The 144,179-nt window shown below is 41.2% G+C and overlaps 1 protein-coding gene, 1 long non-coding RNA gene and 1 pseudogene across 11 annotated transcripts; 1 reads left to right on the top strand and 2 right to left on the bottom strand.

The window, feature by feature from the left end:
- Positions 1 to 27,028: 27,028 nt before the first annotated feature.
- NOX4 (NADPH oxidase 4) lies at positions 27,029 to 121,023 on the bottom strand. 10 transcript variants are annotated; one of them, XM_015852362.3, is made up of 18 exons: positions 120,820 to 121,023; positions 120,218 to 120,313; positions 109,811 to 109,917; positions 108,621 to 108,705; positions 107,908 to 108,005; positions 105,951 to 105,978; positions 103,779 to 103,851; positions 99,373 to 99,453; positions 93,560 to 93,788; positions 91,688 to 91,852; positions 91,476 to 91,538; positions 76,398 to 76,458; positions 60,478 to 60,559; positions 38,732 to 38,851; positions 35,256 to 35,364; positions 34,654 to 34,722; positions 32,383 to 32,483; positions 27,029 to 27,151 (listed from the first exon to the last, which is right to left on the bottom strand). In XM_015852362.3, exons 3-18 carry the CDS (start codon positions 109,850 to 109,852, stop codon positions 27,031 to 27,033), a joined length of 1,527 nt encoding a protein of 508 aa, XP_015707848.2. In that variant the 5' UTR covers positions 109,853 to 109,917; positions 120,218 to 120,313; positions 120,820 to 121,023; the 3' UTR covers positions 27,029 to 27,030. The 10 variants fall into 10 exon arrangements, 4 of the variants coding, with proteins under 4 accessions (XP_015707848.2, XP_015707846.2, XP_085365424.1 ...); XM_015852360.2 differs by having other exon boundaries at positions 109,811 to 109,921; positions 120,820 to 121,019; XM_085509298.1 differs by having other exon boundaries at positions 108,621 to 108,737; positions 120,820 to 120,935.
- On the top strand, positions 85,437 to 89,733 carry LOC146762862 (uncharacterized; annotated as a pseudogene).
- A 4,649-nt stretch (positions 121,024 to 125,672) lies between the features above and the next one.
- On the bottom strand, positions 125,673 to 129,613 carry LOC107308451 (uncharacterized). Its single transcript, XR_001552806.3, has 2 exons — positions 128,237 to 129,613; positions 125,673 to 125,975 (listed from the first exon to the last, which is right to left on the bottom strand). It is a non-coding gene; the product is annotated as an uncharacterized LOC107308451 (long non-coding RNA).
- Between the last annotated feature and the right edge of the window lie 14,566 nt (positions 129,614 to 144,179).

Here is a 144,179-nt window from a genome sequence, read left to right as displayed (position 1 = left end):
ATCTGTGGCAACGCAGCCCTCCTTGCATCTCCGTCTAGGGCCCAGCCCTACCCGTGCCTACCCTCTTTTCTGCCAACTCACCAGTGCCTCAGCACAACATTGAGGTCTCCTCAGGCCTATCTGGTGAGGGCTGCAGCTCTTTCTATCATTTCCATAAGCTGGTTGTGTGTCCAACGCGTTTGACATAGGTAACTGCCAGCATTCTGCCTGCTGTGCCATGCCCATGGCCTCACCAAAACAGGAGCCCCAAGCTGATGCCCATATTGCAGCCAGGCTTCTGATATTTTAATTACTTATCTTTGTATTGATGTCCTCATGGGTGGTGGAGCAACTCTCCAGCTGGGCAGCAGAGGACAGGAGGTCCCCACGCTCTGATGATGTCCTCCTTTGGGCCTCTGGCCCTCATAGAGAAATGAGGAGAACAGACCGTCTTTTGCATCACAGTCACCCGCATGTCCGTGCCCAGGCCACAACACTTGCCTTCTCTTTCCTCTGCCCTCTCACCTGAGCCTCTGCTCATCATCCTGCTCTCCTCTGTCCGGGTCTAGCAGAAGGTGCAGCTCCTTCCATTGTCTCCCTGTCCCTTACCTCTCGTTAGTGTCTGGGTGACACAAGGAACTGCCACTTTCTGCCTGCTGCGCCATGCCCGCAACTTCACCAATACAGTTGCCACCAGCTGATGCGAAATCTGCCGCACAGCTGGTGTTATTTTAATTACTTATCTTTGTATTGATGTCCTCATAGCTAGCGGATCATCTCTCCAGCTGAGCAGCAGAGGACAGGAGGTTTCCACGCTCAGACAACGTCCTCCTCCGGGCCGCTGGCCCTCAAAGAAAGAGCAGGACGACAGACAACCTGTTGCATCACAGCCATCTGCAAGTCTGTGCCCAGGCCACAACTCTTGCCTTCTCTTCCCTCTGTCCTATCACCTTATCTCGGCCTCACATCATAATCCTTCTCTCCACTGTCCGGGACTAGCAGAGGGCAAAGCTCCTTCCATCATCTCCCCATTCTTGCCATGATTACAATGTCTGGGAGACACAGGGAACTGCCAACATTCTGCCTGCTGCGCCATGCCAACAGCAACACCAATACAGCGACCAGCAGCTGATGCCCAAATTGCAGCCTGACTGGTGTTATTTTGATTACTTATCTTTGTCATCTGACATCTGATATCTCTGTGGAAAGTTGGAGCATCTCTCCAGCTGAGCAACAGTAGATTGGAGATCTCCAAAGTCTGATGACATCCTCCTCAGGGCCGCTGGCCCTCAAACAGAATGGAGGAGGACACACAATCTGTGGCAATGCAGCCCTCCTTGCCTCTCCGGCTAGGGCCCAGCCCCACTCGTCCCTGCCCTCTTTTCTGCACACTCACCAGTGCCTCAGCACAACATTGAGGTCTCCTCAGGCCTATCTGGTGAGGGCTGCAGCTCTTTCTATCATTTCCATATGCTGGTGGTGTCTCCAATGCGTGTGACACAGGGAACTGCCAGCATTCTGCCTGCTGTGCCATGCCCTCGGCCTCAGCAAAACAGGAGCCCCAAGCTGATGCCCATATTGCAGCCAGGCTTCTGATATTTTAATTACTTATCTTTGTATCGATGTCCTCATATGGTGGTGGAGCATCTCTCCAGATGAGCAGCAGAGGACAGGAGGTCTCCACGCTCAGATGATGTCCTCCTTTGGGCCTCTGGCCCTCAAAGAGAAATGAGGAGGACAGACAGTCTTTTGCATCACAGCCACCCGCACATCCGTGCCCAGGCCACAACTCTTGCCTTCTCTTCCCTCTGCCCTCTCACCTCAGCCTCTGCTCACCATCCTGCTCTCCGCTGTCAGGCTCTAGCAGAAGGTGCAGCTCCTTCCATCGTCTCCCTGTGCCTTACCTCTCGTTAGGGTCTGGGTGACACAAGGAACTGGCAGCTTTCTGCCTGCTGCAACATGCCCGCAGCATCACCAATAGAGTTGCCACCAGCTGATGCGAAATCTGCAGCCCAGCTTGTGTTATTTTAATTACTTATCTTTGTATTGATGTCCTCATAGCTAGCGGATCATCTCTCCAGCTGAGCAGCAGAGGACTGGAGATCTCCACGCTCAGATGACGCCCTCCTCTGGGCCTCTGTCCCTCAAAGAAAGAGCAGGATGACAGACAACCTGTTCCATCACAGCCACCCACAAGTCCATGCCCCAGCCACAACTCTTGCCTTCTCTTCCCTCTGTCCTATCACCTTATCTCGGCCTCACATCATAAGCCTGCTCTCCACTGTCTGGGACTAGCAGAGGGCGCAGCTCCTTCCATCATCTCCCCGTTCTGACCATGTGGACAGTGTCTGGGAGACACAGGGAACTGCCAACATTCTGCCTGCTGCACCATGCCAACAGCAACACCAATACAGCGACCAGCAGCTGATGCCCATATTGCAGCCTGGCTGGTGTTATTTTGATTACTTATCTTTGTCATATGATATGTGATATCTCTGTGGAAAGTTAGAGCATCTCTCCAGCTGAGCGACAGTAGACTGGAGATCTCCAAAGTCTGATGACGTCCTCCTCTGGGCCGCTGGCCCTCAAATACAAATGAAAAGGACAGACAGTCTTTTGCATCACTGTCACCCGCATGTCCGTGCCCAGGCCACAACTCTTGCCTTCTCTTCCCTCTGCCTTCTCACCTCAGCCTCTGCTCATCATCCTGCTCTCCTCTGTCCAGGTCTAGCAGAAGCTGCAGCTCCTTCCATCGTCTACCTGTGCCTTACCTCTCGTTAGGGTCTGGGTGACACAGGGAACTGCTCGCTTTCTGCCTGCTGTGCCATGCCCACAGCTTCACCAATACATCAGCCCACAGCTGATGCAAAATCTGCAGCCCAGCTGGTGTTATTTTCATTACTTATCTTTGTATTGATGTCCTCATGGGTGGTGGATCAAATCTCCAGCTGAGCAGCAGAGGACAGGAGGTCTCCTCGCTCTGACGCCATCCTCCTCTGTGCCTTTGGTCCTCAAAGAAAGAGCAGGACCATAGACAACCTGTTGCATCACATCCACCCGCAAGTCCGTGCCAGAGCCACAACACTTGCCTTCTCTTCCCTCTGTCCTATCACCTTATCTCGGCCTCACATCATAATCCTGCTCTCCACAGTCTGGGACTAGCAGAGGGCGCAGCTCCTTCCATCATCTCCCCGTTCTGACCATGTTGACGGTGTCTGGGAGACACAGGGAACTGCCAACGTTCTGCCTGCTGCGCCATGCAAACAGCAACACCAATACAGCGACCAGCAGCTGATGCCGAAATTGCAGCCTGGCTGGTGTTATTCTGATTACTTATCTTTGTCATATGATATGTGATATCTCTGTGGAAAGTTGGAGCATCTCTCCAGCTGAGCAACAGTAGACTGGAGATCTCCAAAGTCTGATGACGTCCTCCTCTGGGCCGCTGGCCCTCAAAGGGAATGGAGGAGGACACACAATCTGTGGCAACGCAGCCCTCCTTGCATCTCCGTCTAGGGCCCAGCCCTACCCGTGCCTGCCCTCTTTTCTGCAAACTCACCAGTGCCTCAGCATAACATTGAGGTCTCCTCAGGCCTATCTGGTGAGGGCTGCAGCTCTTTCTATCATTTCCATAAGCTGGTTGTGTCTCCAACGCGTTTGACACAGGTAACTGCCAGCATTCTGCCTGCTGTGCCATGCCCATGGCCTCACCAAAACAGGAGCCCCAAGCTGATGCCCATATTGCAGCCAGGCTTCTGATATTTTAATTACTTATCTTTGTATTGATGTCCTCATGGGTGGTGGAGCAACTCTCCAGCTGGGCAGCAGAGGACAGGAGGTCTCCACGCTCTGATGATGTCCTCCTTTGGGCCTCTGGCCCTCAAAGAGAAATGAGGAGAACAGACCGTCTTTTGCATCACAGTCACCCGCATGTCCGTGCCCAGGCCACAACACTTGCCTTCTCTTTTTTCTGCCCTCTCACCTGAGCCTCTGCTCATCATCCTGCTCTCCTCTGTCCGGGTCTAGCAGAAGGTGCAGCTCCTTCCATCGTCTCCCTGTCCCTTACCTCTCGTTAGTGTCTGGGTGACACAAGGAACTGCCACTTTCTGCCTGCTGCGCCATGCCCGCAACTTCACCGATACAGTTGCCACCAGCTGATGCGAAATCTGCAGCCCAGCTGGTGTTATTTTAATTACTTATCTTTGTATTGATGTCCTCATACCTAGCGGAGCATCTCTCCAGCTGAGCAGCAGAGGACAGGAGGTTTCCACGCTCAGACGACGTCCTCCTCCGGGCCGCTGGCCCTCAAAGAAAGAGCAGGACGACAGACAACCTGTTGCATCACAGCCATCCGCAAGTCCGTGCCCAGGACACAACTCTTGCCTTCTCTTCCCTCTGTCCTATCACCTTATCTCGGCCTCACATCATAATCCTGCTCTCCACTGTCCGGGACTAGCAGAGGGCAAAGCTCCTTCCATCATCTCCCCATTCTTGCCATGATTACGGTGTCTGGGAGACACAGGGAACTGCCAACATTCTGCCTGCTGCGCCATGCCAACAGCAACACCAATACAGCGACCAGCAGCTGATGCCCAAATTGCAGCCTGACTGGTGTTATTTTGATTACTTATCTTTGTCATCTGACATCTGATATCTCTGTGGAAAGTTGGAGCATCTCTCCAGCTGAGCAACAGTAGACTGGAGATCTGCAAAGTCTGATGACATCCTCCTCAGGGCCGCTGGCCCTCAAACAGAATGGAGGAGGACACACAATCTGTGGCAATGCAGCCCTCCTTGCCTCTCCGGCTAGGGCCCAGCCCCACTCGTCCCTGCCCTCTTTTCTGCACACTCACCAGTGCCTCAGCACAACATTGAGGTCTCCTCAGGCCTATCTGGTGAGGGCTGCAGCTCTTTCTATCATTTCCATATGCTGGTGGTGTCTCCAATGCGTGTGACACAGGGAACTGCCAGCATTCTGCCTGCTGTGCCATGCCCACGGCCTCAGCAAAACAGGAGCCCCAAGCTGATGCCCATATTGCAGCCAGGCTTCAGATATTTTAATTACTTATCTTTGTATCGATGTCCTCATATGGTGGTGGAGCATCTCTCCAGATGAGCAGCAGAGGACAGGAGGTCTCCACGCTCAGATGATGTCCTCCTTTGGGCCTCTGGCCCTCAAAGAGAAATGAGGAGGACAGACAGTCTTTTGCATCACAGCCACCCGCACATCCGTGCCCAGGCCACAACTCTTGCCTTCTCTTCCCTCTGCCCTCTCACCTCAGCCTCTGCTCACCATCCTGCTCTCCGCTGTCAGGCTCTAGCAGAAGGTGCAGCTCCTTCCATCGTCTCCCTGTGCCTTACCTCTCGTTAGGGTCTGGGTGACACAAGGAACTGGCAGCTTTCTGCCTGCTGCAACATGCCCGCAGCATCACCAATAGAGTTGCCACCAGCTGATGCGAAATCTGCAGCCCAGCTTGTGTTATTTTAATTACTTATCTTTGTATTGATGTCCTCATAGCTAGCGGATCATCTCTCCAGCTGAGCAGCAGAGGACTGGAGGTCTCCACGCTCAGATGACGCCCTCCTCTGGGCCTCTGGCCCTCAAAGAAAGAGCAGGATGACAGACAACCTGTTCCATCACAGCCACCCACAAGTCCATGCCCCAGCCACAACTCTTGCCTTCTCTTCCCTCTGTCCTATCACCTTATCTCGGCCTCACATCATAAGCCTGCTCTCCACTGTCTGGGACTAGCAGAGGGCGCAGCTCCTTCCATCATCTCCCCGTTCTGACCATGTGGACAGTGTCTGGGAGACACAGGGAACTGCCAACATTCTGCCTGCTGCGCCATGCCAACAGCAACACCAATACAGCGACCAGCAGCTGATGCCCAAATTGCAGCCTGGCTGGTGTTATTTTGATTACTTATCTTTGTCATATGATATGTGATATCTCTGTGGAAAGTTAGAGCATCTCTCCAGCTGAGCAACAGTAGACTGGAGATCTACAAAGTCTGATGACGTCCTCCTCTGGGCCGCTGGCCCTCAAATAGAAATGAAAAGGACAGACAGTCTTTTGCATCACTGTCACCCGCATGTCCGTGCCCAGGCCACAACTCTTGCCTTCTCTTCCCTCTGCCTTCTCACCTCAGCCTCTGCTCATCATCCTGCTCTCCTCTGTCCAGGTCTAGCAGAAGCTGCAGCTCCTTCCATCGTCTCCCTGTGCCTTACCTCTCGTTAGTGTCTGGGTGACACAAGGAACTGCCACATTCTGCCTGCTGCAACATGCCCGCAGCTTCACCAACACAGTTGCCACCAGCTGATGCGAAATCTGCCGCCCAGCTGGTGTTATTTTAATTACTTATCTTTGTATTGATGTCCTCATGGGTCGTGGAGCAACTCTCCAGCTGAGCAGCAGAGGACAGGAGGTCTCCTCGCTCTGACGCCATCCTCCTCTGTGCCTTCGGCCCTCAAAGAAAGAGCAGGACCATAGACAACCTGTTGCATCACATCCACCCGCAAGTCCGTGCCAGAGCCACAACACTTGCCTTCTGTTCCCTCTGTCCTATCACCTTATCTCGGCCTCACATCATAATCCTGCTCTCCACTGTCTGGGACTAGAAGAGGGCGCAGCTCCTTCCATCATCTCCCCGTTCTGACCATGTTGACGGTGTCTGGGAGACACAGGGAACTGCCAACGTTCTGCCTGCTGCGCCATGCCAACAGCAACACCAATACAGCGACCAGCAGCTGATGCCGAAATTGCAGCCTGGCTGGTGTTATTCTGATTACTTATCTTTGTCATATGATATGTGATATCTCTGTGGAAAGTTGGAACATCTCTCCAGCTGAGCAACAGTAGACTGGAGATCTCCAAAGTCTGATGACGTTCTCCTCTGGGCCGCTGGCCCTCAAACAGAATGGAGGAGGACACACAATCTGTGGCAACGCAGCCCTCCTTGCATCTCTGTCTAGGGCCCAGCCCTACCCGTGCCTGCCCTCTTTTCTGCAAACTCACCAGTGCCTCAGCACAACATTGAGGTCTCCTCAGGCCTATCTGGTGAGGGCTGCAGCTCTTTCTATCATTTCCATAAGCTGGTGGTGTCTCCAACGCGTTTGACACAGGTAACTGCCAGCATTCTGCCTGCTGCGCCATGCCCATGGCCTCACCAAAACAGGAGCCCCAAGCTGATGCCCATATTGCAGCCAGGCTTCTGATATTTTAATTACTTATCTTTGTATTGATGTCCTCATGGGTGGTGGAGCAACTCTCCAGCTGGGCAGCAGAGGACAGGAGGTCTCCACGCTCTGATGATGTCCTCCTTTGGGCCTCTGGCCCTCAAAGAGAAATGAGGAGAACAGACAGTCTTTTGCATCACTGTCACCCGCATGTCCGTGCCCAGGCCACAACTCTTGCCTTCTCTTCCCTCTGCCTTCTCACCTGAGCCTCTGCTCACCATCCTGCTCTCCTCTGTGTAGTGCTATCAGAGGGTGCAGCTCCTTCCATCGTCTCCCTGTGCCTTACCTCTTGTTCGTGTCTGGGTGACACAGGGAACTGCTCGCTTTCTGCCTGCTGCTCCATGCCCGCAGCTTCATCAATAGAATTGCCACCAGCTAATGCAAAATCTGCAGCCCAGCTGGTGTTATTTTAATTACTTATCTTTGTATTGATGTCCTCACAGCTAGTGGAGCATCACTCCAGCTAAGCAGCAGAGGACAGGAGTTCTCCACGCTCAGATGACGTCCTCCTCTGGGCCTCTGGCCCTCATAGAAAGAGCAGGACCACAGACAACATGTTGCATCACAGCCACCCGCAAGTCCGTGCCAGAGCCACAACACTTGCCTTCTCTTCCCTCTGTCCTATCACCTTATCTCGGCCTCACATCATAATCCTGCTCTCCACAGTCTGGGACTAGCAGAGGGCGCAGCTCCTTCCATCTTCCCCGTTCTGACCATGTTGACGGTGTCTGGGAGACACAGGGAACTGCCAACGTTCTGCCTGCTGCGCCATGCCAACAGCAAGACCAACACAGCGACCAGCAGCTGATGCCCAAATTGCAGCCTGGCTGGTGTTATTCTGATTACTTATCTTTGTCATATAATATGTGATATCTCTGTGGAAAGTTGGAGCATCTCTCCAGCTGAGCAACAGTAGACTGGAGATCTGCAAAGTCTGATGACGTCCTCCTCTGGGCCGCTGGCCCTCAAACAGAATGGAGGAGGACACACAATCTGTGGCAACGCAGCCCTCCTTGCATCTCTGTCTAGGGCCCAGCCCTACCCTTCCCTGCCCTCTTTTCTGCCAACTCACCAGTGCCTCAGCACAACACTGAGGTCTCCTCAGGCCTATCTGGTGAGGGCTGCAGCTCTTTCTATCATTTCCATAAGCTGGTGGTGTCTCCAACGCGTTTGACACAGGTAACTGCCAGCATTCTGCCTGCTGTGCCATGCCCATGGCCTCACCAAAACAGGAGCCCCAAGCTGATGCCCATATTGCAGCCAGGCTTCTGATATTTTAATTACTTATCTTTGTATTGATGTCCTCATGGGTGGTGGAGAATCTCTCCAGCTGAGCAGCACAGGACAGGAGGTCTCCACGCTCTGATGATGTCCTCCTTTGGGTTTCTTGCCCTCAAAGAGAAATGAGGAGGACAGACAGTCTTTTGCATCACTGCCAACCGCACGTTCATGCCCAGGCCACAACTCTTGCCTTCTCTTCTCTCTGCCCTCTCACCTCAGCCTCTGCTCATCATCCTGCTCTCCTCTCTCCGGGTCTAGCAGATGGTGCAGCTCCTTCCATCGTCTCCCTGTGCCTTACCTCTCGTTAGTGTCTGGGTGACACAGGGAACTGCCAGCTTTCTGCCTGCTGTGCCATGCCTGCAGTTTCACCAATACAGTTGCCACCAGCTGATGCGAAATCTGAAGCCCAGCTGGTGTTATTTTAATTACTTATCTTTGTATTGATGTCCTCATACGTAGCAGAGCATCTCTCCAGCTGAGCAGCAGAGGACAGGAGGTCTCAACGCTCAGATGATGTTCTCCTCTTGGTTTCTGGCCCTCAAAGAAAGAGCAGGACCATAGACAACCTGTTGCATCACAGCCACCCGCATGTCCGTGCCCAAGCCACAACTCTTGCCTTCTCTTCCATCTGTCCTCTGCTCACAGCTTCACCAATACAGTTGCCACCAGGTGATGCCTGAATTGCAGCCAGGCTGGTGTTATTTTTATTTCTTATCTTTTTCATATGATATATGATATCACTTTGGAAATTTGGAGCATCTTTCCAGCTGAGCAGCAGAGGACAGGCGGTTTTCATAGTCTGATGATGTCCTCTGTTCCTCTTGCCTTCAACGACAAAGGTGTAGGGTACAGAGCGTCTTGTATGACTGCCTGTCTCCCTGCCCACGTCCCAACTCTTCCCTTCCATACCTTCTGTCCTGCTATGTTTCCTTGGCCTCTTTTTGCCCTTTTCCTCTCCTGCAGGCTGAGATGGTTGAGTAGCACAGCCCCATTCACATCCTGCTGGGCTGTCCCTGTTACATATGCTTCTGTGACTGTGCTAGAATTCTGCCACCTGTGACATGGCCAATGCATTATCAGGGTGGGTGCTAGGAGATGATGGAAGGCCCCTCCCACAAGTACCTTTGCAGAAGGAACTGTAACTCTTCACATTATGTCAAATGCACTGGATGGGCCAAACAAATAACTCAGTCCCATGGGAATACAGCCGACATGCAAAGCCTTCTGACACTTGAGTCCGTTCGAGCAGAGCATCCTACCCAGAGCTGTGGCCTCATCAGAGCCCCTCATCACCCCATTTTGCCCTACTCCCACCTCCTTTTGGCCTCCACCCTGTTATGGCCAGGGTAAAAGGAGGTGAATGCCAGCATGAGAGTACCAGCATCTGAACACGTCTTCCGATTAGGAAATTCTCATTCATAACAAGATGGAGAGAACTTTGTACTCAAATAAAAATGTGTTTACAAACATCCATACTTGTGTTTATTTATACAGATCAGTAAGGGAGTCAGGTCCATAAAGAAAAGTTCCCATGTTTTCTCAATGAAGACAACACAAAGCAGGAGAACCAGCCAATACGTTTATGAATCAGAAACCTTTGAGTGTTGTTTGAGTGGGGTTCGTAGAGCTTCCTTTGATGACAGCTGAGGGAGCTTCCAGCTGTCTGCGATGCCACTGTTGTACAGGCTGGGGCTGTGTGCTTGTTCTTATATCAAAAGCTTAGAGTTGGCTGCAAAAACTTTGGCCTTGGCACAGGCCAAGGCTGCCAGTGCATTGAATCCACTCTCCTGTCATCCATGAGACACCTATCTTCCATACAATAAATAGAATATCTGACCTGACATTTGTATGGGGGATATGCTTCAATGTTTTCACTCATGAAATCTTGCTTTCAGGTAGCATACATCTGTAATCTCCCAGATATCCATGACTGAATGCTAAGAAGTCAAAGTTGGGAATCCCATTAATGAAAGAAGGAAAGGTCACTGGCGACATCCTCAAACTCAACCATATCCCATCCCCAAGAGCTAACTAAGTGACTGACCTGTGCCCATTGAAGCTGCCCCACTGCCCTGACTAGGAGCACTTTGGCAGAAACTGCCCTCTGCAAAGTGTGGGCCTTGTGATGAATGAAGGTGTTTTCTTGCGTGAAGGATCTGTGTGCCAGATCCAAAGGAGCTGCTTATTTTCCGATGGCTTCTGAGTAATGAGCTGAGGTACCAGTAGATGAATGCTCTCTCAGCATCCTAGGAGGTATTAAACAGATTGCACGGGATCTTAAATTCTCCTTGGCAGTGAGGCACATGGAGGAGGAAAGGAATGTATGATAATATTTCATATGGTCATTTCAGTCATTCAGTTTATATTTTATATAACCCTGAATACTCTACTGGTAGAAATAAATGCTAGCAGCAGAAGAAAACACCCCTATTTAACTTCTGACTTCATGAATATTGATTGGCCCCAAAATCAGATAAGCACAAAGATCTTTATGCAGTTTATTTGAGGACTCCTTACAAATTCTACAAGCAGTAACTGTTGGTTTAAGTTCTCTGGAATATTTCAGCTAAGTAAAATGCAAAAAAATGCAACAAAAAAACACCCCTTGGTGCTCAGTAATTCCCCTTAAAACCTCACTTGGCACATTCAATAACCATGGTTTGACTAAAATATGTAGTTGCTGGAACAGCTGCCCAGAGAGGTTGTGGATGCCCTGTCCCTGGAGGTGTTCAAAACCAGGTTGGATGGGGCCCTGGGCAGCCTGGTCTAGTATTATGTATGAAGATTGAAAGCCTTGCCTGTGGCAAGGTGTTGGCGCTTTATGATCCTTGAGGTCCCTTCCAACCCAGCCCATTCTATGATGCTACAATTTATGATCATGGCATTTTTACCCTGCAAAGTTCTTCTGAACAAATGCAAGAAGGGTAACAGAATGTTTTTATAAGGAAAAACTTAAGCGTGGAAGGTTGGAATTAAAAAGTGCCTTTTTAAGCTATAGCTAACTGTTCGCAGTGCTCTAAGCAGCACAACAGCCTATGAATCACAGCCTCTCACTGAGCCTTAGTGGGCAACAGGAGAGCTGAGAATGTACAAATAGTGGAAGTCACAATGAGAGCTACAGACTTTGGGGATTTACAGAAGCAGAGTGGAAATCACACAACCTTCACAAGCGGAGAGGTGCCTTCTGCAGGACTTCTGGAGCTGGTAAACTCATTGGTTCCCCTGTCCTGAAGGAGTGTGTCTAGGTTATGTGCACTGAAAATCCCAAATGTCCGGCTTTGAGAGTTTTTAGGCTTGGATGGTCTGAGAGACTGAGAAGGGTTGTGATCTCTGGTCAGTCACGGTGGTTCATTGGGAGTTTGCTGAAAACAATGCTGTTCTACACAATGTTTGTGTCAGTAAAGTGTCATTTTTGTTTGGAAACTTGTGGTAGAACAGTCCTGACTGTACTGTGCAAACTTAATCTCCAGAATCCATGTGATATTTCATGGCCATATTAAATCTCAGATGACAGTACTTCACTTTCACATCTGTTAAGGTCATTTCTACCCCGTTATCCTCTTGCAAAATTCATAGCCCACAAGTGATTTCTCATCTAGTTCCTGTCGTTCCCACTGAAAATCTTCACCAGCGTCCTCCCAGCCTTAGCCACAGCATCTCCTCATGTGTGGGAAGATGAAAGTGAAGCTTTGGTTCATCATCACTTCATCACTTCTAAACCTCCATTCCTTCCCCCCCCCCCCCCCCCCCCCCCCCCTTTATTTCCCAACCCTTGATCATCTCCTCTTGCCAAAAGCACTGAATTCATAATTCATACTCTGTGATCAAACCTTGTGACCTACAAGTAAAGGTCTCTTTTGTACACTACTCATTTTTTTTTCCCCAATACCTCTACCAATTCCCAAGCGAGCTTTTTCCTTTCCTCATCCTTCACTGGAGGATCTAACTGCTTCTTTTCTTCCTCCAGAAATTTCATCATCACGACCTCACACTGAATCTAAGTGATGAAGGGGAATCTGTATCCCCTTTCATACTTGTAGCCATACCCTCCAGCATTTCCCCCCTTTAATTCCCAATCTCTGTATGACCTGGAGACCATGTCTGCTTTGAGAAGGAACACGATAGCCCTTTTTCAGTAGCCAGCATGTTCTGTGGCAAATACTGAACAGTACAGTGTATATTGATCTATGTAATTAGGACAAAATTCTTTCCATTGCCATGGGGTTGACTTTTAAACCACTGGCTTCATAATAATTGGAGTCAAAGCTCTCCGTAAGCTCTGCTCTGAGCACATGAAAACTCAATGCTTCCTCTTCTCTGAGCAAGTTATTCAGGTCCCTCCACAGTAGAAAAAAAACACCATAGTGAGGTAGAGATTCACTGCACCAGTTAAAATCAGCTTTGGGGGGGACAGAAAAGGATAAGCTGTCCTGCAGACGTGCCTAATCCTTCCTATAAGTATCTGGGGGATCTTAGCTTCAACCAGACACTTGAGTTTTTACATGGCTGAGGAGGGAGAGGGTGCAAAGGCAACAAATGCTACATCATGTAGTCCATGAGACCACATGCTACTCTGACCTCTCAGAGTACTCAAGTTAAGCTTGTCCAAAAGTACACATGACAAGAGTATCCCACTAGATTCCCCATCTGGGGACGTATCAACCCCATCTTGCTTTTCATAATGAACCAAAAACACTCTGGCATTTTCCTGTAATTTTTGTAATAAGCTCTGAATTAGAAATGAAGTTGTTGCTATAACTAAAGAAAACCAACTCGTTTCAACGTCTGTCTCACAGCTGTTAGGTTTTCTAATAGTCCATTTTATACACAGACAGGTCTATGTATGTCTGCCTGTTGCTTCCTTCTTTTGGAGGCATCAGGAATGTAGAATTCACACAGTGCAAAGAAGTTCTGGGCCTTGCTGGATTGGGGTAAGTAAAAGGAGACTAACCTTTCCCCTGCACCCTGAGAAAATCCCCTTTGGAACACGAACAACTCAGCAATAAATATTAAATATAGATCTTAACGGTGTCCTTTCTGCCATGTCCCTTTATGCATTTTGGCTCAGCCTACGTGGCCTTCCCTCTTTTCTCACCCCACAGACCAATGCACTCATCACGGTGCCCTCCTTGCAGTCAGATTCAGTTCTTCTCCACCAGCTTTTTATTACAGCATTAAGGATATTACTCGCCTTCATTCTCCTCTGCAAGTAACCACAAAAAAATAGACTGTACATCCCAACAAAGAAAATGTACTTCTGGAAAATGCGCTAAAAGCTTCTCCTCTTTTCAGGCAAAGACAAGAACACTGCAAAAAACGTGCTGCCTATTTAGTCATAGAGCTGAATGTGTCAAGAAAGGATGCTAATAAGGACCTGAAGGTCTGGACTGTCTTCTCATAAATCTACTGAGAGATTGACAGAGTGGAAAATACCGGTCCATTAATGGTGCTCTGTTAAATTTACTGTGGACTGATTTCATTGTCAGATGACCTGACTGTACAAAATGGAACATACATACAGTTAGATAGCTGGAAAAAATATCAGACAACTGAGATCACGACATTATCTGTGCACAGAAGATTTTATTAGTGTAATAAAGGAAAAAAAAAGTCCTTTTGTTTTGTTGCTGAAGCACAACACATGTCCCAGCGTGATAAAGCTACAGCCATTAGCTGATAGCAAAATACAGATGTTTGTGGGGACAGAGAGGTGCTGTATAACTGCATTCTCACTGTCGTAGTGGAAGTCGAACAACGTGTAAGTATGTACATGTGCATGTACCTTTATGTGTGTAGACAGGCCCTACGAGGACTCTCCTGCTGCCCTCTGATATGGATGGCATGAAAACATGTTTCAAGAGAAAGTGAACCTGTGATTCGTCAAGTCAAAATAGCAGCACTTTGTTTTCACTTTGATCTTGTTAATTAATGTCACAGTGACCACAGAAGATACAAAAATAAAGAATCTGGGCTCCACATCCTCTTTTACACCATCATGGACTTCCTTAAAATTCTTTGTAGTCTTTAAATTCTAGTCTGTAGCCCCAGTTCTTTAATCCAGAGGGCTTACTTTCAAAGTGCCAACCTCCCATTAATGTTCAGGGAAATTCAGACTCTTGACAGCTCTCATTTTGGTGTCTAAATGAAAGAGAGACATTTCTGTCTTCCATTCTGCTCTCTGCTTATAACTCCTCAAAACCAGAATGCTTCCAGTCATGAAGACTTTTTTCCTTTCAGTGGAACAAAGCTCCATTTAGCACAGAGTTCAGATAAGGAACAGACCACTTGCATATGCTCCCTGGATGCTCTCGGTTTTGTAACACGCACCCCTTTTTCAGCTGATTCTCTGGCTGATACATTTTAGGATGCAGGAACCATTTCACACCTAAGGATTTGGTATGCTGAAATGCAAAAATCCATGTCAGTTTGGAACCAGACTCCCTGCAGGTCTTCAAAGGCTTTCGTATCTCCCTGGTGGTCATACAAGAAAGGTGTTCATTTACTTTAGGAGACTGTACATCAAGTAATTGAAATTCATGAGAGTCTGGTGCCTGCGCTGGGCAGACAGCTGCTCCCAGCCCTTTGCTTCTGTTTTTCTCCCTAGAAATGCTCAGCTGTTAGTAAGGGCACTCACTGCCCACCCTTCTGCTCACCGTGATTTTGAGAATTTACCATGATCAAAGATACCTGTACAGAGCTGAAGCGGAGAGAAGAAACAGAATGTTTCACTTCAGCTATAGAATAACAGCAGAAGACTGCAGTACAAGCCCAGTACAAGAAGAGTTCCCTTTCCTGCTTCAGTATTTTTTAGCTATGTTTTGTCATAATAAACCAGTTTTAGCGATTCCCCTCCCCTACTCTTGCACAAACAATGAGACTTTTCTCCTGAACCAATCCATTTGTGAAATGCATCATTTCCCATTAAAAAATCTCCAAATACTACATGGAAAACAAAGCTCATGAGCCAAAACACACTTTGTTAAACCTCCTTACTTGGCCAGTGGAAGGTGAGTGGGGAAAGATATCCTTCTAAATGAGAAAGGCCGTAATTGAAAGTATCAGAATTTTCTACAGTAAGTCTGTCCAGTCTTGCACTGACACCATTTAACGCATTACCACTGAGATGGGTCTTACAGTCAAAGACACAACAACAATGAATCTGACACAGTCCTTCATTTCAAAAAAAGTATTTATCAGAAATCCCAAGAGAAGATATATGGAGTAAATATGTGCCTAAAATGTGCAGAAAATTACTTCGGATGGCTGAAGAAAGATGTCCAGCACCATTTTGGTACTTCTGGCTTCCCGCTGCCGTTCCAACAGGTTCTCTGCTATCTCCATATGGTTGTTTCATCTGGTTATGGGTATTTCAAGTGGTGTTAAGAGCCTCAGTTTAAGTAGTGAAATCCCAGCCTCTCCTGTCAGCAGTAATATGTACGCATAAATGCACACAAAATGCTTCCATGATAAAGCAGTATGTCATTCATTAGTACCATGTCATAAACAGCAACTCAGTCACGTTTTGCTTGATCTTGGAATGCTTGTTTATTCCAAAGTCATAAAGTTTCCTGTAAAGCAAATACCTCGAAAGTACAGTGCTATAATTACATGATGAATAAATGGATGGTGCTTTGACAGATACAATACAAGACATAAACTCAAGTTAGGCTGTCCTGATAATAATATAACAGAATGCAACAATAACATCTGAACAGCAGAAGAACTCAGTAGCCAAATAATTTCCTTAGCAGGATTGCCATTAATATGAAATGGCTAATTCAGCCTTCTATTTTTGGAAATTAAGCATATTTTCTTTAATGCAACCAGGATCCTGCCATTAAGGTAAACAAATTTGGAAAGAGTAATTTATTTAGGGATTCATGAGCACTTGGTATAACAACAGATCGTGATGCCAGGCAAATCCATAAAACTTTTCACCAATTGTGATCATGGCAAAAAAACAAGGATGGGGTTTTAGCAAGAAGCTCAGTGCAGTTGGGCACTGAAACCTCACTGACCCTGGATACCTCACGTTACTGAAAATCCTAAGAGGAGTATGTAAGGAAACTCAGTGCGAACATGGAATAGTGCCCAGGAATTCTTTCTGTCTGATCCTTTCTTTAGCCAATAGCTTGCATATACCCTCACAACACTGTGTACCTAAGAAAGGGACTCTATGGAAAAAAAATTCTGCATGCAACTTAGGAGAAAAGGAAAAAAAATAAAGAAGACTTCTTATGGTCACTCTTCTAGCTCAGTCTTGTTATATATCTAACTGATAAAAGGTCTGCTTCATTTGATGGGAATGAGCAGAGTCCAGAAGCTTATTGCTTACTCTTTGAAGAAGTTCTACTGGCACGCACTTAGGTTAGTGACCTATCTAAACCCAGACAGGAAACACAGTTCCTGTGTCAGGATATGGGTCAGCAAAGTAAAGCTACAAAAGGGCTATTTCATATGGCAAGAGTATGACAGGAACCTACTGAGTGCTGTCCTTGTTCTTGAAGTCAAGCCTGGGGGAAACATTAAAAAATAAAAGTTCAGGACCAAATTTTGGTGTCTATCCCACTTGGAAACTAAGCAATTATTTCTCTTCAAAGAATCATACCACATCTTGATCTATAAAAACATAAGAACAGATTTGCATTAACGTAAACAGGCGTCTCTGAAAAGAACACAGAGTACTCAAAAGTGTGGACATTTATACCAGTACTTTCTAAAACAGTTACTGTGTACACTGTATACAGATAAAAGTAAATGCTGTCTTCTTTTTAAGTATTTTTTATTATTTCAGTCAACCAGGAAAATTATTCAATTGCAGAATTGGAAATTCTGGAGAAGAATTTTCATCCCTCTTTGTTTTAGGACTTGGAAGACTGCTGGAGAACAAGGAATGAAAGTGGCCAGTGGTGGAACAGCCAAGATCTGCACCTACAGAGATTTCTCGTCATATCATCACACTAACTGCAAATAGCTACTTCCGAGACTCAGTTCCTATAGGAAACCTAGAAAGCTGAAAGCATTTACTGTGCTTTCCAAATTTTAGTAACGGCAATATATCCATCTAGAGTCCATCGTCTTTTCTGAGAATGGTTTTTGATCTGATCAATTAGGACCAAAGACCAAGGACACCGATGCTTGTATCAGCGCAGTCAAATTCTTGGATCAGCTGTGTGTAACTCACACAGCTAATGAGTCCCAGATAGCTATCCTAAATGAGATAAAATTGGTCTTCCTACCTCCTACACCAAAGAAAAAATAAGTCTTCCTCCCTTCCTCCTGTATATCCTCATCACCTCATACACCATTATGAGATAATCTAACCCGTGGCTGAAGCCTAATGCCCAATGTGCTCCCTGCCCCCAGTACACCAGCAAGCCCTTGGTAGCCTGCTCACTTCTGGGCTTGAGCACCCAAGTCTAAATGTGCCTCAGACATCATCTTGAGGGCTCAGGGAGACAAACTTCTCCAAGTGCTTTTTGCTTTAAAAGGAAACCGTTTGCTTATCTAAGCTCAGATTTAGGTAGCACTGCTTGGTTTGAACAGGATTTTTCACTAATGAAAAATGGCTAGGAAGGCAAGGAATCAACAGAGAATGCCTTGCCTTGAGAAAATAACAGCTTCTTGCAGCAGAATCTGGAGAGTCTTGGCTTCCAGAAGTTTCTCACCTTCAAAACAATTTTAAAGGGTTTTTTAAAATAAACAGATATATTTGGGACATCATGATATTTTCTAAGTATATATATATATGTATTTGTCTGTTGTTGTTGCTCTGAAACTAAAACGTATTTATTTAAACAATATAAAAATAGAACCAGAAATAAAATAAACAAAAAACAACCACAAACAAAACCATTTGCACATTATGAAATAAATATAGCTGGCCCAAACTATCCATCTCCTTGGTTCTCAGTTTGAGGGAAACGTCACAGTTGGGACTTTTCCCCTAAATTCTCACAGATCAGGAAATTTTTCCTTACCCGAATGTGCTTCATCAAATTCACTCTTGCAAATGACTGAAATGAGCATGGGGAAAGAAAAGCTAAGTAGGATTAAGGGTTTCACAGCCTGGCACAGATGGGCTAAAGCTTCTTGTTTCAGAAAAAAAAGGCTAATTAATTAACCCAGAGCTTCATCAACATCGAAATCCTGGAAGAGGCTCTTGGCTGCCTCTGAATCTCAATAAAATTGCCCCTCTGCAGTTGCAGAAGCATCAGTGCCTCCTCAAAGATGCAGAGCAGAACATATGTGCTGGGAGCTGTCTGCTTAACAGCACAATCCCTCTTTCCCTTTATGAACAGGGAGCTCTCAAGCTCCCTGAAGCAAAGAAATCAGGTGAGGAAATATTTAATCAGTGAAAGGAGGAATTTATATGCCATTGATAGGCTAGGAGTTGCATGGAAATAGAGAATGTAATTGAAAGAAGCAAACTCTTCCATCGCTGACCTCTGTCTTGCAGTGCCAATGTGTGAAAGCAGAAACATGACTTAATTTCACTGATGGCCACAGTCTGAATTTCACAAAATGGGTTCCCGTTTCTTATCCAGATGATGATATAATCTTGGCTATTGTGCGTTCTTCCTGTTTACCCATCATCATGGCACGACCTCTCCTCCCATTTTAGAAAAGCATCTCAGGGCTAGGATCCTGCATCCACTTCACTAATGCTATTCAAGGTGACTAGATACATTGGGAGCATTATAAAGGCTGGAGACTAGGCTGTGGCTATGGCTATGAATATGGCTGTGAGTAAAATAAACTATTTCCCATTATATCATTTTCCCAAGTGAAGGGAAGCAAGGGGAGCTTCCTGACACAAACAAGATGCTGAGGGAGGGGACTGACAGCAGAAAAGGAAACTAGATGATCTTTAAATGCCCCCTCTGACCCAAACCATTTTGTGATTCTGTGATTTGGGGATATACATACAAGGCTGTTTCCAGTCATCTAGAGGCAAGAACACCAAACCCAGATGAAGACTGGAGGTATACAGGGAGGAAGTAGGGTAGCTGAAAGGTCAGCTCCCACTAGGTCTCCATGGAATACTCTGAGACTAACGAAAGCACCGATGCCTCCAGCTCCAATAGACAACAATATTTCACAGTCGATAGGAGACACTTTGTCACTTTGCATCTCAGCCATGTTGCTTAACTCCGCTCAAGGGCATTATGCCCATTAAGTTTCTCTCAGTTTGACTAATTACAAGCATTTAAGGAATCAAAAAGAATACCATGGATGAATCTTCCCATTTTAATAATTTCTTTTCCATCAGCTAATTATGTTGTTCTGACACAATAAAGGAAAAACAAAGAACGTACATATTCTCTGCAGAATTCAACCCCTTTTTTCTTTTCCCTGTGAACACGAGTGTGAATAAGGGCAGGCCATGTTCATTTACCAATGGAAACTGGCAGTCATCATCCCCATCTTGTCAGGCCATTGTGCTTAACAGGAAAGAACAGGATTTCAAGCAACTAACCCTACAGTAAGATACTCTGCTCCCAGTCACTGAGTAACTTGCTTTTACTAAGCCGTAGAAATACAAAGCGGATGTACATACCTTCAGTTATCTACATAACTGAGCCCACACTTGGGAGTCTGATCAGCTCATCATCTATATGAGAAACTCTCAAACAGGACAGGTCCAAGCTCCAAGTTGGAAACCAGACAGGTGGCTCACCTAACTGCATTTCAACTTGTTTTCATCTCACATTGTAGACTCAATTTGAGAGCTCTCAGCTTTCCTTGATGCTGGGTATACTTGTAGGGTAGGCTTCTGACTCAGCACCATTCGGATGTGATGCCCAGTGCTGTGACATGGCCTACTTCTGGCTTCAAATCATGTATTACTGTTGTGCTTCTCCTTCAAAAGTTCTTTCCTCTTTGCCTAAACCTTGCCTCTTTCCATCAGCTTGCAGAGTTTCTGAACAGCACTGCTAACCAGGCTGCACTGGGAGCAGCTCAGGACACAGTCCACTCTGTATGCTGTCTGGTTCTTGGTATTTCTTTTAGATAATTTAAGGGAGAAGAAAAGACCCAGACGTGTTATTTATTCAGCTCAGAAGCAACATGTTACCACTAGCATGCAAACACCACTACTCAGAACCAAGAAAGAATCCACTATCCCTAAAAAAGAAATAGCATCTTTGGAAATAGAAAGAAATGCTGCCAATGAGTATATATTCTCAGCTATAGCACAAGGTGGAAGTTTTTGCTCTTCCTCCCCCACCTTCCATTCTTACCCAGGGTTGTAGAATATGAGATGAGCAATGCGACCTTGCAATGACAGAATTTTAATGTATACCTAGTGCACCAAAAGCAATGCAGCAGCACCTCTCTTCTCAGTGCTGCTATGTACTCTACACATTTATGCAACAGTTTCGCATCCTCAAGGCTGTCCTTACCTAGGGTCAGCAGCAAAGAACACAGAATGTATTTACTGACCTGTCAAAGCTACTTACATCTAGCACAGAGAACTATATATACTCCATGATTCCGGTGAAATCAAGGTAAAACCATCCCAAACACTAAAGCTGAAAAACGGCAGTAGATGTTTTTCTGAAGCAAGTTAACTAGAAAGAATCAATGGTGAATTTATTTCAAGTAAATTACTTATTTCCAGGGTGTTTTACTAAAATACACTAGTTTTCTTCTGTGCTTTAGCTTTGAGTTGTGCATTGAAAGGCTAAACAACAGTTCTCAAACCCCAGGGAGAATTAGCATCTACATCCAGGCAACAGGGTTTGCTTTTAATTTCTGAAACTGAAGAGCCATGGAGAATGTCTCTCACCTTCCCCTTTGCTTCCAGCTTCTAAATATTTCAAGCTATTCACGCGCTGGAATTCATCATCCTCCCCTCCTGGACTAAGTGCAGATCATTAGGAAGAAGGTGCAGATTTGGGACTGTAGGGCAGACAGACTTTTGCCAGAAAGAGCCACTTAAAATACCTAATAGTACTTTCCACAAGGTATGACAGACCCTAAAATCTAAGGACTCTGTTAAGAGACAATATGCAATTGGGATGGGTTGCTTTCTCCAGCTTTCTCCTTGTATTCCCCAAATAATGGAGCAGATCCTTACCTGTTTCTGCAGCATACAAATAGAATCATAGCATCATTAAGGTGGAAAAGACCTCTAAGATCATCTAGCCCAGCCATCAGCCTATCATCACCGTGCCCACTAAACCATGTCCATATGATATGATCTTCTCAGGCAACATTATGCTTCAGACACTGAAAACCTTGAGCATTCACAACAGTGAAGTTTAGAGCTATTCATAATCTCAGAGATAGTGTACAGCATTCCACAGGATGAAAAAATATCCCATACCTCCTACAACAAGAGTGATGCAATTAGCAGAATGAGAAATCTTTACAAATATTCAAACAGCTCTTGAAGAAGCATCTGTTGCTCAAAAACTTACACATTCATTGTATGTGCTGGTCTAGCAGAGGACACAGGGTTCCTATAAAGGAAATTCCAGACCTTCTGGAATTTACTGTGCTTAGTGGTGGAACAATCTCTTTATGGAAATGAAAAGTCTCATTTCAGCTCCATGCATTTCACCAGTGCATTATCACAGTGGTCTTACTGAAATACACCAACAGCAGAGATGACTCAAACTCCAAACCACCACTAAGAGTTGAGTCCTCAGCTGTTTTCTATATATCCCTGATAAATGTACGTTCATTACAGAAAAGCACAGTTCAGCATGGGCACCAGCGGCATTTTGATTAAACTTTGCTGTTAAATCCTCTTTGTTAAAACAATAAAACTGCTTTTATTTGTGAGGGGTGGGAAATTTGCAGACAAATCAGATGCATAATCCTGAGAAGAACAGATCCAGCTTGCCTTAAATCACACTGGCATGTTTATGAAATGACTGCCAGACTGAAGTGAAAATTAATCTCCCTAGAAGCCCTTTTATTTTTTAAACAAGTAAACATTGCATTTTAATAACTTTGCTCTCACTTAAGGGGCTCAGACTCCTACTGACAATGACTAGTTAGCCTCCTGCTGGCTTTTGTAAGCAACGTCTTGTAGTCTGAAACTACAACCTGATGTGTGGTGTTGAGCAGAGGCTTTTCTCTTAGGCTGCTTCATGGATGTGACAAGCTTTTACAGCTCAGTTACCACTCCCCAGGAGGCTCGATCTGCCCCTTTGCAGCCAGCTCCAAATTGCTTCCTCACCTCTGTGCTAGAGGCATTAGAAGCGAAAGGACAGCTCTGCACCTGGCTGCAAGGAATGCTCACAACTTGCTTTGTGTTTATATCTGACTCTCTGTGTGCATGCAAGCTTATGTGGTAGTTCTCTCACTGCAACACTAATGGCCTCAAGTTGCACCAGGGGGATTCAGGTTGGATATCTGGAAAGGCAAGCTCACCAAAAACATGGTTGGGCACTGGAACAAGATGCCCAGGGAGGTAGTGGAGTCACTGTCCCTGGAAGTGTTCAAGAAATGTGCAGATGTGCACTTAGGGATGTGGTTTAGAGAGAAATAATAATGGAAGGTGGATAGCTGGACTGGATGATCTTAAGGGATTTTTCAATACTTGGTGAGATTACAATTCTGTGAGTCTACAATGACAAGATAGGTGAAGACTTGCCATAAAGAACAATGATGGGAGTTGAGTGCTGAGGCAGAGACCATTGTAGGGTCGTAGCGTGTGACCCCTGGTGCTGCTGGAAGCTGAATCTGTGCAGTGTTTCCATACATGTCTTCACATCAGGTTTATGTGGGCAGGAGACTTCAAACAGAGAGGATTTTTCTTTTTGCCTTTCACAGCAACTGTTCTCTAGTTTGGTGTGGCAAAACAATAAGCGTTTTGTTGGAAAGATTTGGCTTAACATTTCTACCAGTGCCCTAAGCAGTGCAGTCAGCAGCAAGAGGGATGTGGTACATGCCGCCCTCCTCTCCTCAGCCCAGGTTCAAGGATGTGCACAGAGAACTCTCAAAGCCCTTTTAATCCTGTCTCCTAGAAGAGCAGATCAAAGGACAAGGAAGAAATCACATGCCTTGAGTACTATAAGCAGAAATGGGGATGCAAGGCGAAGTGACTGACCAGGCTTTCTTTGCAGAGAAAGAGTTTGGCTTCGATCACGGCATGAAAACCCTCCTGTTTTAAATAAAAGTCCCAAAACATTTATGATGAATAAAACACAAAGATGCCACTGAGGGTCTGTAGTTTTTGACAAGTAGCACAATACATGGCAGGATCCTTCCCCTGTCAGCAGGAAGCGTATGGCAGACACTCACAGGACTCAAATGTAATGCATAAAGAAGCATTCATCTGCATAAACCCGGCTGAAGAGTAAATGTGGAATTAAGTGCTGTCAGCCTTCATTTATGTGCCAGCACACAGTTACGTTTTCATGTATGTTTGGTGTACAGATAAAAACTATATGTAGTTTAAATGCAAGCTCAGTTTGGTTTTGCAAGCTGAAGTAAAACACTACAAAGTGGCAAGGAGAATGCAGACCAAATCACCTTTATAAATAACATTTGCCCCTCCTGAAGCCAAGTCACAGTCACTCACCCATAAACGCTCTGCTCCTCTGAAAAGCAAAGCACAAAGAAAAGGAAAAAAAAACAACTGAAACTTTAACTTTCCACCAAACCCACACTCATCCAGTCTAGCAATACCCATGTGAGCAACAGAAGGGTTCAGTCAAAGGAAAGAAATTACAAAAAATGGAACACAAATACAGCTCAATAGCAACTACAGAGACCTGCTGAAGGTGCACTGAAGAGATGTCATAACATCAATCTCACCACTACAGCTCACATACATCTCACCACTCCCCAGACAGGTAGACAGTCCCCAGCCTGTCATCTGGGGTCAGTTGAGCTTGGCACAGGACAGAGGCTCTCTCTGCTTCTTGCTTATGACAGCACTGCTAATGTATCAACAGGGGATAGCATTCCTCCACACAGTGTCAGCTCCTGCTAGAATTCAGCACAAGAGCACAGTGCTATTATTAATTATAAAGCACTACCTATCTAAGAGCTAAGCCAGAAAGTATTATCTGTTTTAGCACAGAGCTGACTACAAAACTAACTGCTCATTATGCAGTAACAGAACTGGTAGCTATCAGAGGAGATGTGAAATCAGAAAGAACATCATTGTAATTAGCAGACTCTATACCATATTTAAAAATCATTAGATGCTAGATACTAAAACAAGAGAAAAATGATCACCGTGTGGTTGTGGCTAACAGATGGAGTCATGATTTCAATCACAGTCATGACTTCAATCATGCTTTAAGCTAACAGCAAACAAACAAAAAAGCCTGCAATACAGGCAATACCTGATTATGCATTTTGACATCAGTGTTGTGCTTATTATGAAGTCTATGCAGGCAGTATTAGAATAAATATTAATAATTAAAGAAGAACTGATACTCTTCTGCATACTTCTGGTTCACAGGGACAAGAGGAAGGAGATCCAATGGGAAAGCGATGATTTGGACTTAAAAAAAATATATTAAAATCACAAGCTGCAATGTAGGCTTCCACCTCACATTTCAATTTTGGGTTCTCTCTGCTCTAGGCTACTTAAAGAATCCTCATAGGTAGAAATTAGTCCATCTCTGGCTCTTCCCTTCCCTCCTGAATTTCAAATTGGGCAGAGCCAGAGGCAAGAATTCAGTGCAAAGTCCAGGCAGTAAGAAACATCCCTGCGGGGCTGTGCTGCTGCACTGCATCCAGCTGCACCATCTAGAGCAATTCCTGAGCAGAAACTGCCATGGCAAAGACCAGACTCACATTCACTACTTACACATACAACATGCCCAAACATCACCTACCCGAGGACAGCTTGCCTCTGTCTGCTGATACCGATGCTTGAAGAATCCTGCATAGAGCCCATGCTGTGACAAAGTACTGATTTGTTTTCACTAAAATGAAAAATGCATGCATTGGAAAGCTCTACACTGAATCAAATGCACTGTGCTGAATACCGGTGAACCGTGCTATGGGAGATGCTGAACAATCGTACACCTGCACAAGCTGCAGACACTACAGGCTTTGCTCGCGAGCTGCTGCTGAAGGGCCAGGTTCTCAGCAAGTGTAAAGCAATGCTGTTGTATTGAGATGTTCTAGAGTGAGGCCTATTTATGCCAGCTACATTTCTGACTCCAGCTTAGATGTTCCTTTCTTGGAAAAATAAGAGAAAGGAGGTCAAGAGAAAATAAGAAAAGATTGGTTTGGTTACTAAACTGAGTAAGTAAAATGCTGCTACTCTGAATCAAAAAGGTTCAAAGTGCCTGTTTCAACCTCATGGGAACTACGAGAAGTCAGGAAAGCAGCTGTGGTAATGAGAAGGGAAGAAGAGTTTAAATTTGGATGTTTCAGACCCTCCCTTTTAGAACACACTGAAAACACACTGCAGGTCCTGCAAAGTTTCTGTGTGTACACAAGATGCAAAGAGCCACAGTAAAGAAAGCTTTACTCCAACCCTGCTGCAGATCTGGCCTGATGCTGCTTTCAGGGACACCAACAGGACTGAACAGAGAAGAGATGAGTGAGACTAAACAACAGGCATGACTCCAGCAATGGTAGTCCAAGGGCCACAGTCAACCAAAGACACTCCACAACTCCTAAAATAGGATTTCAGCCTGCTGCATTGTACATTAATCACTAAGAACATCTGAATGTTGAATGTATTTGACATTCAGGGCATGTTAGTGCAAAGTGAGTGCGACTTCCACACTGAGCCTGTGGTATAATAAAACATCATATCCTGTCTCCTCCTGTTAATCGCTTTTCTTGCTCCATCATTCTGGCTGCATAAATCACACTTATTTTGCAAACTCACTGAATGCTAAATTGATGCTGGGTACTGAGTTTTCCAGGTACAGATGTTTCCTTGCCAAAAGGCTGTGATATACATCATGGCTGAGTCTGCCCAAAGGTGCTAGGGCAGTTGTGCTCACTATTCCTTATGTTGATTTACATCTTTCCCCTAAATTCTACTCTCTCTTCTATTGTAAGTGGGAACATTGACACCCGTTACAGAGTACGTTTGAAATACAGAATCCCAGTTCTGTAATGCATAAAATCCTTTCCTTAATATGGAGTGTCTCCACTCTGAAGTCACAAGGTCTGTATACCAATAAAAGCAGTATTTCTTTCAAATGTCCTATGATTTGTCATTTGGATTAACCTGGAGTGTTGTTTACAGATGCAGCTTCAGAGGACTGAAGTGGAAGAACATTCCACTTCCATTGGCTTTTAAAGCAACTGCTTTAACTGCATTTCTCCCCAGCATTAGCACTTTTTAATTAACAGAAACAACTCCAAAGAATTGCTGCTGCCACAAATGTGAGCACATTTGGCTTTGAGCATAAGCACTTAATATTTGTTGGTATGCTGCCATATCCATCATTTTCCAGAGTTTTAAATAATCATAAATAAGAAAAACTGTGCTACTCTTTGGTACATTTCTGTTTAAACCACAATGGAACTTCAAAGTTGTATAAACAAAAAATTGCACTTTTATCTTTTAGAGATTCTTGTAAGTCCAACAGACTTTCAGCTGAAGGATTCTTTATTATACTCAAACCTTGTCCCGTAAGGGTTGCTGCTGTTGCTCAGTTTATGAAGTGCCTTAGACATCTTGCTTGGTCCACAACAGAAAACTCCAATGGTCTTCCTATATAAAAAAAAAAAAGAGAAGAAAAAAGTTACAACTTTGCCCATAAACAGTGACTTTTAACAACTGACAGAACTGGATTCTAAGTAATTCTCACTGTATTATACAAATGCCCACTGTTTTCAGGGTGAGGACAGCTCACAAGGTCATGTAACCCATGTTAAAGAAGCCAATATCCTCACATCAAACCCTGGTACATATTTTGACAATGAGAACTCTTGCAAAAAAAGTACCTCATCTCAGCCTCTAGACACCAAGCACCAAAAAACTAATACACCCCACTCTCATTTTTTCCATAATTAATCACTTTTTTTCTTAACATGTCTCATCTTAATGACTTCTATAGTGTAACTTGTGATTTACACTGGCGGGAGATGTAGCCACTAGTGATGATTTGTTACACTAATGAAAGCAGACCGCTACTAACCCATGATTATTTCTGGCAGTAGCAGGATAACTTTATTGCATTCATTTCACATTAGCATGCAGTCTTTCCTCCATCAGCTGCATTGGAAAACCTTGTGAAAAGCCATAAAAGAGTAAGACCTTTGCTCATCATCCACAGTTATCAGGTCAGGTCCATTACTTAACACAACTTCTACACACCACTCCACTGACACCACCACTTTGCTCTCTGGTCACCCTAAACACAGACTTGAAGTCAGACTCATGGTCACACAGCCTTTAAGGGCTCAAGGCAGTAGAACAAGGCATGTATACAAAAGCAGGACTGAGCCACTCATGATATTCATCACCTCCTTTTCTTAAAGATGAAGAGACAGATGAAGCAGGGAAAGATGACATAGTGCTGTCTTTTCTATATTATTAAAAGAAATTCTTCAGCTTCCTGATGAAACTGTGGCACTGCACAGAACATTTTGTAAGATTTACTGGGATGGAGAGAGAACACAAAAGGGAATGTGGCTCTAACTATTGAGATTTACAGCATTCACCAGGAGGCTGGAGACTTGAATTCTGCTCCTTGCCTCGGGACTACTTTAGTATTTTGTCCAGTGACTAATATAACATGTCTTAGCACACAAGGATACTCAAATGCAGTTTAATGGTGCCTGTATATGGACTTGGTGAGAGAAGAAAATTAATGCATAGAAAAAGAAATCTCGGATGCATACAGCCAAGGGTATGTGCTGAACATTAAGCAGCTGCCCAAAACGCACAGCAGTCCATGCTGCATAACTGAATGCAAACACTGGCTTAGCACATCTGAGGTCTCAGACATCAAAAAGCATCACAATGTTACAGATGTAACAGCAACTGTGTCATTGTGCAGGCACTTTTCAATGCTCTCATAGGAAACCATGTCAAATATTCATAACTCTTTTTTTTTCCTCATTCCTATGTATATCTACTAAGCTCTTCTCTCCTGGCAGAACTTCTTTTAATAGCAAAGGATGATGTGCTGGTGGCTGGATTTGCAGAAATAATGAGAATGCTACTGCTTGTTGTTCTCAAACAAAATTCCTCAACACTAGAAGAATCTGAACATCCTCTGCTCTGTGCACAGAGAAACAAAGGGTGCAAGCTGCCAGGAAGAATCTGTTTCCTACTGTGCATTTAACTGAAGGTTACTGTTTTAATTAGCATAGACAACTGCTGAACAAAACCTGGTATTCGTCTGCCTTTCTCCCTTTCATTTCATACATATACCTCCTAAGCACAGACATGTCCAAGCATTGTAGAAATATCTAAGCAGCACATCCTGCTAATGTACCCCCATCCCAGTAAACAGAATTTCTGGAGGGTGAACAGAGTCAAAGAAAAGTGAAGCAATCTATCTAAGGTGACACAAGAGATCTGTGGTTGACATACAAGGTCTCCAGAAACACTTACTCCTTTACCTCATATCCTGAGAGATTCCCAGGGATACCTCCACATGACGGCTATTCTGGGCATCACTCCATGTACCACTTACCTCCCACTATTTGCCCTCAGATTCTTATGCCCTACTTATGCCCACCACATCCCTACTTGCATGGAAAACTGAAATATTTTGCTACTTATAGTACGACAGTCTTGAAATATTCCAGTTTTTTAACCCCACATTTACTCTTATGGAGGAATATCTTCTTTGCAGTGCATGGGAAATGTATTGTGGTGCTCCATGCCTTCCTCTCTTATAGGTATTCATATCATTTTCTAGGTCAGATTCCATCTTCAAGAAATCTAGGTGAACTGAACAAAATTTAAGGAAGTACAGCAGCACTGCCATAGTGTAAGCTTTGCACTCAGGCTACAACTGACCAGAAACAAGTTCTACTCTGTCCTTAAAAAAAAAAAAAAAAAAAAAAAAGCAAGAAAAAGAAGACTAATAATTTATTACATAAAGTCCCAGTGTGCATCTTTGGGACTGCAGATGTCATGTAAAATATCAACAGTAGATGGCATGCGTCTGCTCTGCTTTCTTCAGAGGAAAGTTAGGAACCTGATGCCGGGTTGACCAATGTCATGCTCTGATGCTCTGGCAAAGCTCACACTTACAAATGCACTTTGACTATTTGGGACTCAAACAGCAACAACAGCAACAATCCGCAAACCACAATCAGATGGTTAAACTGATGAGAGGTTTGCCAGCTGTGTGTTTATTTATGCACAGCTTTTACTAAAATCACAAGATAAAAAATGGAAAATATCTTGCCTTCTTGGCTGCCCATACACAAGCCCAAGGGGATGATTACAAATGTGAACATCTGAACACTGGCACCAGATGCCGGAAAAAAACTTGGTTGCCCAGCTTTTTTTTTGTTGGCATCCATATTGCAGCAGGGTTGTTTAGGTGGAATAACAGGAACTGAAACAAAGTTAGTAGGAGACTAGGAAATTGGAAGATATGAACTACAGAGAATAATGGAAATCCTTGTCTCTATTTCAGGGAAATAGAGAGAATTCATATTCTATAATATCTGAATATCTGTGGGATACTGAGTTACAGGTAGTACCACGCATCTATCGCCTAGGTATCATATATCAGCATACACATAACTACATCTATAGAGAACTACCTGTGTCTATAAAGTGTGGTAAAGGGATGACAGATGGTGAGAAAGCCTACATGTTAGCCAGCTGCGAGATGATCAAAATGGGCAGAACATTATTTAGGAAATGAAAGACATCTCACTTAGAAATGGTGGCACAGTTCAAGGACCTGACATGAAAATGCAGAGCAAATGGCACTTGAAGGTCTAATTACGTATAATGCAATAGAAAGCACAAAAGAAAAAGCAAGTAGGACTACCACTAAAAGCTTCATCCATATTATGTGCAATTGCAGCTAAGGAAGTGGCAGAAGCATCACCGTTTCCATTTTCATTTTATAAAACTGGGTTTGCCCCATTAAACAAAAAATGATATTAGAATGTACCAGAAAAGAGTACCAGTCCTCACTACGCAGGAGCCTGAGACAAAGTCAACTTGCTTTTCTGCCCTCTCTATTTAACTTTCTTTCCCTTAGCTCTTTACTGCAAAAGAAAACCCCACTGAAGTGGTATTCACCTGCTCTGCAGCAGTCCTTGAGGCATCCTGGGCAAGGGACCCTTTCTACAACGTCCTTCCTCTAGGATGTGAATCCAAGATACTTCTCAGCAGCACCTTATTCACTACCAACAGTGTAATATACTGGTTACTCAATATTACTCAAGATACAAGGCTCGATATTCCATATTCGTATTTAGCTCCAGAAGAATCAATAAGCCATGGGCAACTGGTCAAAAGTGAAACAGAAGACAAAACCTTTTTGACATGAGTGAATGACAGTGGGAGAGTAATTCTCCCGCTGGTGCACCCAGACTTCCTTGGACAGCTACTGCAGGTAGCCTGCTCCTACCCACTGACTTTGACAGAAGTGGAACAGGGAAAACTCACACGATCTTTTCTTCAAGACCAGCTTTTGAGGGAGAAAACTGTCAGTAACATAACCAATCAATAAAGCTGTATATGGAAAGTATATTCCACGGTCGAAATGCATGTCTTCTGTGGTTTACAACTGTCTTGCTTAGACTGAACTATGTTTGCCTAGACCGGTAAAAAAGCACTGCCAGGTCTTAACAAAGAATAAAGAAGTGCCAGAAATCCCCAAAGACAATATATCCTCAGAATAAAAACAATACAGGGCAGTCAGAGTCTTTCTTGTGCAATTTATTTTTTTGTAATCCAGTGTTATCAATTACAGAATTTATAGTAAAAGCAGTCTATGTTGCAAGCAAGATATTGCAGTGGATAAAGAATATACAACCTCCGTGGAGTGAGATGGAAATCTATCAGTATCATTTTTTGGGCCACTGAATACCCAACCTGCATAAGGAGATGAATTATTTTGAGTTTTTAAAAAATCAAAAATCCACAGAAAAATTTGGGTTGGAGGGGATTTTAAAACAACCCAGTTATAATTTCATTCCATATGCAGGGGTATGCTGGCCACAGCCCCATCCAAATTGACCTCAAACACCTCTGGGAATGTAGTATTCACAGTTCATCTGGGCAACCTGTTCCCAGTGCTTCACCACACTCTTAAAGTGAAGAATTTCTTCCTTATAACTCAATGTCTGGATGAAAATTGTTACCCCTTTTCCTTTCACCTGTCCCTGATGAAGAGTCCCTGCCCGGCTTTTCTGTGGGCTCCTTTAGGTATTGGAAGGCCACACTGAGATCTTCCTGGAGTTTTGCCCAGGCTGAACAAGCCCAGTTCCCTCAGCCTGTCTTCATAGGAGAGGTGCTCCAACCCTCTAAGCATCTCCATGGCCCTCCTCTGGACTTGCTCCAACAGCTCCACATCTTTCTTGTGCTGTCCAGGATGCACTACAGCAGGTGGGGTCTCAAGGAAAGAGCAGAGGGTGACAATCACCTACCCAAACTGCTGACCACACTACTTTTATTGCAGCCTAGGATACAGCTGGCCTTCTAGGCTTCAAGTTCACATTACCATGTCAGGTTGAACTTCTTATCCCTCAGCACTCGCAAGACATCCTCCTCAGGGCTGCTTTCAATACAACTTCTGCCCAACCTGTATTTGTGCTCAGGATTGCCCTGATCCATGTTTCAGTTTGTGCAGGTTATCTTCTACAGCAAATAGCTAGTTAATTTCAACATCAGTACCTTGAATGTTACACTCTTAAGATAAACTGCAAAAAAACCCTGTTTTCATACAAACATAGCTGCAAAGTTCTAATATGCCCAACCTTCAGACTGTGGCATCCTTCAAGAACACTGGTACTCACCGCCTGTTATACTTTGCTATTTCATCAAAGAGGAGTTTCCAGCGGGGTCGTCCAATCAAAAGCCTCGAGTTCAGAGCTTGGTATTTTTCACCTATTATTTTCTGCAAGAAAAGGAAAATTCCACACCGCCTGATTTCCAGATTGCCTCGTATCACCCAGGGCTCCCATTTCTGACATTGCCCAACCTACCATATTGATGAGGTGTAAAACCTGAACACAAGCATCAGACATTTGTGATTAAAACTGGAGTTATTTCATGCATCAATACCTCTGCTCACTGCTTTTTCAATGAGTCTCCTTGGTGTTTGCTATACATTGTTCCTTATGCAGCTGCTCATTAATCTACTGATTATTTTTAAACTAATTTATTTGAGCCATAAAACAATAACCATGCTCCTATTATTCATTCCCTCATTGGCCTTTAATGCTTAGCTGGAAGAAACACTGCTGATGCAAAAATAGTATTTCCACCCAGAGTATTTCTTTTTTCCACTTTGTACAAGTAACTATTAAGAGCAGGCCTGAAAAAGTAACTAGAGAAATCTTACATTTCTCCCTGAGAGTCGTTTACCAGCTGCTCTGTGCTACTTCAACAGTAGAAAACAGCCAAAATCAGTCCCCAGACAGAACCCAACTCATTCCAGCAGTGCTAGATCACCAGCACTTTTACAAGGTCAAATGCCCTCCGACTGCACGGCATTACCTTTCCTAGGTTTTGTGTTCTACTATAATAGGAATGCAGAGGGGAATTACATCTTCTCCACGGTCCCACATGCCTCTACTGCTGAATTATCTGCTCACACCAATGCAAATGCAGTCTTGGCCAACTCATCCTCCAGTGGCCTTTTATATTCAAGAGGTATTTGCTGAAGGATGGAACTGACTCCCTGTTGTCACACTGGCATACTGATCCTGAGCAAAGGGAGCATGAAATGAAACTGCCCTGATTTTGGTAGCATTCAGTACTTGGACTGACATCAGTGAACACATAAGCTGCAAGACAATGGAGAGCTGAGTTTAACACCCCCTTGAGAAATCATGAGCAGCATTACAGTTCATGCCAGCTTTGTTCAACAGCCACAAAGGAAAAGTGACTTTAAAGAAAGACTTAAAACAAAGTTGACTTAAATAATAAATTCAGAGTCTGCTTCAAACACAGCATCAGAAAACTTACTTTGAATTGTCTGTTATTAGAATCTTGCTGTGTCTTTGCCACAATATCCTGCTTCAAGTTTTAATTTTAACCTCATTGCATACCAGGTTCACAATCAGGTTCTTTTCATGCACTCCATTCAAGATGACATATGTCATCCTGGCATTAAATCTGTGGAGCACTGTTCATAACTGCTATAGCTATCACATTATCTAACTATTGCAAAGTGCCCTTGCTGGAGCTGTAAATATTATGCTGCCCCTACCTGATACTAGGTAGATCAAAATTCTTTGGGCAAAGCTTCTCACTGCATTTCATGTTTTGCAGTAATTGTCAGACTCATTCCTGGGCCTGTGGCAGTGAATGGTGAAGCTTCTAGATGCAGCACAGTAAAAAAATCAAGCTCAGGATTATGCACTACATAATGTACGATCATAAGCATAAAGAGCTATGGGAGATTACAGGAGTAGAGGAATGAGAACAGCATTGCGGTTGATAGTTATCACGGAATTATCTGGATCAATCTGTGCCAGGGGACAGCATGCCCACAGGCCCCTGGTCCAAAAATGGGAAGCAAAAAGGGGAAGGGAAGAGAAGGGATGGAGCTGGGCCCAAAAACAGAACAGGACAATTGACAGTTCAGTATAATTTCCAGTCTCATACATCAAAGAATTTGTAACTTTTACACCTCAGGCAAAAACAATCAGAAACTTTCAAAAGTAGCTAGCTTCTCTCAAAATATTTAGTTTAAAAGAAGATTTCAGCTTCCACGCTCAACTATCCAGCTTTGATTCTTAGCCCAGCAATGATGTAGATTTCCCATCAAACCCTGCCAACTGTCTGGTCTGTGGCCTGGCCTGGAAGGACCTCTTTCCTAGAAAAGGAAGATATGGATTTCTGCCCACATATAATCAAGTTAAGACTACTAGACTAGATTCTCTTAATGCAGTGGGGAGGAACTTGCTCTCTTGCCCTACTAATGAATCAATCACTAGAGTTTATAGCCTCATTTCCTGTTTTGGCCATCTGCAGCAATCTCTTTTGCATATGACTGGCAGTTTGCATTGTCTGCTACCCCAAGGTCTAGGTTGGTTTACAAACAGTTTTTAACCACATACCTGTATTCCATCTGTTTGACTGAGGTACAGCTGGATGTTTATATAGTCTGGTCGATTCTCTTGCCAGAGCTGGGAGGATGATAAAAAACAGCTAGTGAAATAACATCCTTTCTTTTAATGTAAAAGTGTAAAGAAACTTGTGACTACTATATTGATAGACTGAAGTTTTAGCATCAGTGAAGTAAGCTTTTTAACGAAGACATGTTTGAATAGCACCCCTCTGTGCAGCCCAGAATGCTGCCCATCAGGCTGTGAACAAAATGTTATTTTAAAAAACTACACCGCTTTTAAAGTGCACTTGGAATTGTAAAACCCTCTCCATTCTTAATCTGTGTATGAACCAAAACGCAAAATCCACCCAGACTCCCCAACTTGGCCTGTTCTTCTATCATAAATTTCACAGATAATTCTCCAGCAACTATGTGCAATGAAATACCAGTGAGATATACTCAAACTGGTTTGTGTAGCTTCAAGCACAATTGATTGTGGATAGCCCAGGCAAAGCTGGTGTTGGCTTGTTTTTTCTACAGTATGCCAGCTGTAGAGTGAACAAATCTCTCATTTATTACATTATCAGTATCCTCCCAAGCAACACCTATTACCTTGCTATGCAACATACAGAGCAAATCTGCAAACCAGCGGAAAGATTCGATGTCCCTGCACACCCAGATGAAGTACAGTCTTCTCAGTTTGTAGCACTTCCAGCCATCACTTGAAAAGGAAATGTTTAAGGCATTAAAAATTATCATTCAAAAAGAGAATGTTAGCTAAGATGCTTTATATTCATTAGTGGAAACAGGAGTTTCCATTAGAAGCCCACTGCAAAGCTGTTCTTCATTTTATGATACATCAGACACTGAAATGATCAGCAGAGTTTATGTGAAAGATCCTGAGAATAATAAATCTTAAGCACATAACAAACACCCCTCACAGATTCTGCTTCTGCTTTAGGAAGATTTCAAATACACAGACAATTTGGGCTGCAAATATGGATTCATGCATCATCATCATCAGACTTTTATTTCAAAGCGAAGCAGACATTCTAAGTTCAAGTGTATTATGTCAAATGTTTATTAGGTTTATAAAGTGGCCCCTAGGAGAAAAATATTGACAAATGCAATAATGTCAGGACTAAATTCTGCCATTGTATGCAAAAGGCTGTGGTTGATTATAATTAATACACAAATCACAAAGACCAACTCAAATTACAGCTCCGTTGTGCTGGGCAACAGTAAGAAATGCTACAGTCCTCTGAAAATGGTGCTGGTGAAGCGCAGTCATGGACAGATTCTGACATTTTGTTTAGAAAAACATGAACATTATGTCATATTTCTAAAGCAAACAAAATGCAACTATGGCACAAAAGAAGTATTGGAACAAACTGGAATAGAAAATTATAAATGAAAATAATCCTGATGATTAATTTGTTTAAACCAAACAAAAATATCTTGGAAATCTTTCCTTAGCTAGCTGTTTGCTATTGTTGTGATCACTGAAATGTCCAGGGAACAGTCTGTATCCACATCCTCTACACAGATTGCCAGACTGGCAACTTCAAATAGCAGTTCCAGGAGTGAACCTCAGTGAGAAGGCTTCATAACACAACCCACTATATTATTAAGGTAGCTCACGTACTCAGCCAGGGTACTGTACTAACAGATACACATAAATGATAGATCCAGCTACTGTTCCGCCTCCCCATGCCCATCAGTCACAGCATAAGCCTAAGAAGCAAGGATGGAGATACTCTTAGGAACATATAGGAGCTGAGAACTCATATTTCATGGATCATATGAAAAGAAAGATCACTAAGACTGGGGAGGAGTGTGTCTTCCAAGTCCTGACTACAGCTTTTGCAATTGTAAGCTGTTGACCTGTGGAGTAGGATTTTCTCCATCTTCTTCTGACTGCTTCTAAGACAAGCCCTTACAAAGGGTCACAATCTGGTCAGATGTGTCCACAAGCAGAACTGAGGAAAGTAAGTGCCTTTCACTGTTAAATAAAAAATAAATAAAAAATGGATAAAAGAGAAAAATGTAAGGAATTTGTAAGGAATTACTACAGCTCAGCAACAGATCACCACTCTTAGCAATGGAACACTGCAGCTGCACTGTAAGATTTCAGGAAACAAGTCAAGCGTAAATTCAAAATCTCACCTCAGATCAACACACTTGGGTCTAACCTCAGGAGGACGTATATCTCTCATTGTAAACATATCCACATGTATACAGCACTTCTTGCACATTTCTAAATGTTACCATTGCCCACAATAGCAACCATTATTTAAAGCTCCTCCTGTCTTAAGCCACCAGCTTTCTCTAATGTAAGTAAGTCATGATTTCTTAAAAACAGGGTGGAGGGTTCAAGAGTCAAGTGCAGGGAAGGGCAGGAATTAAATTGTGCCCACAGAACAGGAACGTAAATGAGCAGGAAGCAAATGACTTCCCTGCTTGGTAGGGTTCTGATCTCCCCCAGGTCTGCATGTCCTTGACACCACAGAACTGGCCTCGTTGCTCTGCAGCGCTGGCATCCTAAGGCAGTTTGTACTTTCACACCTGCCAAGTTCTTCTCAGCCAGGGCAGAGACAATAGGCATCTCGTCCAGGATACTGGTGTTTTGTTGTTGATGTTTAAATACTGAAAATAAAAGCAGGCTGAGAGTGCTATTTTTCCGGAATCACAGAATTATTCCTCTGCATAATGTTACAGTGCACAAGAGGAAGATGGGCTACAAAGTCAGGTTATAAGGGGGGGGGAGGAGGCTGTCTGGAAACCTATTTATGGCTTTAACCAAAGGAATGGATTGCTGAAGTTTTTGGATGGCAAGTTTCTATAGCAATATCTGCACGAGTTTTTATGGCATCTAATAACACTCCGCCAGAGGCAGCCATCTCATTACCTGCTGTTGTCCTGTCATTATGATCTGTGACTTTTTTACTAAACACTGTCAAGGATAAACCAGCCCAAAGAAAATGACTGGCCAAATGGGCAGCTTACCCCTCTGGACTGTAAGCTTTAAGAAAAACTGTACCCAGATTTCAGTTTTTATCTCTTTGAGAAGATGTTCAATATACTGACAGGAAAAGAAAATAAAGGGGCCCAATATGGACTCTCAGGGCTGCACTATGAGACAGACTAAGATTCTCATCTTCAATAGTGCTCAGCATTCGCGGGTCCAACTCAGATCAAGGATGGAAGAACAACATGGCATTTAAGTCCAGTTTTTAATTTCACTTTTGAGTCAGAACTGCACACTGACATGTCCATCTTAGAACAAATGCTTCAGCTGTGTAGTGCAAAACTTGCCCAAAGCCATCCAACCTTATAAGACTTCAGAGAAGGATTGTTGCTTTGATTGGCCGAGTGAAAGTGAAGTTCTTAAGTGACTGAATGTCTGAGCTAATGCTCCAGCAAAAAGTAAAAACAAAAAACCATCAACAACAATCACAAAAACAAGCCTATTTCATGCAGTGTAACATTTTGGGAGATCCATGTTGCCAGCATGACAGAGAAGCAAGAGAAGAAAGGTTTGGTTTGAAGAGAATTTCAAAGGTTTTAATTTAATACAGAGGGAAGAAAGTAAAGAAAAAGGCATACCTACATTTTTAAGTTTTCAGATAGAGTTAAACATCTACAGGGTACACACTTAGAAATTTATATCAAAACACAAGAGTTGAACTACACTTCCAGCTGGAAAACTGTCACAAACTACCGACTGAAAACGAGTATCTATCACCGTCCACAGCTTCCTCTAAGCAGATACTGGGCAATAAATCTAGCTGAAGGGTCTGTGGTCATACCAAGCATCAAACACACTCTATCATGTGTAAGAGTATAAATATTATGCTATTGTCCAATTTTCGTGCATTAGTGGCACAACTCTGCCAAACTCTGGTTTACATAACTGTGAGATTACTTATGCTCCCAGATACCCCAGTCCTCTGCCCCTCTTCAAGGAAACATTCACTTGTGCTATGCTAAGTTTTGAAATACTCTGAGAACCCTTCTGACATGTACTATTATGGTAAATTGGAGGGAAAGGGAGAAGAAATGGCTTTACAAAGTTTAAGCTCACTTACAGCAGAGCGTTCAGTACTGATGCAAATGGTGTAACTCCAATACCACCAGCTACGCAGAGGCTGACCTCATAGTTCAAGGATTCCTCAAAGGGACTTCCAAAAGGTCCATCCACATACAGTCTGCAAGAAAAGCAAAAAGAACACTTTTAGAGAAAGCTGTTAAAGTCTAAGGAGAGAGGGATGAAGTAGGCTAGAATTAAAAAACTCTGCGAAGAAATCTCCTTCAATTTTTCTTTATTCCAAAATATTATTTATTGCAATATATGAAAAGCTTTTTCCTGGAAAGCTTTGTGTGAATGAGGACTGCGGAGAGAAACCAATGTACAGGTGGTACAAAATATTATGCCAGATAAAATTTTTGGCACGATTTCCATGATTAGACAAGCCTCATTTAATTAAACTGGTCAACTAAATCATGACTGCCTTTTCTACCCTTCATGTCTGGTATTAGAGGACAAAGAAGGTGCTGCACTGGAAACAATAACAAGTTGATGGGTCATATGCAGGAGCACAAAGAGTATGGCTAACTCTGCCTAGAATGTCCATTTCTTGAACATCAGAAACATCTGAGATGGACAAAGGAATATGAAAATTGATTTTTCCTGGCTTCTCATTATGCTTTTTAAGGCCTTCGGGGAATAAAGAAGGGGTGACATATATCCATCTTACATCATTCAAAAGCAATAAATTACCATCTGTCTGTTCCTTCATTTCATGCGTAGACTCTTGAGAATGCGATCTGCCCCAAACATGTAGAATACATGAAGAGGGGAAAAAAAAACCTGAGATGTATGACTTTAACTCACACCCCTCAGTTTAGCAACACTTCTGTCTAATTGCTTTTAAAAACCACTTAGGAGACTGAGTCCCATTTCCAACCCATTTTGAGTACTTCAAAGACTGTGAAAAGTCAGCCAACTATAATTTAAAATGGGTCTTTAGACATCTTCTCAGCTTCAATTTCCAAATTGTTGCTACACTGCTGAAGTCTGTCCAAGGTCACCCATAGATAATCAAAATATACGACTGTAATTTTTCTAATAGAATCATCATAGAATCACAGAATCATCATAGAAGCACTGAACAGCTTGGGTTGAAAGAGCCCTTAAAGATTATCTAACCCCCATGCCATAGGCAGGGCTGCCACCCACTAGACCAGGCTGCCCAGGGCTACATACAAAGTAGGATTCATATAAGCCCTATTCTACCTATGTAATACCCAGTGCATCTTCTGACTTCAGCCATAGATTCACCTTTACAAATGATTACAAAGAGAACTCAAACGGCAAATTTAGTCAAGATGCATTCTGTGTAGGAGAACTACTTAGGAGATTACTGGACCACATTTTACGTAACCAGTGGGACCTGCACTGTGTTCAGCAGTGCAGTGACTCACAGTAAGGCTGACCGAGATCAACCTTTAGCATGACTCCAGAAAAAACCTCCAAATTATACATTTTAGTTCATATTCATGCTACTAGAATTATGCAACAAGGCTAGACATACTGCACATCTAATAAATGGGCACAAGCTTCTTCTTCAGACAATAAGTGAGAATTAATGGCTAAGGAGATGCCACTTTACCCCCAAAATGTCTTCCAATTCCTATCTGGTTCTTTCCTGTTGAGGGCTGGCTCTTACTTGTAACTTAACATTGTACAGTCTGATTCTCTTTCTTTTAGCTTTGTGTTTTGACCCTTATGATTCAAGACAATATCTTGTCTGAGCAGCCAACATAATGCTTCTGGGGGAATTTCTTTCAGAACTCCACTACTGCTGACATCTTGATGCTTTGTTAGGCTCCTTATTCTACAATGTCTTATCTAAAGATGTCTATCTACTTTCTGATGGATCTGGAGGTAAAGGGTCTGATCCCCACCTATGGTCTGTCTTATAATCTCCTCCTTGGTTCCTGGTGTTCAAAATGGACAGAGAAGGAGAAGATGGTTGGCCAATCACACCTACTATCAGAATGCACCACAAGTGCCTGTAACAGTTAGGGATTAGTAGAATTTCATGACTCATCAATCTGCAACCTAAATATGCTTACTCCTATTTCAGGCTTTCTATTCTGAAGTCAGCACAGTACTCTACAAACATTATCTTGGAGAATCTAAAACTCTTTCCATTTCAGATATCTTAGTACCAGCATGATGAGAATAATAGAAAAACAAATTCCTGAGTCAGGACAGATGAATTTATTTGCATAACGGGGCCAAGAAAAACTTAACTGAATGTATGCATAAAATATAAACAGAATTCTAAGTGTGTTTTTTAATCATGAAATGATTCCTGTTACATAAGGCTTAATTTCCCACTTGCTTACCAAGGGTTTATTTTCCACAAATGATATGGGACCAATGCTGGAGGACAGTGCAGCAGTAGTTTCTTTAAGAGATCTTCTCAATATTGCACTTTCATTCGACTTGAAGAAGTAAAATGGCATCTCTTATTTAAATTATCAGCAGGAGCAATGCAGAGAAATAGGTAAATACTCTGACAGGAACTTGGTCCAGGGAAATTTTGAGAGAAGTCTACAAATTTTATGAGTCTCTGATGTGTGTCTGAATGGGGATCTAATTTGTGGATATTTGGGTTGGGCAAGAAGATCAAACTCTGTACTGAATTACCAAGCACAGCAACTGAATCCTGCTGCCAGTCCTGGCATAACGCCTATACATGCGCTCCTAAACAGATCTTGCCTAGCTGGTCAAGTTTTGGAGAATCATTCCTGAAAGGAACCTAGGGCATAAGCACAGCCCTGAGGGCAATTTCTTGCATTTTGCACATGAAGCATTTTCATTTCTATATGCAGACTCAAAGCCAACAAACAAGGGAGAAAACAAGCAAATAAAGCAAAAGCAAACCAGCAAAGCAAAGCTTTCCCAGAAATTACCATGGCTGATGTGACTACGGTCAGAAATTGCATGAGTGCCATACAACACATTCAAGCCTGCTTGAGGACCATCTGAAGTATGCATTCTTGACCTCACATGGGACTAAGAAACCCCTGGAAAGTCTGAGTGACATGGAATAACACTGAAGTCTTCATAAACTGAAACACGTAAAACTTGATATGGTCACTCTAAACCAGAAAAGCATGTGCTCTATTCCATGCCAGAAATTCAAGAAACAACCCTCAATTAAACATGCATTTTGATCAGATTGCTCCAGTTCGTGACTTGTTAGCCAGGTCTGGCCTGCAAAATATTTCTATCTATTATCTGCTTGCTGGTTCTTCTGACAAGGGAGTGAGGAGCAGTTGTTTGGACAGCAAGCGCAGTCAGGGGAGCCAAGGGCCTCCTGCTGTGCCTGCATGTGGTCCAGCACAGAGCCAGAAGTCATGGCTTCCAATTGTAAGAATCACTGAAAAAGCAGGAAAACTACTGCTACGGAGTTAACTCAATCTACCAGGCTGCAGGTTTTTGTTCATCAGAACCATCAAGTCATTCTCTACAGGGCTGCTCTCAAAGAGTTCTCCTCCCAGGCTGTACTCATATACAGGATTAAGAATTCAAAGAATAATATGACCTCTTGGGTTGAATTTGTTGAATGGATGCCATAAACTTACTATTTAATCCCTGTTTACCATAGGAACAATTTATAAGTAAAAGAAATGTGGCTCTGATGTCCTGATGGCAATGCTCGGATAGGATTTCAACACGGAAGAAGAAAGCCGATGCCATATAAAGCAGCAGAAAGAACAGAGCATGGATTCAGTCGTGGGCTTCTGCAAAGATTATGCAACCTGCATTTCCTGTCAAAGTGCTCTTCATTTCATTTGGTAGAAATGCAAGTTCTGAATAAAAGCAGTTCATCATTATAAATAAAATCTCAAAGCATTCAATAAAAAGACAGACAAGCCAAGGGAGTTAAGATGACTTTTTGCTTCTTCAGTTGTATCCCACATATATCACACTACTATACTGTGGTCTCCCCCTAAGCTTTAATTTAATTAACATGAAGGAAGGGAACGGAATTTAGTAAAAGTTTAGCAATTCCCCTTCAGGGAAACTTATTCAAATAACAAGTTGATTTTTTCGCATACATTCATTTCCAGACTTTAGAGTGCTTTCAGTTATTCTGGCACAACTTTTCAGTTCACAAAACAGAAAAAAGCCCTTCAAAACAGGATATACCAACAAAAATCAGTGGAGTGCCATATTAAAAAGCTAGATGGTGAACATGCTTTCTATTTAAAGCACACATATTCTACAGTATGGTAGTACAGAAATATCCCAGCAAGCACCAAGACAGCTTTTGGTTTTTTTTTCCAGTGCAGGGCAATGCAACTGCAGTACCACATGGCATCCCTAAACTAACTGACGTGGTCTTGCTGAGCTGCACTGCTTTTTTGACCCAAGCTATTCTCTTCTGTAAGGAACTGCACAGGGATGTGTGGAGGCACCTGTCCACATCTGTTCAACTTGGATGTCAGTGCCATGCTCTGCTGTAGGGTGCCCTGAGAAAAGGTTACTGCCTATACTGCACCTCATTGCTCAACTTTACATTGCAGCTTAGGGAGCTGCTGTGATACATTGTCAGGGGTATTAGTGGGACAACAGATGGATAGAAGTCTTAAATAAAGAACTTGTAGGAAATGTTAATTAAAGTCTCGGCATTTGGAAGCTGAACAAAATGCCTGGATATTAAGTACTGTATCAAGCAGAGAGAGAAGTCCTCATCTGATTTAAGTTTACGGCAAAACTAATGTCAAAAATGTAAGGACTTCCCCAAGCAGAATGGGATTTGATATCCTTGGGGCGCTATTCAGTTTACTGCTATGACCTGAGCATAGATACCTTTGTGTAAATATACTGACCAAGTCTCCTAGAGTCAAAAGAGATGCAGACAAGATAATGTACGTGGCGTATGATGAGCTGTATGCCCACTGACCACACTGGCTCAGCTCAAAAGGACCTCAAGTCCTGCTCTGAACAGCAGCTGAAGGCCAAGGAGAACTAAAGTGGTAGCAGAAACTTACCCTGAGCTGAAGCCTCAGCTCAGTGCTGCCACGACTGATACAGACTGAGAAGTCCAAGGAATCAACTAAGATGGCTGAATCTCTCTACTTCTGCTCTTCTATTGCAGTTCTTCTCCCCTCCTATGCACCAATGAAATGCCATCACCTCCCTCTGATAACCCACAGCACCAGCCTCCACCCCCATGTGATAAATATTCAGTCGAGTGCCTTCGTGTTCCTCCCACGCTGCCCTTCATCCCTGGCAGGGAATTTCTGTAAACATCTGCAGAGCTATTTCACTATCTCCCACCAAATTCCTTATGAAGACTTCTTGCTTCCCTAATACCCAAAAAACCAATAAACCAGGAGTTTACAGCAGTGAGGCTGCTGGCTTGCTGGCCACAGCTCAGTGTTATTCTGGCCCAGTACTGTTATAATATTGCCCTGAATTGTGCTGTCTGGTTGCATCCATCTGTTGTCTCCAGTTCAAGTTGGCACTGGTTTGGTCAGGGAGCCTCTGCTGTGTGGCTGTGTGTATATGGATGTGTTCCAGATGCCAATTCAGGGCACCATGATAATACAACTGATTAATACTGGAAATTATCCAATTCTGAAACTTATATATGAGAAAATGTTTCATATGCTAGGTTTGTAGAAAGCAAAGCAGATCACCGAAGTGTTTCCACATACTCAGACCCAAGGGTTCGATTTGCAGTTTTCAATAAAAACCGAGATACAACACATTACATTACTTTACTTTTCAAAGACACTATCATCGGTGTTTTTAACCATTTTCTGCAGCAAAAATCCACTGAGACGCTTCACCTTTGTAAGTCAATATATGACTCTTCATGTCATTTAAACTTCAACAAATAAAGCATACACTTTGACATTATGCTTCCAGAACACTTATCATTACTGAGAAAAATTCAGTACCAACATCCTTTCAAAGCTGAAGAACCAACACTGAACAAAGTATGTATCACCCTCATTTTGGATGGATATCCAAAACTGATGCCTTCTGGGGCTTCTAAGGGTAAGAAGATACGACAGCTGGCATGTGAGATCAGAGATTCTCATGTGATCTTCTGACACCGTGAAGGATGAAGTTTTCATTACCGAAAACAGCAGTCCCTTGACAAGCAAGCTTCGAAAACCCAGTGGGTTCAATTCACTTTATACACTATTTTGCACAAGATTGCATATTGTTATTTGAATTCAGATTTCATTAGGCATCACCTTTTTAAAGACATCTTGAGGTTAATTTCTGATTGACTGCATACACTGTCTTTAACATCATACTTTTTAAAGTACATACTATAGTAGTTTCCTTCTCTCTTCTCTAGAAGTTCCTTCTTTTATCTGTAGGTGCAGTACCAAATTTTGACTAAGGATATGGCTTTAAACCACAAAGAATCACCTATCATCAGATTTTCTTCTTGTAGTAACATGGTGATTTGATTACTTCCAAGTTTTACTAAAGCCACTGGATTTTAAACCTCTCGGTTTCATTTATTTCTCCTTGGTCGGGTATAGAAGAACAAAATCACCTGTTGTTCAGCTTATACCCTCAAGGCCCAGGGATGACTGAAGAAGAATTTATGGATAGCCTTTCTTACTGCTTTAGACCATTCACTTACCTCATTAAAAAGGTCTGTAAAATCAGTATGAAAATTGCAATCAAATATAATTATATATTCAAACAACTCTGTTCTCTCAAAGAAGTACATGTACTTTCTGTACCAAATTCTTGGTTCAATATTTTTAAGTAATGTTACATTAATTCTCCTCCATGGCATCCTTTTTACTGCCATTTTTATACAATGTTTCCAAAAAGTATTCCTTTGATTAAAGATCACAAATGATTTAATTTTATTGCAAGAAGAAATAATCCAATTTGCCACTTATTTCCTTAATAATGACAATAACTTTGGCGAGGCGCCTTGCCTTTCTGAACATTGTCTCCTACCAATTCTGTTCCAGATAATGAAGTAAAATTAAGAGTATTTGTGGTGGCTGCACCACTCACTGTTAACTTGCCTTTTGAAAATTTACTTTGTTGTATCATTAAGTGATGAGATGCTGCTTCAGACCAATACCCCCAACCAGGCTGGACATGTTAGACAGGTTTCTCCACAACTCATTCAATGCCACCATTGTAGTTATCTGCCCATCTCACAGCACAAAGTCTTTTTGATTTGAAGTAATTAACTTCAGTACTTGACCTTCTGTCTATCGTAATAGTTAGAGGAAGCTTTTTCTTGACTATACTCTTGGCTTTGGTGGCCACTTCAGAGATGCCATCTAGCAGAGTGCATGGATCCTTCTCACAAGGAGTGATGACATTAGCACTAAGCTCTTTTCCTCCCTTGGTAAACCACACTCCCCTCAGCCAGTGTTCAGGTATCTTCAAGTTGTTTTTAAAATAAAGAATGAAAAAAAGGAGACAAATATTTTCATCAGAGTTTAGTACTCAGGAGAGCCTAACAGTATATACAAGAGATGTAGCAGCCTCTTATGAAAGCTGCTTTGCACTTACATGTATATACATATGTAAGAAGCACATACTATATCAAAGATTAAAATACTTTACATGACACATGACTTGGGGGAAAAATCACTGTAAGATGACATCCACACTGCTGGTTGTCTTTTCCAGCCAAGCTTCCATACACCTTAGGCCACAGAAAAGTTAACTGACGGATCCCAAGGATGACAAGCAGAAACTGAAGTCCTAGACAGGTAGATGGAGAAACAAAAGGCAAGAAGAAGCTGGCCAGAGTGCTGGAAGACAGAGATGGCAGCAGATCAGTCTGAAGACAGGGCCAGGCAGATCTGAATCCATTCAAAAGCAGCCCACTTAGGATCTCTGGACTGGATTGAGTAGACATGACAAATTAAAAGTGATGGCTGTTAGAAGAACGAAGCAAAGAAGAATAAATCACAACAAATGCTGCAGTCACAATGCAGTCAGTCCTGGAATAAAATGGGATCCACAGTATATAGCAAAACTGAGCAGAAATATAATGTCCCCAAGAGAAAAACTGCAATGTGCTGCTGCTGCTACCTCTTCTCTGTCCTTGGGCATACAATGTGTAAGGTAAAGCAATTTAGTTCAGTCATAAGTCTATCTGTTCTCTGGAAAACTCAGTTTGTAAGGAAGTCTCTCACAACTGCACTTCCTTTAAGGAAAGATGCTCTCTGTGAGCCTCATATCCTAAACAAGATGGTTAATGTGCCTATAGGAATAGGTTTCCTTCAGGGCAGACACTGAGAATCATAAAATGGGTTGGAAGAGACCTTGAAGATCATCCAGTTCCAGCTCCCTGCCGTGATCAGGGATGACACTGCAAGAAAATGATTACTGGTTTGGGATTATGTTAAGCATCTCTGCTTTACAAAGAAGTTTTCTAAATACTGTTTTGACTGTTGAGAACTGAGGTCTGCAAGAAAGCAACTTCAAATGGCTTCCAGATGTTCAGGGACAGTCAGACAGTCAGACAAGCTCATTTCCTTAGATGAGCAGCTTCTTATCTGGAAAGTAATACAGAAAACTGGCTAAGTTAAAGAAGGAACACCTGTCGAAAGCCAGAGTGAACCACACGCAGGCACAATAAAATAGCAGATTAAGGATGAGATCACTGTTTGCAGAAGGAATTTCTGAAGTCAATAGAAGCCTATAGATTAATCTATATGGAGATTCACAAGCAGAAGGTTATCAAGCTACTGGAGCGTTTACTGCATTACATCACAGATGAGCTCAATCCAGCCCTGAACATCTTGACCTCTTCATTGTTTTTCTCTGAATAGGCTCCAACTTCTCATTTTGAGTTCTGTTTAAAAGTGAATGGCCCATTATTGTCTGCAGTATTCCAATTTCAGTCCTGCCAAGGCTCTATATAATGGCATCATTATTCATAGGTGGTGGTGTCATCATTATTACCTTTCCAGACATACAAAGATATGCCTGTACCACCCTCTGGTCTCTTGGGTTAACCAGAAATGAAGCATTTTTAATCCCTTTAATTTTGATATTTCTTCGTGCTCTTATCTTTCTGTGTACCACAAGAGAGTACACGATAACAAAGAGAATCTTATAGTTAGCATTTCTATGAAATTCTATTAAGAAGCTGAGAGAGAAAAGATGACCCCATCCATGACAGATGAGCAAGAGACTTTGCAAGAGAAAGAGTGGAGGGAATGGTGTTTAAACTCACTCTAAGCACTTCAAATAGAGCATTTGTCTCATAGCCTGTCCTACTCTTGCTTTTCATAAATATAGTGAAGGTTGTAACCTCTTGTTTACAAAACACTGCTATAGGGCACTGTGATGAAATAGCAAGAGCAGAGGCTGGACATCACTGCAGAACACATCTGTCACAGATTCCAAGCCTAAGAAAATGGTACCCTGGGGCTTTTGCTGTAGGTCCAAGTGCATTTTCTACTGAGCGGGCACTGTGAAGTTCTATGAATATACAGAGAAATCACAGTGTGTGTGACTGGTCTTGTCACTCAGGAGATACACAGAAAATCTGATTTGTGAGACTTCTTGCATAAAATGAGTGTCCTGCAGCTCTGCGCTGGTTAAGCTTATCCCTGTCATGTTCTCTGTCACTGTAAAATGCAGATCACAGAACTGTGCCCCAGGTCTGACCTCAAATGCCAGTTTTGATGGGTCTGAGAGGAACACTACTCCTGACTTTTAATACAGTCTCCCTGATCCACTGTCATTTCCAGAATGTCATTCAATTCTTCAGCTATGCTCTTCGTTTTGGTATAATAAGGCAGCAACACTTTCTCAGCTTCCATGAGCTTAATTTAATAGGTATCTGATTCATCTTACTTGACTTCAGCACACCTGAAACTTGCCAGATCGTGCAGAAGCTTCAATCCGTCTGCTCTGCACTGTGCTATCTTCCCTATCCCAACACCATCTAAGCATTTAATTACCTTGGTGTTTACAGTTTTCTCCTTGTCAGTCATTACTTAAGATATTAAAAACAACGAGTCCCAAGATGAATTCCTGCATATTTGATACCTCACTCCATTTTAAATTGTCTGCTTAAAAATTATTCACTGTTTTTTACCTGACAGTGATTTCTTTCTTTCTTATTTATTTATTTTTTTTCCCTTTCTTTCTTCACTTTAATATACTATGCAGTATTCTGCGGTATTTTGCCCAGAGAAGCCATGGATGCCCCATCCCAGGAGACGTTCAAGGTGACGCTTTCTGTCTGAGCACCTGATCAAGCTGTAGCTGTCCTGTTCATTGCAGGGGAATTAGACTAGATGACCTTTAAAGGTCCTTTCCAACTAAACGATTCTACAGTTCTTATTTAGACAACTCTCAATGAAAAGACAGAATCATAGCATCACAGAACTGCTCAGGTTGGAAAAAAAACTTAAAGCCCATCAAGTCCAGCCACAAAACAGTTTCCTTCAAGGACAAAAATATCTTTTTTAGCATGAACTTTATAAAGAGCACAAAAAGAAAGGATGAACGTAGCAGCTCAAGCACTTTGCTGGGACTCAAAGACCCCAGACTAAATGAGTTCTCTGCCGTACCTTCCCCAGGAGAACCTGGGCATGTCAGCTGGACACTGTCTGATAGTATTTATACACAGGAATAATTTCATATATTTTTCCAACACTGCAAAGCACTGCAACGATGACCTCATAAAAAGGCTGAGAGACCTGGAGAAACATCTCTCATGGTGGTCATAAACCATATAAGTATATAGATGATACTAATAAGTAAATGAAAGGAGAGGGAAGGCAACAACACACAAATGACTGTTCCTAGAGTTGCCTTGTTTTATATTTTTTCTAGTGACAGCTTTTATCTGTGGTCCTCTCAGATACACAGCTTAAACTGATAGCTTCATATCTCATTGGAGAACATCCAGCAAGCCAAATGGGAAAGAAAGGATAAAAATGACTTCAAGTAAAAGCTTCAGTCCTTTAAATTCCCTTTGAATTCTGTGTCATCATTTTGGTTGACCTTACATGGCACTTGACCAAACAGGGTGTTGTTTAACCACAAGTGACCCAATGATGATGAAACCACACATAATTTAGAAGCACTCTTGATTTTCTTTTTTTAATTTTTATTTTTCTGTGAACAATTTTTATGGGGCAATGTCCCTTGAAGTATCATCCATGAAGCCACCTTTGCTGCAGACAAAACGAGACACCCCACCTTACCAAAATGAAACCCTTTCCTAAAATTGATGTTAAATATTTCAGCCAAAGGTCTCTACTTTTGACATCATAAGACGGACAGAACAAAGAAACAAGTCAAACTTAATTGGTTTTTAATTGCCAAAATATTTCCACTCTCTGCAGATGTTATTCACTTGTGCCAAAATCTGAGTTCAGGGCCAAGTAATTAACAACAAAGTTAATCCAATGACGGGGGTTCATCTGGTCATGTACAGCTCGCACAGGCAATGAGCAGAGAAATAGATTTCTTAAGGTCCAGTGATGCTTCTTAGTTACTTGCATCCAACCTGTTCCATTTTGCTATCAAATGACTTCAGAAAGTCAGTCCAAATTTTGGTAAACACCATTTACATTCATCTCTTAAAGTGCTTTCCTTAATTGCAGTGCAATTCTACACTAAGACGTACTATTAAATACCCCAGAGCTAGTTCCCATTATTTAAATCATATGTAAACAAAATGCATATTGTTAAAAACAAAAGAAAAGAAAACAACCCACATATTCAAAAAGGAAATTGCTGCTGCAAATGGGGCAGTGAAAGTTAGAAGTTTCCCACCTCAGAAGTGCCGGTTCTGCTGACTCTGAAAGAGGGAAGCAGGGACTGAGCCCTTAGGGACAGCCCTTCTGCTGCATTTACAGCTTGGAATGAGATGTTCAAGTGCATGCTAATGACTCCCTGGGTGAAAGAAGCCTTGGGGACACCAGACTCAGACTATTTTCTCCAGGGAATATAGTGCTCAGCAAATAAATTAGCCAGACTTTCCTTAAACCCTTCTCCCCAGCAGAAGACAGAAGGATCTCACGTTGTCAGTCTATATCAGCACCTCTTGCCTGTCACATAAGTGCCTACAGGATCTCATTACAATTAGAGCCTTATAAAGCTGAACAAGCTCATTAAATTCTGTTCTGCTGAACCCATAAGGTAAACCTGTTCATTTGAATTAAGGTATCTTTCTTCATGTAACATGTGGACTGCATGCAAAATAGAAAGCTGCATCTGTTTCTCCCTTCCTCCCTTCCCTCCCTTCCTCCTCTCACTACGATCACACAATATCCAGCAGCATTCCACTTCCTTTCAAGCCCTTCAGGCACCAAATTCAAACACAGAGCTTTTTCTTAATTTCATCAGCAATTCTGACATATGTGATCTGAAGCAAAATTTCCTGTTCTCTCCTTGAAACAAAGAAGGGCTGAAAGATAAGCAAGAATACGCTTGAATCAAGTGTTTATTTCCTCCATTTGAGCAAAGGGAGTGAGATCTCTCCAGTACACTTCAAATTCCTACTGCTGAAATGATTAGCAGAAAGCTCACTTTGAAAAGACCCTGCAAATAAATGGCCACATTTCAAATACTGTTCACTTACCCGTGTAAAAAAGGACAATTCAGCCTATTCAAAAGAACTTAAGAAATACTTTAGCAAAGTGTCAGCAGTATAATTAAGAAATTCAGGGTTTTTCTTTTTTTTTCTTTCTTTCTTTTTTTTTTTTATTGTGATTTATCTAAAACAAGATGTAATTACACTGTAAACATTCCAATCTTAGAAGACAACATTATAGAATCACAGAATCATTAGGAAAAGACCACTAAGATCACCATCAATCCATCACTACCATGCCCACTAACCATGTCCCTCAGTGCCACATCTTCACACTCTTTTTTAACATCTCTATGGATGAAAAGCAAGAAGGTCACCCCTGAGTCTCCTCCAGACTGAACAATCCCAGCTCCCTCAGCTGCTCCCCATAAGACTTGTGCTCCAGACCTCTCACAGAATTGCTGCCTTTCTCTGGACATGCACCTGGGTCTCAATGTCTTTCTTGTATGAAGGGCCCAGAACTTAACACAGATCTCAAGGTGAAGCCCCACCAGTGCCCAGTACACCTAGAAGTTAATTTATGCCTTACAAATATGGTAAGCAGTGAAAGAGTTATTACACAGCTATTACATCATGACAAAACATCACAAGGCACTGTTCCTTATGAAAGCAAGAGCCGAGAGCACTTACACTGCACAGGCTGTAGGACAGGTTACAGTTTCCAAAGTTAAATCAGAGTTAGGGCAGCAGGACTATTCCCATGTATTTTTTGGAGCATGCAAAGGTTCCCGGAGGAATGAGGAAACTTCCTTGGTTCTAAATTATTTTCCACCATGCACAAACTTAATTTAAATCTCATATTACAGATACCATGACAGCAATGGATAATAAACACATAAAGTGTTACATGAAAACGATTAGGCTTTAAAGTAAATTATTTCAGTATCTCTTCTTTCCAGTTGGTGCCTATAGCTCAGCTGCCATTGCTTTGAGGGGAGAAAAAATGTCATTACATTTATGATACCAAGGGAGAAGCACTGTGAGGCACCTCACTCACTACACGCAATGCTTCAGTTCAGGTGCAGACACTTACACTAGTAATTTTCTGTCAAATCTATAACCCACACACTTTTATTCATTAAAAACAGCCACTAGGATCTCTGAATATCACCCAATTCATCTTCCCCATGCAATAACTGTACAAATCTTGTACTCTAGCTGCTTTTGTGGTAGGACTTTTCTACTTCAGTCTCCAGTTCTAGTCATGAGCAGCTTGAGCTAGCTGATTAGGCAACACTCAGAACAGATTTGGCAGCTGATATCACGGGCTGTTGCTGCTCTGCAGCTGCTAACAATGTTTTCCAGCTGCTGGCTGTCTGGCTGCTCAATAACACTTGTGCTTCTTACAAACCACTTGACGTGGATGTAGAAGAATTTACCTTTGGGCAAGACTGGCCTACTAGGCACCATCTCCCAGGAGCCAACTCCTGTCCCAGTGATTGAAGATAATTAACTGCTGCAATAACTTATTATGGGATTAAATGAATTCCCAACACAGTTTTTAGGACTTGAAAGATACTCCTGAGCATAGTTCTAGACTCAATGCTGAGGCACGTTCTTCCATGAAGAGTGCCTGATGTATGTGTTTACTTGAGGATGCTCTGTGCAGCGTGGCCTGGTTGATATCCCACAGCCCAGAGCTCCTATTCCTTCCTCAGAGATGGTACAGGATGGCTGTTAGATCAAGATGGGCATCTCTCTCTGTTTCTGATTAGCACCAAGAGCTTCAAGTCCAATACTGCATGAAAAAGAATTGTGTAGTATCTCTTATGTACATAAGGAAGCCTGGCACTCAGAACTAAACACTCCATCAGTGCTTACTGTCAAAAGGTTGATGAAACTGAAATTTAGGCTCATGACTTGATGAGACAATCCCTGCCAATTTTATGAAAAACTATGAAAATGAAAAGCTTTTTTTTAATGAAAAACTTATACTCGTTCTGCCACCTTTGGGGCAGCACCAGAGTGTTCTGTTTTCTGAAGCATTAAGTGGTTTGAAGGGAGACTGGTGGCACAGCTGAGACTGATCTCACAGCTTTCCTGCTTCAAACCTTGTTTGGGCAAGAGCCAGAACAGCAATGAGCACTGCTATAATTCTGCCCTCCTTAGACATCAGGAAATACAGTTTTTGTTGCATCTTCTGTGAAATACAAAGGAAGACACAGTAAGCAACTCCTTTTTCCTTTCCAATTTCTTTAACATCTTTAGGGGCATAATATTGTCCATTGTCTTCTTTATTCTAACTGGAATTCACCTCTTTCCCTTTTTCACCAAGACTAACAAAGCACCAACAAAAGACGCTGGCTCCTTGACAGGTTCTGTGTAAAACTCAGCTTCAGCGGTCACATGCTGAAAGCATGGGGCCACAAATTAAATTGCTAATGTGCAGGTAGGTGTATAGGACTGACTGACTGAATCTTCCCTTTTGTTCACGGACTTAAGGAGGAAGTCACTACTGTCAACAACCACGATTTGATCGCATTTGCTTTTCTCTCTGAAGAGCCCAGTGATTGGATTTCTGTAGCTATGGTAATTGTGAAACTTTTTTTTTTTTTCAACTAGTCTTAACCATTACATTTAAAACTATGATAAAACTGGATACGAGGCCAGAAGGGATCACTGAAACTCCCCTGCATAATGAATCAAAGAACTCTTCTAATATTTTCTGCACCAAACTACTATCACTTCTATTTGAGCTGCTTAAAAAAAAACTTCCTTCAAGATATCTGGTGCTCAGTAGAGGGCAGGTATATATTAACAAAATCAACAGGGCTTATCAAGAACTGCACTCACGCTCCCAAACAACAAAATGAAAACCAGCTGCAATGTTCTGTCTTCTACCATTCACTCTGTACAAAGCAATGATTTCACCTCCTAAGTATTTTGAAAGGTTTAGGAATCTTTTATTTTCAGTCAACCCTTCTCCCTTCTCAACTGGGAGCACTGTAATGTTTTGCATAAAGCAGATTATGCCTGCTAATGAGCCACAGCTATGCTATCATAAACAGAGCTAAGTTGAACTTGAAATGTAAAGTCTGAGCACTTCTGAAGGCAGCAGCAAAATTCCCTTCTACTTTAAGGGGACTCACTCCCTCTACATCGTTGGTACTTGAACTCAAGGCCTTTGGAAACAAAACAAAAGTGTCTTTATTTTGCACTAGAAGTTACTGGGGCATTGCACTGATATTATAAATAAATAAAGCTCCTGTCTCAAGGAATAAATGACCCATATTTGAATTTAATGTACCATTATAAATATTGTAAGGTATCAAGTTATCCTTGCTTGATATTATGTGGATATGTCCACATATCTATTAGTAGGCTCATAGCTCAAACATACAGAACAAATTACAGTCCTCCTTCTTTCCATTTTCCTTATGGTTTCAAGAAAACCAAGCCAATATTTGCATTTTTATTAACATGATTACTCCTACAACATGACTGTTGTTTTTATAAACAGCTACCAGACTTTATCCTGCTGTCACTGTTGCTTGTGCCATTTGGTAAAAATCCCAAATTACAATGAAATGTCATTTTTCTTACAGTGGAGATTTTATGTTCATGCAATTCAACTCTGCGCTGCATAGCAAACTATACAGGATAACATGATACTGCTGAAAGGCCAATGTAAAAAAAAAAAAAGGAAAATGGATGAAAGCTTAAGAGCCAAAAAAACCTCCACCAACTACTAAAAAACACCCCAAAACATTATTCTCTATAAACACGTTGAGCTTATTTAAGTGCCACTGCTGATTCCTTCAGCAGGTACCTTTTTTTAATCACTTAATCAATCTAAATGATCTGAGTTCCCTGAGACTCAGACTAACTGAGGGCTCAGTGCAGCTGTGAGATAGAGAACTTCCAGCCCACATTTTGCAATAAATCTTGGAACACTTCAAAAACAGAAATCTTCACGCTTGGAGCACTTAGTACAGTACATAAAGCACTGTACTGCTTGTGTGGGCACTACTGAAAAGCTCCTTCACTTGGTATCTTCCCATGTGATTTCAGCAATATAAACAGACCACGTGTTCTTGTAGCAGGAAACAGGATGGATGCTATTTTATATGAAAGAGCCAACTGCACAAACCTGAAAAGACAGAAGACCTGATTTCTATTCTTGGTGTATTTCTATTTCTGTAACAATAGAGAACAGCTTTTGTAAAGCACTTCACAGAAACCCAATTTTAGAAAATCACTGTAAAAATTTGACTCTTCTTTTTAAAATTATAAAACTCCTTGTCTTATATTGAAGAGTGAGTGACAAAAGATGTTAAGTCATACTGTTACCCCTTGCTCAACACCAAGGAAACTGGTGTTGCCTTTGCTTCTAATGTGAAATGAACTGGATTTCTAGGACACGAACCTGCTTGCTACTCCTGTGTAGTAAATCTGGGATGCAGGGGGAACCTCCACAGATGTGATGTTTATGCACTGTAACCTCCAGGAGCCACACGCCAGGACTCATTGCTTTTTCTGGTTAGCCACAAATTACTTTTATCTCTAAAAGGAAAAACATTCTTAAGACAATTACAAATAAGATGAAACATTTATTTCTGGGGTATTATTTATGAAATATTAGAAGCTTCTTGGCTCCGATCTCAAGATGTAGTAAATTGGCATGAACCCATTACAGATCCATTATCATTAAAATGAATAGCAGTTGGGAGCCAGATGGCACAACAGTTTAGGGCACTAAGTTTCAGCCGCCTATTTGTCTAGACTGCTCCATGATGAGAATTGAATAACATCATTTGGCTTTGTCTGAGCTAAAAATGTCAACACCTCAACAGAGACGACCTTCAAAGATATATATTTGAGCCTACATATATATATAAAGGTATAGGTTTGGGATTTTCTGGATTTTTTTGTGCCATGAAAATGACCAGTATTTTGGTACACACACACCAAGTCTACCTTAATTTATGAAGAGTACATGGCAAAGAAAGGCTTATAAGTTTATGACATGTGGAAATTAAATATATTTCAAATATTCTTTTACGTTATTATACCTTCTAGGTTCCAAGTTTATTCTTTTTTCTCCGAAGTTCAGCATCTTGTTATTTAGTTAAATAATAATACAGTGTTTGGCTTCAGTCACTTTTCAATTAACTATAAAGAAGTACTGCTATGTCTGCATATGAGCATTAAAGAAACAAAAATACTTAATTCCTGTCTACATTCCTAAAAAAAAGGAAAAAAAAAAAAAAAAAAAGGAAAAGTTTTAAAAAGAGAGCATAAGTTATTAGAGAACTTCGCCCTGCAACAAAGTTTTATCTATATGATAATGTTTTCAAATGTTTTCAAACCACTCATATGGAGGTGTCACTTCCTGTAGAGCTTCCTTGTTTGGCAGACAACGGTACAATGAAATGGCAGATTGGAAACTGATGATAAAGAAATTTATGCTGTGCATGTGTGAAGCAACTGAAACAAGTGAATCTAACAGTTTATGATTTTTCCCGTTTTAATGTCACAGAATTCCTGTATGGGGGTCCCAGGCCTGGACACAGTACTCCAGATGGGGCCACACAAGAGCAGAGTAGAGAGGGACAACCACCTCCCTGTCTCTGCTGGCCGCCCCTCTTCTGATGGAGGCCAGGATACCATCTGCTTTCTGAGCTTCAAGAGCACACTGCTGGCTCATGTTAAGCTTTTCAACCATCAGGACCCCCAGGTCTTTCTCTGCAGGGCTAATCTCAAGGACTGCTCCTCCCACTCTGGGATTCCTCCAGCCCAAGTGCATCCTCCCACTCTGTATATATGCCTGGGATTCCTCCAGCCCAAGTGCAAAAACCTTGCACTTCGTTGTGTTGCTGTGTTGAACCCCATTAGATTCACTCAGGCCCATCTTTCAAGTCTGCTGAGATCCCTCTAAATGGCATCTGTTTCATAATCCTCCTGTTTCATAATCTCCTTTTAAATAGTGGGAGATGACTGGAAGTTTTGGGCAGTGTTGGCCTCAATCCTGCCCTGTTAACTTACCAACTGAGGCTCTCCCCAGGTGGTACCATTTGGAGGCTGATATCAGCCCCTGCCTGCCCACAGCTGCAGGTTTATTCTTAGTGTTCGGAATGTGAATTCCTACAGACAGGGCAATGGTTTCATGTCAACTAGGAAACAGATTTTCCCCACCAAACATTTTACTGTGGATGGGCAGTTTCCTGATGAGCTGGATGGGGGGGGTCCGGTAATGTCCAGTTTCATCTTCTGAAGCTCATTTGAGGCATGGATAAGATTTACCTGGAATGGACTTCTCCCCCAAGTTCAGTAACCCGTAGTTACAGTAATACTGTAGTACAGTATGTTTCATTATGAAACCCTACCGCATTTATGCGAGAACATACTTTCATAACTCTTCCCTAATAACTGCAGTTTTCCCAAGACACAGTTGCACTGTCATGTGAAAGAAGCACAAGATGATGCTCAACTCCCACTATGCAAACTGAATATGAAAAGCAAGCACTGGTGCAGTGCTTCATCTAAAATCATAGGCCGCACTGATAACAAGTGCTCAGGTTGCCATGCTAGTTGCGGACATGAACAGCTAAGCCAAGGAAGCACTGAGATGAGCAAAGTGGCTTTACAAGCCTGAATCTCCATGAGCTCTGGCTCCTCTATAACCTGCCTGACGTGTCAGACCAGATATTTCATTTAGTCATCAACAGCAGAATAAATCAGACAAACACAAGGGTCATCAAAAGATCTGACATTTCTTCCTGCGTCAACTATGTCTGCAAAGTATAACTCTTTGACGTGTTTACCTAAAAAATTCAAAACAATATGCTTGTATATGCTAGAAATCTACTTGCAGATATTCCAGTGCACAGACATGTCTGAGAACAAACACGTACTCAAAGATAACATGCTGCTTCATGAGATGGAGTTCAGATCTTAATAAAACCAGAACATAATTCAGCCCAGAAGACCAAGCTTTCTACATCTTTCAGAACTGATGAATCCTTACGGTTTGCACATTTTGCCTTTAATATTTCTACTATTACTCTGAATATCCTGGGTGATACTGATCATCTTCTTTTCCCACCTCCTTCTTTTGGGTACATGTCTCTCAAATATGTGCAAATGTTTGCTCATTCTACCTACTAAACCTCGCTCATTCAGGCTATTCAACTAAACCTTCATTCTAATTGCTCCTCAATTTTTAACCTTCTGTATCTGTAGGCTGTTCTTAAGCATTACAAGTTTCAGCCTGTGCTCCACAATAAGGTCACATTAAAATGACCTTACTACTCAGATCCTTACATAGTACAAATGATTACTGCTTAGCTGAAGTCAATGAAGGAACACTCATCTATGAGATCTGTCTGTTTATTATCTTGATTTCTGTTGACAGATCTTTTAATGAAAATGAGCGCATGAAAGTGAAAAATTGAAATGGGAATAAGACAGAATATATCATGAAGATGAACATGTTTTCTACCTTGCTGAATGCAAGGATTTCACCTGAAAAAGAACCCCCAGGGAAATTAGGACATGTCAACAGTATTCAACTAACTTGTAAATGAAGTATAATAAACAATGAATTTCTGTAAGCAAGCAAATATACAAAGATTAATGATGCTATAAGAAGGAATCTATTGTTTGTAACAACATATACAAAATTTTCTTTCAATCAAGTGCCAAAGCTTGACTGATTTTTTGCATAATGGAAATCACTCAATTTTCCCAAGTAACGTGGCTGAAAACATTTATCATTTCTTTTACAGGGCCACTGTAAGTTCAAATATCCCCATGTATGATCTTGAAAGAGTTGTAACTTGGACTGAGCAGAAAAGAACAGATACTCATTCCCTTACAGATTTGATAATGCACTTGGTGATGATGATACTGCGTAGCCAACAATATTAGCAATAAGCTGCACATAAAAATGGAAAGTCGGGTAGTTTATGAATGATTTGTACAGAGGTAAGGAGGATAAACTTCTTTCTCAGGCCAGTCTGATGGCATCCACACCAAGAGAAAAAACAGCTAAGCTAAATAAACTTTTTGCTACTGTGGAAAAATTACTATTGTAGTGCTCCTATGGGTGAAAGACCAAAGCAATAATACATGGAAGTTCTAATGAAACAAGCAGAGCAGTCAGACAACTTAAGGTATCTCCCAGAGTCTCACATATTGTACCTCCACGATAGTCCAGTAAAACAATAACAACACATGATGCAAACAATAGAATCAGGGGTAGAAACCTTTCACCCTTGAAGTAAATGCAAAAGTTTCACTGTTTGGGGGATAAGGATTCACCCAACTGCTTTTATTTTCAAGTATTTACAGTGAAGAGGTGACCAGCTCTCAGCACTCATCTCCTCTACCTGCTGCATGCTTTAAAAACAGTCGTAAGATTTTCAGAGCTGTATTTATCAAGTAGCTCCACTGGCTTCTTACATATTACAGGAACCAGTTAATGATTAAAATTATGATGATTAAAATGAATAACTTTGCTGATTACCATCATTGTTGCTGGCTTGTCTCCAGGAATTTATATTTCCCTTTCCTCCCTCCATTCATCCCACACACTGTGGCCACAATTAATGGGAGGACTATCTCTTCTTCTTCCTTACCCTCACTGCCTTTTTCAAAGACTTCACTGAAATTCAGTTTCTTTAAAATAATACAACAAGCAATGCTTATTGTTTCATTCGTATATGTCATATAAGAGAAAGAGATGAAGTCAATACAACTACACCATGAAAAAACACACAACACTGCTCTTTTGTTTTGTCTGCATGTACATCCACAAAAAATGGCAGGAAAAAGTATTTTCTAGAGCTTGTAGTCTTCCTGAGGGGAGCCTGTTAAAATCCAAGGGAATCTGTCATTGCAAATGATGGAATCCCACAAGAGAGGAGTGGGGATTAGCTTGACAAAACATCTGCCTATGTCAACACACAGTGCCAAGCAAAACAAAGCTCCACTAGACTGATCCAGGCAGCTTAATGTCTGCACTCTGCCACCACCTCCCCCTGACAGCTGGGCATGCTTGCTGAGCATGTCTGCTTCTTTCTGACACTGTTGAAAGACTGAAAATCTCTGTGCAAGTGTGGCTCCGTAACAGTTCTGCCCTAGGACTTCACACCAAAAGCATGCACAGTGCTATAAATGCTTCACCCTCCTTGGCTGCAAATAGATAAGGATTATATCTCTCACAAGAAGACAGCGTTACTTACTTGGGATAGCGCCTTTGCTGAAAGATGGGCAGAATCTCTGCATCTTGATTTGAATGTAGAAGCAGTAAATCCCGAAATCTCTCTGTCAGGACAAAGGAAAAAAACAACAAACCCAGACTGTGACTCTGCGTTTTATGTTCAGGCAACCAGTAAGCAAGCAGTAGGATAAGTGAACTCCCTTCTCCAGCACTGATTATTAGCAAAGGGCCAGGCTAAGTTTCTAGTGAAGATACTCTATATATCCACATAGACAAGACTCCTGAGACTAGAAATCACTCTTTCCTGTAAGCTCCTTTACTGGTATTTTAAAATGTTTTTGTTTCCATATAGTGCTGAACTCCAATAGTACTCTATAAAGTTTCTGAGGTCTGCATATGGGACTTTTGGGTATTGTACATAGCAAGAAATTGTCCCTGACTTGAGGAGATCAGTCTAAACACAAAGGAGGAACAACTAAAGCACTCAAAGATCATAGTAGTCTAAATGAATGCAAATTAATTCGTCTACATTAGATCAATATATAAGTCCTTGCGTAAAACTGACTCACTGACATTTCGAAGGAAGGCTGAAAGCGTGCATTGCTCTTTGCTCATTACTATTGCCTCAGTTTCAGCTGGGACAGAATTGTTTTATTTTAGCGTTTGGTATGAGGCTACATTTTGGTTCTAGGAGAAAAACCATGCTGATAACATATTGGTGGTTATAGCTGCTGCTAAACAGCATTGTACAGAGCCCAGATTACTGATAGCAAATGGCCCAAGGACCTGGAAGGGAGAATTAGGACAACTGACTTAAACAGGCCAAAGGGACATTCCATACCATAAGATATCGTGAGGAAGAAGTTTTGAAGTGCATGGGAGTTCATCTCACTCCTTTCTGCTGCTTGGGGGGGTTAGCTGGGCATCAGTTGTGGGGTAGTAAGCAACTGTTTGTGCATCATTTGTTATATACATGTTATATACACTCACACACACACATATATACACACACAGTCCTAACCATTATCCTTTTCTCTATTGTAGTAAATAGTTTTCTCTCAACCCACAAGTTCGATTTCTTTTTTCTTTCAGTTCTCTCCTTCACCTCACTTGGAAGGGGGTAGAGGCAGCAAACTGCTGGGTGGTGCTCAGTCACCTGTCAGGTTAAACCACAACTGTCTATTTCAAAACCATGGGGTCATTTACAGTAGCTAAGTTTTTCTAACTTGGCTTCTCTGACCAATAGGTGTGGGGGCAGCTGCTTTGGGTAGCTGCCCTTACTTGATGTTCTATGCGTAGCTCGATGTAAAAGAGAAGTGGGATCCGTACAAGCTTCTACCAGTATCAATTTCTCAGTTTGCTGTAGATGGGAGCTTCCTCAAATTCTCTTGATAGAAAGAAGAAGAAACACACGTCAAACTCCTTTAGCACAGTTCTCAGCTCTCCATTGCATGGGCATCCTCTGCTTCTTCTCATGCTCTGCAACTTTTATTTAACTACTCCTCCAGTAGCACAGATACTGTGGGATGCTGCTGATACACTTCCCACCTTGGCACCTCCTGCTTTTCCTGCAACATCTATATAACTTAAAGGATCCAGCTACAGAGTTTAAGCCGCTACCATCTGCTGAGCCACTACTGTTTCTAGCCTGTGTTGTGTGTAGTAGCTGTGCTACATGTTTCTCTAAACTAGTGATCTTTTCCATATACCATTCTCATTCTGGGAAGTGAACTTCCAACAAACGTAGACCATCCTTTCTCTGTATCCCTAGGTATCTCAAAACATCTTCCAAAATACTGTTTACAGCTAAGGATATCAGGGGATAGAGAATCAATTTAGATGACTCTTCCAGCTCCAAAAAGGAGTAATCTCCCACTTCTTTCAGTTTAGCATGTGATAGTTTTCTCAGCATTAACTTTTATGTATTATTATGTAATCACAGCTAAAATAGATCAACTTGGATACAATTCTGCTAAGTAACCATTTAAATGAATTTTTGCAAATGTCTCAAAGAAAATGGCAGCAATGAAGAAACAAGGATTAATACTTGCTACCTTCATTTCCACATCTCTTCAAATTCAACTTTTGAAGCATCTGTACCCATAAAACTCTTACCACATCTTCAAAGGTAGCTCTTAGCTTAGTCCCTGTACCCGCCTGGGAAAGAGACAGGATGTGGCCAACAACGATAAATATAATGACGTAAAGATGGAAGCGAAATTCATTGGGCGTTTGTCAAAGAAAATCCTGCTCACTGTCTTGACAAAAACCTTCCCACTGTTGTTATTTACCTCTTTATGAACTTTCAAGAAGAGGCAAAGATTTTTTTATTACCAGTCCCTTGACACATGGCAATACGCTGCATACCACTGGTGCCACTCCAGGAACTCTTTATAAATAGGCTTCCTATGAACAACAGCAGCCTTTGTATGTGTCTGGTGGAGGAGTTAGAGGAAGTTTTCAATGACAAACACTGAATAAGAGGACCTCCCTCCGTGACTAGAGTGTTTTGACCATCAGTACACGGTTTAAGCCACCACAATGAAGAATTTGATTAGTAAAATGTCTTCTTGGTTCCTGATCTATTTGTTTTTATCATGTACAGCCAGGTGAGAAAGCAATGGAGAACACTGGGAGAAACAGTCTCAGTTCAATACTGTGCAACACTGCAGTAAATTTAAGTGTGTCAGACTGGCCTAGCAAATGTTGCAAGAGCCTGTAATTTGGGAGGGACAAAACTCATCTCAAGTAGGGTGCAGACGTGTCTCACACCAGTGGTTTGCCTGCATCCAGGCTGGGAGCTATATTCCATCACCAACCTATATTCTCTGACTTCTTAGGGTTCTGCCCTTTCTCCTTGGCCTAGGCCTGGTGGCTGCATTCCGTAACTCAGTTCAGCAAGCTGCCATCTTGAGAATATTTCAAATAGCAATGAGACACTGCTGGCCAGTACTGGGGGTGAAAGCAGCCAAAGCATCTGAAATTGGCTTAAACAGCCCTCCTACTGGATCGTGTTTTAGTTAAAGTCATCTCTATTTTTTTTTTTTTTTTTTCTTTTCCTGCCCTATGGCAAATTTCCCAGGCAGACGTGTTTTCTTTTCACCATATGAATTTATCCATTTTTCCATGGCAACACATATGCTTATATGGTAGTATTCCACCTCATCTCACATATAACTTACAACTTATTCCAGTACGTCCTATAAATCTTAAGAGAAAGGGCACACTGAACAGAACTCTTTAGGATTAATTTCTGCACAGGATCATTATGTACAGGATTCACCCTTCAAGACTATGATATCCTCCATTACACATGAGCACACAGCTCAAAAGTCAAATTGGTACAAATGACACCACCGTCTTTAAGGACAATCCAGCAGTAGAATGAGGGAGGTGGTGAGAGACAAGACATACGCTTGATGCTTCTACAACAGTATATCAGAAGCCTAAAGCACACAAAGGGAATGCTTTTCAAATTACAATAACAAACAAACAAAGAAAAGCAAACAACCAACAAATCACAACATCTTCCAAGACGGACAAAGGTGGGAGATACAGGGGACAAGGGGATGTCAAAAAATGAAGATAGAATAGCTCTGGTGGAAGTGACCTTCTGAAATCATCGAGTCCAACTGCCTGACCTCTTCAAGGCTAACCAAAACTTGAAGTGTATTATCTAAATGTCTCTTGAACTGAAATTTATAGGACTTCTTCCACTTCTCCAAGAAGCTCATTCCAGTGTTCTGCCACCCTCATACTATAGAAATGGAACTGGAAAAACTAAATAGTGTTATCAGTTGTAAAGCACAGAACACTGCAGTCCAGAAATCTATTTGCCTACCGAAAGATCTCTCTATATAATTATACCTTTGAAAATTTAGCAGACATGTTTCTGTAATTAACCTTGGGTTTCTGCTGTCACTGGAGACACAAATCTCAGCTCCATCTTTCACTACATGGACATCTGTAAACTCTATAATTTCTACCTAAAAACATCTGCCTCTTGTTTTGCAAAATGCTGATTAGTCTGGAACCTTCTGAGTTATGGACACCTCCTCAGTGCCTTGGAGCTATAAAAAAAAATAATTAGGTCAGCTTTCTTAAAACTGCCAACGGCATTAGAAAAGATTTGAGACCCACTAATCTGTCTTGTTCTCAAGGTCTGTAAATTTGGAAATACTGTCATAAGAACTTCCTCGGTGCTTTAAAAAAAAAAAGGATTTAGGGAGATGCCTTTGCCAGTGTGAAGGGCTATAAAAATATGATGAGTAACAAGATGGGATAAAACCAAAACGTCCAATATTTTACTCTGACCTGTGACTTATTAATGGTCAGAATTTCTGAAGTAAAGCAAGTGTCATGTTAAACAGTTTTAGAGCTCAATGCTGTCAGAAATCCTGTGAGTTATACAGCAGCCCACTAGCAGAGCCGGGGATTTGTTAGACCTCTAAAGTTCAAAACCATTGTCCTAATGAAGAGATTTATTTTTTTTCTCAAATGTGCCATACTTGAAGAGTATTTCCTCCACAGGATTAAGAGTTTATTCCACAACACAGTAGAAGGTAGCTTTAACCTCAAAATATCATTATAAATACATGCTATGAGAGAAATGTTATTTGCACTGAATTTTATAGCAGTGAGTCCTACAATTGCTCCCTTTGGCTGTGAAGGGCTGTTCCTTCCTGTCTGAACTCCGTGACTCAACGCATGGAGGCTCAACTAGCTCTTTCTTCATTAGTGATGCACTTTGCACTTTCACAATGCGCCACAAGAAATGATGAGGCAATAGCTCTACCTCTCTTTATCTGAAAGTCATGATACTTGATGTAAAATACCCTTATATTCACCAAAGAAAAAGACTCTCAAAGTACTTACAGGCAGGGAGGCTCAGCTGAATTCTCTCTTTGTAATCTGTAATCTGATACAGAAACTAGAGAAAGCCCAACCTTTAAAAATCTACACAGAATTTTATCACTGAAATGAGCTACTCTCCAACTGTACAATTACTTCAGTACTATACAGCACTGCCAAGCTACAGAGGATATGCCTTTAAAAAGCTAAGCTTTACATGATTTTTCTATTAAGCCCTTGGATTCTCTTTGAAGTACTTGTCCAATTGTCCACCTAAACCTCTTCATCCCTTCCACATCCTCTGCCAAGGAATTCCAAGGCGTTTCTTCATTTTCTGTAATAAAGCCCTCTGCATGCAGAAATGGTGGTACATTTGCCTTGAGAGATATGTGAGGCTTTTAAATTACTGTTACACTAGTTTTTGGATTAACGGAATGCTACTTTATTTGGAAGCTGCAAAGAGAAAAAACTCCATTTGCCATGCTTGTTAATAACAGGGCACAATTAGCATAATCCCTTCAGCTCGTCACATAAATAAATAAATAAATAAATAAAAACATTAAAAACAAAAAAGAAATTATAAAAACTTGTTCCTTTAATTATAGATTTTTCTGTTTTTAAACCTGTTACAGCTGAGCTGCAGAGATATTCACACAGTGCGAGTGAAATCCTCGAGGGAAAGCCCTGTGCTGTCAAGGCTGCCAGCAGCCACTTAGCAGAGCACAGCAAAGCATCTCAGCTTCATCTCCAAAACCACGTGGGTGTCTGGCATCTTCCTTGAGGAAACAGCACTTACAGTGCCCACAGTGAGTAAGGGAATATGTTAAGTTTATGTGAAGGGATGGAATTTAAAACTGTTTCTTGCAACGAAGAGCACAAATTGCCCACTGGTTTATTCCATTTGCTCTTACAAGAGGCTTCTCAGAGGATCTAGGTGCGCTAACCGTGTGCTAATTGTCACAGCAGCCATTTCAGCAAACCTCAACCAGGCAAAGACTGCTGGAACTCTTCCTCAAGCCCAAATCCCTCTTTCAATGCTCAAAAATGGGCCCACAGCCCTCTGTAAACTCCCTTCCTAAGCCCCCGGTTCTCGAACAAACAGCAACATAACTATTTGCATTCATACCCCTTTTCTCACGCTTTCTCCCATCCACATGACCACAGCATTTAGTGCAGCAACACTTAAATGTTATAGCTTAAAAATAAGTCACAGATCCAAACAGTTTATCAACAGTGTCCACCATATAGGCTTCTCTCAAATTACCAGGCACACAACAATGCTTTGCATAAAGCTATGTCTGAATTTTACTCTCTCTAGACGGTCAAACATTTTGAATCCAAACTTTACTAAAGATAACATCATGAGATTTTAAGACAGAGAAAAAAAAGCAAACAATAAAAGGTGAATATCTATATATCTACATATCTAAATGCTGGAAGGAAAAGGAATTATACCCATAGTCATGTAAATAACATTTAGTATTTCATGCAAATCACAATGACAGTAGAGTTCACTCGTGTCTCTCTCTTTCCCCACTTAAGAGTTGCCAACCTAAACTGTATCTGCCATGATGCAAGTGCCTTCCCCTCCAGGAGAGGTCACAGCACATTATTGCAAATACATCCTACAGCACCCTGATGGAGCTGTAGGTGTCCCTGTTTGTTTCAGGGGAGTTGGACTAAATGGCCTTTAAAAGTCCCTTCCAACTCAAATAATTCTATGATTCTGTGAAATCTGGAACTCAGCCAACAGAAGATACGGAAAGCTGGAGACATACAAATCCTAACAGGCAGTGGGGACAGCCTTTACAAGTGATATTTTTGGCCTCGAGACGGTGTTTTTGGCAAGCTGAATTTTTGGAAAAACAAATATTATTTCTCATGGAAACAGTAAATCAGCTTCTAAAAAACTACGGGGTGAAGGAGGGCATCTGCTATTTATTTACCAAGTCCTGCTCATATTTCTCAACCCCTACCCTTCCCTCCCCCCCCACCCCCCCAAAAAAAAAACAAAAAAAACCCATAAAAATAAGAGGAAATATTACTGTATTCCCTGCTGTTTGCTTGCACTTTTCTGCCTCTTCATCAAACCTGCTGAAGGTTTTGCATGCCTGAAGGCCTGACAGTTTTTTTTTCTGGCTATTTCAGCTGATTTAATAAAAGATATTACCTCTCTCTGCAAAACTTGCACCTCATGGAATATTATTCCACTACAGAGTACTCTGGGCTAATCTGGTATGAATGTCACAAACAGTATAAATAAAAAGCATCACAATATCCTTTTTTAAGCAAGCTCCGTGACTTTACTCCTATGTATAGCAAGAAGTGGTTTAAATAAAGAGGAAGAACACTAAGGCTGAGCTGCAGAAATGTGGGTTACAATGTCAGTGAAAAATATACAGGCATCATCCTGTGTTCACCTACTGCCTTTCATACCAGCATGTTGTTAATGAACAAGAAGGCACACTCTGCTTCACACATCCCACTGCACAACACTGCAATCCTATTTACATTTTGGCTATGGGAATTCCAGCCTATGAATTCCCTCCTACAAACTCTCCTTGAAGCACATGAGTTAATAATTAGATGATTGAGCCATTTGTCTCATTTGGGAATGTCACATTCAGCACGTAACAGGAGTCATTTCAAATTTCACTCATGAACCAGAAAATGTAAATATCTACTTTGCAGAATCTCACTCTCTATACAGTGTTTAAGGCATTTCTGCTTTGCTCCCTGGCAAAGCCTGAGAGATAAAAAGCAGGTTTTAGTTACAAATGGATTCAGTGGACTGACAGTCACAGAAGGAATTTGTGCTATTAAGAAATGGATGGCACTGGCAGTTTCATTCCAACCCCACTAGGAATGAGCTCCCACATCTCTCTTCTGCACCCTTCTGACACAAAGGGACACGAAGTTCATAGCCCAGTACAGAGCTCTGCTTGGCATGTGGCTTAGTACGTGGTTTAAGCTTGTACAAAAAGCATAGCTATAATCCTTGTAAAGTAAACCTTTCTGTTCTGTTTACTGCAGAAGCCAAAACACCTATACTGCCAAGTATGTAAACCTGATGTTGGCCCAGGGTCAGGACAGTGCTTTCAGTGCATGTTCTGAGGTTTGGCTGGTAAAGGAAGAATGGTAAGTAATATCTCTGAGGCTGTCACACTCATTTTTATCCACAGGAATCTTATTTCCGCCGTTGGTAATTATATAGTTGGGTGGTGACAGGTTTTTTATAACCTTTATGATTGAATGGGATAAACCTCCTGGGGAAGTCTGGGATAGAGAAGAGTTGTGGTTACAAGATACTCCTCAAAAATTCTTGGATCACAGGCTGTATGCCACATAGAAAAACTCTTCAGCTGCTGCTTGATGAATCAACACACATGTAAAAGTCAAAGTCTAGATGGAGCAACATGGAAATGTGTGTGACAGTGGAAAGCTGGATTGCCAAGGGATAGAGGGAACCAAAGCTGAATCTGCCTAATCTGCCTCTTCAGAAGAGAACTAGCACTGACTTTAATGCATCTTGGAACAAAAAGATTTTCAAGCTGATCATTGCTGTTTTGATGTGGTATGGAGTTCCGGATGAGGACAAACAGCTGGCCAAAAGCAGCGGGGTACTTATCCTTAGAGTGAAGGAGAAAGGAAAAAGCTATAAAGGATCACAGAATAAATTAGATACAAGAACCCTTACCAGAACTTGAACATTACTATCATGCCTATAAGGAGCTAAGCAGTATTTGGTATTTAGATAATATTAAAATGCGACTCGTCTATTATTAAATCATGGTATCATTTGCAATATTGTCAAGAGTTTCATTAAACACACCACCGTGCTTCTGTACTGAACACAGAACAAATTCAGATCACATGATAATACCCTCACTCTTCCCATCCAGTTGTTAGATAAGACATCAGCAGAAATAAGGTGACAGGTAGGAGAAACCAAAGATTAATGAGCAATTCAAGACAGCATGATAAACAGTCATCTGAGAGGGCCATCAATCACAACCGTTGGCAATTTGTATGTTAACAGAGTGCTACACTTCATATCATCCCCACAGCCCACATCAGTGATGACGCTGCTATTGAACAGTGAGTCCAATTCAGTATTTCAAAGGAATATTGGAAGTTGAGAGAGTAAAAAACTGGCACTGGAACAGGTTGTCCAGAGAAACTGGGATGCCCCATCCCAGGAAATGTTCAAGGCCAAGTCGGATGGGGCCCAGATTTTGTGCAAGGTTTTGCTGCCCACAGTAGGGAGCTGGAACTAAATGGTCTTTAAAGTTCCTTCCACCCAAACAATTCTATGATTCTGTGATTTTATGGAAACAATAAATCATGGGAGCCACCACAGAGTTGAACTTCACGCACAGAAAGATCCCGCAGACATCCAAAGGCTGAAACTAAAAAATACGCTGACTAATTCAATCCCAAATTTAGTTTCTGGCTTATGCGAGCTTCTCTATAGAAATTCATCCACGAAATTCTAAAGCATCATGAAGGAACTGGGAGAATATATATGTAACTGTCCCTTCTGCTTATGGAGTTTACAGACATCAGCAGTTTCTACAGCAGTTATTCCAATTCTTTCGACATTCCCAATTTGAAACACTATTTTCCTAATTAACTACAGAACTATCACAGTCTGTTAGGAAAGGGTGGCAGAAATAAACCTCTTCAAGCTAATTTTAAGATATTTTAACTAACAATTGTGATAGCTCCCATTTTCAAGTCTGAAATGTGTTTGCATTTTTCATCTGCCCCTGAGGGAGAAGCTTCACTGAACTGAGAACAAACAAGAAGTTGGTCTGGAAGGCACTGCCCAACAAAACCTGAGAGGCATCCAAGCAAGTGGGCTACTGCCTCAGGGTAACACATGCATGAAAAGCTGGCATTTTTATGTCAACTCTCCCATTCCTCTGGAAACCATTACTCATCTGTTAAAGGTGTTCATACAAAGGAACCATGAAGTCCAGCTAGACTTCACATATTAAGTGCCTGAAGCAGCTTTGATCCTCTGCACAGAAACTACCACAAGAATGAGACCCCCATATGCATGAATCCAAAGAACTGGCAACTCTAGAGCAGCAACTTCATCTTCTCAACAAATCAAACACTGCAAAGAAACACAGGTTACTATAGCAAAAAGCCCACTCACGTACATCTCTTGGAGCCTTCCTATCCTGTAACTCTATTTTCAAGGTGAAGCATGGGTTGTCTTTTTTCTGTTTCCACTACATTCATTTAATTCCCATAGGTTGTTACATGCTAGTGAGCCCCAGAGCAGGAGCTTAGTAACAGAGTTACACATAACAAGGTGTATAAAGAAAGGACTTAGGAAACTTCAAGGCAACCTTCTGTCTGAAGGTTCTGACTGCTCAAATCAGAGACAATATAAATTATACTGGGTTTGGTATTCAATCTGCTGCAGTTCAAGTGTTCAACAATCCTCAGCTGGAGTCAAAACTTCAGACATGTTCTTTCAGCAATAACTCTTTATCCGGGGAAAAGGGGTTTTCAGCACGCAGCCAGTGAACTGAATCTGTTATCTTCCTTTTACTCCATTCCCCTAATCCTGCCTTTAATGAGCTGTTTACATGCATAAATAAAAAGATAATGAATGCTAATAGCACTGAAGAATAGAACTAGTATTCTTTCTAGCACATTTTGGCTAATTATATTGTTAAGGTATTTTAACCTCCCAGTAATGTAACAGTACTACTTTTATTACTAATATCAAATTATGTAAAAGAAACACAATTAAACCTTTTAAGCACTCAATTCTGAAATCTTCCTTAGAAGCATAAGTAGGATTCATTGAGAAGATAAGAATCAGCAGTCATAAAACATAAGAGAAAAAAATAACATCTCTTCCATCTCTGCCTTCAGCTTTCTGGAATGAACAACGCTACCACAACATTAACACCTTTACACCCTGCCAGGAATCCCATGGAATGACTAAACACAACAAAATTCATGTTACTATGGAATGAGAAAAGCCCAAACAGAGCTGGAGGTAACAGGAAATGAAGTGAGCAACTGCTCATTAGAAGTGACTAGACAGCTTTAGAGAACCTTGGTAGCAATGACAGTGACCCCAGGACAACCCTGTCACATCCTGCTGGCAGACTGTAGTCATATTATTCCTTCTCATCACCTTCTGCTTCACACTCCTCTTGTGAAATAAGATCCACTAGGAATATGGCTGATACTGTCAGAGTGACCCACTATTTCAGTGTCTTTCCAACTATTCCCTGCATTACTAAATACTATTTCTTTGCTAGCTCCCACACCAGCTAAGGGCAGCAATGTGTAGTGCACTTCAGATCTTCTCTATATTAGGAGCTTCAAGGTATTATGAGGGTAATTAAGATAGTCCACAAAGATATGACAAAATCTCACTGTTCAGATAGTTTAGGTTATGCCTCCTTCAGGGCTAATTAGAAGGCATGTTTATTTTCATCCGGAGAGCAGTCAAAAAATCCTTAGTCTATCGCCAACAGGTCAAACAACTGCATTACAAATTATTCCTGTTTAAAAATAAGAATTCTGTGTTGTGTACTCCCTTGCTGAGATTTTAGTTGATAGAGGGTTACAGAAGATCCATGCTTTCACACATTTGCCATGTTCTGAGAAAAGAATCATAGAATCTTAGAATGGCCTGGGTTGAAAAGGAACACAATGATCATCCAGTTCCAACCCCCTGATACATGCAGGGTCACCCACCACCAGACCAGGCTGCCCAGAGCCACATCCAGCCTGGCCTTGAATGCCTCCATGGATGGGGCATCCACAACCTCCTTGGGCAACCTGTTCCAGTGTGTCACTGTTATTTTCAACTGAATAGTATTTTTCTTTCCCCTGAAATTACTTGTTCCAAACCTGGATCTTCCAGAAAAAAAAAAAAGAAAAAAAAAAAGACTATGACAGTATCTGATAAAAAACCATAACCTGAAGGACCTCATGACCTTGCCTACCCTCATCTCCAGCAGGAAGAGTTAAGATAAGATACCTGTTTTCTGATGAGACATAGTTTTCTACAGTACTGCAGATCAATACACTAAAATAAGTAGGTCTCTCCAAAAGTAACGTTTCTTATTTACATCCATGGAAACTACAACAGTAGAAAGAGCAAAACAGCACTGTTTCCCAAAGCAAATTCTCAGCTATAAAACACAATTCCTTGATATAGTCATGGATGATGAAGAAAGCTATAAGCTCAAGTTCAGAAGTATGGCTGTGCATGGCTGTTCAGAGTATGACTTATTTCTCACATCACCACCACCACTGTTTGGCTTCCAGCAATGCTCATAAAATAGGAGGCATTACTTTTGGGGCATCTCCCATAGATCTGTTGTGGTTCTTGCTCAGCATCTCATGTTGCCACAGTGTTTACTAAGCTGAAAGAATGGAAGTCTCAGATTTAATGGGTCCTATTAAAGTGCTATTATGGGGCATTCATAATTGATACCTTGCTGCTTAGAATGGCGGACAGCTTTTGCAAATACTCTCCAGGATCATAACCACCTGAACAGCAGGATGATTTCACTACAAGACAAAAATGACTGTAGAGCACAGAACAGCAGCAGTGTTTTAAACACAATCCCATCTCAATTTCTACCAGAAACAGCCTGCAGCATAACGGCAATGTTTTACTGCCTTAAATCATGCAGTTCACCACGACAGTTCTGAGTGCTGCCTGCTTGTTTCCCCACAAAAACATGTTGCACGGCTTCAAAAGCCTGTTATTTCAACACTGTCAATACCACTTTCTGTCTAGCACCCTGAAGTCTGGCCAGTAAATGAGACACACTGTCTTGCATTGCTGTGTTTTCACTGCTCTTGAGAGGCTGGACACATCAAGCACAGTCCGTGGGTTCTCTCCTTTTCCCTCCAGAGGTGTCAGATGGAATGTCAGCTTTCAGACTAAACAAGTGGCACTTGAGGCAGCAGTGAGAAGAGCAGAAACACACCATGACAGGTGACAACGCTAGGACAAACCAGGAGTCAAGTGAGGAAAAAACAACTTAAAATCCTTTCATAAATACTAAGGCTCCAAATTTCTCAAAGCTGACTGAGAAAAAGGTAACCAAAAAGATATGAGAGAAACAGAATAGGTGTTTAGAAGAGTCATTAATAGCAAAATCAGCTAATTAGCTCATCTACAGATCTCACTACAGATTCATACAGTAAGCCTTGCAGAGACACCAGTGATCATTGTGTCAATCATGGTTTAAAGCCATCACCCACCAGCACTACCTGCTGGGCAGCTGCACTATAAGACATGCTGGTGTAGCTCAGAATGAGAGCTAGTTCAAGCTGCATGGCTTCACATTTGACATTACCAGACATCAGCCACCAGAAACCCACAGTAAGTACAGGGATGCCCAGAGAGGTGATGGATACCCCATCCCTGGAGACACTCAAGGCTGGATGTGGCTCTGCACAACCTGGTTGAGCTGCAGATGTCCCTGTTCAGTGCAGAAGGGTTTAACAATGTGACCTTTAAAGATCCCTTCCAACACAAACTGTTCTATGATTCTATGACTTACTTAAGCACGTGTCTGAAACAGCAATAATTACATTATCATTCTTCAGCAGGTTTGTAGGAGCTATGCGTAAGATCCACTAATTCTACCATAACACAGACAAAAAATGACAGATCTCAGATTTATATTGGAAATATACACAATGCTTCTGAGAAGCGCAGGTTCTCAAGTGTTCTGAGGTCAGACACCTCCATTTGATTTCAATAAAGCAAGAAATACATCACTTAGTGGATCTGGATTACTCTTAGCTTTGTGAAGATCTTAGAGATACAATTTCTGAAGATTCGTTCTTTCTTCCTTATTTCTTCTGTCCAACATCTTGTGATATTCAAATCATGGCTTTAAAAAGCAAATAATTATATATATTGCCTTAAAAACCCACTATGTACTTGTTTCTATGCAAAAAGAAAAATAATAATTCTCAAGGGACTGTTTTTTTTTTCAGAAGCTGATGATTCCAAGTTACTGGATATCTACAGTTACATGCACTGGGATATGGACAATAATTGGCATTATTTAACAGCCACATCTCACCAGTAGCTGATAATTCTATTACCCCTTATCTTTCCTCTTGACACACAGTTGCTTTCCCAGCTGACAAAATACAATCACTAAGGCCACAAGGTATTCCATTCAATTTTCAAAACACGAGACTCAGTGTCAGAGACTTGACCTGAAACATAACTTACAGAATTGATTTGCCAGCATTGTGCTTTCAGCCCCAGCTCATGTCCTTACAGCTAATGGAAGGCAATAGTTCTTTCTGTATGTCTTTCAGGTGCAGGCAGCAGAAACTGAACTCAGTGAGGAGAGCAACATCTCAAATGAACCAATTCTTCCCTGTATTTCACACCGTATCTGCACTCTTCTTGCATCTCTTTAATTTAAGCCTGTAATTGAGATCTCTAAAATAAATTGCTAACTCTCTTTGGTATCATGCATAAACTGTCAGGAAAGTGAAAATGTGATACATAGAGAATCTGAATAAATAGGATAAAAGCTGAGGGAATAGGTTGTGAGGAGCTTAAATGACAGAATGCTGAATAAAAACTTTCGCAGCCCAATATCCTGTCTCTGGGAGTAACCATTAAAATATGATTAAGAAAGATTATAAGGAACATGGCAAATGTCTCAGTACATCTTTAGTATTCTCCTCTAACAGTCAGAGGATTAGAGACCATTAATTGTTAGAGGGCTTAAGGGAATGAGTGAGAAGAGGGCTGTTTGGTATCGATGCAGGGTAAACAGCCTGCTTCCTGACAGCACATTTGACCCAGGGGGAGATATCCCTGCGTAGCTATACCACAACAAATGCTCTTTGTATTGTAACAGTATTTTGAGTTCTACTTAGGTCAATTTCTACAGCCCTGCTTAGGCAGACCTGCTTCATAATGAAGAATATAGATACTGAGCTGGAAGAAAAACATTTGAATATTATTAAAGAGCAATTCACAGCACTGAGGGAGCGACTTCAAAGATGCCACTTCTTCACTTGGAAAACTCTGTCTAGGACTTCTCCACTCCATTTGGGGTTCATACTGTACTGTCCCAACCCAGGTAGGAGGAGTGTACAAAAAGAGCATACTGAGGCAGAATAAAGACCAGTTAGGCCCATACTCTGCCATTGTCAGACCAATATCTTGCATTTTAAGAAAGGACAGAAAACTGGGGTGATTATATGTACAAATGGCATTACCCTCTCAACCTTTTCCTTTTAAAGTTTCAGATACTTCCACAGCTGAGTACACACCTGGACCAGAAACTAGAACAGACACTGATGCACTTATTTTCCCTGAACTGGTCTAATTCATTTCAGGGTTTAGTTTGACTCCATTCCACAAAAAACAAGAGCCAAAACAAATTAACACGGAAAACATTGCTTCGTAGGAAACAAACAAGATGGTGTTGTTTATTTATCTTCTTTACAAGGAAATGCTATGCTAAGCAAAAAGAAAGTCAGCTGCCAAGCAATGATGACAACTAGCACTTGAGTATACAACTGTACTGGGAGCAGGAAATTAACATTTTCCTCTGCAGGGAATCTCGGTTTACACCTTTGGTCTGGAGGACATTCAGAGAGCAATGGAAGAGCATGGAAGAACATGAAAGCAACCTGTAATCTCACTGTTCCATGGGTGTTAATTAACCTGGCAGCCATTCAAATCACTGGCATTAAAATCCTCTTATCTGAGAGCTGCACATTTCAGCATTTCGGCAGTCTCTGCTATGTACAGAGGCACTGTACAAGGGCAGCAGGCTACCAAAAAAATAGGAAAAAGAGGCAGAAGCTTGAGGATGACTGCAAATCATTAAACTGTGATCAGAACATCTGTTAGTAGTTGGAGAAACATGCTATCTGGAGAAATTCACATCTCAATAAAGCAAAGGTGCATCAAGAATGTAATAAGAACATCTTTGAGAAAACAAGCATAAATGTTCTCTAGTGAAAGTGTGCTGTGATTGAGCAGAACTATGCTGAAGCCAGAAAGTTTGAATAAAGATAATTCCTTTCAGAGACCAATGTTTTTCTACATACCTGTCCAGTCTCCCACTACTTTAAGGTGGACCCCAAACGTTGCTTTGGAATCTGTAGGGCACTAAAAATATTAAATATATTAAGGACCAATTCCAAGTAATGAGAAAGTAAACAACAACAACAAAAAAATAAATACATTCAAAATACAGTTGTTAAGACAGAATCTGTTGTAAATAGGTCATTCCTGAGGAGCCCTATCAGCAGCTACTCCCTTTATAAAACAGGTCTAGCACCAGTATGGTTCTTCCACTCAATCTTAACCCTTTCACCTGCTTACCTGGAGGTACAACTTGGAACAACCACTTCACTAAGCATTACTCAGCAATGATAACAATTAAGGATAGAGCAGCACAAAAGTACATCCCCCTCCTACCCTTACCATTCAATATCAGGAACTGCCCCAACACCCCTAAATCAAGGCATTTAAGGAAACACCTTTCCATTTAGAGATTTCTGTTTTTTTTCAGTGTCAGGGCTCCTAATTTCAAGCTGATCACTTTCACACAAAAGCTGTTGCTTTATTTTATACTAAAACTGAGATTATGATGCCCTTTACAAGAGCTTAGAGCCTGCAAAGGAAGAACATCAGATTGCACAACACACAATAAAATCATTTTGCAGACACTATGCTCTCACTTTGCACCTATGGCTTCATGTCAGGGATACTTAAATGTAACTATCAACAAAGGAATTGTTATTTACAATCTTATTTATGCCATGATATCTAGAAACTTCCAGTCATGCCACGTCAAAGGTCTAAGGAGTCACCTCAGTTTGACTCCTTGTTAGCCACAGGGAGAGCTCAAACTTGGTGGCTGGACAATTTCTTCTGAGACACCAAATGATTTCACACACGAACAGGACAAGCGTTACTCCTCAAAGATTCTTCACTTTCCTTCTATAAATCAACACTATTAATTTCGCTTTGACGAAAGACACTACTACTGTATCTTCCCTAGAATCTTCCCTAGAATCTGCTAACGACTGATCTAAGGTCCATCATGCATTCAACACCCAATCAATGACACTTGATCTCTGTTTCCTCCTGCTACAGACAAATACAAACACCAAGAGAAAGCTGAAACGCATGGAACATATCTGCATTATAAATAAAAGAAGCTCAGGGAAGCCAAGCACTGAAGCCTCAATCATCTACCAAATTTGTGAGGACATTTTTTCAACCATTTCCAGCATTAAATCAGTCTCAGATAAACATGGAGTGGGAAACCACTGGCCTCAGGGCTTGAGGATCCATTCAAACTCCTCCTTATAGAGCAGAAAAGAAGTAGGTAATATTTTAGTATTCTCTACATCTTGCCTACCTTGAACAAGGACTAAAAAGCCCCCATTAGTCATTCAATCTTCCTGAAGAGGAAGACCATTCTTTTTTAAGAGTACTGATTACTACTAAGATTTGCTGTCAGCTTTCAAGTTTTCCTACAAACATTTAGTATGGATACTTATTTAGGCAAGTCTTAGCTTTCAACAATACAGTATTAAGGTAAGGACGCAGACAAATGTCATATAACAAGGTCTATATTTGCTATAACAAGGTCTATATTTGCTATGGCAATTTGCACTGTCCTCCAGAAGAAAAACATAAGAGCAATTCTCAACATAAAAATAGATATATCTCCTCTCAGCTAGAAAGAAGCATTCAAGCCACAAAAATATTGGTTTTCCTGGGGACTTCTGTAGGAGCCTTTGACAGAGTTGATTTTTCATTCTGGGTTGTCCTGCGGCTCTCTGTGTTTCACAGGAGACTGAGTGGTTTTCTTAGTACAAACATGAAAAATCCCAGCTTGGCACTTCTATAAAACTGCCTGTCACTCCCTCATTCCATTACAGATAGCGGCTGAACAACTCTTGACTCTAGCCGAAATAGGTTCAAATCCATTGTACTTTATGTTAACCTTGGGACGAACTCCCTTCTACATTAAAAAATGGCATTTATATATCTTTAGTCTCTAGGAATCCGATTTTGATACCTATAACTAGGTATGAGGGTTGGAGAGTTCTAGAAAATCTCATTGTGCTACTAAATCTTACCAGAAGAAACACACCCATCATGTGGGCAACACAGTGTTAAATTCCCCACATTCAAGAGAAAGAAAAAGTGCAGATGGTCCAGCAAAGAGCCACCAAGATGATTTGGTTACAGAATCAGACATAAAAAGAGAGATCCAAGAAAACGTGTGTTTAGTCCAGAAAAAAGAATAAAAAGAAGGTTCAGAGTGATCAGAGTGGCCTTTGACATGGTCCCACGCCACATCCTTATCTCCAAATTGGAGATATGGATCGGAAGGATGGACTATTCAGGGAATAAAAATTGGATGGATGGTTGTAGCTGGAGGGTTACGGTAAACAGCTGAATGACCAGGTGAGGCCAGTGATGAGTGACATTCCTCACTAGTCTTTGGACAGGTACTCTTTAATATGTTTATCAATGACACATTAGACAATCCTGACATAATAAGAAATAAAAACCGAAATACACCATTCTCATAATTTATTTTCCTTAAATAATGTTTTCCAAACAGGAAAATCAATAACTTGCAATAAGAATGGACACTGGACATTATTAAACGGAATGTCACAAGTTGCACAGTGGTTCTTTTTTCAATTTGAAGAGCTGTAATGAACCTCATTTGATACACTCATTTGATTAAAATGCCACAGTACACAAATTAACTGTGGCAGATAGGTGTAATTACATGAAGCTACGTTAATCTCATTCTAACCCCAAGCTATCTGTATCTTCAAGAAGTGAAAGCTCTCACAGGTAGGAATATCTCTGCTAATCAGGTTGTCTGCTTGCATTTGGCCATCCTCCAAAAAAAGTGAAGACCAAGGGAATTCTGCTAAATTTAATAGACCTGAACATATTTACACCCCTGGAGAATACAATGTTCTTAACATAGAAGGTTTTAACAGAGTTGCTAGTCACAAGTGGGAAAGTTTGTAATATATATCTTCTTTCTATTTTTTTTTCCATATATTTTCACATTCTGAGCAATGAGGATAGCATTTTGGGCACAGAACTTCTGGAATATAGATACAGAAAACACATTCCAGTATTTTTTCTTCCTTTTTTTAAAATGCTGATCATAATAGAAACACAAATTATCACATCAGGAATTAAGAACACCCTCTGGAGCAGCAACTGAATTACACTTACCATTGTTTGTAATTCTGGTATTTATGTCTATGTCGAAATAAAATATTAATTTAAAATACATCTATAACTTAATAATGTAAGTAATTAATGTTTACCTCAGCACTAGATTCATATACAGTCGAAATATATTTTACAAGTTTTATAGACTGAATGCAACTCTCTACTTTCCTCTATGCCTTGTTTTTTATACAAAGTGAGGGGACGGATTACTGCGAGCTCACAGTGGTAATGATTAACACCCACTTTATATCGGTATAAAACTCTCCTGGCATTGACAAGGAATGGAAAATCTAGGCATATGAGAGTACAACATACAGGAAGTGAAGTCTATCTTGTCAGCACCTGTGTTTCCAGCCTCCAACACCCAGATATCACCTATTCACCTATCACTTATTACCAGTCAGGAATTCTACCCAGAACAAGAATGAGGTCACATCTCATTGAAACAATAATGATTCTAAATACCACTGAAATATTTTAAAATTTTCTTTTAGACTTTGAGGTGTTGGGAGAGGCGTTAAGAGCAAACTACCAAGAAAATACATACTTAATTCCTGAAAGTTTCTAGTTCTTCTGTTCATCTCTACCTTTGTCCATAAGAACTGTGAAGAGATGTTATTTATTTTTAGTAACAGAGCTGTTGTGGAAGGTGTGACAGATACATGAGAATTACACTGCAGAATATCCATTAAAAGGAAAAACGGAAAGGGAAAGGAGGTCCAAGTTATGTACCCCCATGTGACTGTGTGAATAAAGCACATGAGAAGCTCCTGTACAGTTGAACTTACCTACAGGCTTAACAGTGCTGGAGACACTGCTCTCAAACTGATGCAACACGGCAAACACCAACTTCTGTCTTTGGTGCTGTAGCAGGTGGCCTGAATTATTCCCAAAGTTACTAAGATCTATGCCACAGCTGGAAGAGCAAAGAAAAACCTCATCTTGTCCATTTTCAAGACCTATAAAATATTTGCAGTATTTGTTCAAATAAAGGTAAACTGCTTCAAAGGAGGTTTTCACTTTTTGAAAAAGTTGATTCTAATGTAGGAGTTTGCAGATAATCTGGCAGGGCCTGCAAACACTGATAAGTCCCTGGTCTGCTTTCATGTCTGTGACAGCCTGCCAGGGGGAACCAGCTGTGCTGCCAACCCCTGCTCCATCAGCCTATCCTTGCTCGAGACTCAAGAGAAATCCTTGCACAGATCAAGGAAAACATATAAAAGACAGCATAGCTGGAAAAGAGGCAGGACTGGAAGAAAAACAGAAAGAACTACACACAACCAACCTATTCTCCCTCCCACACTGGGGAAGGGAAAAAAAAAGGTTTTTGAACTGTCAACTGACAAGAACATGTGAACTTCATAATCTCAGTAAGATCGTAAGCTGTAGTTTGTCTGGTTTCATATAAAACTGGTATAAACATTCCTGAAATGATTCATTCTGACATTACAAAATGAAGAGGAGTGATGACAAACACAGGCATGCTATATAAAGGTAGCCAAGAAGTAGTAGCTACACTTCAGACTGACTCATAGGAGGTGAATGCTGTAACACTGGGCTACCCCTCTTTTAACTAACGCATCCCATATGAAGCAAATTTCAAAGGGAAAAAAGGTTGATCTGTGGAGCCTGTCCTTTAAACACACCTCTGCCGCAGAGGTGAGGAAAATCTCAGAAAGGCTCCGTTAATTTGTCTGCTTCAAGTTATACTACAAATCAGATTTTGTCTAAGAGCTTTCCCTGTTAGAGAGCCACATAGCTATCCAAATTTGACTGGCAGACAGCAGCACGTCTCTGACTGTGGGAAAATTCTAACCATGGAATATAATTTAAGCATCAGGGGTGTCTGGATGATCAAGACAGGACCACTATGTTTTCAGTACTCTCTGCTTCAGCCAGAGCCCTCCCATCGTGGATCTGACTCTTAGCAAGCAGCCCAGCTGCAGAAACATATCCCAAGCACTTTTCCCTTTCACTTTCCATTCCTTTACACTACTCGCTGTCCAACTCCAAACACCTGCAGTCTAGCTAGTGGAAAAAAACACACCAAAATATTGTGGGATGTTTGGGATGCATCACTGGCCAGCTGCAGCAGCAAGGAGGATCATTCTGGTCATCTGAGGTCTAACACTGTCTGTAACAAACCACAAACCCACACCCACTAAATCCTGTGGGCCTACAACTGAGTATTTGCTACTTCGTTCCCTGCAGTCTTCTGTTGTGAAATTACTCTCAGTATTCAAAACAACAGGTTTTTTTTCTTTTTTCAAGTCTCAGCCTATGAGCATTCATTCCTTCATGTCACTCTTACACCAGGGAAAACCATGGATTTTTAGCATAATACACGTCTTCAGACTGTAAGCAGACCAGTAATTGAAAATGTAAAACACTTGTTAATTTTAAATGTCCCCTGTTTTTGAATAGCAAATGCCAGATTTCAGAGGTGCTCAGCCTTGGTGGCTGTGAAAGGTCAAAACAGACAGTAGAGATTCAAACAGACACTAGAGGTATCATAGGTCTGAGACAACTAGCAGTTTTCATTATGCATTTCAGAAAATGTTGTTAATATTAAGTAATTAATATGCGCAGACTCTTTTCTAGTAAGTCTGCAACAGCCTCACCCATGAAATGTTTGCAGTATGGATGCACTACTAAGCTACACTTACAGACTAGTGGGTCTTGTGTTTTTGCCTCTGTAACTTAACCAAGACAAAAAACCTGCAGACTAGCCTTCCAATCCCAGTGGATACATTACATTTCTCTAAACACACCAACTCTTTACATTCAGCCCATATTATGCATTTCAAGTTGCTAGCTAATAGGAAAAACAAACCACAACTTTATGGGATGCTCAGGTTGCAAACATTTGTCCCTGATGGAGCAGAAGGCAAGCAGAACTGTATTTCAACCCAGGATTGCTCCTTGAGTCTTATGTAGGAATATAAACTCATGGTTGAGCAGCACTGCCTTGAGTTGACAAATGCAGAGCCAAGGGAACAGAATGGCACATCAGGCTCTGTCTCCATCATCCCTAAGCACTTACTGCAGGCAGGCTCTTAATTTTAAGACAGCAGGAGAAAGTGATTTCTTTAATACTTTCTTCATGTATTAACTTTACTAAGGCTTAGAATCTTAAATTTTCTCTTTCACTTCCTAGGCTTTTCTCTAACCTAACCTAGAAATACTGCTTCTGATGGGAGAAAAAACCCTCCTCTGCTACAGCCAGAGAAAATTTATCATATACTATAAACTTGCTTTTATAATATCAGAAAAAAACGTCTGAATATGACACCTTCTGTTTAAAATACCTGCAGAAGGAGAACATAGGATTTAGCAAACTTGAACATAACAACTTCTGTGATACCTTTATCCAAAAGAAACAGATTTGTAAGTTTAAATGAAAACAGAGCTTTACTTATGGTTTTTATGCAGTCCCCAGAACTATAAAGCCCAATGTGAAGCCAAACCAGATAAACATGTCTAAGGAAGTGCTCTAAGGGCATCTGAAAGATTAAACTATTCTATTTTTGTTTTACTTAAATTCTTTGTCGAACAGCTGCTAGACTCTACTTCTATGAAGAGCAGACATGCTCCAGGGACTTCTTCAGTTTGCCAGCAAGATACTTCATAATATCTGCATTTCCCTAAATGTTCCATGAATCATCTTATAAAGCCAAGTTTCATAACCATTTGCATGAGGTATTTAACGAAGCTTACTAGAATGTCATCATGCTAGAATGTTTTTGTTGTATTTATCTGTCAGTATGAACTTAGCTCTTTATGTCCTTACATCCTTTTTACTTTGGCAAACTTCTCCATTTTTTGGATGAAGTATTTAAGATTCGTGCCCCTGGGCCTTTCCTGTAGTAGTGTTTATTTCTCTAGTTTTTGTATGTATTTCTACATCAGCTCCACAGACTGTCAATGGTGAACTCTCATTATCCAGGGACAGCGATAAACTTGCTCTTCAAAACCCTGTTTTTCATTTATAATAACAAATATGTTATTCATTGTGACACTGTCATTTATACTCCTGTACTATTTGCTGAGACCTTTCTGAAAAGGCATTAGGCTCCAAACTAAATGCACAGATCACAGCCATCACCTTGTAATCCTATCAGGCCTAAATGCACTTAGTATCTGGATTAAAACAGACTGGAAGGGAAAAAGGAAAAGTCAATCTACAGAGGAAAAATAAAAGAAAAAAACCTTATAAGGTAGGAAACATGCAAATAAGCAATAACCTAAAGACATGTAGGCAGCTTAAGATAATTTGTCCTGAACACCTCCTTCAGCTAATTCTCCTGTTTACTGTGAGATGATTAATGGGTTTAGGAGTTTCTCTGTCTAGGTTTCACTAATTTTATTACTTTACAATTTTAATTTGGATACAGATCAAACTAGTTTTTGTTGAAACTAGGCCTGAGGGAACGGCATAGAGCTGTCAGGGGAGGGGTAGCTGGGGGTGAGGGAGAGGGTCTGCACCAGGGGGTGGTGGACAGGTAAACAGCCTGCTCAGGGCAATGGGCACAATCCTGAGCTGCTGGAGCTCAGGGAGCATTGGGATATTGCTCCCAGACATTGGGTTTTGATTCAGGGTGGAGCCCAGAGTTGGACTCCACCACATTTTATCATTCTATGGGAAGCATTGTCTCAGTATCTACATGCAACTAATAATACTCTGACTTCTCATTTCCTGAGTGCTGAAGTAAGACTTCAGGTATCTTGTTATGGAGAAATGTCAGAATAACTGAAAAAAATCATTTAAGACACAAACAACTGTTATAAATGAAAGAGGCAGTCTTTTGAACATGCATTCATAGATGCTTTTTGCAGAGCAGAAGATTTCACCCAATCTCAGATATCAGCCACCCAAAAATCTAGAAGAATTCAGTTTCTGGTTATGTCCTTACCTCATGGTCTGTCACAATCTGAGTTCAATCTGAACTGATGTAATTGTTTTCTACCTTCTTTTGTCAGAATAATTCAATGCTGATAAAACAAGATTCTTGTTATATGAGGGTGCTGGGTGTAGATATCAGACTCAGTAGCTAAGCTGTCAAAACTGAGGCTTGTAAGTGTTTGTGGCTTGCACTCACTTTGCAGCAGAGACCACATGAAAGTATCCAGCACATCTTCTGACTTAACATCTACAAAACACAAAGCTACTTCTCCAGGACTTACTGCCAACTTTCTGTGCCAATGCAAGAAGCAATTTCAAAAACATACAAGAGCATCACCTTATTTTTCTAGAGACACTACTTCTTCAGTTACTTATTAGCAAAAAAAAAAAAAAAAAAAAAAAAAGGAAAAAAGGATGAATGCAGTTATGGTTTGGTATCACTTTTTTTGTGTGCTACTGCAACTAATCAAGAGTTGCAGTAAGTTTGTGGTTAAGTTTCTGGAAAGACAGGGACCTCAATTCAAAGTGGAAGGTCTAAGATGGGAGTGGAAAGAAAACTAATGCTACAATAAGTCGCAAGCCTTAGTTTTCTTCTTCATACAGGCTATAATTAAGAGAAACCATAATGAAGTTAGAGAAATTGAACCCTACGTGCTCAAAAGGGAGAATTTCCTGAAACTCATATTCTACGAAGGCTTGTCCAAAAGTAATGCCTCCTATATATTCCCATGCAAACTACAACAGATCTGAAGAGCTCAATTACGCTGTTTCACAGAGCAAATCTTCAGCTACAAAACACTACTTCTCAACATAGTCATTACAGCTAGTCCAATAAATGATCACCAAAACACCACACCTTTTCTGTGAGGAGGGGATGAGAGAGCTGGGACTGCTCAGCCTGGGGATGAGGAGGCTTAGGGGGGGATCTCACCCAAGTCCATGAATACCTGAAGACAGCATGAAAATTGGACGGAGCAAGTCTCTTGGTAGTGTCCAGTGCCTGGACAAGAGCCAGTGGGAACAGGTTGGAACTCAGGAGGTTCCCTCTGAACACCAAGAAGCACTTCTGTGCTGTGCAGGTGACAGAGCACTGGTACAGGTTGCCCCCAGAAGCCATGGAGTCTCCTCCTTGGAGATCTTGGATCTCCACAAGTGTCTTGGAAATGGCCCTGGGCACCCTGCGCTGGGTGTTGGAACAGATGGACCCACAGGTCTTTTCTAACCACTGTATGCTTCTGTCACATGAAGTCTTTGACAGCAGAACCAAGTCACTTGGTAGAAACGAAGCTAGACTGGCAGCTCTGAGTTCAGAGCAACATGACTTTTGCTCCTCCAAATTCCTGTGTGCATTCTGAACCAATTACTCCTGCTCATTCCTTCCATCAGCATGGGGAGGAATGTTTTCAGTCGACAAAGGGGAAAAGAAAACAAACACCACTGCACACATTTCTGAACAATGCCCACATCTTTATGTTCACCCAGTTAAAATTCACAGCTCCCTCTGGCACTGACTGAAATACATGGGAGCGTTACAAGAACGCAATAGGAGTGGGTTCAGGACCTTTTGTGCAGTCTCTCAGAGTTTTCCTCCACCCTGGCGTTATGTAAGAGAGTGAGCTAAACTGCAAATATTACATAACCTCTAAAAGGGACTAGTAAAACATCAGCATGACTCCTTCAGGCCGAATCACCCCTTCGTTTCCATTTCTACTTAGTCTTTGCTGAAGTGGTAAGCCTGAACTGCTCATTTCTCTTTTAAGCACCCAAAGAGGACAATGGTGAAAGGGAGAAAGCTGTAGTCTTCCCCCAGATCTGCTGCAGGCAATACTGCATTGTAATTCAGCACCCAAAAGCTCTCCTTACGGCTCTTAGCTCCATGTTCCTGTACTAACCAAGAGGAGTAATCCTGGGATTACCATCAGCGAAAAAAAGAAGCAGTAGTAGTTTTCCAACTTGCTTAGTAAAAACAAGTAGGTCAGATAAAAGCAGGAAATAAAAACCTGAACTTAGACATTGTATACACACTCTATAAGCACAGTCCCATGTCTGGAATTGTATTAAATCAAAAAACGCTTTCTAAGCAGTGCTGCAGCCCAAGACATGTTCTGTGACCTAAAAAGACAAGGAAATGACTGTGCCCTGCTTACACTGGGCAAGAAGACTCTCACTCACAAACGCAGACACAAATCCTCATGATGCTATAAAACAGCCATTTTTTTTTTCTAGCATAGCCGAGGTTCAACTGAAATACATTTGTAGTAACAGAAAAATGAAAGTCATAAATCCAGTAGTAAATTCGTATCTTAAAATCTCATATCTTAAAATAATTAAAATCCATACACGATCTTCCAGCAGTTATGCTGAAGGGCATCACTGTACTTTAAAGTGTAAAGAATTCAGCATGAATAGAAATTGCCAGGTCTGGTATTATATATATGTGTGTTATATATATATTTATGCGCGTGCATGTAATACATTGTGGAAATGGAGTGGAAATTGCCAATTCTAATGTTACACATTTAATATACATGTAAAAATTACACCAACTTCAATTTATCAAGTAGAATTGTGTATTTAACTGAAATAAAAGGTACAATAACTGAATATGAGACTCAGAACCAGATATATACTTTCCATAGCTATTAAATTTAGAAGTCTTCATTCAAACAACTTTTTTTTTTAATAATGAGCATCATTATAGTATGCCATTTTAAACAACAGATGAAATCCTCAACTCAACTCATGCAAAGAATCCAACTTCAATACAACACCCTATTTAACCCATGATCTAACCACACGGTTCCATGTCAGCAGTCATTCTTTCTGAAAAAGAAAACCTCTGAAAAACAGAAGTTTTACCAGAGAAAGACCGCTGAATGGGGTCTAACATTTTGATGACATTATTCCAATACAAAGGGAGTATGTCTTTGAGAGCTCTGTATTTTCCAGAATGTGTACCTATTCCTAATGATGAAAATACTACTAGGATTTTAAATTCCACTGAGATGGACAGAGTGAAAACAAGAACAAGATATTCTGAGATTAGCATTTAAATGAGGGACGTCCACTGGTACAGAACAGGTGTAACTTAATTAAGCTTATTTAATAAATATAGCTGTGCTACTGTCAAATGAGAGTAAAGAGCGATCTGAGGTCTATGCTGAGTGCTTTGAATTTATCTTCTGATTGCTAAACCAATCATAAATATAAATAAATACGAACTAAGTAATTCCGCACAACAGTCTAGCTACCATTCCATCAGTACTGCAGTGTATATCATTTTTACCACTGCATATCTAGTTATTTTTAGGTGCTCTACAGAGTGCCTTAAAATGGCTTACTGGATTTAATAACAGATAAATAACACACGGCTTTGCTTTCTACTGTTAATGCAGCTAGCCAAAAGCACTTTGCAAATATAGGCTTTGCAAATGCTAATATTGCTTCATCAAGCTATACAGAGGCATATTTCTCTAGGAGATTCACTAACAGGTTCACAGCAAGAAGTTTATTTTAGTGGAAGGCACTGTGGATTGAACTGTGAAAGTTCTAGCTTGCCTGCCTGGCACCCAGAACAATCAAAATAAAACAACCACAAAACCAAAGAATTGGAAGTGGACAGGACCTAGGTGTATATTGCCACTAAAAGGGAAACCACAACTGTTCCAACTTAGACTTTGCTGTAGCATCTCCAAGGACTATGCACTGCTCACTCCTTGAGAACTTTGGGTTTAGTAATGTACCATTTCATTTTATTCCAATCCATCTCCTTCAGGCCCAATCCCCATTCCAGATGAATTAAGCCGAGTAAAAAATAATCACAATGTTCTACAACTTCACTTACAGCATTATAGAATCACAAGGTTGGAAGGGACCTACAAGATCAGCCAGTCCAACCATCCTCCCATTACCGTAGCTACAGCAAACCACTAAACCAGATCTCATAGCTCCTCATCCAGATGCCCCTTGAACACTGCCAGGGACAGTGACTCCACCACTTCCCTGGGCAGCCATTCCAGTGCCTGACCACTCTCTGACACAAAAAGTTCCTTCCAATACCCAGTCTAAACCTTCTCTGGTACAACTTGTGGTTGTGGAATTCCTCAGGTCCTGTTTGTTGCCTGGGAGAAGAGGCCAAGCCCTTCCTCATCACAACCTCCCTTCAGGAAGCTGTAGAGTGCAATGAGGTCTCCCCTGAGCCTCCTCTGCTCCAGGCTAAACAATCCCAGCTCCCTGAGCTGCTCCTCATAAGACTTGTCCTCCAGACCCCTCACCAGTTTCACTGCCCTTCCCTGGACACGTTCCAGAGCCTCAATGTCTTTCTTGTAGTGAGGAGCCTAAAACTGAACACAATACTTGTGATGCGGCCTCACCAGGGCTGAGTACAGGGGATGATTACTTCTCTGCTCCTGCTGGCCACACTATTTCTAATGCAGGTCAGGACACCGTGGGCCTTCTTGGCTACCTGGGCACACTGTCAGCTCCTGTTCAGCCGAGAATCAACCAACACCCCCAGGTCCCTTTCCTCTTCACAGTCATCCAGCCACTCTGCCCCAAGCCTGTAGTGCTGCATGGGGTTACTGCAGCCAAAGTGCAGGACCCGGCACTTGGCCTGGTTGAACCTCATCCCATTCACCTCAGCCCAGCAATCCAGCCTATCCAGATCCCTCTGAAGGGCCTCCCTACCCTCAGACAGATTGACACTACCTGTCATCTTGGTGTCATCTGTAAACTTACTGAGGGTACACTCAGTACCCTCATCTAGGTCATCAGTGAAGATATTAAACATGATGGGCCCCAGTACCGACCCCTGGGGGACAACACGTGTAATGGGTCACCAGCCAGACTTAACTCCATTAACCACTACCCTCTGGGCACAATCCTCTAGCCAGTTCCTTACCCAAAGAAGGGTATACCTGTCCAGGCCACGGGCAGCCAGTTTCCTCAGGAGAATACTGTGAGAGACAATGTCAAAGTCTAGGGCTTTCCTAAAGTCTTTGCTGAAGTCTAGGTAGACTACATCAACTGCCTTACCCTCACCTACCAGTCTGGTCATTCAGTTGTAGAAGGAAATGAGGTTGGTCAAGCATGACCTGCCTTTCATGAACCCATGATGACTGGGCCTGACCCCCTGGACATCCCACATGTGCCATGTGATCTCACCCAAGATGATCCGCAACATAACTTTCCCAGGTACCAAGGTCAGGCTGACTTGCCTGTAGTTCCCTGTATCTTCCTTATGGCCCCTCTTGTAGACAGGAGTCACATCAGCAAGTATCCAATCCTCTGAGACCTCTCCAGATAACCAGGAACACTGGTAGATGGTGGAGAGCGGCTCAGCAATCACCCCCGCCAGCTCCCTCAGCACCCCAGAAAGGAGCCCATCCAGTCCCATGGACTTGTGGTACTCTGGATGGAGGAGGAGCTCTCTCACTGCCTCCACCTGAATCACTGGGGGTAGATTCTGCATAGCACCCCAGACTCTCAGATCAGGGCATAAAGTGCCCTGAGGATAACTGATCTGCCTATTGAAGGCAGACGTAAAGAAGGTGTTGAGGACCTCAGCCTTCTCCTTATCCTCAGTGGTAACACTCCCCTCTTCATCAACTAAAGGATGGACATTTTCCTTGGTTCTTTTCTTACTACTGATATATTTGTAAAAGGATTTCTTGTTCTCTTTTACTGCAGTGGCCAATCTGAGCTCAAGCTGAGCTTTTGCCTTTCTAACTTCCTCCCTGAATACCTTAGCAACTTGCCTGTAATCTCCCCAAGCAACCAGTCCTTGCTTTCAGAAGACACTCTCTTTTTCTTCCAGAGTCTCAACAGTTCCTGGTTCATCCTCACTGGTCTTCTTCCCCTATAGACTGTTCTTGTGCCTTTAAGATTTCCACCTTGAGGAGCATCCAGGCTTTCTGGACCCCTTTAAGGAGCAACTCCCAAGGGACCCCTGCAACAAGTGTCCTGAGCAGGTCAAAGTCTGCCCTCTGGAAGTCCAAGATGATGGCATATTTGTTTGTCACCCTTCTGACATCTCCAAGAACAGAGAATTCTACAATTTCATGGTCGCTCTGCCCAAGACAGTCCCCAACCTTCACATCACTCACCACTTCTTCACTGTTAGTGAAGAGCCGGTCTAGCAGGGCAACACCCCTGGTAGGCTCTCGTACCAACTGCATAAGGAAGCAATCTTCCACACACTCTAGAAACCTCCTGGACTGCTTCCTCTGCGCTGTATTGGATTTTCAACACATAACAGGGAAGTTGGAGTCTCCCGTGAGAACAAGTGCTGGAGATCACACAATGTCTGCAAGCTGCTCATAGAATACCTTGTCCTTCTCTTTATCCTGATTAGCCAATCTATAACAGGCCCCCAGCAAGATGTCACCCTTACAGCCCTACACCCCTACTGATATATCTCTTCCTATAATAAAGCAAAAGACTACTTTAGAAACATTTTAGAAAGAAAAACAAAATACAAAATACAAAAAAAAAAAAAAACAAAAAAAAAAAACCAACCCAACTATTGATGAAAACTATTTTAGAAAAAAAAAAAACAACAAACCAAACCTTGATGCTTTTCTAACTCTGTTTGGAAAAGGCAAGAATCTCTGTTCATTTTGATTAACAGCAAAAAACCCACCAAAGATTCAGTTAAGTTCATATTCATTGTGCATTAAGGTCTATGAATAGATGGCTAAAAGCTCTCTTACAAAATTGAATGATCAAAAACCACATGGATTCTATTTATTTATTATGTTTTCCACTTACAGAAGAATTTTAAAAAGGTTCCCCTTATTATTTTCTCAACAGTGGGGAAAATTGAATATGCATTCAATACTATCATACATAATAATCATGTCATTTCATATTCATTGGTATCCTCATTAATGAAAAATAAGTTCTCCTGAAGGACTTTCAACTCTGAAGGCAATAAAGACCATTTGTTTACCAAATACAAATAAATGGGAAAGTACATAGAAAAGCTCTTTTTTCTTACCATTGTAAGGGTGAATGGATGGCTTTCCAGTCCAGACACTCTTGGACAGTGTAGAATAACATACTGAAAAATCAAAAAAAGAAAAATAAAAGGAAGAAAATGTACGTCCAAAACATTCAGCGATGGATTAGTATACAGAAAGGGAAAGTCATCTCTAGAGAAGATGATACATGAACAACAGTGATTTTTTTTTTAGGGACACATTAACTGACCTGACCAGGCCTTGCTCGGAAGTCATCTTTGATCATTCTTACTTCAAGGACATTGGAAGGATGGCTTATCACTGATGTTATTGTGACTGGCTTGGTGCTGCGGATGTAGCGGTACAGCCTTTCTACACAGTACAAGCACAGAGGTCCAGAAATCCAAAACCAAGTCTATGGGAGAACAGCAGACATATAATTTCATTTCATTCAAAGCCATTTCATTTTACAGTTTCTAATTTCAAAATAACATAAGTGCCTGCAGGATCTCATTTCTCATTTATTGCAGAACAGTGTTTGATCGCAAGTCATCTCCACATCTTTCTACACACAGAAATCCAAGCACGTAATGGGAACTCAGACAAACTGGCTGCAACATCCACAAGCACAAATGCTTTCAGTCATAAAACTAATCAGTTATAAAATAGCATTGATCTCATTTGTAACCATGTTACTCTGGTGCTATACAGTTGGATTGCAACTGTTTTCAGAAGTGAATCACAAAAAACATAGCCCATTTCAAAATCTGACAGACTAGAGCATTACAGACTGGTTAACTACTTCCAAGGAAGAACACTGTCTGACTTGCAATACTATGAGACAATTACCTTGTTTTAATTATCTCAAGTACATGCAAAAAGTTAAAAAGAACAAGCAATCCTTGTGCTATAGAATTTATAGAAAAGAGTCTAGAGAAGTGAGAGAAATGGAAAGTTAAAGCTCAGTTCAACTGTCCTTGCGGAAGATGTGTATAACAGCAGAAATTGTTCCCTAGAAGTGCCCATAGGGTGACCAGCTCAGATGAACACATTTGTAGCAAAATCCCAGCCCAGCAGTTAGTTTGCAAGAGCTAATAAAATACACATTCAAAGGATTTTATTGGAACACTTCTGTGTAGTACTGACTGATTCTTATTATGAATACATGCCAGTGGTAGAACAGGTTAACCCTGAAGCTAGTAGAATTAGCTAGGGACCCTCAAACGCCATCTAGTCCCACTCCCCTACAGTGAACCAGGACACCTGCAGCTGGATCAGGTGCTCAGAGCCCCATCCAGCCTCACCCTGGATGTTTCCAGTGAAGGGACATCCACAACCTCTCCGGGCAAAAGGAACATACAAGAAAACAGTAGTAATGATAAGGAGAAACTCCTGTGAGGTCTGTTATGGTAGGCCTTAGACTTGTGAATGCAGTATTCCCAAGTCTCCTCAGGCTACTTGCTCATATAGCTCTGCTCATCTCTTCTGAAAAGAAATGAGCAAATCTGCACAAAGACAAAGATCCTACGCAAAGCATTAAAAAGAAAAAAATAAAAAAAAAAGGAAAACAAAAGGCTCATCTGTCCTCACTATCATCATATCCATTCACCAATTCCACATTTAGTAGTATTCTCTGCAAACAAGAGACTACACAAAGCCAAACCACAACCAACCACACCCCAGAAATGCTATTAGAACTTGCAGCCACATGGTTAAAAAAAAAAAAGAGAACAAATGGAACCTGATTATTTCAATTAATTAATGCCACACAATGCATTGAAAAGGGTCATATGAATGTTATATAAATGTTTGCTCTGAACTACTATGTTGTAATTTAAAGACACATTTGTAGCAAGACCAATATACCTTTATCATTGTGTACAAAAAAGAACATTACAGTCTCTTGATATTTTTCCACTCTATTCTATGCACCACATTTTAATGCAATACAAGATTTAATACAGATTGTTTTTTCCCCACCAGATCTCTGAATGCCTGTAAAGGTTTTAATAATATTTTCCATTATTAAAACATCTGGTCTGGAAAAGCAATAATTAGTGGTTATGGCTCACTGAAAGACTTGGCATGGCTTGTAATACCTGAAATGTCGGATCATACAGACCTCTGGGAAGTGCGACTGGAACTTGGGTTCCTTGGAACAAATTCTCATAAAGTTACTTTGTACAAGGGGTTCTGGAAATGTTAAGTCCTCTGGGAAAGGCTCAGTAGTATAGTCAGGAAACAGCTCTTCAAAAGACTTTGGCTCTGTCATATTCCCTAGGAGCGTTTTGTTAGGATTAAAGCAACCAGGTGGGTGTTCCTCTAAGTTGGTCTGGTACTTGAGCACTCCCCTACAGGAAAAGAAAAATAACAAAGGTACTTAAGTTGCAGTTCAAACCAAGCAACTTCTCTTAATTTGGAGAGGATTTTAGAAAGCAGTCACAAGGCTCATGTACATTTGAAATGTCATGGCTATCAGGTGAAGACGTAGGTGACTAGAAAAAGGTAAACAACACTCCCATTTTTAAGAAAGAAAGAAAGGAAGACTCGGGGATCTACAGACCAGTGAGCCTTGTGCCTGTGACTAGGAAGATCACGGAGAAGACCCACCTGTAAGCAACCAGCATGATTCATCATGGTCAGATTGTGCCTGACCAATCTGGCAGTCACCTATGATAAAGTGATGGCATCACTAGAAAAAGGAAGGGCAAGTGATAATGTCTACCTGCACTGTAAAGCCTTTGATAGGGTTCTACATCACATCCTTATCCCCAAATTGGAGAGATGGATTTGAAAACTACTGGACTATTTTGCATATAAATGGTTTGATGGCCGTAGCCAATAGATTTACTAAGTCCAGTAACTAGTGTTATCCCTCAGCAGTCCATACTGGGACACGTGCTCTTCAGCATCTTCATCAAAAGTCTGCAGAGTGTGATTGAGTGCACCCTGAACAAGTTTGCTGATGACACTGAGTGCAGCATTTTATATAGAGGAAGAATGGGATGCCATCCAGAGGCACCAGAATGGGCTCAAAGAGTGAGCCCACAAGTACCAAATGAGGTTCAACAAGGCCAAGAGCAAGATGAGGCAATCCCAGATATGTATGAAGACTGAAGGAAGAACTCCTCGAGAGCAGCCCTGCAGAGAAGGACTTGAGTGTCCTTGTGGACAAAAAGCTTAACACAAGCCAGCAGTATACACCTGAAGCCCAGAATGCCAACGATATCCTGGGCTGCATCAACAGAAGAGTGGTTAAAAGAGTGAGGGAGGGGATTGTTCTCATCTACTGTGTCCTCGAGAGGCCCCATCTGGAAGACTGTATCCACTGCACCTAGGCCTGGAGCCCACAACACTGAAAATACATGGAGCTGTTAGAAAAGGCCCAGAGCCATGAAGATAACCAGAGGGCTGGAACACATGTCTTATGAAGAAAGGTTGAGGGAACTAAGCTTGTGCAGCCTGGAAAAGAGAAAGCACTGCTAAGACCTCACTGTGGCCATCCAGGAGCTTATAAACAGGAGGGAGAATGACATTTTACATGGTCTGATACAGATAGGACAAGGGGGGGCAGAGGGGTGGTTTTATAGTATATTTTTATACTATGAGAAGGGGAACTTAAGTTAGATGTTAGGCAGAAATTCTTCAGAGGGTTGAGAGGCACTGAACATGTTGTTCAGGAATTATGGAAGCCCTTACCTCTGGAACCTTTCAAGGCCAGGATGGATGGGGTCCTGTACAGTTTAATTCAGGGGTAGAAACCCCACCTAAAGCAGTGGAATTGGAATCAGATGCTCTTTAAGACCCTTTCCAATCAAAGCCATTTTATGATTCAGTGATTTTGTACCACTTGCTTACAGAACTTCCAATGAGACTGAACTTTTTTTTTTTTTTTTTTTTTGAGCTACAGAGCCTTCTGTCACTAGAGGCAAGGATTAACTTTTCTATCTCACTTGGCACTTCTACACTGAACAGCCTCAAGCTTAACACTGCTTGAAAAGTACAGATGCTGTGGGAGCCTAGAAGAAAAATTAAATAAGCACATTTTCAGTTCTTTCACATCCAGGTTATTTTCAGTCATTCTTCCTACAGCCAGGAAGTTCTGGTTTTAAGGCAAACTGTAGCAGAAACATCTTAAGCTGCAAAACATAAACTGTAGTAATGTACCCACTATGTGATGTGTATTAAGTTTACATACAAAGGCATCATTTGTGAACATGACAACTTCTTTGAATGGCAACTTGTCGAAGGGTAAGAAGAAAAAAAAAATAGAAAGGTTCATTGGATTTATCATGCAGAACTATCTTATCCTGCAAATTAGTTTTGGGGCTCTGAGCTTGTTTCAATATGAAATTAAAGATGTAGTATCATCAAGTGAGAATTCTGCAGCTGCAGCTAGAAACCATAAAGACAGAAGTGGAAATCTGAGACACTCTAGGATATCTCAGTACACTCATGAGTCACTGAAAGAGGGGAAGAATTGATAATAATAGTAGTAAAACTCCCCAGGAGTATTCCTTGCCTCCAATCTGAATTTGATGACAGTAAAACATGGGTAGGATGGTGCCCAGTGAGAAATTGTCACAATGTCTGGTAATTGCTTGGGCACGTTGGGAAGACTGAAGTACACAATAAGAACACACACCCTCAGCACACACACACAACAGTAATAGTGACAGAGTCTAATTCACAAGAACAGAGAGAAGTAGGAGACATTTGCAACACTCCCAACTTAAATGGCCTCTGACTGACTACTGGCATCCTTCCCTACTGACAGTTGCTAACATGCTTTCCACATTTTCCCGTGAGCGACGTACAGGTTGAAAGTCAAACTTACTCTAAATCTCATGCCTGACCCTGGGAGAATAACCTGACAATTGTCTGTGTGCCTACAACTATGCATCTATTGCCTGATCATCCCTATCACTTGCATCTGCCTTTGTTGCTGGTCACTGCATACTTGCAAAATGACAGAGACCGTGAGCATTCTGTGAATTCCCTGCTCCTTATACATTATGGTGCCTGATAGATTTAGCTGGAAATCACAGCCTGTACAGTATTTTTCCAACCAACCACATATGTTTGCCTGCCAGCTGCTCACACAGCTTCTCTGGCCTCTGGACATCCCAAAAGGGGATTCAAAGTTTTTTCCTGTGACACAAATAGCTGAACTGAAAACATGAGCATTTCCTCCAGTGATCTCTAGCCTGTTCGAACTATTACAAACATGCTATCTGAGTGGCAATCTGGGATGACAAAGCTGCCTCTAATGGCAGCTGCAATGACTTCCATTTCTGAAGATGCCAAGGAAATACAAGTGCTCTAACATGTGCAAGGCCATTTCCAAGAGATGGGGAGTTATGCATAACTCTTAGGAGTCTATGATATATTCCCGTATATTTATTTAGTGCAACATTTGTACCCATGAAATCTCACTATGGATATCAGTAAGCAGGAGATACAGATCCTTAGCAAAAGGATGAGCCACGTGGAAGTGGCTGACACATTGAGAAATACAGCATGTAGACTATTCACATGGGCACACAGCAATATCTGCTGTGTGCCCCGATTTTCCACCCTCAAAACACAGGTAACATTTACTTCTGGCTTTTACAATATGCTACAGATGCCAAAAATTATTCAGTTTTTATAAGTAATTACACTGCTCAATTCTCTCAGCTATTTTCTGCTGCTGAGCTCAAGGTGAGCTGCTTGAGGACTCCTCTTTCTGCTAAAGGCTGATGTCTGGAATTTTCACCCTTCCAGAGATAAACCCTTGAATAATTCTACCGACAAGACAAAGGCCTTATTCTCAACTTCTATTAACTTAATTATATTAATAACAAATTAGATCAAATATGTATTTCCTTCACAATGCTTTGTGGATTTTGTACCTCCTGTAATTGGTAATAGAAACATCAAGCTTTCGCTTTACATAAAATACATTTTGTTGCTGCTACTAAAGGTTTGTAATATAGATAAATTAACGTAGCCTTAAGCCACTTCAATATTTGAAAATCACGTTGCAAGAAATACAAAATGAAGGAAAGTCTTTAAGGATAATTTCCCCAAAAGATTCTTCTCTTCATTTTGGTAAAGATAAAAGAACAGACCAATAACATATGACAAATGAATCATATCACTTTACATATCACTGAGAAGTGTCTGGATACCCTGAAAAAGAGGATACAATAACAACATACCCGTAATGGTTTGAAACAAAGCAAGAATCTAAGAATACTGTGGGAATGCTCATAGAAGAGATTCCAAAAAAGGTAAATCCTCACCCAATATGCCTATACTGTCCAGTCATAGGAAGTGTCTTGCTCCGTAGACTGACTGACTATGCATCTTTTAGACTTGCCATGTAAGAGTCAGTTGGGCATATAAGCATGACAGTCAAACTTTTCTTTATTCTCAGAATAGATCTTCCAATCAGTATAACAAATGGAGCCCAGAACAATCCACATAACTTACATGTAGATCTTTGTAGCAGTAGGTTAGCTCAAGCTTTCTCCACACTCCATTGGCTGCATTTCTTAGAACTCATTGGATTACAATGGGAGGTAGACACTCAGAAAACATGCAGAGACCTAAATTTAGGCATCTTCATCTTCAACTGACTCCCACTCTCCATGACTCAACTTTCTCTCACTTTCATCTGACACTCAGTTCTTTCAGATACATTCTGAAAGATCTTCCAATTCAACATTAAAGAGGCTCTGTAGGAGGAGATGCCTGTTCAGAGCTTGGTGAATTTCTGCAGTCTTGGTTTGCAGACTTGTTTGAATAGCCTCCCTCTTTCCTGAAGTGGCAACGTGGCTGAGAGGACAACAGGAGGAGGATAAGGCAGAGATGATTTAAACTGAACATGAGAAACACTTACAAGGTAATCACTAGAACTGACTGTCTAAAGAGGTAAGAAGATCTCATCAGATGTTTTCAAGAAGAAATCAAACACCTGTCAGGAATAATCTAGCAAAAGTTCTTCCTGACGCAGGAAGGGGAGAACAGGTTAGATTCATCTTTGCCAGGTATGATGAAGACCCATGCCACAGAAAAAGGAAAAATAAAATACAGAAAACCCACTAGAAAACCAGAATTATATCCACGGGTTTCAATGTTTTCAACTAATTATTTCAATTCAGCGGATCTCAAGCTGCGTTTATTTTGTTCAACAACATATTCCTACTGTGATCTGGCTAGGCCTAATTACCTTTTACTGTTTAAACAGCAGTGCTCAGAGCTGTGCAGACATTCCAGTGTTCCACGTTTCAATAGATATTTGATGACATGAAGAAATTAACCTTGTTCAAATATACCTTTCCTTTCCTACATCAAACTCTGCACTTAAATTCACAGAGGAAAGTTTGTTCATCTTAACAGACCACATTTCCACACAGCATAGTTTATGAAAGCTGCTTTAACCTACAGTACATCTGGGTTTTTTGTACCACATACAGACCTGAACAAAAGCAATCTTGATGACATATCAGCATCCGATGTTTGTGAAAGCAAGAAGTTTTGCTTATTACAGCAATGAGTAATGATTAGAGAGAGGCCATTCCTTCCCTCTCCTTAGGGTTGAAAATGGAAGGTTGAGAATAAAGTTATGAGCAATTTTTTTATCCGCCTCTCAGCAGCCAGATGAGCGGGCACATAAAGATAAAATGTTTTCTTGATTTCCCTGTAGAAAATGGTAAAATGGCCAACAAAGGAACTTGAAAGTGAAGAAATTTTGGGTAGCTGATTCTCCAAGGTACAGCCTGAACTTTACTTTAAAAAAAAAATAAATAAAAAATTACCTTTTGAAGAACTGAAAATGACAGTATCTTGTCAAGAAGTTGGTCAATACAAGTGACCTCAGGAAAAACAACAGGCAAGAGAACAGCTCCTGTGCCTCAGGAAAACGGATAGTATTTTTCATTTACTTACCCAGAAACATGCAGCATCAGCAGTATATAGAAGACAAAGAAAAGGTTGTGGGTATACCAGAAGATGTCATAGTTTGAAACCCTGAAAAGAATAAACCATGTTTCAGTGCTATTTCATTCAGACAGAATCATTGCTAGTTAAAAGCAGATCTGTGCACATAGGATATTCTTATTCAGCATGCAGACATGTCGAATAGTTAAAGCCCAGTGTGTATTCCTACAGAAATACAATCTTGGCAAACAAGCTAAGTATTGAGAAGAAAAGGCAACTGGCACACAATTAAAAAGCAAAAGAGAATGAAATGAACATTCAGAGCAGTTGAAGACTTATTTTCTAAATTAGGAGACTTTCCTACTTCCATAGGTCCTACATCGCCACAGCGCATCTCTAAGCTTCTGCAGCCATAGGACTACAGTGTTCAAAGTACCATGACTGCATCCTAAAAGGTATAGTAGACAGAAGAAGATAAGCTAGTGGGAAAGGTGTAAGAAATGTTTGTGGGCTTGGAGGGAAAGAAGATGCAACAGAAAAAGGGGACTGCAGCAAGAAGGTAACAAGAGGACAGCCAGAACTTTGCAGACAGAGGAAATGCATATGGTTGCGCTCTAGGACTGATGGCCTTGGGATGAACAAGAACATCACCACTGTTAAGAACAGGGCATGTGAAGAGGAAAGAGATGTCAGCAGTAATTTGTTAGGAAATTTAAACAGAACCAATTCCAATGAAAATGTCCATCTGGAGCTGAGGTTAAGAACTGACTTTCTCCTGAGTAAAAAAAGTCATCAAAACAAAACAACAATCCAACCAAACAGTCAAGAAGATACAAGAAGATATTCTTAGCAGATAAACATCTCTCACATTCACAACATGGTAGAAAAGTCCCTTCCAAAACAAAAAAGCTTGCACATAAGTAAGTCAAAATAACTATTAAATAAAAAGTAACCCAAACTCTTAAGAATATCATTTAAGAAGCAATTCTTCTGAGATATCTAACTTCTTCCAAATTATTTTCCCCTCCAGTCTTTTAAATAAACAGTGGGTTACATTTGCTTTGATACATCTTAAAAGTACACTTCATTGTTTTCTTCTAAATACAGGGTTTGTTTCATTTCTCAAGACAGAAAAGAAATCAATTCTGAAAATCTGTTTGAGGGTAACCTGGAAGAAAACCCAAGCAAGGGCAGTTCTTAGGAACCTAGCAACATCAACAAAGTTTTTGCAAACCTTTAATCAACCCATCATCCTTCCCATATTCAGCATCACACTAACACTTTTCCATCCCTGAGGCTACTTAAACCATTTGTAACTACACACAGTCTGGTAGGCATTTCTACAAAGTTACTCGTCAGTATCTGTAAGGAGCTGTGGGATCAAGCATCAGTAAGACAAAAGTAAAGAGTGTTGATATGTGCTGTGGAAGTACATGTGGAAGTACGTTACAAGGCAGAAAGAATACCTCTGCTTACCTCTGAATTTGAAACAGGTTTTGGGGCTCTTGCTTAATCTGGCATCTTGCTAAAACACCAGAAGCTACACACTGAACTTATTTTTATTGAGCACTTTTTTCTTTTTTTTTTCTTTTTTTTTCTTTTCTCCTTTTTCCCACAGAATGGACGAAGTTTTCAACATTTCAGCAATGGAAAGTCAATTCCAACTCCTTACAAGTTGATTTCAACAACTAACATTATCACTGATTAGAACGCACGTCTTTGATCTGAATATGCCTAAGCTTTGGCTTTCAGTCACTTCAACATTTCACCCTCTTCACAGCTTTCTTTGCAGATGCCTCCATTATAAACACCGGTTCCTCATCTGGCAACTTTTCTTAAACACAATCAAGTCCTCTCAGCCTGACCTCCCTGAATAAAAGATATCAAGATCCCTCAGCCTTCTATTGTGAGGTGAGTTTTAATGGTTGTATTTTATTCCTTGTATTCTTTTTAAGCTGTGTCCTAGAGATGCACACATTCTAACATGCTCAGTAACCTTCATACTGTCATATTCATACAGCTCTTCAGAGCATTGTTTTCTTTATCTACTTCTTAGAGTTTAAAACAGACATTAACCAAAAGAAGGAATGTTATTTCTCAGCAACCCAAATTCATGGAAATTGGAGATCAAGTTGTTTAATTATTATTTTTTAATTATTTTTACTTGAGAATGTAGCAGGTGAATATCAGCAAGAGGGAATTTACTGAGAAATGTAGGACAGTGCAAGACTGCAACACTTTTAAAGGGATACAGTAAACAGCATAGCTTTTAACCCTAAAAACAGCATGTTTTTAACCCAGTTACAGATGATAGCTTTGAAGGGGAAGATAAGTACATGAAACCAAATACTGGAGTATTTTACTATAAAAAGAGATGTCATTTGAGCCATTCTAAACATATAATTTCCAATACTGCTAGTAATTGTGCTCAGTGGAAATGATCTTGAGGAACATTAATTTGAAAGTTAGTTAAAATGTCAGCATTTATCCACATGATTTATTGCAGCTTCTAGCAACTTCATACGCCTTCCAATAAACAATTACTGAACAAAAAAATGGTGATGTGATTCTGAGGTATGATATGGTAAAAAAATTTCAAACATAATTCACTTTCCACCTTTAAATCATTGAAAGCTAATTCAGTTCTCTCTATACTTACTCATACGGTTTACTAAACAGGTAAAGACATGAAAATGGTATGAAAATCAAGAACAGAAAAGATTCAGGAGGAACATATGAAGGAAGATTAAGCAGTTCACTGTGCAAGAGAGTGTTATAGTTGAAATCCAAGACAATATGAACAAGTTTAATTAAGAAAAAAAAAAAAAAACATTTGCAATTATTTTTCCTAAAAACTGCAGCATGAGTTTAGCCATCGTTAGGCACCTGAGAATCCACATGGAAAGAAACAGAGAAGGGAGAGACAGATGCACACAGAAGCTTGTTTCCTTAGTAAAACAGACCACAAAGACAAGCTCAAGCCATACGCCTGAGAGAGAAGCCAGGACAAGTCTTTAAATAAGAGTTACTGATTAAGTAATAGTAGATGCAGCCGATCTGCTCAGAGCTTTCATTCTGCTGGCTAGATGGCACAAAAACACATTTGCAATTAGAGTAATTGGAGAAGGAAATAGCAAAGATGTAACTCAGAAAGCTGGAAACTTATGTTACACGAACCTTAAAATTATTAATTCTAAGGACATGTATGCAGTTGCAAACATTTTCTCAGGTTTCTGTAACATTACTAAAAGCTGGGGTCTCCTTTTATTCTAATTTCTAATGGCCTTGGAGAAAACAAGACTGTTCTGGCTCACTACTGTAGCGGGAAGTAACTGTCTCATTCTTCCATCCTCCCTAAATTGGCTTTCTATCACAAGCAGAGCAGTCTGCATGGGCTCTGTAATATGCAACTGTGTCTGCTACCTGGTGTAGCAGTCTTATCCTGTACTTCTGTACCTTCCAATTCCTCACAAAGATCTCAGTCTGGAAGTACCTCTGGCTAGGAAGAATGCACAAGAATTTGCTGAACTGCTCTCTCGATTCAGCACCCAGTAACACTGCTTCTGAGAGAAGACATTATTCCAACATAGTTCTAAACCACACATCAAGCTCACAGCAGCTGAGCATCTCCTGTTTGAAGACAAAATATCCTGCAATGTTTGCAGAACTGGGATGACACATCCACAGTCAATCTTTTAATTCACCAAAAACTGTATCAACAGCAGAACACATGCCTATAAAAGGCTACTATGTTGGGTTAGGTCCTTCAAGGTACTGTTCATTTAATTAACAACAATACATATTCAATAATGTTGGTGCAGAACATGAGCTCAGTAAACCAAACCATCAGGAATCCCAACAGTTATTCTCAGTCAGTAATGTACTGCACCTTTTAAAGTAAAAAAACAACAGCCACATTCTACTTTGATGGCACAGTTCTGTTTTTGTATGCTTTGCTTTGGCTGGTTCTTTAAAACACTGTTTTTTTACAATTAATTGGTGAAAATAATGCAAATAAAGATATCACCTTATCTTCCAAATGGAGCTTATTTGTGCATTGGACAGAACATATCATATGTTTAGTTTACTGAATACTATAATACAAATAGGAGAAAAGAACTATTCATATTTGTAGAGGCCCAGATTTCTAACTGTGCAAGTCCCTCCAAAAAAGTTTACTCTGAAGGCAGTTTAATCAGGTTTTTTTGTAATTAAAAATTCTCTGCACTAATCTGATTGCAAGTTACTTTAAAAGAAGGAAAAAAAAAAAAAAAAGGCAAGAAAGCTGGTATTTTTAACATTCATTTGAATATTTCTTGTTTCACATTGCACTTGCCTTTCATTGCCTCCAATCTGTAGGAGAATATGATTACTCAAATAGCATTCTTCAGCATAATGATCAGATTATGTCTTACCTGATGGCATATGTAGAAGCTGTGCACATTAGGAATAACACTAACACCATAATGACTCCAGTCAGACCTGGAACTAAAACAAATAACATATAACTTATATTTGAATTTTGGGGAGGTATATTTATCTGCCAGACAGATGAGCAATCCTGTATCTTTATTTGTAAGGCTGACTGCACAAGTTTAGGCATTTCTTTTTTAGTCTAAACTCTAAACTCTGTTGAACACTACAATTATAAACCTGATCAGGGACAAAATTTCAAGCAAATCAATTTCAATGCAAGCTGTCACTGCAAGTGTTTGCCAACCCATTTCATCCTGGAATGAGAAAGAGCCCGAAATTATTCTCTGTGGCACTGTAATATGCTTGAAATTGTTGCCTGTAGAGCAAGGTCTGTGAGAGTGATCTACAGCCAGAACTGAAGAAGGTTAAAAAAAAATTAAGGATTGGACTCATCTGCTCAAATATGAACTCTCAAAGGAGAAAACTAAGTTTTTCTAGACTATGATTCATCACATCCTAAAGTAGAATCCTGCCCAAAAAAGTACAGTATATCATCTGCCTAAAGACAGATTGGACAAATCCCAACCAGAGTAACACTTTGGTGATGAGCACTTTATCATCAAAATTGCTATCCAAGGAACTAAGTGTCTGAACTGAGAACTAAGAAACTAGAAGCCACGAAGCATTATGTCGAAATACTTCACTTCCTGAAGAATGTAAACTCTTAGAAGTTTTTAAGCATAGCTCCTGGTCTAAAAACCACATGTTTAGATTTAAGCAAAGTCAGCTAGGCCAGTCACTGATTTAAGTATCTTTTTAGCATCAGAATGTGTCTCAAATTGATTTCATGGATGCACAATGGTAAAAACAGATTATAGGGGGTCCAAGATCTTTTCAGATGATCACATCCTATATTTCAGAACAAGCTAGCCTTTTTAGTTTAAAATAATTAATTGCGATTTTAGACTTTCTAGTGATAAAGAGACAATCTCATCCTTTCATAAGCACTCTTCATCCACTTGCTGAGAGGTCTTATAACCAAACTCTGATGCATCTCAAATCAAACCTCAGCTTTTACAAGCTGTAAGAAGAATCTAGGCCTAAAATCTGTGTAAGTTTTTGCACAGAGTACATAGTTTTATACTTTCATGGAAAGCTTACAGTTAAAAACAGTCGTATTAGAAAATGTGTGTTCTCCCTGCTGCCTCCTTCCTTACAGGCAGTCTATGTGTGACCAGGATTTGGACACAATAATCCTGGTGGTTCCCTTCCAACTCAGTATATTCTATGGTTCACTTCTTAATCTAGTTGGATATGCAGTCTGAAATCAATATCCCTTCTGACACATATACATCCAATTCATTTGTAGTAACATCAATTTCTACTATCTCAGTTTTTTACTTCCACTGCTCCCAACTCATCCGTAGCTTGCTTAAGGTTTTTGGAAAGCACTTTCCCCAGAGTCACTAGTAAACAGCAAACTTATCAAGACTGACACATTTACAGGCCTATTCAGTAACCCAAATTTACTGCTGTTCAGAGTGATTCCTTTGGGTCTTGCTTTAAATGCTACCAAGTCAGTAGCTTTGCATTTGATATAAATAGGAGTGAAAGATATAACATCAGAAGAAGACCTTTTCTGCACTTCCAAAGCACTACAGCTCAAGCTTGTGCCTAACCCCTTCGTAACTAAAATGTTGCTCTCTTTCAAATTCCTGCCCCAAATATGTCTTTATTTATTTACACTTCAAAAGTGCTGAAGCTTGATAGCTGGGTAGTGGTTTAAATTTCTCTGAAGTTCAAAAAACTTTTTAATAAACCTGCTGAAGCAAGAAGACTGCTTTTTGGATATGTTTTTGTTTTCTAGAAATTAAATCATTTAGGAATTTGGTTTTAATATCATGCAGAATCTCTGTTTGAAACTAATCATTTTCTACTGACTCATCTGGACAACAACAGCTTTGAAGATGTTGCTCATCCTACTACAGAGGCTTATGTAATTCCTCCCTCATGACTACTGGGTAAGCAAACCCAGGGTACATTAACACAAACAACATAGCTTAGCTGAGATACAACAAATGCATCACACAAACTGATAATCAAATTGTTTTGTCCGGGGATCGATGAAGAAGAGCAACAAACTTTCTCTTTTGGTTTTATAAAAGACTTACCAGTAGCAAAAAGGAGTTTCCTTGGGTCCTAAAAAAACAAATGGGGGAAAAAAAGGTCAGTAAATAATTCTATATGCATGTGAATAATGTAGAGGAAAAAAAAGGCTCATATGTAGTTCATACAGCTCACACACAATAGATGCCATAAGTAGTCTCTAATTCTGGATGCAGGAATGGGTTGGATGAGAGTTTATACTGACTGCAATTCAAGATCAACTAAAACTTTTGCCTTTGCATTTCCTGAGCAAAGACAAAATATAACATCATGAAAAACTGGGAGGCAGGTAATTTTGCAGATAACTATTTCTTGAAAACCTAACCTCACCCAGTTACATCATACCTTTGGAAGGACAAAGAGGGACACAAGAGTGAGAGATCTGGAAATAAAATGGAAGAGCATTTTACTGCCGACTACATCGCCAAGAGGTAGGCAGTGGACCCCACTGAAGCAAGACTGAACTCTAAGAAGGTAACAAAAGAAGGCCAGATGCTCCAGTGTCCTTCACAAGAGAAAAGGTGGAAGCAGAGAAGTTCAATGAGAAGGAGATGAGGGGATTTGTCATCCTCACAGAAAACTGTCCCACTCCCCAGATCTTAAGTCTTGTAAAATTTTTGTCTTCGTTGCACAGACATTTTTAACAAGCCAACTTGTAGCAAAAGGCAGTGAAGGGAGGTAGGCACTTTTCATACAACTCAGGAAAAATTAAGCATCCCCATCATCATCTGCATCCAAATATGCACACTTTTCCAACCACGAACACAGGATGCCAGTAGCATCCAGATTGCTCATCACAATTAATGAAACACATTTAAGAGGAATTCAAGCAGAAATGCTCAAGAGCTATTAAAGTACCTAAAATCCAAGAACCTTCCATCTTAGAGTTACTAAAAACTTGCTTCGTATCCATTTTCTATTGCAAAATTCTTAATTCTGTTTAGCGGAGGCTGTCATCCATAACCTGGCGTGTTCTTCCCTGAGGCAAGCTCTTGCCAACATTTCTGATGAGACTCTATCTACCAGACCACTCCTAGCACACACACACACTCTTGACTTCAATCCAGAATCTCAGCACAACAGTTGGTGTTGGTATGTCTGCCTCCCATAGCACAGCTCAGGAATTAGGAATTAGGTCATCCACCCAGGGAGCAAAAGACCTTGGTTGTTGGTCCTTACGAGCCTGAGCTGACTCAAGTTCTCCTTTTCCAGGAAAGGATGCAGCTGGGATGGAATCATTTTAAATCCTTACCAATTAATTTGGTAGATGAAGACTTGAGACTAGAATGAATGTAAACAAGATCAGAGCCCAGGGAAGAAAAAGTTCTGGACTTCAATCTTAATCCTGAAGTCTTCACATTTCTAGTGCCAAGTGCAGAAGGGATTCGGACTCTGATATGCCTTCAAAAGACCTGCATCATACGCAGACAAGTCACTTCTGTAAGTAGAAATTAGCTTCCAGCCCAGTTGATGCAGACCAGTTAATTCCACTCTTAGCATACACAGTTCCCACTGCAGTTCAGAAGTGCAGATCAGTCACAAGTCCCATCTATTCTCATAGCCCCGACATATGTCAGCACTACATTCTCAACACTGGAAATACAGAATGTACCTGCCTCAAAACAGCAGCAGAAGCCTTCCAGCTCAGTCCACACAAGAAACACAGAGAAGCAAGAAACAGCAGAATAAAGGGCAAGATTAAAGGACTTGGTGGATTTACTTCCACCTCCTAGTGAATTAAGTGTGAATACAGCTAGCTTAACAACATCATCAAAACATACTACGTGCAGAGGAGAATAAAATCCATAGCAATCCATACGACAGTTTTTTCAGTGCAAAAAGCAGCAGTGATCTAAACAGTACAGCTCCCAGAATGGACTGTACAATGCAATAAGATATGCCAACACTAAAATATTTAAATTATGCATTTATAATCAGAATATAAAAGGACAGTTGGCTCACCTCACCACGATAGTGTGCTGCATTTATTGCCAGAAAATCTTCATTGTAATTCTCAGAGAAGTTAAGTGCGTTCACCAGATGAGCAGCAACATGTAAGACTAAAACAAATAAAAAAACCACAAAGGAAAACTGAGATCAACAAGAGGTATATTCTGCCCTGAACAAAACAAAAGCGGCTCCTCAGATGCCAAGTAACAATCCCATTAACAACAAAGGATGCATCAGGGTCTACTAGATATTCCTAGCAGAAAGTTGTATGTATTTTAAGACTTTTTCCACACTATAGCAATAATTTCTCACTGAAGAGCTTCAGCTGAGAAGTAGCACTGAAAGGTGCCCACCAAGGAATGTTTCTTCCTCACTGAATGTGGAATTGGTCTCCACTGCAGAACACTCGGCAGCATCTCACCTTTTCACACAAATTTCTGAACCACCATCTAGAATCACTTACAATGGCAGATTCTGACCTGATCTCATTTCCTTCCAAAAACTGTAATTTTAGTGAAAGCCTGAGATCTAGATCATAACTTCATGTGTTTAAAGGGAAAATAAAACCTACAGACAGCTAAGAAAGCATTCACAATGTAAGGCAGGAAAGCACAGAGCAAGCGTACCCCCAAATGTATTGTACAGGAAGAACCACCAAATACTGCTTTGTTCAACATGTTCCCACAGAAAGGAATACATATATGCTCACAACATTAAGATCTCACCTGAAAAGATGCATATTGTAGCACCGCATGTCACGTGGAAAGTTTTACTTTTGTCTATCAGCCTTCTGGTCTTCCTGCTGGCAACCTAATAAGAGAAGAATTCAAGCAATCTCTCTTCTAAAACAAAGCAAAGAAAAAAAAAAAATACTAACAGCAATTGAAGGGATTTAACAATAACTTCAGCTTTTATGACGTTAAATAACCTTGTAAGCACAGCACCTAATCTAAAAACTACAGGTTGATGAGAATAAGACAGTTTTTAGGTGCTGATTATGAACTTTCAGCTGCACCAGTTACAAAGATGCTACAACGATGTTAAGAGCATATAAAATAATGTCTCTTCAGCTCTTAAAATTCATAATTCTAGCATTATAATTTCTAGAATTGCTGTAGCTGTCACTGACTCCTCACTTGAGCATCTACAGGCATCCAGCCTTACAGGTACTGCCACAGGATGAATAGGACTGGTGGGTTCAATTTTCAACCATCTAAAAAACAGTCATTTTCCCCAAAAACTTACATTTATCTTGAACTAACCAGTGAATCAAAAACAAGCTCAATTAATGAATACATGCACAGAAAAGAAGCCCTCTTAGCTTTGCCACGAGTCTTTTTCTTCCTGCAATAACCAATACAACGGGTTGGGTACTTTTATTTAGTTATTTCATCTCCAGTGGCACTTCACAAGTCATACAGAGTTGAATTTTTTTTTTGCTCTTGAACTCTACCACAATTCTACTATAGCAGTAAAAGGGACACAGATGTCTTTTACATGAGAGTTGGAAAAGGAGCAGAACTCATCTGGTCAAAGTTCTACTGCAATCCCACGTCCTACCAAAAAGACTGCAAAAAACTCATCACAAGTCCAATCAAACCAGACAATGCCAGCCAAAGCATTGATGTCAGTGAGGTCATGAATTGAGGATGAATTTCACTGAATCATAAAGTCATTTGAGCTGGACTTGATGACATTTAATCGCCCTGTCCAACTTCCCTGCAGTGAACAGAGACATCTATATCTAAGTCAGTCTCCTCAGAATCTGGTCCAGTCTGAACATCTGTGCTACTGCACCATGTTGGCATATACCGTAGAATAAACAGTGATAAAACATTTAGCTCTTATTATGTTTAGACAATATAAACCAGAGCATTTTACTCCTTAACTTCTGCATTCTGAGGACAGTACTCACCTTCTGAGATCCCCGGAGGAAGGCCAAGAGAATGCGGCACATTGGGAGCAGGACCAGGCAGCAGTTGAGATTAAGGACAGATGCTGAAGCTCTGCTAACACACAATCCTAGCTGAACAAATACAGGAAGAGTCAGACAAAAGGGAGAAAAGATGCTCTTAACATTTTAAGCAATACTAAAGGTCCTTTCTGTTTCTGCTTAAATAGCTCCCATGTTCTCTTGGCTGGTCAGAACAACAGAGTTTCATATCATTTTGCACATACAACGATGCACAAGGCACACCAACCTGGCCTCTGAAAGGAAACAGCTCCCACTTTTCATCAAAAAATTACTCAAAATAAGTTTTGAATTAAAACCAGACTTCTGAAAGGGGCTTAGAGATTGGTTTAAGCTGAATTGATAATACTGTTTCAAGGCCTGTCAGGGCATCATCACTAAATTCCTCATTCATTCACACTATTCCATGCCACATTTGGACCCAAAGAAAGCAGGTTCACTTAACTACTCAGTACGCAGAAAATTAATGAAATCTAATTTCACTACTGTTTTTAATCGGTATATTTGGAACTTACATAATTAGAACAAAAACACTTGTCAAATAAATGAATAAAGCACACATTAGTGTCATAACTGTATTTTTTCAGCTTATTTTAGTTTCTCATTCATTTATGAATTTTAAAGAAGTTAGCAATGTGCCATTGTTCTCCCAGCTATTAGGCTGAATTACCATTTACCAGCTTTTATAAGAGGTGCTTTCAGAACGTCAACAGATTTCTAGAACAATATTGCTTCCAGTGTTCTCTAAATCCAAGTTTTCCAATTCCTAAAGAAATTAACAAAAAACTGATATAACTCTGTATGATAAGTAAAATGCTGCCTAGGTGTTTGTTTTGCACATACACATATTACAACATACAAGTTACTAAAGATCTATCACTTTTCCAGTATGGACCTTCAGAAAAGAAAATTTTATGTCCAAAAAAGAAACGAAGAAAAATTAATTAAGTCATATCTTTCTTATCAAGCAAAACCAGATAAATTTATTTTTCAATCTTAAAAATATTACACAAGCCTTTTAACTTCAGGCTATTCGGTGCTTTTTCAGAGACTTATCTACTTGTTATAGAAATTGATAAAACAGAACCTAGTAGAACCAAAGAAAGCAACAGGAACACAGCTCTCTGTACCATATCACACCAAAAGCACCATACTTGGAAAGATCATTTTTGTGTATAAATGGCTGGTTATTACACACAAAGGGACAGGATCTTTGTGCCTGCTCTCATGATTAGTAACACCCACGTACCTGTCTTCTAATGTAAATCTGGACAACCACCACAACTCCAGCCAACTAAAATTTCCACTTCAAAGTATGATTTAAGCAATGATGCATACATCCATAGTAAGTATTTCTTCATCTTTGCCCACTTTAGCTTTATCTCTGCCAACATTACTGTCTAAAGTGAATTTACAACATCAATAAGTATTTTCAGACTATTAGGGAAACTAGCAGTACCCCTGAAGCCATTAGACTTAAGAACAAGTAAAATGCCTCCTCAATGAGCTACTTGCATTACACAAGACTGCCTGTATTTTCATTAACCTTCCCTCTAAGCTAAAAATGTAACACATTCAAAGCACGGCCATTAAAAACATATATGCAGTTTTATTACAGCTTGCTGATGTGTTACTGAATTCCAGCAATAAACGAGCACATTTTGAGAAACAACCAGAGAATCACAGAATGGCCTGGGTTGAAAAGGACCACAAAGATCATCTAGTTTCAAGGCCCTGCTACATGCAGAGTTGCCAATCACCAGGCCAGGCTGCCTGGAGCCAGAGAACTTCAAATTAAACTGAATTATTCCTGCATCTCTTAACGAAGACCCAAAAGATTAAACAAATAAACAAAAAAAACCAAAAACTTGTTAGCTTTCTAATTGAATTTCTTGAGTATAATAACTTCTATTGTATGATCTACGTAACACATCATAAGTTTCTGAAGAACTTATATTGCCTTAGTTTAGACATAAACAAGACAATGGATCAGTCACCCAATGTATCAGGTATCCTTTATCAGGCACAACTATTGTATTTGCAAAACTTTAACAGAACAGTCTATTTTGGAATGTTCTAAAGTAGTTACTTCTAAATGAATAAAAATTGTACCAAATCAGGAAAATAATAGTACTACTGATGCGACAGAGCCTGAATGACCCATGAGCAGAGTTAAAGAACAGCCCTAATCCAGGTCTTCCAGTCCTTCCACAAACACAAGGAGCTGTGCTTTTCTATGCCATTCTTTGACAAATAGCACATTCTAATTCCCAGAGTCATTCCTAGTGAGCAATCACCTTCCATTAAACCCAATTCAATGCTATCAGCATCAGTACAAAGGTTAAGAAAAAAGCAGGAAATGGCTTTTCCAGAAACGCAGTGCACTTCTAGGAAAGCGTGACTGAAATAGTTTCATGAATGGTTCATTTCAGGTTTTACTCCGAAGAAATAAAACGGGGCAACATATGCCAAAAGAAGCTCATGAGTAATTTGAAAACAACAGTAAAGAAATACTGTTAGCAATTCTGAGAACCACAACTCATGCAAGACTCAGAATAACACAGCACTACATTTGCTCTTAACATATATCCAAAGGCTTAAAATATCCCCATGCAACTAATTCTTTCCAAATGGTTTCCAAGTGGTCTCTTTCTTGACTTCCTTTGTATTGACTGGGTGGCATAATAACGAATTAACAGAGTGCATTCCTGGATTGTAAAACTGGATTGGAACATTCTGCCACTGGAACAATAGGAGAATAAAAGATTTTTTTGCTCCCAGGCAACTTACTGCTTCTAGAAGAAAATACGTAGCAATACTAACTAGTTCAAAAGTGAGAGAATTATAATACTCTTTTTTTCCTAAGATTATCATTGCCTTAAGGAAAAAAAATAAACGTGTTATTTCATGTATATGCACATGAAATTGCTACAGGATCAAAAACAGAGAAAAAACACTTCCAAAAGCTCTGCTGGACACCTTTCTTCATCTGAGCATCTGACAGCATCCTTCTGTATAATCAGTAATACACATGCTTTTAACTCATTTCATTGAGGGGAAAAGAGGCATAGAAAAGCTAAAGAATTAACCAAATTCGCTAAGGAAACCTGCTGCATCTGTAGGAGGGAATTGGTCTCATTACTAACTTGAAGCTGCGATCTCAAAAACTAGGACAGATTTCTTCTCCACACAAGAAATCAGCATTTTCCTACTATACAGCAACAGAAAAAGGCTCCATAGATATATATAGGGAACACAGTTCTCTCCAGCCATCACTGCCTGCTGTATGCTAACATTACATGCTAACTAGGACAGCAAAGCAAAGAGTCAGCTCTCATCGGATGCTCGGAGTGTTGCTGGTAGCAAAATGAGTTTCTCCACAGTGAGAGAAGATTTTTCAGTATTTGAGGGCTAAAAAAAACTTACTGTGTATCAAAAAATTCCCACAGTTTGTTAGCTGTAAGCAGAGATGAACATTAGCTGCAGCTCCAGGTTTACAATCTAATATTCAGTACATGGTTGCAAATGACATTCTAGAGAATTCAGGAAAACCAACAAATATTGCTCTCTCTCACTTTTTAAGCCCATCCTGTAGGAAAAATGGCAGAAAAACAGGCACACTTCCATACCTAAATGTGGTACTTCTGATCCTCAGGCCTTTGCCATTTACATGCAACAATCCTAACCAAGTCATGGTGTGGGAAAAGCATCACTCACACAGAATCACACAGAATCACAGAATGACCCGGGTTGGAAGGGACCTCAAGGATCATGTAGTTCCAACCCCCTGCCTGGCAGGGCCACCAAACATACACCTTTACTAGCTCAGGTTGCCCAGGGCCTTGTCCAACCTGGTCTGGAACACCTCCAAGGACGGGGCATCCACAACCTCCCTGGGCAGCCTGTTCCAGGGCCTAACCACTCTCCTAGTGAAGAAAACCTTGAACCTTGAAGATCACTCCTTGACTCTCTCTCTGAAGAACTTTCTTTGAACTTCCTCAAATCCATGACTCGGACCTGATGATCCTCACAGGGCCCTTCCAACTGGGAATATTCTATGATTCAAGACAACATGAGCGGGAAGATCCATAAGCAACATCACATCCTACAGACAGGTTCTGAAGACCACCTCCCCAAATAAGTATTGGAGTAGATAAAAATATTTTCCTAGGCAGGAAAAACTGTGCTATGCAATGAGTCTTCATCGAGCTTCCTTTTCTTACTAAAACACTCTTGTTATTTAGGATAACAGAGCATATATAATCTAAGATGATAATTAGGCAATGGTAATGACATTTTTAGTTCTTTTATGAGGTACAGTTTATCTTCCATGCAGTATCAAGAATCAATATTGCCACTTAAACCCCACCTATCAGGCAATCCTCAAAAGTTGTTTTATTTTTCCCTTTCTGTTCTCATATTTAGGTCATGTTCCTCTTTTTTTATATACAGTCCCTTTGTGCTAGCTCACTCACTCAGCTTAAATCACTCATGCAATCTAAAGAAAGCAACTATCTTAATCTGGAATTCAGTATTAGCTTCCAATTTCTCTGATAATCTTCAGACAAAGGACACTCACAAGATTTCAGATCAAACGTTCATCTGTATTAATTAACCTGTTATGATCTTGACCCCAGAAAATACGATCCTAAAAAAAGAATACTTCTTGTGCCAGGCAGAATGAATGACACACACAAGGACTGGAATACATTTCAAGTTATCTCACAAAATCCAAGTGTTCAACTCACCCTCTGCAGCAACAGAACAAAGTGTGACAGTAATGCGAACATTAATTTGCAACAACAGCCTGAGTGGTTGATGGAGTGAGGTGCAGCATGACCTAAACTCCAGAAGATCAGTTATGAGCCACAGGATTAAAGATACTAAGGCCCAAGGAGAGCCACCACACACACTGTAACTCAGGGCCATGGCACTAAATTGCTGATTGCCCATTTTGAGTCACAGCTGCCCAAGTACAATCTGACATCTTCTACTAAGGCTTCCTCTATGCTGAATTATTCACCCTCACTCTAACACAGTGGATAACAGTCTGTAAAACCATTATTCTTGTGTGTAATTAAGCTATTTCAAGACCTGCTGCTGTTGGTCTGCTACAGGATACCTTCATTCATCAACTGAAGAAATATTTGGGCCATAATTACTCACTAATCAACACACAGGCACTGGAATTGGCTGCCCAGGGAGGTGGTGGAGTCACCAAACCTGGAGGTGTTCAAAGAACATTTAGACATTGTGTTGAGAGATATATGGTTTAGTGAGAGCTACTGGTGATGGGTGGATGGTTGGACTGGCTAATCCTGTAGGCCTTTTCCAACCTTGGCAATTCACTGATTCTAAGGCTCTACAATCACGGTCAAAACAAAAGTAAGAGCAATGACATTAACACAATAACGTGGTAAAGATTTCAGTATTCATTTAAGAGGTACCTCTGCTAATACTGCTACACAACAAGGTGGAAGTTGCCCGTGTAAGTAACTTTAGTGTCCTCCATAGGACTACTGCCACCTGAACTTAAAAAATAAACCACAACAAAACACCTGCATAAGAACTATATAGTACAGAACCCAGGGTCTTCACTGGCTTGTAACTTACAACCATGTAAGAAACAAATGCTGAACTCCAACCTGTCCAGGAAGGATAACGGGATGAAAGAAAAAATGTTTTAATAAACAACAAAAACAAACAAAAACCAAATGGAATGAGGCAAAGAAAATGCACAAAAAAGATCAGTTTACAAATTCAGGGAGACTGTCAAGATAAGGTATTGTGAATTAACACTGAGCCTTCACTACAAGATCCTACATACACACACGTATCCATATATATACACACGTATACAGTTACCATAGTAACATAAACCTATTAGTAAATATTTTTGCTGCATGTAATAACCTGAAGAAGAAACCCCAGATGCCTTGGTTACAAGGCAACTAAACAGCAAAAAAACACTGATACTAAAGAAAACAATGGGTCAAATAAACAATTATTTTTAATGCTTACATATGCAAGGGAAAATGCACAAGCATCACTGAGAGCACAGTCTGGCATAATTTAATTATCACGATAAATGATGAGACAAATAGAAGTAACTAGAACAACCAGAAGGCTCTGTCACCCTCACAGAAAAGATTTTCCTCACGTTTTCACAGAACTTCCTATGCTCTAGTTTGTACCCATTGCCCCTTGCTCCGTCACTGGGCACCACTACAAAGAGCTCAACCCCTTTTACTTGACTTCTGCACTTAGATATTCATAAATGTTGGTAAGGTCGCCTCTCTTAGAATCTTAGAATGGCCTGGGTTGAAAAGGACCACAATCATCATCCAGTTTCAACCCCCCTGTTATGTGCAGGGTTGCCAACCATCAGACCAGGCTGCTCAGAGCCACATCCAGCCTGGCCTTGAATGCCTCCAGGAATGGGGCATCCACAGCCTCCTTGGGCAACCTGTTCCAGTGTGTCAGCAACCTCTGCATGAAAAAGTTTCTCCTAACATCTAAACTAAACCTCCCCTGTCTCAGTTTAAAGCAATTGCCCCTTGTCCTGTCACCATCCACCCTTGTAATCAGCCTTTCCCCCTCCCGTTTATATGCTCCCTTCAAGTACTGGAAGGTCAAAATAAGGACTCAAGAGTCCTGGATCCTTCAGCTTTTCCCTGCATGGGAGATGCTGCAGGCCCTTGTCTTCATGGCCCTCCACAGGACTCTCTTGAAAAGATCCCTGTCATTCTTGAACTGAAGAGCCCAGATCTGGACACAGTGGAAGGGGAGGATCGCCTCCCCTGATGTGCTGTCCATGGTCTTCTTCATGTACACCTGGATACCTCTGGCCTGCCTGGCCACAGGAGCACTCTTGTCTCACTGCAAACCTGCTTTCTTCCAGGATACCCAGGTCCTTCTTTGCAGAGCTCCTCTCCAGTAGGTCAGCCCCTATCCTGTACTGATGCATACAATTAAACCAAGGAACAAGAAAAAGGTATTTTGTTCAGTTCTGTCAAAACCAAGATTTAAGCTCAATTATGAGGCCAACTGTGAATACTGGACTAAATTTGTTGGTCAGATGCAAGTGAATTTGTTTGGAAAAAGACCTGTGAAGCTAGAGAAGGGAGAAATGTGGAAGTATAAAAGGAAATAAACTACCTGGACAATTTACCTGTCCAAGCAGACATAAAATCTCCAACAATTAAAACACTGAAGTTACATTCAGGAATCCATGAATCCTCCTTTCTGTAAATTACATCTGCTATGTCTTGTAGTGTCTCTCATATGGAGAATATTCCTTTCCTCTTTGCTACACTCAAACATAATGAGGTGATCCTCCCCCTCTACTCTGCCTTGGTGAAGCCTCATCTGGAATATTGCGTCCAGTTCTGGGCTCCCCAATACAAAAAAAGACAGGGATCTCTTGGAAAGAGTCCAGCGGAGGGCCACTAAGATGGTGAAGGGCCTGGAGCATCTCCCCTATGAGGAGAGACTTAGGGAACTGGGTCTGTTTAGCCTTGAGAAAAGACTGAGAGGGGACTTGATCCAGGTTTATAAATATCTGAGGTGTGGGAGCCATAGTGGTGAGTCTGGTCTCTTTTCAGTAGTGCGTGGGGATAGGACTAGAGGTAATGGGATGAAAGTACAGCATAGGAAGTTCCGCACAAATGTGCACAAGAACTTCTTTACAGTGAGGGTGACGGAGCACTGGAACAGGCTGCCCAGGGAGGTGGTGGAGTCTCCTTCTCTGGAGATATTTAAGACCCACCTGGACACCTACCTGTGTGACATGGTGTAGGGAGCCTGCTTTGGCAGGGGGGCTGGACTCCATGATCTCTAGAGGTCCCTTCCAACCCCTACAATTCTGTGATTCTGTGTAATCAGTGCTTGTTCCATACCTTCCCATTCTTTTCTCTAGGCTACACAACGCCAAAAGTTGGCACTTTCTAAGTAATAAAAATGTGAGTTGCTTCATCTGTATCATATTCCTGAACACACAGCCCTAAAACCATTCATAAGACAAGGTTATGATCAGCAGTGCTACAAGCAGTTAACAAAATAATCAGTTCATTGAGGCAGAAGTACTGGGGAGGGTTTTTACATCCACCAGGTTCTGGTTTAATTTATCCTGCAAGAGTCTTATACCCACAGAATTACTCAGATAGGAAGGGAACTCAGGAACTCTCTTTTCCAACTTCCTACTTCAAGCAAGTTCAACGTGAAATTCAAACTAAGCTTGCTCAGAGTTCTGCCCAATTTGTTTTCATGGCACTAAGGGACATGATTTAGTAATTGGATTCCATAAGTCAGGTCAATGTTTGAACTTCATGATCTTGAAGTTCTTTTTGAACCTGAATGAAAACCTCAAGGGACAGAGATTCCACAGTAGCTCATGGACTCCTCATCAAGATTCAAACTGAGAAAAGTGATAAAATCTGATGCAACATAAATCTACACACCAAACTTTGCAGTGTTAAATGATGTGCTCTTCCTAACCACACCACTGTACCTGACCTATCTTTGCACTCCCAGGACACCACTGTGCTATTACTGAGTTTTTGCAGGCATTGAATATAGCACCAGACACATTCAGAGACACACCTGAGTAAGAGCTCAGTACCTTAGTAACTTTAAAATCCCACGCTAAGCATCTTGTTTAAGGTCACAAACACAGAATAAAACTGAGCTTCCCTCTTCCGATGAAGGCTGATGGAAACTGAACCATTTCAGTGACAACCGAAGGAAAGAATAACCTCATTCTTCACATGGGAAAGTAATAGTGTAAAAGTATGGCAAGATGAATATATTTCAGATACTCAAGTCTTTATTTCATATGGTTAGCTCCTGTTCTACAGCAACGCTTCTTGCTGGAAAGCAGTAACACTGCATGTGATAAATCTTTCAGTGATTCAAGTGAGAATACTCCTAAGAAGATTTTACTTTAACACGGTGTAAAAGAGAAGAAAAAAAAACACCTGAATCAACCTCACCAAGACACAAGATCTTTGTTTTTCAGTTAAGAAAAATGCAAGGCACTCACCCATGTGTGGAAGAGAAATGAGGCTGGTTATAGAGATGGAACACGAGACAGCCAATGGCTGTGCAGAATATGCCGTCTATTAACTGTCTCATTTCGAGGCAAAAGAAAAACCCCAAAAAATGGCCAGAAAACGAGCTGGCAAAAGGCAGATGAGTCTTCTGAATTGGGAGGAACTTTGCTGATTGATATCAGCTGACAACCTGACCCTACATGTTGACCCAACAACATTTGCTTTATAAACAACCTACTTGCTCTGCCAGGAGCCAAAGCTATTTTCAAATGGATGCACTGGGCTGCAAAGCCATTTGAGATAATAATAAAATGAAAACGCTTTCTGCTTTTTTCCTCATAAAAAAGCCACTGTTGTAAAATATGCAAGTACTACATCAGCTCATTTTCAAGCAAGTTTCACAAGGATCTGTGGAACTGGAGAGCTCTGGCAATGCTATCAACCATGTGAAAAACATACACCCTGGATCTACCAAAGATAAAAGAGATGACGTACAGCAGGTTAGGACATGCAGCATCCCTGCTTTTGCCCCAGGTCAGCTTACCACTGAAGTCCATAGTGTCACAAAGCATCGTGTTATTCATGCGCTTCTACCTGGATTTTAAAATCCTCTACAACTCTACAGACTTTTTCATAAAATTGCTATCACCAAATCTGCCTCTTTGGATAAAAATCATTCCAAGGAACCATGACTGCATAACTGTGGATTTAGAACCAGTCCCTATCTCAATTCTTTTGGTGGTGGTGGATGTTATAGTCAACAGACAAGCCTTCAATAGATTACTCACCTTCCAAGACTTTGTTTTCACAATATTTATTTAAATTTTAAATTTAAACAATATTTATTTAATTACAACGATTTACACTGAACCTATGAGCATGGCTACCTGAGACTGAAAAGAACCAAAGAATGACAACCTGAGATTGAAAAGAATCAAGAGATCCTGAAGCAAATTGGGATGAATAAGAGCACATGCCTATCAGCTTGGCTAATGCTTTGATGACAGAGGTTGGGCTCCATGCTGTTGAGCATGTTTGCATCCCTTCAAGCCTGCCAGCAGCAGGCAGGATGGAGGGGGAGGAAGGACTGCTGTCCTACACTTGAGTGGCTCTTCTTCTCAGTACTGGCAACTTTCTACTGCTAAGTAATTGCCATCAGTCTTGCAGTAATCTCCTGTCTGATCTTCTCCAACTTTGCAGTGCTTGCAGGCATTCTTTGTCATTGCAAATAGTTTCTGCCCCTTTCCTTTCTCCCAGAATCCCCATTTCCAGAGTAAAACTCAGCGTCCAGGTGACTCACCCCTAACATCTGATGCAGATAGTAATACTGCAGCCCTCGGCAGTAGAGCAGGAAGGTCTTCCAGAAGAACCACGCATTCAGCGAGAGCCAGAAAAACTAAAACCAAAAGAAAAGAGAGACTGGAAGTCATACGGACAGACTTTGCTGTATTCATTCAGTTTGTAAGTCACATGCATGTAGTTTCACACAGGTTTTTTTAAAATGGAAAACAAGCTTAGAGCGGTTAGCAAAAGTATTTCAGTAGTAATGCACGTGGAAGGGCAGCCTTTATGTGACACGTTTTCACTGACACTGAAAACACAAAACTTCTGTGAGTGAGGGCTCCTGGGAGTCGGCAAAGCACAAAACGCAGCTCCAGGCTCAAAGCACAGAAACGGAGACAAAGGCAGGAGGAGCAGGACCTGCGGACACCCTTTATACCCCAAACTTTGCCCATAAGGGCTGCAGACCCCCCTTATACCCCAAACTTTGCCCATAAGGGCTAACAAAGACACCGGGACACGCAGAGCCCTGCGCCCGCCCACCCGGCTCCGGGTCCACCTCACGCTCGGGCGGGAAGCGGCGCCCCCTCAACGTCTCCAAACCCCTCAGCAGCGCCCTACCAGAAAGAGGTGCTTGCTCCCTTCGTTGGCCAACCAGCTCCTCCACGACACGGCCATGGTGCTCTGCCCGCCGCCCCCACCACGAGCAACGCCGGCGGGGCTCGCGGGGTGCCGGTGGTGGGGGCGACGGGCGAGCGAACCCTCCTTTTCAGCCGGGTTGGGCCGGTCCTCCCTTCTCCCCACCCCTCACCCCCCGCCCTGTCTTCCGGCCGCCGGGGCGTGCGATCCGGACGGGTCCCGCTGAGTTCCCTGTGGGGCCCCGGCGCTTTGTCCCAAGCGGAGTGCGGCAGTGACCGCCCCCGGGAGGGTTTGGGGTCCCCAGAGCCTCATCCCTGACCGGCGGAGCGGGGACGGAGCGCTGAGGCTCGGCCCTGCCTTGCCCCGGCGGGATCCTTGTCTTCCCCACAACCTGGAAAAGCGTCATAGTGTGTTGTCTGCCTTAGAGCCCCAGAAAGTGGGGGAGCGGTGCAGAGTGCAACGAGACTAGAGGGAAAACAAAGAGGCTGCCTGAGGAACGGGCTGTAGGGGGTGGTTGGAAATGGGAAGGGGCAGATTTGGCTGCTGTGGGTCTGGCTCTGCTCACTTATGTGTCCCTAAGAGTTAAAGGGAGAGGTGGGTTCTCATGCACTCGTGGATATCGTGTCCTGTACAGAGTGTTTTGGGTTGAAAAGGGACCTTAAAGGCCAACTTCATGCGTGCATCAGTACAGGTTATGGGCTAAGCTGCTGGAGAGGTGCTCTGTGGAGTAGAATCTGGATAATCTCATGGTCAGCAGGTTGGCTATGAGTTAGTGTACCTTGTGTCCAGAACAGGATCCGAGTATGCATTAAGAAGAGTGCGGCTAGCAGGACTGGGGAGGTGATCCTCCCCTTCCACTCTGCCCTGGTGAAGGCACACTGATAATACTGTGTCCAGATCTGGGCTATTCAGTTCAAGAAAGACAGGGATCTCATCAAGAGAGTCTTGTGGAGGGCCACAAAGACAGTTAAGGGCCTGGAGCATCTCCCATGCATGGAAAGGCTGAGAGACCCAGGACTCTTGAGTCTGGAGAAGGGAAGACTGAGAGGGGATCTTATCAATGCTTGAGCTGGTTCTCTTCCTCTTAAGACTGGGTAAGTGGCCATGTTGCCTGTTCCTTATGATCCACATAGAATCAAAGAATCATAGAATGGCCTGAGTTGAAAAGCACCATAATGATCACCTAGTTTCAACCACCCCACCATATGCAGGGCCACCAACCACATATACTATGGGTGTCCAGTCTTTTGGCTTGTCTGAGCCACACGTCTTTGGCTGTGTATGCGTAAGTCACTCCAAAAGTAATGCCTCTTATTTGTTTCCGTGGAAACTGCAACAGATACAGTAAGCACAATAACACTGATAGAATGAATAGAACGCCTGTTTCAACATAGTCATCACCATTAGCTCTGCATTTTCGTTAGCAATAAACAGGAGGCTGTATGCTGTCCTCATAAAAGCCTGCCCCTGTGGAGGTGACCCACTGTCTCTGTTGCCAGTGCTGAAACGCACCACCCACTGCCTCACTGTGCTCATATTCACTGTTTGCTCTCCATAAACATTCAACAAGCATCAATGAATGTCAATGGCTACCATTCTTTCTGCATGGAGGAATTCAACGACACACCTTTGCTTCATACGCACTTCCATGTCAGATGCCATTCTGTCAGACTGCCCTTCTGCTGTCATCTGCCACACAGCCACAAAATGGAATGGAATACTGACATGAATAAAGTGTGACTGTGAAGTGAGGAATATTTCTTTCTGTTAAGACAGGTCTTTTGAAAGCCCTGTAGGGAGACGTGATCAGATTTTTGAGTTGAATGTCTCATTGCAACTCTATAAATTCTACTTGAAAATCGGCAGGTCATGTATTTATGCAACTGAAAATGGAATGGCAAGCAGACCAAAAAAAAGATTTTTTCTTTTATTTTTTGCAATCTTCAAACTTGTTCTCAAATTCTTTTATCACTATGGAAAGCATGGCTGCATATTTGTTGCTGTTCACAGGACTGCGTTTAGCCAATGAATCAAAATGCTTAAAATTATTTTCCATAACTCAAGTTAGCACTGCACACTTCCCTCTCCTTGTCCTGGTTGCAGCCCAGGTTGGGTTAGTAGCACGTCAGTGTTTGATCATTGCTGGTATATGCGTACTGCAGGTGTGGGGCAGCATTGCAAACTGCACTGGGCTGCATGCAGGCTGTGAGTTGGACACGCCTGCCATGTACTGTACTTCAAAATACTCCTGGAAATGTCTCTGAAAAATCAGCTTATGCAGGATTTGACTGCCCACTCACATGAAGCTGATGACTCACGCTCCAGAAACTGTACTTCACTGCCCACTTACAAGCTCCGTGCTGCATGTGGAATATGTGACTCATGCTTTTGTCGATACTGGATCCTGCATCATTCCTATGTACAGAGCAAGGAATTCTATAATTCTATGGAAACATTCCCTTCTCTTTCTCCCTGCAAACATCCATCCAAGCGTTTTGAATTCGTATCCCAGGTAAATGTAGGCAGAGATGAGTGTCAGACCTCAGCACAGCTTTGTCCTCCATAGAATAGGCTGAGTTTGCAAGTGGCTGAATCAACAATCCTCCCCAGCAATTTTTCTGTCTTCATTCTCTGTTTAAACCATCTCAGATGTCTGTGTTTTAAACTTCTTAATAGGAGTACTCAGAAATGGATGGAGATGGTAGTTGGAATGATTAGAGAAGTTTTATGACTCCTAAACATCACCTGAGCAGCAGCTCATCTATCCGTGCCTTCCTGATCATTGTTTCTCCAGTTACAATTAACTTCTGCTTTGTCCCACCGGTTGGACAGACCACTGTCAAGACAGGCCGCCCCTCTGAAGAACTGAGCATGTGTTTTTTCTTGTAAGCTTATTTCTACTGCAGGAGCGGTCCCCTGACACCTGCAACACACAAATCTATTCTTCCAGAGCTTATTCAGGTGCTGCACGCTGCTTCATATAAGTGTTATGTTTCTAAAATTAAAAGCTTAAAAGACTTTTGGTGCATAAATTTTGCTCAAGTATGTGGGAGTGATCCAGAATCTAATCGCCTGATACTTCTAGGTGTCTCCATGTCAGTGTGCACTGATCATCCTGCAAGATCCTGCAGTGACTGCCCATATTGCAAGAACACTGTGTCCTCCAAGTCTGGGGAGCCAACTGGGGCCATCATTGGCTCTGTTGCAGTCTAGATTTTGTCAGGCCCCTAAATTCTGCCCACATCCCAAAGGGGGTTTGGGAAAAAACAGGAAAAGTGGAGTTTCAGCACAACAGCTGAGTGATTAAAGCACTTGCCCAACAGTGGGCCTTTGTTAATGCATTGAAGCCATTGCATTCCTATCTCAGGCAGGTTTCTTCATTTCTGTGCTTCACCAGGATCAAGAAAGTAAGCAATCACTAAATAAGCCACTGTGCAGTAAGGAATGTAAGGGGGAGAGGAGAAAGGAAGGCTGGCCAAATGGCAACAGCAGTCATCTGGGGAAAGGAGATGAGCATTGAGAAAAAGGAGACTGAGGAGGCTAGTTCTGCTTGCTTTTCCACTGGAAGACAAAATACTGAGCAAACTTCAGAATTCAAAATCTAGACTGAAATCACTGGAGAGAACAGAAAGAGACATCAATAGACTTCTTGTATTTCTTAGAAACTTTCTAATTAAGCAACGTGCTGTTTGTGTTTCTTCTCATTCCTGTAACTCTAATGCGTAGTCACAAAGTAAAAAATAGCAATCAAAATGCATGTCCCTATTAAGATCTGTGCCATCTGAGTAATATACTGTGCGATGACGTATGTTCTTTATGGCACTATGCATTGTCATTTCTTTCCTATTTTGAAACTAGATATTTACAAGATCAACTTCGTGTCTTGTATGCTTGTATGCTCCCTGCCTGATCCAGAGGCCTCCTTTGTATGAAACGCTCTCCCAGATCTGGGTAGAAGGCAGGTTTATTAGTTTCAGTGAAGCCACAGTGATTCATGGCAATGTGTAATGTACACATCTGCCATGGTGTGTAGGAGCATTCGGCATGGCCCAGGCCCTGCTTTGCCTTACCTATCAGAAAGCCAAATCTGTGCATGAAGACCTGAAACGAGCGATCAGACGATACCAGATAGAGACCCTGACTCTCATAGACACAGCGTAAGCAGGAACAAGGCAGGCTGTGCTTTGCTTCAGCTGAAAATCTCCCCCAAACCAAAGCGCTCAGCCACTGTTCAGCTCCACGCTATGAGCATGAAGATGAAAAATATGACAGGAGGTCCTACAGTATTCTGTCCTCAGATGGCCTCCTACACATTCCTGATCCAAACAAGAAAGATAGCATGACAACTCCAACACACAGTAACATCATTCATCATGAAAGAATGCAAGCACATAGCACATGGGGAAAATGTGTATAAAAAATACAGCTGGAGTGCATTCCACCACAATTTAAGAGAAATGTCAGTTGTATTTATTTTTCCAACTGTTTGAAAGACCTTCTTGAACACTTGCTGCAGGACTGAACCACATATCTAGGGATAATAAACACAGCATCTTGTGCCTGGTTGAAGGCTTTAGGATCAATACGCCGTGCAGAATTTATACATCTTTCCTTGACTTCACTGTGAGTGGGAATCAGGTCTGAGAACAGTGCAGCAGTTAAAAACATGTCTTGTGTTGGTTTTAGAGGTGAACGGAATAATTATTATCCCCCCAAACAGGTATTCTAGAAGTTATTTCTGTATTTGGCAGACCAACTCCATGTTATGCTGTTCTTTCTGGAAAAATAGCCAGCCTTATTTTAAAATGCTCCAAGAACAATATGAACGCAACAAGTAAAGCTCAATAACCTCTTTATTAACTATTTTTTGTTGTCCTTCTGAATACACTACATTTTTAGACCCAACAGGACTAAAACCATGATGGGAACTCAAACATTATCACATATTTTGCTGTTACACTGAAACTAATCTACCCTCCAAAATCCTTTTCCTCCTTAGTTTCACAGAACATTATCACGTCTCCTTTTTATCTGTTTCCTGGTTAACCAAATCGATCAAGCTTTCATTTCTTAATTCTCCTCTCTGTGGCAGGGTTTCCAGAGTTGTAGATCTCTCAGAAGACATTTCATCCACCTTTCTGAAAGGAAAAAAAACACAACTTTTTTGTTTAATAATTCAAAACCAGCCTTACTAATATTATATGGAGGATTATTTGTATTTTAATACTTTACAAGACACTGCTCTGCTTATTTTGCCAAGATTCTGCATCTGCCAGTTTAGCTGCAGCTTTGCGCTAATGCTTCCAGACCACAAATAAAAGCTATTGAGCAGAGCTGGTGTGGAAAAACTGTTTCTGAATGATCACAGTTTCACATCACTACCAAATAACAATCCCGTGCGACATGCACCTAATAAATATGTGATATCCTTCAAAGAGAGGCCAGAGATTTAATAGAATTATTAATAACCAAGTCTTTGAACAGTCCATGAAGTAAGTAAAGACCGGGCAAGAAGTGCTTCACATCAACACAGTCACTTCTCAAGTGGAAGCTGGTGAAGAGTGCCTAGCAATATTTAAGACAAGAAATAAAACATTCTCTTACATCCCTGTAGCTTGCATCCAAGGTGACATAGCGCATGCTAACATTGTGCTGGACACCCTAATTCCATGCCAAAGCAGAAAGGTGAGTGCCAAATAATCTGCAGCATCCAAATTTCCCGGGGGGCTCATGGAAAACACATCAGATCTGGTTAACTGAAAAGACTTTAAACAATTACAGTACAAACTTGCAGCCCTTACAGTTTACAGAGCATAGTTTACAGAGACTCCTAAAAGCTACAGTACAAAATATAACAACATACTTCGGCAAGTATCATAAATATCATGTTGACTAAACATTCGTAATTGCCCAATTCTTGGAAAATCTTGTTCGTCATAATAGTGTAAAGTTAAAAGCATCGAAACTGCAGATCTGAGAGATGGCTGCATTCTTCTGCATTAACTCTGCCAAACTGGTGCTTGCACTCGTACTGCAAAGTTAGCAAGGCAAGAAAACATCGGAACGACGAGGGCAAAGGAGGGCACAGGACTAACAGATCTCCCAGGACTAAAGCTGAATTTTAGCTTTGATCCAAAGAGTGAAATCAGCAAAGCACTTTTAATACAGCAAGGTGATCCCTCCAGAGTTAGAGCTCATTTTTTGACTCTTCATGTTGTCACACCTCAGACTCCTCTTGTAAAAGCGCCTTGGGCATCTGTGTTATTTAATCCAGAGTTAGGTTTGCGTGTGTAGAACTTGCTCAAATCACCAAGTTAAACTTCTTCCACAGGAGTTCACTGCTGTTCCCATATTTGAGAAAGAAATTCAGATGGGAATGCAGAAGAGAGCAATTCAGATGTTTCTCCCCTCCTTATCTTCAATGGCTCCTAATGTTTTCCTTCTGAATGATGCCTTTAGGCTGCCTTGAAGAGGAATCCTGCTGCCCGTACAGAGAATCTGAAGCATGATACATGCTACTGCCAGAGACACGTATCTCCAAATGCCCACGTGCAGCAGGAAGTTTAGAACAAAACAAATGAAAAAAAGCCAAACCACCACCACATAAATGGTGTTTGGGGTGCGCCAGGACTGTACAGGTCTGGGGCAGAAGCGCTGAGGTTGCCATGCTTACATCTTCATGTGCTCAGCTGTTTAGCCTGGAGATAAAAGGTGGTACGGGGTTCACTGAGATGAAACAACTACAACTGGCAGTAGAAGAGTAAACATTAATGAGGAAAAGCACTCTACCACTCTTTAAATAAAAGGAAATACCAGCATATGGGTAAATATTTATGCAGTGATTAATAAATTTAGCCTGGAAACCAGAAGAAAAGCTCTGGAACAGCTTTCCAAGGAGACTGAGGGGGAAATAAGAACTTGTTAAATGTTAGCACTCCCTTGTTGTATGAAAAGGACTGTGCAGTGCCTGCAGAGTACCCAGAGAACTCTTAAGTGATCCAGCTTCAGAAAATGTCTTCCAGTCCAAACACATCTTCCAGAAGTGTTAGTCCTGTGGCAATGGCAAGGGCTCTGCCTCTGTCCCACTTCACCATTGGTTCCATATTAAGTTATCAGTTACAAGTAACAATTGCTATGTCTGAATTTTCACTTTCAATGCAGTGTTGCACACAGCATCTTTCTCTCTTCTGTTTAAAACCCTCCTGAATTTTCTCGAGGATGATCCTATGATTGTCACAATTATTTTTTTCCCCACAATTTTTTTTACTCCAGAATTCAACTACTTATGCAAAAGCAATATTAAATATTCTTATTTGGCACTGAAAAACTAACATTTGTTCACAAAAGGATGTAACTCACGTTCCCTGTTTCATACAACAGCATAAGGAGCCAATCTTACCACGTTAAGAGTATTCCCAGCCTCAGCTCGGTTTGATGAAGCCTGATGGCACTTGGAGCCTTCTGTGGATCAAACTGCATTTAGAGCTAAGACAAGACAAACAAGATCAGGCACTATAGTTAAGAGAAAAAAGAAAAAGATTATGAATGTTTTAGAGGAGATTATAGGGGATAGAACTGAATCCCCTCTTGCATTGTTAGGCCTTTAACCATTAAAGACCTTAAGTGCATGTTTAATTTCAAAACACCCAAGCAGATACAGTGAGGTCCGTCTGACTTCGCTTACAGTTCAGTAAGGGGATTTTGTTGCTCAGTGAGGGCTTTCAGCACATATGTAAGTGCTTTGTTGAATCAAATTCTTGCACAGGAGTAAATGAGAAGCAACATTACTGAAGTTCATGGAATTATGCCAGTTTAAGTGGGAACAAAACGTGGCCAGCACTTCTCCTTGTTCTCCCCTCAGTCCTCCACGTAGGCAGAGCCAGATTTATCAGAGGCAGCCAATACGTGACAGACCTTTACACAAAATGCTGCTGGCTTGGGAGCTTTCATTTTGAAAGCACTTAAAGTTTAATAGCACATTTAAGTGTTTCTGGAAATCTAGAGGTTTACAAATTCTTTGCACAGATAGATATGTATGTAACTATGCAATTTCTTTTCGGACCATACCATACTTTTCCAGTTTATCTAGATGAGAATTTAGGACAGGTCTTTGTTATCTATAACTACTTTGGGCTTTCTTGAAAGACACTCCTTTGGGAGAAGTGCAAGGTCTTCTCATTGTATAATAAAGACTTACATTGCAGTTAATTCTCTTAATTCTTCTGGAGCCACAAGCGTTATACGAGCCCTTGCAAATTAATGAAACAGTTTTTCTGGTGAGTCTACTTAAATTGAAGATCCCAGCAGCATCACGAAAGGCTGGGACTGATTTTATGTGAGCCCAGTTCCATGGCTGAGAAGCGTGTTTGCATGGCAGTCACACCTACTCAGTACGTGAACTATTTCCACAGTCATTCTGTACTCACCAGTCGTGCTTTTTGACTGCAGTGTTCTCATTTTCCCTATTTACATGCTGCCTCTGAAACACTGCTGCAGTCACCTTTCTGTATTAGAAGTCCAGAATGTGTTTTCCAAGGCATCCCTCTGAGAACGCTGCCACTGTGGATTATGTCAAACCTTGCTGCATCTGAGGGCTGTAACCAAACTCACTTCCCTCATTTCCTTCACTTAGGAAAAGTGTAAGAAGTCACTGAGATCAACAAAAAAGGCCACTGAAAAAGAGGAATCCCCAGAAAAGGGGACACACAACTGCGTCAAAAGGCAAGTGAGCCAAAGCTGAATTTAACATAGGGTAAATTTTGCTAGATGATATTCATTTCAGATTCACAGACTGACCAAGGTTGGCAGGGACTTCTGGATCCATCTGTTCCAACCTCTGCTCCAGCAGGGAAACCAAAGCAGGGTGCCCGGGGCCATGTCCAGGTGGCTTATGGAGATCTCCAAGGAGGAGACTCCACAGCCTTTGTGGGTAACCTGTGCCAATGTTCCATCATCCACACAGCACAGAATTGCTTCCTGGTGCTCAAAGGGAATCTCCTATATTTCCACCTGTGCCCACTACCTTTTGTCCTGGCACTGGGCAGGACTGACAAGAGCCTGGCTCTGTCCAATTTTTATCCTGTCTTCAGGTATTTATGGACATGGATGAGATCCTCCTGAGTCTCCTCTTCCCCAGGCTGAGCTGTCCCAGCTCTCTCAGCCTCTCCTCAAAGGAGAGGTGTTCCTTCATCACTTAGTGGCCCTTCCCTGGACTCTCTCCAGAGCACTTACGGCTTTGGGGCTCACAGCTGGACATACAACTCCACGTGCAACCTCACACAGAGAGTTGAGATCACCAACCTTGACCTGCTCACAGTAAAGATGAATTAAGCTGACATTTGCATGTTAGAGCAAGCTAAAAACAAAAGAAACAAATGGAAGGAATTAAAAAGCTGTGACTTTTTGATTGTCGAGATTTATAGCTGGTGAGTTTCTTAGCCCACAAGTGTGGGCTAAGTATAAAAATTACATCCTCTTCTCAGAAAACAGAAGCGTACATTCTTTTTGGACAAGCATTTTTTATAACTACTTTTGAATCAAGCTGGAGCTTGATTTTTTCATGATTATGTTCTTCAAGATTTTTTTCTTCCTGTGTGTAGCTCCAGCAATTAAAAAAATACAAGTTATAGTGTAGATAATAATGTCACGATTTCTTCAATTCATGTGCCTTCAAAAATAATTGTTCAGTAATTCCAATTTTCGTCTCAGTGAAAATATGTAACTAACTTAAAAAAAAACAAAAAAAAAAACCAAAAAAAACCTCTATCATTATTCATCCTTTTTTGTTGTTGTTTTGTTTTGTTTCAAGTGTTATGAACACATTATAAAGTAGAATAGATGAATAGCATCTATTGTCAGTTATGCTAGACTGTTGGAAATAAGGCAGCAATTCCCCTTTATGTAATAATTTGTTGCCTTAAAGCGGTTTCACTCTTGAAATGTTATTAAAAAGCAAAAGTTTTTTCTCTCACATATGCAATTTGAAACACATTAAATCATTTAAATGCTGATTGATACGCCAAGAATTCTTGAGCAGATTTTTTGGATGTTCTTTTAATTGCCCTGTGTCCTCAGCAGAATTCAAGTTATCATCACATGCTTTGGAAGCCAAAAATGTGAATTGCGATATCAACTGCACAATTAATATTAATTAATTTTCAATACTCTGATGTGGAAAGATTTATAAAGGCATTTAAAATCCAAAGGTTGGTGAGCAGCCACATTTTTTGATAGTTCAAGAGAAATCAGTCTCTAAGTTGCTTAAGAGACCAGGGGAAAGTGAAACGCACTTGTCAGGGATAAAACTCAATAGCATTTAAACATTTAAACAGTTAAAGGTAAATGGCTGCCATTGAAGACAAAAAGAAATAAACAAATAAGATAAGGTCAGTTCTTCATGAAAATATGTATTTTTCTTCTCTAATTAAATTGTTTCCCAAAGAAAATATTCTTCAGTCCTGTGCCAGAGTTGATCATCAGATAACATTCTCCATCGTCTACAAGGAGGGTGCTGTAATACTACAGCACTGCTGTTCTTAAATACATAAATTTATAAGATTTCATTTGACTATAATTAATGCCTGGAATAAGAAAGAGCTTGTTCAGCAGAAAAAATTGTTTTTATTAACTCGTTTCTGCTTGCTTGCATTTTCTCACAATATTTTTTCCCCTTTCCTTATTTACGGTACATTGGCAAAGGGGATCACAGATTATAGATACAGTCTCATCAGGTTTCTCTGCTAGTTGAGCTTTGTGTCATCCACACTGTCTTGGTTACCTCGTCTGTCAAATCACAGAATCACAGAATTATCAAGGTTGGAAAAGACCTTGAAGATCATCTAGTCCAACCATTACCAATACTTCCCAGCTAAATCATATTCCTCAGCACCACATCCAAACGTTTCTTGAACACTCCCATGGTTGGTGACTCCACCACCTCCCTGGGCAGTGCATTCAAATACCCTTTCCAAGAAGTAATACTTCCTAATGTCCAGCTTGAATCTCTCCTGGCGCAGCTTAAAACCATTCCCTCTAGTTCTATCATTGATTACGCTAGAGAAGAGGCCAACCCCCAGCTCACTCAAGATGTGCTCATCCTCTTATTTTTTCTGACATGTCACGCCATCACAATAGGAGCAGATGGATCCGTAAAATCAGATATTTTAAGTAATATTCAATGACTGTTGTAATTTGAAATACAGAATTTCACAGTGGTCAGGCTGACAGGCCTGTAGTTTCCTGGATCCTCCTTACAGCCCTTCTTGTAGATGGGAATCACATCGGCAAGTCTCTAATCCTCCAGGACCTCTCCAGCTAACCAGACATGCTGGTAGATGGCAGAGAGCGGCTCAGCAATCACCCTCGCCAGCTCCCTTAGCACTCAAGGGTGGAGCCTGTCCAGTCCCATGGATTTGTGGCAGCCCAGGCGGAGGAAGAGAAATGGAAACATGGAGTTCCCAGCAACATTCTGCAGCCCTGGCCATGAGATAAAGTTCCCAAGGAACATCTTATCGTCTTAGAAACTTTGGGCATGCAGGGAGGAAAAGAAGGAGAAAGGGAACTACCCACAGTCAGAGCTACCTAAAAATCTATGGAACTGCTTATAAATAGGTTTATTATAATTAGAAAATACATGAGTATAGAATATATTTTTATCTCATAGGAGTTTGAGCAACACCAGCTGTTGCAATAACAGAACTACATCATTAGCTGGAAGCAGTAGTTCCATTAGATTGCTGCAGTCATTTTTTGCTATGCACTGATTAGTAAGATATTTGGTAGGGTATGCTGCCAGGATAGAGGATGTGCTGTGATGGGCTGAGCAGTGGTGTGCTCACAGCATCCCCTTCAGCACAAAAATGGGCATCACTCATTAGCAGTGCTAACGCAGAACTGCTACAAGAAGTCAGCCTACCTTCCTGGGCAAACCCATGCATCATGTGTGATGTTTGCACAACCCTAGACCTACAGTTCTGTGTCACATAAATCCACGCTATGTTCACTTATGTGTGTACAAATACAGGCATAGGAATTTACTGATAATAAAGTCACTTTGCTAAAGTCACAGTGGACCAAACCACTTTAACATGCATCTTAATGAAATGCATTTCATACTTTTATCACCTTATTTTATGTCCCACGGTATTTGTAAGTGTCATCATTTTCAATTTGAAATACCTAATGGGAACATTTTTTACATCCATTTCACCTCTTTTTATGGTTGTCATACCTATAAACATACATGCAATCCAGCTTTTCAAGGAATGGACTCCCAGAACTCAGGAATAAAATTGTTCTCATCAACCAAAGAATCTGTTCCCACCACAGAGAAATCCTCATTCATGCTGGGGAGCGTTTTGGTTGTTTACCTGTTGTTCCATTTAATTTCTAAATGACAGAATTCAGAACTGTCTATTGAATGCCAAGGTAACCTTTGATTTTAGGCTTCTCACTGAGCTTTATTCGTCTTTCATATAGAAATAAAGAAAAACCTGCTATTTAGAATTCTTATTGTTTATAGAAAGCAAATAGCCACATATTCCAATGAACATTTCTTGCTCACACAGCCTCCCTTCTGCAGGTTCAAAGACAGCAAGAATGACTTGCATGTATAGATTAAGTGAAGAAGTGTTATGGACAGTTGGAGAGTTGCAACGGTGCTCTGCATTAATTTGCACAACTCATATGGCACCGATACTTTCTAAAAGCAAGAGCAATTGACAAAGTGTTGGCATTACATAATATTTCTTCCCATAGAAGTTGTTGTTACCCTTTCATCACCTGCATTATTTTAAGTTTGTGTAGACAATGAAAATCCGAAGGATTGTCACATATGTACTGAAGTGTGATCCATCCAGTTCCTGTGTAGTTGGGTATTTCTCTTGGTTTGATTATCACTCACTATAAATGAAAGGAACACAAAGGATTCATAAGGTGATGTATAACAAGTGCCTTTAGCGCATCCCACAAAAAAAGAAAGCAAACCACTTTGCAATGTAAGTTTCAGAGGCTGTTTGCTATTGACTTTTGTTACATTAAATTTTGTCCTGTTATTTTAGTGAACTACAACAAAGTAACCCTGAATAGAATAACAAACTTCCCAAAAATGTCAGTTCCTCGGGGTAACCCAGCCTAAGGGCTGGAAAGTTTGCTTGTAAATTGGTTTCATTCCAGAGGTAATAAAGCTAACATAATATGGAAAAGATCTAGCAATAAGGCACCGCTGGTTTACACTAAGACTCATATGTTTATGTTTAAAAAACACACTTACAAGAAACACTATCAATGAGTGACTGAACCAGAAGAATGACAGAAGTGTTATGCATATCTAAGTAACCACTTTGATTCCACTTCAGAACATTAGTTAGGCTACTGTAATCCTTTACTGTGACTTTCCATCTTTTCCAAAGATAGGAAAGAAACAAAATGGGCTGAAATAGAAGAAGGAAATATCAAGGATTTAATAAATGCACTGGTGCTATGAGCCCATTAGTAATTCATTTGTTATAATGGATTTGGAAGAAGGCAGAATAGTGGCTTTGGGGAGTTGTACAGCAAGAAAGGCAGAGTAGGAAACAGCCCATCTGATGCTTGTTGGTGAGTCAACAGGCTGCCTATGGATGTGACGGAGTCACCACTTCAGGGAACATACAGATGTGGTACATAATGACATGGTTCAGTGGGCACGGTGCTGGTGAGTTCATGGTTTGATTAGAGGATATTAGTGGTCTCTTCCAACCTTCATCATTCTGTGGTTTGACAACTGGACAGGGAAGGTTGGTGATTCACACCGTGTTAGCAAAGGAGAGTTAACAGCCAACACGGTAAATCACAGCTTAAGCATTTTTATCTTTGATCTGACAGTGAAAGGGAGCAATTGATGACAGTGAGTTATATAAATTATTAAGAGGATTTTTCCATTTGAAAAAGGGCATTTCACAAATCAGTGTCAAAAACCTCAGCATTGGTGCCAGGGGCAAGTTGCAATGTTTTCCAGTCCAGCCAGGAAAAGGAGATCTGTGATATATTCCTCATCTTTCAATTCTCATATAATTCTGGAAAATATTACTGTTTTTACTAACCCTGAAGTGATAGGAGTCATAGAAACCCAGATAAGCAGGCAAAGGCAGTTATGCTTTTTTTTTCCCCATTTGTTTTTCCTGTGGGATTAATACCCAGGGTTCCTCATTTTAGCAATTGAGCCAACAAAGGCAGATTAAAAATAAAAACAAACTAATTTGAATATGAGAGACTTTAAAACAATAATAATAACAAAGCAGTAACAACAGTACATTAACACCACTATGTCTGCTTTTAGAATCAAATGTCTTAGACGGACCAAAGACTGCAGAATAGAGACTGGAAATCCTACTGCTTTCTGCTCAGAGTTGTCTTATCCCCTACAGTATCCGGAAATGAATCCATGCACAGAAGGAAAGGAGAGCATCATAACTTCACTGGAGGGAAGACACTGTCTCCACCCCATCATCTTGATGGCTTGGGTACCTTCCTTCACAGCACACATGGGAGATTAATTCCCTGAGGCTGAGGAATACATTCATCATTAATCTCTGTGCTTCTACTATCAAGGTACTGAATGAAACAGGTGTCATCTTATTCTGCATTTGAAAGCAAAAAATTTAACAGCATTTAACAGTGTTACCAATCTGATGGGAATTCGGAGAAGGTCTATCAAATGTTGCCCAGCTGTAGTTTAAACTTTCTGACAACAGGACTTGGGTGAGAACATGTAATGGGCAGCTTGATACCCACTGGGGAGAAGAATCAGAAGAAAATCGCGCAGTGATTTTGTCCCAACATAGCACTTAGTACTTCTACAGTCCTCTTCTGTTGCCTGCCCTTATTTCATTTCTGTATGCTCTTTTTTTCGTGTTTTAGTTCACTGAGAGGTTTTCTGGGGGCCCTGATGGATGAGAAACTTAATATGAGCCAGCAGTGTGCTCTTGCGGCTTGGAAAGCAAATGGCATCCTGGGCTCCATCAGGAGTGGGGTGGCCAGCAGAGATAGGGAGGTGATTGTCCCTCTACTCTGCTCTTGTGAGGCCCCATCTGGAGTACTGTGTCCAGGTATAGAGCCCCCACTACAAGAAAGACAGAGGGCTGCTGGAGAGGGTCCAGAGAAGGGCCATGAGGATGGTCAGGGGGCTGGAGCACCTCCTGTATGAAGACAGGCTGGGGGAGCTGGGCTTGTTCAGCCTGGAAAAAAGAAAGCTGCGGGGTGACCTCATTGCAGCCTTTTAGTACCTGAAGGGAGCCTATAAACAGGAGGGGAGTAAACTATTTGAAACAGCAGGACAAGGGGAAATGGTTTTAAGTTGAAGGAGGGAAGATTTAGGTTGGATGTCAGGGGGAAGTTCTTTACTGTGAGAGTGGTGAGGTGCTGGAACAGCTGCCCAGAGAGGCTGTGGATGCCCCATCCATCCCTGGAGGTGTTCAAGGCCAGGTTGGATGGGGCCCTGGGCAACCTGGTTTAGTAAATGGGGAGGTTGGTGGCCTTGCCTGGCAGGGGGTTGGAGCTTCATGACCCCTGAGGTCCCTTCCAACCCGGCCCATTCTGTGATTCTGTGATTCTGTGTAAACAGGAAGATGGAGCACCAAGAAAATAAGCAGTTTTGGTATATATATATGTGCCGCTGTGTCATCCTTCACATTAATCCAGACCCTGCTGTAGGTCATGATATGTCAGTAAGTTTGTTTCCTTTGTCTTCAGAAGAGTGTCTCTCTAATCCTAAATCTTATTTATTTATTTTAGTTGGATGCTTTGATGCAGAATGCTCAGCAAGAGAAGCATCTTGCTGTTCAGAATTATCTATTTTATTCACTTCATCCAGTATGTGGGCTCACACTCCTCTATAGGAACTGCATCGCATACAGAATATTGTGTTCCTTGGAATCTTTATTATTGTGTGCATAACTGCAGAAAATAAGCATCTCCAATTTACACAGATGTGTTTGCAGCCTTTGTGAGGTGCCCTTGTTACATGCATAAGAAGTTAAAGCTGATACTTGTCCCCAAAATTCTTACTGATTCTGAGTGGGTGAAGATCTTCAGTCCCAACATCCTTCAACTTTTTCCTCTCCTGATCTCCAGCTATGTTGGCTTTCCACTTGTTACATTACAAGCTTTGCAAGACTAATGTCCCTCTTCATCTTTGTGCCTTGTCAGATGTAAATAAATAAAGGAGGATGATAGAAGAGTATTTTTTCCCACACAGATCAAGAAGGAATTTGTGGTTCTAGCCATCTTGCCAGGCACATGTCAAGTATTAGTTAGTTAAACAACAGTCTGTGGAGGAATGAAAGTTTGGACTCTCAGTATCTTTTCTTTCCTTCCACTTTTCCAAAATAGCTCTATAATCCAGGCTGTGTGACATGCGGGCAACAGGCGAAATTCAGTTCACAAGGCAATTCCTTTGGGTCTGTGTGCTCTCCAGCCCAAGGATACATGTGCTTCAATAGACTAAACAGACCAGATGTGCCTCCCTATCACTGCCAACAAAGCCAGTCAAGTTTTTAGAGTTGACTGTCCTGGAGGCTCCAGCTTCTCTGTAAAGTTAAGTGACCCAAAATGCAGAAAAAACAAAGTGCATTTTGTATTATTATTTATTGTATTCCAAACATCCAAGTTATTCAGGATTGCAAAAGCCTGAAAAAAAAAAAAAAAAAAATTAAAAAATGCTTTAACATGCAATATCCATTTGAGGTCAGGCAAATGGCCTCATATATTGGTCTGTATCTGAGAGCAACTAGGGTCAGATGCCTAAGGAGAAACAAAAGAATGCAAGGAGGGTCTTATGGATGCTTCCGCAGAATAATCTCACTATCGGTGGTTCAGGGAGTTCTTGAGTCTTTTATTTGACCTTTTTTTGACATATTTCTACTCCCATGGATTGTCTATTACTTACAAAATGCTGTATACTATCAGCATCCGCTTCCTCTGCTGGTAAGAAGCAAAACAGCTGAACTGTAATGAATAAATAACTGGATGAATAAATATGTTCTTTGCCTGCTGAAGACCACTCACTTAGCACTGTCATCTGACATCATCTGTTTATTGTTTTAGATGTACAGTTATTCTGTATTACTTTTTACTAAAGCACCAAGGATTTTGAAGACCTGCATGTAACCTCCTCCTAAGATAAGTTTTATTCCTTGGGCAAAACTCCCAAATTCTGTTTTTGTTATAGAATCATAGAATCATTAAGTTTGGAAAGACTTTTTCTAGATAGTCCAACCATAAACCCATTCCCACTACACCCACTAAAAAGTGTCATTTAGTACAACATCTCTACGTTTCTTGAACACCTCCAGGGATGGCGACTCCACCATTTCTCCAGGCAGCCTCATCACTCTTCCTGACAACAATTCTTAATATCCAACCTGAACCTCCCCTGGTACAATTTAAGACCATTGACTCTTGTCCTGGAAAAAGAGGCTGACCACCAACTCACCACCGCCTCCTACTAAAGCCAATGAAGGATCCTATTTAACTAAGTGATCGTGCACTGTGGCCTCACAAGAGCGTAAGCTAAACAAAAGCTAAAGAAAATAAATAAGGAACAATGTCAAAAAATATCTAAAAGTAGGGGGAAAAAAAACACCACTGTGAAAGGAGATATCATTAAAGATGGATTATATATTGGAAATGTGAGGAAAGAGGCTGGGAAGAGGCTGAAGAAATACTTTATGAAAAAATAATGGGAAGAGATGTCTTACTGCCAGCTTCAAAGAAGCTTTGGAATGACTGCCTCCAATGGCACAGGTGCACAGGAGGAAGATAACAACTAAGGAAGGAAAATGAATATAATTTAATTATCTCAAAATAACTGTTCTTAGCCACATCTGAAGACAAACAGAAGAAAGGTCAACTGCAAGAATGTGAAGCTGCTAAGAAACAAAGGAAAATAGTAAACAACATTTGAAAATGAGAAATGACAATGAGGAGAGGAAGAACTCCCAGTCCTTGCCCCTATTAAAAGTGATTTTGTCAAGTTTAGTCTGTAGAACATTCAAACATAATAAACAATCCACAGAAGGCATAAAAACAAAGATGAGGCTGCTGCTGCAGTTCATACACTGAGTCATCAGGCCTGGTCCCTCAAATGGACCAAAAGCTGCATGCAGGAGAATACCTTTAGAAGGTAGCCAAACCACCCTAAATATTGACTTGGACTTCTGTACCAGTAATGTGGAATGAGGGTTCTTTTTGTCAAGCACTGTAAGATTGTTATTTATATTATGATCAGTCATTTTGAAGCAACACAAATTTCACAAGGCAAATCACACAACAATGGGAAAAAATCAGATTGAACTATATTGCAGTTACCTTCATAGCAGGAAGGTCATTCTGAAGCAGAAAGCAACACAAACAGGCTGGCATTTTAAAATGCAATTCAGATCCTGATAAAAAGAACGTTTTTGTCTTCACAAAGAACAATGTTAATAAAGCCATTGTAGAATGAGTCTCCGTGAGTATGGAGAAAGTATGGAGAAAGAATGGAGACTTCTGAATTATATATGCATTCAAAGCAATCAAATTTATTTTTTGCACTTTGAGCTTGAAGTGAATTTGAGTGAATCTGACCAGTAAAGGACATCTTGCTTTTTTTCAGGAGCAACCAGTTGCGATAGAATAGTGCTATGGGCATGTTTTATTTCTGCTTTGAACAATCCACAGGAAATAGTGCACACGTGGCAAGACAGTAAAAATCAGCATGTGGTGGAAGGCAAATGATAACTTAAAGAAAGTAATGCAAGAATGCAGGTCCAGCAGTAAGAGAGCAAGTGGTTCCCATCATGGCTTGATAAAGGAACCATCATTACCATGTCCATAATGCTCACCAAAAGATGTTCTACAGCACTGTACACAATGGATGGTGATACTGGCTACATATCAGTACCTTTGGCATCAAGAGGAACTCCTGCAAACTATTCAGCATTTTTGGACTTGTTGATCTCTGGAGGTCCCTTCCAACCCCTACGATTCTGTGATTCCATTATTTGAAGCCAAAGCTTTTTTTTTTTTTTTTTTTTTTTTTTTTAAATATACCCATTCTTATTTAAACATCCAAGCATTCAAGTGAAAAAAAATCATCCACATCTACCGGTAATAGTTCTTCATCGTTAATTAACAACCTCGTTCAAATGTTTTGCTGTACTCTTAATCTGAATTGATATGTCGACAATCTCTAGACACCAGATCTTAAGCATACTTTGTTCTCCTGGATCAAAGAGCAAGTGCTGTCAGATCTCTTTTCTTCTGCTGGTATTGGCTTTGTAGTATTTCTACTGATAAATTAAATCACAGAATCACAGAATGATTAAGGTAGAAAGGGACTTTCCTAGTTTAACATCATGAGGTTCCCGTCAGCTGATACAGACAACTGAAATCAAACTGCAGCTCTCAGTTCTTTACTGAATATTTAGGAATTGTTCAATTCACTTGAAGAGAGTAAACAGGTCTAGACAAAACATAACCAGGAGTGGTCTTCTCTGTTCTACACATTACTGTAACAACACTTCCCTATTCTAGTTGAAGTTCCTCTTATTGAAGAGCCAAGAACTGTGTTTACCATCAGCCCTCATGTCTGATGTTTGCAAATGGTCTGGTATGGATCACGTCCTACCTCCTGTCTCAGAATCACTGTTTTCCAGGAGACAGTTCCTTACTGCATGTGTGTGCTCATTTACCTTGGCATACAACATGGCTTTATTAAACAGCAACTTATTCACAGGTGCACTCCTCATCATGCTGTAGAAACCTATTTGTATAATTGACTTATCCTTCAAATTGCATGTTATTTGAAAATTGCATCCTTTTTTCATTGTTTTGAGCCATTGATAATGAGCTCAGAAGTAGATAATTTACATTTTCTTTCAGGAAAATAACAGTAATCTTTTTATCATTTAATGTATGCTATGCTTAGGCACATATAAGCGTAGTTTCTTTACCAGTCTTCAAGCAATAAAAAATCAGTACATTAAACACAACTGGTATAAATGATTTCCTGGAGACAGTCCTGGCAAAAGTTAGTAAACTTGCACACTGAGTAATTTTGAAGACTAAGTATCTTAAGTATCCACACTTCAAGATTTAGGATGTTTATACACTGCTACTATTTGAAGTTTAAATATTGTTATGATGTTTTTAAACTCAAGTTGGAAAAGAGGAAACAGCCAAAGACCAGAAGAAAAACAGCCATCAGTCCTTCCAGCTGAGATAAACAGAGGCTGAATAACCAAGTCTTAATATCTTTTTTCCTGGCAAGATTCTCTGTTTTTAATTTGCTAGGACAACTTGTTGATTTGAAATAATAATAATAATAATAAAAGTTAAAACTATTTGCCTGTCTGCAGAGACACACGTGAAACTAAGGGGAAAGAAGATGTGCTCAGAACAGTAGCACAGCATAAAATGTTCAGGCACAGGAATGAGATGACTTCATCCTGTTTCTACATGAGTTGGCCAACTGCAAAAACAGAGTTGGCCATGGGTCTGCTCAAGCAATTCTTTCAAGAACTCAGGCTCACTATGAAGAGAGGCAGTGATGGCTGACAGCCAGATGAACATAAGCCAGCAGTATACCCAGGTGGCCAAGAAGGCCAATGGCATTCTGGCTTCCGTCAGAAATAGTGCAACCAGGAGGACCAGGGATGCGACTGTTCCGCTGTACTCAGCTCTGGTGAGACCACATTTGGATTATTCGATTCCATTTTGGGGCTCTCACTACAAGAAGGATATGGAATTGATAGAACACATTCAGAAAAGAGCAGTGATGCTGGTGAATAGACTAGAAAACAAGAGTTATGAGGAGCAGAAGAAGGAACTGGGGCTTTTCTGATGTGGAGAAGTAAGGTTAAGGGGAGACCTCATCACCTTCTTCAACTACTCAAAAGGAGGTTGCAGTGAGAAGATTGCTGGTCTCTTCTCAGGTTACAAGTGAGAACAGGTGAGGAAATAGCCCCAAGTTGCACTATAGAAGATTTACATTAAGAATTTGAAAATGTGGACATGGCACTATGGGATATGGTTTAGGACTCACTATGGCAGACTGATGGTTGGAACTGGTGAGCTTGATGGGTTTTTTTTCCTATCTGTCTGATTCTCTGATTCTACAATGCAATTCCTCTTCATTCACACTGATACCTTTCTGGAATTTTAGGAAACGTAAAGGTTAGTTCTTCTGTAGGAACACAAACCACATCAAAAAGGAACGTATCACAGCATGAGCTTTAAAAAGAAAAAGAAATTATCCCTGTTACTTTTTGTCATAGGAAAAATACGAACAAATTAGAGCAAATAAACTCTGTGCTGAATGCCCGTGTGCCACTGAAGATACTGTTTAGCAAAAATGCTGCTTTTAATTTCTCTTTGAAGAAAAAGCAAAGAATCAGTTTTCACTTAGAAAATGGAAATAATCTAATCTGGAAGGAGGGTGTCTCTCCAAGTTCATCTTATGCTGTTTGTGTTCCTGCTTCCTGCTCTCCAGCAGGCTCAGATACGTACCCCACACAAACAAAGCAACTACAGCACCCAGTTTTACCTATTTCCCTCTTAATAGAATCAATCCTGTTACATTTGTCTGAGTGATAACTTATGTCTCTGCTTGTTTTCCTCAGAGCTTTTTCTACAGCTTCAGTGAACAAGCTGTATCCATCCCTCTCCAGCTTCCCGGTGAGAACTTTCTCAGATTAACCATGAAAACTAGAAGAAGGCCACACAGTATGTGAGTTAAAACATACTTAGTTATAGTTATGTGCATCCAGAACGATGTCAATTGTCCACATGTGTTGATTCCACTAAAAACGTTTCCTCCACTCGAGCTGGAGGACACGTTTCTCCTTTTTGGAAGGAAATAACAGCAGCACAAGTTGCAGACTGCAAAGGACCTGCACGTTTCTGTCCTTGTTACAGCGATGCAGAAGTATGCGTGCACACACAGATCACCTCTCCCCAATATTTTGATAGAAAACAGCACCAGAATGTATCTCCTCAAAATATTCCAGATTTACGATTCATATTTTCTGTCAGTTTATCAAATTAAGAACACTATCCCCAGAGAGGCTTATTTTGGGTTTGTGGGGCTTTATTTAGCGATATTTTTTGAGTCATGGCAATGTTGTGTGGCCTATAAATGTTATTTTCTTTGCAGCCCTTTGCAAGTGAAAAAAAACATGTTTGAAATTTCAGGGGATATATTTGTAAGCCTGGAGTTCAGTTCTGCTGCCATTTCCACAAGCGGAATCCAAAACGATTCCAGTAAACTCATTCACGTTCCTCTAAATCATCCCGCTGCAAACAAAGTGCAGCTTGACTTCAAATCTCTATGCTGTTTGCAGTGTGCGTAGTCACTTGTGCATCCAAATGTTTTTTCCTTCTTGCCAAAAGGGTTTATGCTCACAGCAAGGCAATAGCTGAGGTGAAGTTAGAAGGCTGTATACTCTGATCCAAAGGTTGTATGACAAGTTATGTGTGTATGCACAACCAGCTGGCAAACTCTGAGAGGGTTTTAAGTACCTCCTTCAGCACATCCTCAACTCTGATGGTAAAACCTGGTTTTCAACCAATGAGATGCTGCATGTAATGGAAGAGGTTTACATTACACGCGAGGTTTTTAGATTATACAAGCTCTGTCATGACAGTGAATCACCTTCTGGACCATAAAGCTGAAAATATGATGGTTTCATCCAGGGAAAACAAAGGACAATTTATGCATACTGTGTAGTGCCTTTAAACTGCTTTTTTTCCCCAGTGGGGTAATAAAATAACTCTGAGCAGTCCCGGAGGGCAGGAAAGTGTTGCGTTTCCTTTCTGCCTTTTCTTCAGAAGTAGCAGCTGTGCCAAAGGCATGAAGAGATAAGAAGTAGAAACATGAGCAGATTTAGTCTGCTATAATTCAAGCCGTAATAGAGAAAGATTATATTTACTGTACAGAGAGACACAAGGTTTATGAATATGAATGAGTGAATTTTATATGCAATTAATTCTGAGATGCATAATTAGTTAATGGTATAATGGGTGGGAGAGCATTGCTTCCTATACACTCCTGAGCAGCCAGGTGCCAGGAACCTCAATATACACTTAGAGGAATTTCAGTTGTAAGACACACAGTTGCTTCACAGAGATTCTGTGATCTGAGCCCAGCATTGCAAAGGTGTATCCTGTACTGTCTGACAGATATCAAAGGACACGCTCACACTTGGAAATAATTGATGTACCTGGTTATGTGTTTTATGAGCCCCTGGCTATAAGGAAGACATTGAAGTTCTGGAGTACACCCAGAAAAGAACAAAGAAGCTGCAAGGGGTCTGGAGCACAAATCT

The sequence above is a fragment of the Coturnix japonica genome, chromosome 1, assembly GCF_054131305.1.
Source record: "Coturnix japonica strain WE chromosome 1, WE-NBRP24, whole genome shotgun sequence".
Taxonomy (NCBI): domain Eukaryota; kingdom Metazoa; phylum Chordata; class Aves; order Galliformes; family Phasianidae; genus Coturnix; species Coturnix japonica.
Note: the sequence above shows the minus strand (reverse complement) of the source record. Positions and strands in the feature narration are given on the sequence as shown.

What these genes read in the sequence shown, in the direction of transcription:
- NOX4 (XM_015852360.2), bottom strand. Translation starts at nt 120,876, where the DNA reads ATGGCCGTGTCGTGGAGGAGCTGGTTGGCCAACGAAGGGAGCAAGCAC. An exon ending in TCCGAGCAAGGCCTGGTCAG is followed by an intron (nt 91,539 to 91,687) that starts GTCAGTTAATGT and finishes TTGATTTTTCAG; the next exon opens with TATGTTATTCTACACTGTCC. An exon ending in GTCAAACAGATGGAATACAG is followed by an intron (nt 32,484 to 34,653) that starts GTATGTGGTTAA and finishes CTTTTCTTGCAG; the next exon opens with AAAATAATAGGTGAAAAATA.